The sequence below is a fragment of the Phodopus roborovskii genome, unplaced genomic scaffold (genome assembly GCF_943737965.1).
Source record: "Phodopus roborovskii unplaced genomic scaffold, PHOROB, whole genome shotgun sequence".
Lineage (NCBI taxonomy): Eukaryota > Metazoa > Chordata > Mammalia > Rodentia > Cricetidae > Phodopus > Phodopus roborovskii.
The window spans coordinates 1,532,652-1,675,903 of NW_026126646.1; the positions used below are offsets into that span (position 1 = coordinate 1,532,652).

A 143,252-nucleotide genomic window follows, 5' to 3' on the forward strand; every position below is an offset into this window, starting at 1 on the left:
CTATATAGACCAGGCTATGCTCAAATTCACAGCAACCCTTCTTTGTTAGCTTCCTGAGAACTGGGATGAGAATCACAAGCCACCATGCCTGGCTGATAACACCAACATTTTAAAGCCAGGAGCGGTGGTTCATGGTTGTCATCTCAGCACACAGAGTTAGAGGCAGGCCCATCTCAAACTCTAAGCTAGCCTGTGCTATACACTAAGACCTTGTCTCAGAACAAGCCAGTACTCCACACAGAAATACTCCAAGGGGCTACAGACATGGTTTGGCACCTAAGAACATTTGCTGCTCTAACAGAAGACCTTGGTTCAGTTCCCAGCACCCACGTGGTGGCTCACAACTGCCTGATTCTGCCATGGAAGGAGAGGTCCAGGGTTAGAACCAGCATAACGAGCTTGATTCAAGCTCCCAAGGACAGGACTAGACTTGACCAAGATTCTCAACTGTCACCAATCAAAGGTAAGTCGAGGCCCTAGGAGGATGCGGACTGAAGGATTGTAGGCTCCAGGTCAAATTTCATATCCTGACCCTGATAGTTGTAAACCATGACCTTGGGCAGGCACTTGCATCCACTCTCTGAGTCCCTACTGTCCCTCAGTCCCTAACTGAACTGAGGATACTGTATTACATACATGTGGCTACTGAGGTTACAGGAGACACAGGGCCTCCCTATAGTGCTGGCTGCACCGCCAGGTGCTCAAGGAACAAGCCTATAATTACGCATCCACACACAGTTATTTACATTATTATTACTGTAGTCCTCATATTGTCTGTGTGTATCTCTCTGGCATTTAAGATGGTGCCGGGAACACAGACGCTTAATAATTACGAGCTGAGTGAGTAGGTGACCTCAGAACAGGGTTAGCTGCAGGTGGCAAAGGGGGCAGAGCCCCAGAGTCCCTCGGGTAGACTCATCCTCGGGTAGACTCATTTCACACCTACTTTCCAGGCCTCCCTGGCAGGTTGTGCTTTAAGCTGAATTCTGGGAAATGCATTCCTGTCTTACCTGAGATAGGAGTTGGAGGAGGCCTCTGGGGATGTCTGTGGATTCTGACTCACATCAAGGGCCTGTGGGGACGAACAGTGTCCTCATCTATCCCACGGGGCACAACGGGGACTGGGAAATAAGGTCAGGATGAGGAAAGGACATAATCCCTGTCCTCACTGAGCTTCACAGCTGGGACATCTAGCATGCCTGGCTGGCATTGCCAAAGGTCATGGTGGCCCCAGAGCCGTGCCTGAGGACAGAATTCAGACTCCAAGGTTCTTTGGGTCAATCCACCTCCACATTCTTGGGACTCTGAGATGTCTCATTACCACAGATTATTTTGAAACTGGGTTTTACAAGCAATTTTGTTTATATTTTATTACATGTAGAGGTGCCACATCCATGCCATAGCATGTATGAAGGTCAGAGGGTAACTTGTGGAGTCAGCTCTCCCTTCCTACCGTGTGGGTGTCGGGCTTGGTGGCAAGCACCTTGGTCTACATCAGAAGCTGGAAGTTCTCTTCCCTTCCACGCCATTCCTTATCCTGCAGATTCTATCTCCTAAGACCTCCCAACCATGCTCCGGAGAAGCAAACTGTCATTGCCTGCTGGCCATTTGCAGCCACACCCCTGATCTTTCCCTGGTTTAGCTCCGGTGGCCAAGAGGCTCCCTCTCTGCTTTACACTTTGGACTTAGCCAGCATGCATATACTCCTACACATTCCACAGACATTTGCAGAGTCCAACGCCCCTCTCTCATTAACCGGCAAGCAAGCACCTTGGAGGGTCCAGGGCAGCCTCTTGCATGCCCCTGAAGTCCATTTCCATAGCCAGAAATGTGACCTCGTTTCAGGAATACCCGTTAACACGCTCTCCACCGCTGATTTCTCCAACAGCTCCAAAACTAGCTGCTGGCCCTATTTTTGCTTTTAACACAGGTTCCAGCCAAGAGCATCCCCACCCACCCACCCTTGGGACTTGGTTGCTTATCCCTTTAGTCTTCCTTAGCTACTCTGGCAGCCCTCTGTGCTTCCCCACCAAAGCCCCACGCCTGCTCTATTATGTCTTTCCCTCTTGCCTGTTGGGAGAGAGGACATGAGCTCAGGCTTGTCACATCCCCGAGTGTCTGGCCCACAGAAACTGAAATAATGATGGTTTTGTAGTGGGATGGAGGAGGTGACACAAATCCTACATGCTCATAATTTCTTTTCCTCTCATGCTAAAAATCTGTCATCCCAAAGAGGGGGTGTGCTCAGTGTGCAGCGAAGGAGACCCCCTTGCCCTGGCTTGGTGTTTGTGTTAGTCCACAACAAACATCTGCCCCCTCACTAACATGGAGGATCAGGATCTGGGGTGGGCTGCGGTTTCAGGGCAGGGTCAACACTGGGCATCCTTCTAGCTCTTTCTGAGTCAGGATGTCCTGGTGTCATTCACCCTCTTGTACCCAGAGCTGTGGCTCTCAGAGGACTGGAGCTTCCACTCAAAATGACACCCTGATGTAGGCCACAGGCACAGCTTTCTGGGCCATCAGCCTGCAGGGGTCATCCTCTGTCTCAGGATCTCTCAGGGTTCAGAGGCTCACAAGTTCTAGGATAACAATGGCCGGGACAGGGTTTTGGAGGGGCAGGAAGGCCCAAGCAGCCCTGCGAGACGGAGAGGTCACTTGGTGTCACTAATATTTATTGACACAGCCATGACTGTTCCTGGGACAGCTGTGAATCAGAGGAACTGCCGGGAAAAGCATTCAAAGGCCAGACACACACTGTCTGACCCGTGCCCGCCACCCCACCCACCCGCGCCCCTGTCCCTTGCACCAGGGCGGGAATCTGGAAGGCCTGGGTGTGGGATAGCACAGTCCATGTGCAGGTGAGCACAGGACACTGCCTGCTAGCTGTCACTCAGTTTGGTCCTTCATCAGTTAAACATGTGTGGTTATTTTTAGTCTGGGCACTGTCTGTGGACGAGGCATTGCCTACTCCAGACTTTGGGCCCAGTTCTCCGCCTTTGCTTGACCTCAGAATGCTCAGGTGAAGCAAGGTGCGCAGCCGGGCTCTGGCCTCAGGACCTTGGGATCTCAGCAGTACTAGCCCAGGCTGGGAGAGCCAGCAGTTCTCACTCAGGTCCAGGCAAGAATTCCATCTGTAGAGGGATAAAAACAACACCAACTGAGAGCCACCCAGTGTTAGCCCAGGTCAGGTGCCCCGGCTGGGCTATTCACAGGCCTTGCAGTGAAACTATCTGTCTGCTCCCTAGCCCTGAAGCACCCCCTCCGCATTGCAGTGGCCCCTGTTGCTGGGAGACACGCTCTGAACAATGCACTGCCATCCGCTCTACAAAGCTGGCACAAACGCTAGCCCCTTCGGCCATTTGAGCAGCCCAGTCCTCTAATGAGAACCAGCGGGGCTGGCTCCCGCCCTCCTCAAACCTAGCCTGACTTCAGTGGCCATAGCCACGCTAGCTCTTTCCTGTGTGCTCCTGGGAGATGCTGCCCGTAGGAACCTCACAGGCAACTCACTTCCCGTGGCTCAAGGCCAGGCAGGTGCAGCGGAATCTTCCAAGGCACAGAGCCCAAGGTTTCCAAAGCAAGCCTTGTGCTCCCAGGCCCGGTACAGCAAGTACCAGGAGGGTACTGCAGAATGGAAGAACCCAAGGGCCAGGGTCTGGCTGTGGCCCCAAGGCCTCAACGTCCTTGCCTGTTCCCTGCACAGTCAGGTCGTCTGGTCAGCTCCTGGGAGCCTTCTGTAGGTAGCCGCCTGGCAGCCATTTTCCTTGACTTCTGCCATGTCAGCTCAGACATGCCATGCTGGTCTGGTTTCACCTGGCTGCCTCAGGGTCCCATAGGTCAGGACCGGAGTTTGGTCTCTAGCTGTGTGTCAGCACCCAGCATGTACTTTGTACAAAGCAGGGTTTAGGGTGTTTTCCAGGCAGCTGGATCAAAGCTACCTAATCCTTCTGGAGCCAGCTGTGGCGGAAGGGAGTCCCTCCCTTTTCCATGGGAGCCTGAAATGGTGAAGCCAACTTTTTTCTCACTGGACCCCTGGAGGCTGGTGTGGTCGGGACCTGTGCTATCCCTGGCCAGGTGGACCAGGCTGATTCCAGCACATACACCAACTTCTGGCTCAGTGCGAAAAAGCTTTCCACTTGGAGAATATCCCCGTGGCTGAGCTGGCTGGGAATCACTTGGGATCTCTGAGGAATCCCAGCTGGTGGATCCTCCAATCCCTAGTGTGAGGGGAAAACTGCTTCCTGCCCCAGCTTCTTCAGGTAGAGATGGAGGTGGCTGGGCACCTTGGCGTCTTTCATGCCTTCCTACAACTTCAAGGCCATACCAGTGTGCAGAAAGCGGCTCTGCCTGGTGGGGTAGTCTCTCAGGAGGGAGGAGTTTTCTTTGCAGAGCTTGGAAGATGTGTGCCCATAAACCAAACCCATAGAGAAGGGCCATTAGCTGATACAGACTGGGGCCTCCTCCTGTAAGCTGGACTGAGCTGCCAGTGGGCAGCTGGCAGGATCCCGCGGGGATGATGGCTGGCTTCCTCCTAGGAGTGGGGCTGGGGGGTGGTGTGAGGCATCCGTCACAGCGGAGCTCTCATCAGCATCTCCCTAGGGTGTGGAGTGGAGCAGGGCCCCAATGTGAAGCGGCCCTACTGAGTTCGGTTGCTTCTGCCATTCCTGCCCACCATCCAGCTCCCAATCTGCAGTGTCCTGCGCGGTCTGCTGGACACTGGTGTGCAGCCATCTTCAGTGTGGCAGTGCTGAGGAGAGGCGGTGGGTGTTTACTGAGCCCAGCCTATGCTGGGACTGACGCTAGATTCTGTGGTAGAGAATGAGGGGGAGAAGTTATGCCCAGAAGCCGCCAGCAGCGGCGGCGGGAGAGGACAGTGGGAGGGGGAGGGGTGGGGAGTGAAGGGAGCATTTGAGTCAAGGCCTTGGGCTTCCCTGGATCAACCGGGAAACAGGAACCTGGGCTGGGATCAGCCAGTGTTTCCAGAAAATGAGACCTTTGGTGGGAGGCATCTCTGCAAAGGAGGGCGGCTGAGGGGAGGAAGCGATGTCTAGCCGGACGCTGCAGCTGTATCCTCCGCTCCTCTCCACAGCCCGTGTTCACAGGTCTGGCCTGCTCTCCCTATGTGGTGGCCCGACTGTGACCCTGGAAGGGGCTGCAAAAATGCTCACCCCACCCCCACCCACCTGCCTCCTGGTCTCAAACATTCCCGTGTGACTCAGGAGGGCGGAGATGAAGCCTGGAAGCTTCTCAGAATCCTCTGTTGTCCCCTCCGCAGCTGGTGGCCAGATCTCTCCACCTTTTCTGTGGGACCCGGATGGCCTGCCCAGTTGCTCAAGCCAGCGGGGCACATGAATCTGAACCTCACTTCCACTCAGGAAAAACCTGGCTTATCCAAGGGTGTGCCTGGCAGGCCTCAGCCAGGGCCCATGCCAACAGAGTAGCTATCATCGCGCCCTGCCTTGTGCACTGTGTTCAAGGTGCTTTCGGACCCCCGGCTTAATTGGGAAGCATTTAAAGTCTGGCTGGGTCATCGCGGTCGGGGGTGGGAGAGAACGGGGCTCTGGGATCCATCCTAGGAGAAGCTTAATCGACCACAGCCAGTTCGCAGGTTTGCTTAGCTGCGGCCTCTATCCGCTGGGGCCCAGTTCTGCAGTGCCCAGTGAGGGCCTGGGCTATTGTGAGGTTTGCCTGCAAGATGGTGAGAGGTAGCATGGCAGTTAGCCTTGGGGATGCCAGCACTGCCAGGCACACTCTGCCCAGCCTTTTCTTTATTGTCTTCTGGGCAGTTGCTGAGAACATTCCAGAACCTGTGGGCGAGCCTAGTGCCTCTTCAATATCGTCCAGGGAAGGGGAACAGGACTGTGCTGACCCGCAAAGCCAGATTCCCAGGGTGTGTGTGGAGGGACCACTACTCCCCAGCCACAAATAACTTACCTGCTATTCCCCTTTCAGTTTTTCTCTCCTTCCTTTATACGTTTCCTTTTTCTTTAGTCTTTGACACAGGGCCTCATGGAGCTAGGATGACCTTGAGTTTGCTATGCAGCCCCAAATCCTTCCCACCACCACCTCCCAAGAACGCTGGGAATACAGGCATGTAGGGGGAACGTGAGGCATTTTCTTTTAATCTCAAAACTCTTTACTGGGTCTGTCTGGGATTTACCCCCTTGGAGGCACACATGTTGCTAAAAACAGGTGTGGCCTTTTCTCTCCTTTGTAGACAGTGATTGAAGCAGGTGTCAGCAGGGCTACATTCTTCTGGGGCCTCAGGAGAAAACAGTTCTCTGGAGTTTTCCAGTTTCTAGAGGTACCTCCATTCCTGGCCTCCCTCGATGTACCTTCTGGAGTCTTCCCAGGATGCTGGACGGCAGTGAATGATCTGCTGTGACAAGGTCCCTTTATGTCTGGCTACTGGGTTTCTGCTCCACCTCTCCTGCTGACTTTTGGGGAGGGGTCTCTGTTTGCCACTGGACTGACTGCCCTGTGTGCCCAGATCAAAGATCAGCTGCAGCATCCTTAACTGAAGGAGGGCTAACTTGTCAGTGGCCCTGGGAGGGGCCTGATGATTGACCCTGAGTAAGGCTGGGGTTGCAGCTTAAGCATGTGTGGCTGGTTACGACGTTAGTTAGATGGGGTGTGGTGGGCAGAATAACAGCCCCATGAAGATTTTTAATTCATCTTCGTGATTTTACAGGTCAAAGGGGCTTTGAAGATGGCGTTAAAGACCTCCAAGTGGTGAGGCCAATCTGAATTACCCAGGCAGGCAGACAGGAGGGAGCATCAGAGACAGAGAAAGACACAGAGAGAGACAGGAAATGTGTGTGTGTGTGTGTATGTGAGAGAGAGAGAGAGAGACAGAGAGAGAGAGAGAGAGAGAGAGAGAGAGAGAGAGAGAGAGAGAGAGAGAGGAAGAGAACCAAAGATGCTATGGTCTATGGCTTTGAAGATAGAGCAAGAGGCCATGAGCCTAGGAACAAAGACAAGAGGCCATGAGCCTAGGAACAAAGACAAGAGGCCATGAGCCTAGGAACAAAGACATTGCTTGAAGCTAGAACGCTGAAATAAACAGTCTCTCCGAGGCCCCAGAAGGAGTCATCTCTGCTAAAACCTGCTTCTATCACTTCTGGCCTCCAGAGCTGTGAAGTCAGTGTGTCTGCGGTCATATCTCACATTTGTCAAGCAGTCACAGGAAACCCACAGGGATTGCCTGGTGCTCCTTGCCCTCCTGTCAGACACTCCTAGGTTCTCTTAGTATCCCTCTATGGCTTTCAGCCTGTGCCTTGCTCTTGGTGACCCTATTTTATGAGTCAGGTGAATGCAGACAGGATCACTGTATCCTGTGCATGTGGAAGAGATGACCCATCCAGCAGCAGCTAGGAAGCACGGACTGATAGCTCCTGACAGTAAGAAGCGAACAGTTAAAACCCTGTCAAAATAGACTGGGGACATACGAGCACACGGATGTACTAACACCAGGAAAACCAGGCTAAGAAATGTGCTGAACGCAGACTGAGGGTGTAAGACCCTCACCTGCCCGCCATGAAGTGCGGGACACTCCTGCTGTGATGGAAACAGCCCCACCCACCCCACCCATGTTACCTGACCACCCAGGGTGTGTATGGAGGGTCTGCTAGGCAGACACTTCCCCGTGGTCCTTTAGTTTGCCTCCATCCCCAGTTATCAACCTACCTGGCCTTCCCTGCATCTGTCCGCCTGTCTGTCCTTCTGTTCAGTCCAAATGGATCCCCACCTGACTGCTCGTCCCAGCAGTCAGGAACGCCTTGTAGAGGGCTGGGGGGGGGGGGCGGCTCAGATGGCCAAGTGCTTGTCTTGCAAGCATGGGAGCCTGAGTTCAACCCCCAGAATCCAAGAACTAGTGGGGCTCGTCTCACATTTCTAACGCTGGTGCTGTGGGGAAACATGGATCCCTGGGGATGGCTGGCCAGCCAGCGGACCCCGCCACGGGCGGGCGAAAGACCGTGTGTCAAAAGAGCAAAGTGGGTGGTGTCCTGAGGGACAACTGCCAAGGTCTACCTGTGGCTCCCAGGGTTGTACTCGCACGCACGCACGCACGCACGCACGCACGCACGCACGCACACCATGCATTAGTGAAGCCTTGTCCCTGTGATGATTCTCCGGTGAGTGGCTACAGGGACCCTGCTCTTTCTTCATGACCTATGATGCAGAGCAGGCAGGTCGGCTCTGAAGAAATCTAGTAGATACACATGTCACAGGCATCCAGGAGAGAACAGACCAAGGTGTCAGCATGATCATGGTTATTGGCAGCATGGCCACCAGCACGATGAGTGCCTGCTCACTCCAGTGAGGCCAGGTTTCCCTCTCTGGGTCGGCTGCCCTTGTGACAACAGCTGTCCCCTCTAGCCTCCCTCTCACCCCGACTCCCCCTCTCCCCTGATTCCTGTCTGGGCCTGTCCCCACCTCAGGTGCCTTGTCCACCTTGGCTTGGAGAAGCAGCTCCCCCATCTTTGTCCCCTTCGGCAGAGGGCCTTCAGCTCTGTACATCTGTCCATGTTGTCTTCTGACGGGGACACCAGTCACTGGGTATTGACTTCATCTGGTGGTATCTACCTTGTTACATGTGTGGAGAGAGAGAGAGAGAGAGAGAGAGAGAGAGAGAGAGAGAAAGAGAGAGAGAGAGCGCCAGCTTTTAAGTGAGCTCACATTCTGGGGCTTTGGGTGGGCATCATGTTAGGGGTTCAATTTAGACCACTGCCAGACCCTGTGAGCCGGCAATGTCTATGGTGGAAGTTGTAGCCGGCTACATAGTTCCTACTGGAGAAGGAAAGTTTATTGGGTCAACTGTAGTGTGGAGAGAACATAGGCAATTTGGTTCCATCTTCTCCAATGTAGGGCCCTCCCTGGCCAAAGGGGCTAAAGGAGAGGGTGGTAAGAGGCTCTGGGGAGGGGCCAAGGTTCATGTTCTTTGATGTCTTGTCAGGTTTAGGACGCCCCAGGCTAGTACACCCTTATTCTGTCCCAGGCATCTCAACACCACGAATGCTCCCAAGCGCTGATGACTTAGACTGATCAGACATGACTGGCATTCTAGGCCCCTCACCAAGAGTCCAATATCATAAGGAAAAGATCTAACATTCTTACATGCCACTGCCCTTTTCCACCCTGGACCTTGTTTTCCTGTTCCTTTCTGAGGGGAGACTTTGATGGGCTCCAAAGATGTCAGGAAGGGCCATGTCCCATTTCACATTCCCTGGCTCCTGACAGTCATGAGGCCAGGCTTCTGACTTTGGATGTCTCCCTTTGTCCATCCCAGCCAGAGGCCCCTGAAGGCAGGGTGGCCCGTCCAATGTTCCCCTTGTTTGCTCGGCATCCTCAACAGACCCTTGTTTGGTAAGCTGCCGTGTGAAGCTCCGCTCTGAGCAAGGCGGGGAGGGCTCGGATCTCTCCCAGCCATGCACTGAGTAAACATGCCTGGTGCCAGCTCGGTGCCAGGCGGTGCAGGACACAGAGAGGCCAAGACGACAGGGAATCAGAGCCATCTCTGTCTGGAATTCTGGCTCCACTCTTGCCAGCTGTGAGACCCATGTGGGTCAAGCCCCCTCTCTCTGTGTGCCTCAATTTTCCCCCCTGTCAAACGATTATGAGAGTCCTGCCCCGACCTGTGGGGCAGTCAAGAATTGCTTTGCAACAGGCTTGGGACACAGGCACAGCCTTAAGTTCTAGTTGGCCTTTCCAAACATACCGAGGTTTGTTCATGTTCCGTTATAAAAATCATATATGTGTAAAATGTAAATCCCTGGGCTAGAGATGCAGCTGAGTTGGTAGAGTGCTGGCTTGGCATGCACCGAGTCCCAGGTGAAGCTTTAGCAGTGCAAGAACCCGGCATGGTGGCACGTGCTTGTACTTCCAGCCTTTGGGAGGAGATAGCGGGACGGTCAGGAGTGAGGTCATCTGTTCTTCATAGTGAGCCAGAGACTCCTAGCCCGGACTACATGAGGCTGACTCTCAAAACGAAAGAGAGAGAACTCTCTGCCCTACCCGTCACATGTCCCTTCTGCTCTTGCTTGACTCGGGTGTGTTTGTGAGGTGTGTGAGGTGACAAGTCACAAGGCACAGGGACCCATCCTGCCCTGGTCCTCTCTAGGTTACCCAGTCTTCTGTCTTTGCCCTTGTCCCCTGTCCCTGGCCGTGGCCGATTTCCCTGCTGTCACACGCCCTTGTCACACGGACCCACAGCATTCATTTGCTCCCCACTGGCCTCATCGCCGCCATCTTCCCCGGACTCCCTTCTCTACCTTTGAAAGTCAGCTGCATGAACCACTGTCCAAAGGGTCAGAGAGCTCTTACCCTTCCTCGGCTTGCCCTGGCGTCTCCAAAGCTCTGCTTCTCTTTCCTATAGCCAGAATGAGAATGGGGTGGACCAAAGTTGCTTGGCTACCATGGGTGAGGAAGGGGACTAAGTCCTAGCCTGGTGGCTGGAGTCTGTATAAGAGAATAAAAGCTAAAAAAAATGAAAGTTGCTTTTTCTGCTGAATGCGAGGAATCTGCTTGGTGTGACCTTGGAATTCCCCACTGGACACTTTGGCTGTAAGATGCCATTTAGGTCAAATAGGTCGACAAAGGTTTAAAACAAAAGGACCCGCAAAGCCTGCGTGGGCTGTTGCTGGGGGAATGGGAGGGCCAGTGCATAGGTGTGCTATGTCAGGGTGCTGCCCTGAGGCCCACTCTCTGAGGACCTGTGTGTTTGTGGAGACCTGTGAGCTCAGGGTAAGGAGGCCAGCATGGATTTGCCAAGCCCCTGGGGGAAGCTGTGCTCCCAAGTAGGGCTGTTTGGTACCTGAGCACTGAGATCCAGTCCCCGAGTCCTTAGTAATGAAAACAAGGCCCATCCATCCCATGCACGTGGCATAGGCATGTTTGCCACAGACCGTGTCACGCCGATATATGTCTTTGTGGAAGCTAGCCCAGTCTCCTTCCCATCTCCAGCCACACCCAAGAGCCAGATTCTACTCAACAACAGCCTTTGTTCTCTGTACATCTCTCTCTGTGCCCCATGGCTCCCCCATCAAATAGGAGAGGCCGAAATGAACACACCCCTGACCCAGAGAAAACCAATATTTTATTCCAGAGACGTAATTCCCCTGGATGGGGGTAGGCTGTGTACCGCCCAAAGGCAAATGGCCCAGGAGGGTGCTATTCTCAGAGAAGACATGGACTAATCTACATGAGACCATGTGGATGACTGGGGATCCAGACTGTGGCTCCTTTGTATACCCCATGCTGGCCTAAACACACTCCTGCATATTCCTGGCTCACCTGACCCGTGTGTCAGCAGTGTCCAGCTCTCTGAACTCCACAGGCATCCCGAGGTCTCTCTACCTGCCTGTTCCTCTTAGACCTCAGTCCGACCTTGCCTGGCCGGCTCTGTGCTAACAGGTCTCAGCATTCAAGAAATGAGAAGAAAACAGAGCAATGAATGAAAGCTACGCAAAGGAAGAAAGGGATCCACTGGGCTCATGGGCAATAAAGCGTGAGGGGCTGGGGACTGAAACTTCCCGCTGAGCCTGGATTGACTGGGCTGGTTGGAGTTCTGGGCCTAGGGAGCAGCAGGCAGAGCATGAGTCCCAAGTTAAATCAGCATATGGCTGCCTTATGTTCTGACTAGGCAGCCCCCTCAGCCCACACAGACAGAGAGCTGAGAAAGCATCAGTGTTGAGCGCCTCATTCCTCCGCGGCACTGTAGGGCCAGCAGGCCACTCTCTGCCATCATGAGGGCCTTAGGCACTCATTAGACTCCCAGGGTGTGGGGCAGGGGCAGACAGCAGCTGGGTGAGCCCTGTGGCAGCCAGCCCGCTGGGGGCCTGCTCACCCCTCCCTGGGCTCGGGCGAAAGCCTGGAGCACAAAGCTACTTTTATTTATGATGGTGTCAGGGCCAGCCTCTGTCTAGACAGCTGCTGTTATCATTCGAGGCCATCCTGGAATGCGTGTCCTCATCTACTGGGAACAGAGGACAGTGAACAGATTAAACAGCTCGTAAAAACAAGCTGGCAGCCGACACAGAGCTCAGAAGACCGGGGTAACCTCGGCCAGGTCAGGTGTCCTCGTTGGTCTTGGACAGAGCAATGTTTACGGAGAAAACAGGAGTGATGTGGCCCTGGGGAGGCCAGCCTGGTTGTTTTGGTGCCCTCTGCAGAGACGCCCTGGAGGAGGCCTCAGAGCATGCCCTCATAAGTGCTGCAAGTGCAAGTGCAGGAGGACGGGGCTAACTTGCCCAGGGTAGGCGTTCTAGAACAACCAGGAGTCAGACGGCAGAAAACATGGCCTCCCTGACCTGGAAGCCAACATGAGTAGATATGAGAATGGTCCTCCATTAGCATTCCCTAAAGTGTGTGTGCATGCATGTGTGTTGGTGTGTATGTGTGTGTTTGTGAGTGTCTCTGTGTGAGTGGGTGTGTGCATGTGTGTGTGTGTGTGTGTGTGTGTGTGTGTGTGGTGTGTTTCTTTGTGTATTTATATATTGGAATGTGTGCCCAAGTACAAACAAGGACATATATACTTGTGTGCATGAGGAGGCTGATGTGAAGGGTCTCCCACCTTACTTTTTGAGACAGGGTCTCTCGCTGATTCAGCTGACCAATGGTTCTCAACCTGCGGGTTGAGATACCTTAGGGGGTCACATATCAGATATTTACATTATGATTCATAACAGTAACAAAATTACAGTTATGAAATATCAGTGAAATAATTATATGGCTCCTGGGTCACCACAACATGGGGAACTGTATGAAGGCGCCACAGCAGTAGGAAGGGTGAGAAGCACTGCTAGATCCTCCTGTCTCGGTGTAGCCCCAGGGCCGGGCTTACAGATACACTGTCTCCTGCTTCACTTTTCACACGAGCGCAAGGATTTGAACCCAGGTCCCCATGCTTGCACAGCAAGCACTTTATACACTGAGCCATCTTTCTAGCCCCGTGGGGTCATTCTACATTGCAAACAGAAATGTTCTAGAATTCCCAGAAAAGGGGAAGAGGAGAAGGCCTGGGAACTGTGATTAAAGCAACTGAGCCTTGGTGAGCCTCTCACACTGCAGAGCCACCAGGAGATCCCAGACACAGATGTACCGGCATCGTGGTCTGTCTTGGTCTCTAGTCCATGCTGGGTGTGGGGGGATCCTGCTTTGGAGGCTTTGGAGGATGCAACTAGCATCCATGTTGGAACCAACCCCAGATCCTGCTGGGCTCTGGGCACAAAGACAACTTCAAGAAAAAGTTCCCACTAGATTCTGGCCATGCTTAAGCCTGTGGGGTGCTACTGTTCTGAGTTCACACGCCGCCATGGGGCAACAGCCTTGCTGGCCTGGCTCATGGCTACCCCCAGGATCCCCAGTGAGCAAGGGGCCAGACACAGAAGAAGCTAGGAACCCAGGGTCTTTCTCAGAACAGTTGCTCTGAAGGAATCATCTCAGAAAAGCCAGAAACCCAACGGGCTCAGAAGGCCTTAGGGATTCCCCTCGCTCCAGATGGTTTGGGGTTAGCATTCAGAGGATTTTCTGCAAAAGGCACTGACATCATGTTCTCAGATGGCATCATCATTGACGGCATCATCATCATCATCATGGTAGCCGTCACCGCAGCTACTAGTACTACTACTGTGCTAACCAAACCCTGGATTCTGTTATCTTACAAAGAGCTACTCAGCAGCAACCGATTTCATACAGAAACGTCATAAACAGTCTCTCTTTCATCTCTGGAAAATTACTATCTTTCCAAATGCCAGGAGGCCAGCCCTCCCTGCTCACCACATCTTCCTCTGCAGCCCACTCCCCAGGCCTGCTGGCCTGTGTCTGCCCACTGCGCCTGGCTCAGGGTTTCTGAGTCTCCATCTAGTGCCCAAGTGCGTCTGGCACAAGCAAGGGGTGCTAAGACCTGCCTGCCAAAGGGAATAATGGAGTCTGGGTCTTTGATGACAGTTTTATAGGCCATCCTGACAGGGACCCCTGGTCTCTGAGCAAGCCCTCATACAAGGTCAGCATGTTCTTAAGGCGATTCCAGGCTGGGCTGCTGCTTGGCTCCCCTTGAAGGAAGAGACACCTGCAACCAATCCATCCTTTCAGGAAGTCAGGGTGGGGATGCTCAAAGAGCCCACCAGCTTCCTGGAGGGTTGCTGCAGACCCAGCGGGAAGTGCTGGGCCGGGGGAGGGGGGAGGCTGCCTGCCAGTGGTGGGTGTCGCTGGGATGTGTCCTTTTTCCACTGTCCCATATAAAGGGGATGATAATCTACGGGCAGGCGTGGGCTTCGTGGCCTTTCAGGTCCTATCTCTGTACCCACACTGCCTTTGATCTTGGTAATGCCATGAGCTTGCTTGGACGTTATCATTATCCCCACATTATAGAAGGCACTGGCTCCCTGGGAAGCGGATAGGTCCGTGACTGCGGACGTTCTGAGTCCAAACCCCAGACTTCTGATCTTAGGCCTATCTCTGTGCTTCTGCTGTGGGCCAGCCTGGGAATATCTTAAGTTCCGCCATCGTTTCTGGGCTGGCAACCCAGATTTTGGGGAGAGAAGAGCAGTTGGGGACTTTTCTTCCCTTTTTCTAATTCTCTGGAGAATTCAGAAGGAAAAACAGGTTCTGGGTAAGAGTGCAGAGGAGCGTTCCTGAGGCTACAGGCTGGAGGACACCCCTGGGACTTCAGGGAAGCAGCGCTCCCCAAACCTTCTAGTCCTGGGTTATACTCCTCTCAGATGGGGCCCTCCCAGGCCTCTCCCTGAGGCACAGCCAGATTCTAGCTTAGGCAAAGGGTGTTTTCCTTCCCGGCGGACAAAACATTGCTGGCCCTTTCAGGAGGGGACTGAACAGTCTGTCCACTTTGGCGGCCTTCAGCCAGGATTCCTGGACGGACACACGAATGCTTTCACAGGCAGCAAGATTAATCATGCGTCGCCTTCCTCCTCCCCGCCCTTCCCCTGCCACCCGCTCAGGCTCAGCTCTGCTTCACAGTGAACTTTCTGAGGAAACGTTTCCCAGTGGCCCCAGGAAGCGATTGTGAGCCTGGAGTCCTGCAGCCCTTGCCACAGCCTCCATATTGGGGTGGGGTGGGGGGAGAAGGTGGAGAAACACAGTTCAACTTCCAGTGAACCCCAGTAGACTCGAGCTAGGGAAAATCCTGTCCACTATTTAGGGCTGTCCCAGCTTGACACAGTGGTCTCCGTGGACAGGTTGAATTCACTAGCATCTCCCTCAGGGACTGCTCTCATGCACTACTCAAGGAACCTTCTAGAAGTTCTTGGCTGAGCTGTGGTCCCAGCCCTGGTCCCCTGTGCCTTTGGTGTCAGGTGGCCAAAGCGGGAGAGACCAGGATGCAGAACAAGCAGAACAAGAGCCAGACTTGTCAGTGTGACACGCCCCGCGTACTTGAGCTCAGACAGAACATGCCAAAGCATTCTTAGAGCTCCTGAAGCTCCTGAGAGGCATCCCGAAGTCAGACCCGCTGCACCTCCTCGGGACACTGGGACGCTTTGGAAACTGGGCTCCCAGCCTGGCTCCCCTTATAGTCCCAACAGATCTAAGCAGGAGGGCGCCTCCAGGCAGCTGAGTGAGGCCTGTGGGGTTGGCGCCAGGGCCCTGAACCCGCTGGGGCAAGCTGAACTCCAGCAGGAGGTGGCTGCTCACCAGTAAGCAAGTTGTAAAACCCAGCTCAGACACAACATCTGGTAGCTGCTTTACATAGTTTCTGTCTGCAGTTGGAGCTGCTCTTGGCCTCCTGTAAATCAAACCATGTGCACAGAGGAGAACTGGGCCGGCTGACCACGGCACCCAAGTTTGGCACGGCACCAGCCTTCTGTCCCCCAGTAGTCGGGGCTCACATTCCATGTCCTTGTAGGATTGACTCAGAGCAGGCCTGAAGCAAAAGCTGCAGGTATACGTGCACTTCTATCCCCTCAGATGGGGGAGATGACCTCTCAAAGTCCTTACAGGGAACCGGGCACTTGAAGTGTGGTGTCTCAAGCTTACCCTCTATTTCTAGAGACTTCTGAGCTACCGTTATCTTTTCCAGACCCTGCCAGTATAGTGGGTCAGAGGGGAGACGGAGGGAGTCCAAGCTGATGTGCACGGAAGTGGTCACTGAATAGCCTGTGGCCAGAGCCTGGCTCTACGGCCTCTGAGTCTGATCTGGGCTCACACAACCGAATATGGGTCAAGTATGCAGACACCTGGTGTCCGAGAATAAAGTAAAAGGTCAGGGACAGAGGGCAACGGCATATGACTACTGATGACTGAAACCCTGACTGTGTGACAATAGCCCCCATGGGCTAGCCTGGGCGGGGTCTCTCACCTGCTTCTGTTGGAAAAGTCCTCCCAGCCACCCCAGTAACTGTCTTTAAGATTCAGGTGGGGATGGTTTATGGTGACGCCAAATGATGTGTCTGTATTTTGAGACCGGAATTCATGGATGTGACTTGGGTTCCATGACAAGTGCTTTAAGAAGACAGGCATTAAAAACAGAGGAAAGGGGTAGGGCTAGGTCAGCTGGTGAGGGCTAGTTCAGTGGTGGGGGCTAGGTCAGTGGTGGGGGCTAGTTCAGTGGTGGGGGCTAGTTCAGCTGTTGAAATGCTTCCCTTGAAGCAGGAGACCCTGCGTTTGAGCCTCAGAACATAAGTAACCAAAGCCAGGTGTGGGGTACATGTTTGTAACCCCAGAACTAGGCAGAAACAGGTAGACCTCTGGGGCTCGCTGGTCAGCTGGTCTAGCCTGCTGAGTTACAGGTCAGTGATTTCGTTTTAAAAAATAAAGTAGAGCATTTCTGAGGGGCAACAGCCAAGATTCTACCCTGGCCTCCACATATGTGCCCACATATGTGCGCACACACACACACACACACACACATACAAACCAAACAGAAGGTCATGGGAAGCTAAGGGAAGCCTGGAACCATCTGGAACTATAGGAGGTCAGGAGGTTCCTCCCCTAGAGCCTCCAAGGAGAGTACATCCTTGTCTACACCTTGATACTAGACTTCTGGCCTTGAGAGCTGTAGGAGAGTGCGTGATATTTTTAGTCACCCGGTGCATGGCACTTTGTCATATAGCCTCAGGAAATGAATGCAACATGGAACCTGGGACCAGAGATACTGAGCAAGGCCATGGGACCCTTATTGTCTGGCCCTTTGTTGTTTCTGGCTCCCAGACAAAATAAACAAACAAAAACCCTAGACTGCGTTTCCTCCCAGAGAAACTGAGGCTCCTGGACCCTTGATATGGTCTTGAAGGATGCCCTCCAGGGAAAGGCTGACTTGGGTAAGCACAGCATTCCCGCAAGGGAGTCTGGGTGGCTGGGAACTGTGTAGTTACTCTCACGCAGCTGTGGCTTACAAGTGTTCTGAACACTGTAAACACTGACTCATGAATCCCGAAAGAGTCCCGAGGAAACATTCTCCCCCTCTGAGAAACAAGAAGACCGTGAGGGACAAATCCCTTCGCAGGTCACGGGGAAGCAAACGAAGCCAAATGAGAAAAGGCTCTGTGGTGTCACAGGTCCACTGGGGAGGAAGCCCACGGAGGCAGAACACAGGTGCATGGCTGCCAGGTACTGCGGGCAAGGGGCAAGGGGAGAGGGCTTGAGTGTATGGGGCCCTTTTGGGGATGATGAAGGGCCTCATGTTGAGGTGATGATGAAGGGCCTCATGTTGAGGGGATGATGAAGGGCCTCATGTTGAGGGGATGATGAAGGGCCTCATGTTGAGGTGGAGGCTAATGCCCAACACTGGGAACATGCTAAATGCCACTGACTGTGTATTTTAAAATGGTGAATTTAATGTCATGTGATTTCAACTACTTCATTGCATATACAAGGAGAGCTCCTGAGGGGACAGTCCCCATTGAAAGGACTTGTCTGAGCAGTGGCTTGGAGACCTGATGATGTCACCAGGCTCCTGGTGCAGCTTTCCAGGAAGCCATCTCCTGGCCTCTACTCCAGTACTTCCTGTGGACCCACTTAAGTGCATCTGAAGATGGGACCTTTGAGCCTGGGTGGGGTGCCGGCGTTGCTGCCTTACCTTGAGCTCTCTGGGGCTTTGGCAGGAGCTAAGAACAAAGCAAGCAGCCTGCAGAGCCTTCGCACAGTAGCTTCTGCACCAGGGATGAAACTATACACAGAATTTTTGGATCTCAAGGACCCTACAGCAATCTTAACAGTCACCAGACTCTCCGTCTTGGCGTAGCAAGCTTGCTAGGATTGTTTTTTTTTTTTTTTTTCTTTTTTTTCTGTAGTTCCCCCACAGATGCAGAGGTCATCTGTGGACTTCAGCTGACACCCAGTTAGGGTCTGTTATTGATGGGCATATCCAAGCCCATGAAATATATAGAGAGACTAAGCATACCATCAGACCATCAGATGGCATGAGGAGAAAGAAGGGGCCCTTGCTTCCTAAAACAGACCCGGGGCAGGTCAATGCTAGGGACATTCCATCTAGCAGCTAAATTTGAGCCGATGTTGCCCTTAGCTTAGTTTTTTTTTTTTTTTTTTTTTTTTCCCCTTTCTTCTGAGAATATTCCCCTTTGCTTAGAAAATCATTATCAGACCTTCAGTCAGACAGCAGCAGATCTCCTATGGCTTCCTAAAACCAAAACAAACAGATACTCTGGGTCTAGAAGAGGATCACCGGAAAGTCCACCGGAAAGATGGACAGTCTTCCCACAAGCCTGGCTTCCCACAGCTGAGTCCTGAGAAACCCTAGCGGAGTCATGCACCACTTCCTCTGGCTTGCTGGGCCAGGACACCATTTGTTGATCCTGCTGCCTGATCCGAGCCCATGATCTCCTCTCCGGTTGCCATGGCCCCATGCAGCAAACACAGCAGACGCCTGGCCCTGCGCAGTGCATGTATTTCAGATACTCCTTGTGGCTGGAACCCGACCATGTTTGGGTGTCTGGACTGGAACATGAACGGATTGCTCTGTCTTCAGCCCCCTCCCCAGCTTCCCCAGCATAGTTTACGGTTCAGCAGAGCCTACATTCCTCATCCCGCCTAGGAGCGGGAGGGAGGCTGCCCAGGATGGAGACAGAGGCGTCTTCCCATCTATGGCCAAGCCAGAGAGCCGGCTACCTGCTCGAAGGCCGGGGATTAATTACAACCAGATGGGCCAAGTCTGCACAGATGGTTTTATTAAAACTGTTCCCTTCAGCACAAAGGCCGGCTCCCCCAGAAGTCTCCTGGCAACACAAAGGCCCTCATTTTGCCGATGCCTCCCCTACCCTATGCCTGACCCTCTCCTTCCCTGCCACCCTTTCAGAGGAGGCCCGAGTTCCAACTGCAACCCAGACATGAACTCCTGCCTAAAAATAACTATAGACCCACCCTCTTTCCTCTGCCTACATCCTGGGCTGGTGTGGAAGGCTGCTCACCCACCATCCACCTTGATTTGTGGACAACTACCTGGGAAGGAAGATTAGTCAGGGAGGTTAGATCAGGGACACTTGGTTTATACCCAGAAGCCAAGTCCCAGCGTAGGAAGCCATAGCTTTCGGAAGAGCTGCAGTGTCTACGGTGATTGCTGATACAGCTGCTGTAATGCCAGGCCCTGCTCTTGGAGCCCCAGCCCCTCGTTACACCTGTGACTGTCATTTTACAGCGGCATTTCCAAGGTTACACCATCAATGTCAGGACGCTGGTATGACTGGGGATTCCATGTGCCAGTCCCTGGGCCAAGACACTGAAGTGAATCCCTTACATAGCAACTTTGCAAGGGAAAGAGTGGACGCAGTCCCAAAGAGCGTTGGCACACCTCTTAAGCAAGGTTACCTGGGGAGGGTGGGGGAGGGTGGGGGAGGGTGGGGGAGGGTGGGGGAGGGGGTGTCTGGGCCTGGCCCCAGAAATGTCGGTAGGGTTGCTGCAATATGCATTTCCTTTTTCCTTCCCTTCCCTCCCTCCCTCCCTCCCTCCCTCCCTCTCCTTTTTATTTTATTGTATTTTGAGGCAGGGCCCCATGCAGCCTCTGGATCACTGTGTAGACAAGGGTGACCTTGAACTTTTACTCCTCTAGCCTCCGCCTCCTGAGTACTAAGATTATAATATGTCACCAAGCCAGGTTGTGTTTTGTTCTTACAAGTTTAATTGTGTGCTTTTTTCTTTTTGCAGCTACCACAGTGTGCATTAGCAGATCAGAGGGTAACACGAGGAAGGCAGCTTTCTCCACCACACGGATCCTAGGGGCGAAACACTTAGCAACAAGTGTCTTTACCTGCTGGGCCATTTTGGTGGCCCATGCCAGATTTGCTATGGTTCTGGGGAATCAGATGCAGGGTTTGGTACTCTGAGCAAGCATTCTCCAACCAAGTTACATCCCAAGCACAGAAACTTGCATTTAACAACACAGGATCTAAGGTAATTGGTCAGGAGATTCTCAGAAAGGGACGTGCTGAGTGGCTTGTGCCCCCTGAGCAGACACTTCCCAGAGTACCCCCAGAGCCGAACACACCCTTTAGACGAAAACCCCCAATAAGCTGCATGTACTCTTGGTGGTTCTCTGGAAACTCGTTCTGACACATGAGCTCACTTGGTGAGTATTTCAGGGGTTCACAGTATCAATCATCATTCCTCTAAATGAGCCAGAATTCCCTGTCCTTCCCACAGGGCCTCCATCTGCAGCAGTTGGCGAGATGGATTCGCTGGGCCACCACGTAGTTGATGTGATGTGAGGGACACAAGCCTAGTCTTCTGATGAGCGCTGAGACTGGACTCAGAGGGGGCATGCTCTGGTCCTAACCAGTCCACACTCATGTTCATGTTGCACGCACAAGCATGCAGAGGCTGGAGGTTGGTATCATGTGTTTTCCTCAGTCACACTGCACCGTATTTTTTTTAAACAGGGTCTCTCATTGAACCTGGAGCTCACAGATTTGGCACGACTGGCTGTCCTCCAGTACTGGGATTATAGATGCATATGGCAGCTCCCAGCTTTTCAGGCTAGGTGCTCTGACCCATGCTTGTGTGACAAGCATTTGACACGCTGAGCCATCATCCCAGTTCTCACGCTAAGCTTTTAAACAAGGCAACGAGGGACACAGCAGCATGAGGGATCACTTCCTGTTTAGGCTTCCTGAGTTTCTGCAAAAGTAAGGTATATCCTAGGATGGACCCCCCCCCACTGCCAAGCATCCGGCTCCTAAGCCGGGTCAACCAGTGGCAAGTGAGAAACAGTACTGCTTGCTGGCTGGTAGAGGGCCTAACCGTGCCTCTCCCCTCCCACAAGGCACAAAGGACTCAAAGACGGTTTCATATTTTAACAAACTTTCCTTTATTAGGTTACTGTTATGAATCATCATAAAATAGAACAGAACGGGGCTTTCAAAACTATACATGCCATAAGGCTTTATGCTGCCGGGACAGCAGGGAGGGGCGGCGAGTCCCGCGGGTGATGGAATATGGGGTTCAGGAGAGCTGTAAATTCACCAGCATCCATGGGGGTACAGCTGGATCAAGATGAAGAGCAGGGAGCTGTACAGTTGAATATGATCTACTCCAAAATGGGAACAAGTAAAATTTTACAATCTGACAAGGCCCCAAAAGGAAAAACAAAACAAAAAAAACAAGCAAAAACCCCCCAAAACTTCAAAATATGAAGAGAATAATTTACATTCTTTATCTAGTCTTGGCACCAATTTTGTGCTTTAGAATTTATATTTCACCAGAAGACTAAAGAAAAAAAAAAAAAAAAGGTACCCTACAGCAGCTGCTTAAAACAATGCTTACAAATATATATATGTAAATATATTAAACATTTTCAACATAAAGTCATCTATTGTACCTGTGCAGAAATGAGCAGATCTCAGACTCGATGGGAGTTGGTTTCTTTCCTTTCTTCTCTCTCTTATTCTCTCTCTCTCTCTCTCTCCTTCCTTCCTCTCTCTTTAAGGACAGGGTTTCACATAGCAATGGGTGGCCACAGACTCAGGATGTAGCTGCATTCCTGGTCCTCCTGCCTCCACCTCCTGAGTTCTGGGATCACGGGTGTTTCACCATGCCTGATTTTCCTTGGTACAGGGGATGGAACCTGAGCTTCCTGCGTGCTAGGCAAGCACTCTACCAACTGGGCTACTCTCCCAAGTTAGGGAGTTGATTTCAAAGTAAAAGAAAAGGACGAGAGAGGAGGATCAGGTGCGGGAATGCTCCTGGGTGCTGCCTGGGACAGGCATTCATCGCCTGCTACGGCCTACACTCCACTCCTGAGGCCTGAGGGCGTATGGGGGTCATGATGGATGCTGCTCCACGCGGCTCCTGAGCCTGAGAGGCACTGGCTTCCATGATGCCCCGCCCTGCTCGCGGTTTCCCTCATCTTGCTTTGCCTATAGCGTTCCCAGGGGCTGGAAACCTCACTACCCCTCCCCCCTAGAGGCCCAGAGCTCTGAGGATGCCAACAGAAAACACCAGAAAAATCGGTTGTGAAATTCCAAGCTCATGGAAGACAAGAGACTGAAACTTGTGTAATGATGTATGCATGCCCGAGGTGAGCAGCACCTGGGGATATGGACTCGCACAGTCCTAATTCTCCTTGGGGCCTGCTCTGGTGTTGATGCAGAACCCTGTGGAAACTGAGTCAAGGGATCTACACAATGTCACGCTTGTGTGGGTGCACGACAGTTCATATGCCGCAGGCATGTCTCAGGAAAGGGGACAGGTGTGGCACACACATTCCAGGGAGGTGGCAGGTGGTAGGGGGCAACAGAACACAGCAAGGGGGCTTTCCTTTCTAAACGGAATAAATAAGTGGCCGCTGTTACTGTTTACAGAATAAATACAGGGCACGGAGCACCGACAGAGGGCACTGAAGCCAGGCACTCACTGGCCCGAGAGAGGTCCAACCTGGGGCTCTGTCTCAGTGTCCATGGCTTGTGACATCCTGAGCTTCATCTGTGTGGCCTTGTCCTGGCCATTCCTGCTTTCGCAATCTGCCCTGGAGCCCTGGCATCTCCCACTAATCTCACTTCCCAGGACCCCCCAGGTGGCTGCAGACTCTCCACAGGGTGGGGAGCAGCTCACTCCATGTGAGAGCAGACAAGGGCCCAACAGAGGCTTTCTTAGAAGTTTATTCTCTGCATCTGGTTCTGGGAAGGGCCTGGATACTGCTGCTTCAGCCAGTGTTGGGAAGGGAGGAGAGAAGTCCATTGGCATTGGTCCACCTAGCAGAGGCAGCTGGCAGGATGAAGATACGTCTGCCCGTGGCTGAGGGTAGGTATCCATCCCAGGCGCAGGGGTTGGTGGACCCTGACGGCTCGGCGAGTTGGCACCAGGTGGCTGTCATGTGGCGGTCCTGGGATGTGGGTCACTGGTAGAGGAGGTAGGCCTTGAGGGAGGCAGGTAACGGCAGAGCGGGGATCGCGCCCAGGCGCTCCTTTCCTAGAGCTAGGCGCACCGAACGCCGGCACAGGTCCATGAGCGGCAGGGGCTCAGCTGGGAAAACCAGAAAAGAGAAGGAAAACCTTAGCAGAGCTCAGGAAGGTTCTAGAATAGACAGATAGTGCTTACAACATAGCCAGGGTTAGCCCTGAATCGAGTGGATTTTAACAAGCAGATCACTAACCAATGTGTTTTAAATTCTGAACTGTGGTGATGACTGAAGAGAAGTTGGACTGGGCCAAACAGGTTCAGAAGTCTTTTACTGACACGGATTCATTCCCTCTCCTAACAGTGATCCGCTGTGGCGGAGTAACCACAGAGAGGCCATGGCTGCTCTCATTCCCTCTACACAAAGGGGAGCTAAGTGGTGGCACACAGAAAACTTGCCTAGGCTTGCTCTGCGGAAGAGATGGGGCTGGGACCTGAAGGAGCTGCTTCTGGTCTCCTTGTGGGGCCTGGAGGTCCTTGGGTGCCCCCCAGCTTCTACTTTCAAGAGCCTCTCAGGTACTGTCCTCGTCTTCACTTTATGGCAGAGGACAAGGAGGGACAGAAAAGGTGCCGGACAGGCTAGGTAGAGGCTCAGATCCAATTGCGGGCACCCTGTGCCTGGCATCCTTGTTCTGAGGTACCATACTGTATTGCCCCAGACATACGAAGGACTGGTCTGGGGCTAGCTCAGTGGTAGAGCGTGTACTTTGCATACGCAAGGCCCTGGGTCCAGACCCCATCACCAAATAAATAAATAAACATCAAACACTGAAGACTGGGTCCTACGTCTGAGAGAACATGGGTGCGGCTAACCGGTGCTGTCTCTTGGGACTGGGAGAACGTCTAACCCTGACCGTAGCGAAGCACTGGGTGCTTCAGGTGGATGCATGAGCGCTACCGCACACCAGATGTACCGGAAAAGAAGAAACCGAGGGGAGACAGCTCAGCCTAGAAGGTGCTCACCATCAAAGAGTAAGGAGCTGAGTTCAGTTCCCAGAGCACATGAGAAAAGCCAGTCATGGTGGCACACACCCCTAATCCCAGTGCGGGGGAGGCAGGCACGGGAGGATCCTGGGCTCACTGGCTAGCCAGTTTAGCCAAACTGGTGAGTGCCGTGTCCCAGAGAGCAAGGTGGAAGGACTCAAGGGTTGACACCCGAAGCTTTCCTCTGGCCTCCACATGTATGAGCATATGTGCACCCACCCACATCCATGTGCATATGCACCCTCTCAATACATGTATGTATGTACCCACCCACATCCATGTGCACATGCACCCACCCACATCCATGTGCACATGCACCCACTCAATACATGTATGTACCCCACTCACATCCATGTGCATATGCACCCACCCACATCCATGTGCATATGCACCCACTCAATACATGTATTATGTACCCACCCACATCCATGTGCACATGCACCCACCCATACTCACACCCCACCAACAGAATATACCTGAGCTGATGGGATGGGTTAGTGTGTAAAAGTACTTACTGCACCATCTGATGACCTGAGTATGATCTGGTGGCATGGGTGTGCCAGCACTCACACATCATACACACACATGCACTCACAAACGCACGGAAAACTTGCAGCTACAGCTTCTCAGGAGAAAACCCCTCTCGTAGTAATGGTTTTAATAGGAAGCTCTGAAATAGATCTTTGCCTAGACAACGCGGCGTAATCACCAGGACCTGGAGGCAGGAGGGTAAACTAAAGGCGTTCCATCCATCCACCGCCAACTAGACCTGGAAACCAGAGGCTTAACTGCAGCCTTGGCCAGTATCGAGCAGCTGCAAGGTAGCTCTCCTGCATGGCAGAGTGGGGACATCTGCCTTCCCTCCTCTCTGCTTGGGAAGGCCATCATTTGGCGTTGGGGGCAAAGGGCCTGGGGCTACCTAGCACAGTCTTCTGGGATGACGGGCTCAACCCCACTTGGGAGGTGAGGGGCTTCCCCACAGGTTGGGGGCTGTTGAGGAAGCACTGACTCAGAGCTGTGCTCCACCTGTTTCTCAAAGCCCGGACAGCGATGAGAACACGTGAGCCAAGCAAACAGGCGCAGCCAATTTCAGGTGCAAGTCTCTCCCGGGTCAGCGCCTTTGGCCAAGAGCTACAGGCTTGCTCCCTGCTCCACCCACAGCCCACATGTCCACTGCTGTGCCACTGAGCCGGTGGGTACACGTCCTGCTGGCCACTCATGCTCATCACGAAGGCTAAGGTGGACACTGATACCAACTGTTTATGTGAATGATAGAGCAGCAAAGACGCCAGGAAGCAAGACAGACACGATTTCTAGGAGCAGGAGGCAGAGGACCTGGAAGAGACCACACGCCCGCTTCTGCATTTCTAAGAGGAACAGCCTCCTAGTGGGCTACTCGGATCTGCACAGCCCCACCCCTCCCAACCTCAGATCCTTGTGGTATTCTGGGGGGGGGGGGAAACAATCTGGCCCAAATGAGACTTCAAAAGCACAAGGCTAGCTGGAGAGGTGGCTTAAGCAGTCAAACCACTTTCGTAAAAGTGAGGACCAGATTTTGGATCCCCAGGACCCAGTAAATGCCAAGTGGACATGGCAATCTGGCCGTAATTCTAGCTTTGGAAGATAGAAGCTGGCTGGTGAGACTAGCCACATTGGTGAGCTCTGAGTTTGACTGAGAAGCCTGCCTCAGTGAGTGAGGTGGAAGTTCCTGAGGGTGCTTCCTGACATCGTGCCCCGTGCACACGCACCCCCCCCAGAAACATACACAAATGTGGAAAAGGTGTGTGTGCCCAGTCTGTGAGTTAAAGGGGCAAGGGAAACCACACTGAGCGAGGGTTCAATGACGGTCATGGGCTCACCCCCATGGTACCTGCGGCTGGAAGGTTCTAGGATGTTCTGAGTGGAAGTAGCCATGAAGCCATGTTGCCCTTGCCCTCCAGGGAAGGACAACTGACATCTTTCCAAGTGACACAGGTGCTCTTGGTCCTCCAAACCCTGAGTGCCTGCTGTCCTCATAAAGCCAGCTTTTCTGAGAGAGGCACCAGAACACTTCTCTTTAATGGTGATAATCCCCGAAGGAGGTCCTGGCAGGGGCAGAGTAAGGAGTCTCCCCAGAGTACTGCTTCGATTGGGAGCAATGAGAAGCCAGCCTTGTGATGGGGCAGCCAGGGCATCAGGAGAGGGCAGATACTCACAGTGAGAACTGGTCAGAAGCAGAGAGAGGCGGGCAGGGAGGGACAGCTCCAAACTGAGCAGGCTGCCAGGCCTGCTGGCAGCAGGGAACGGACCCCCAATCCCCGAGCCTCTGAGAGGCCAGACCCTGCAGCTCCATCTCAGACATCTGGCCTCTTGAACTGGGACAGAATATCTCTCTGTTGTTTCAAATGCCTGGTTCAGGGTAATTTGTTAGCAGCCCCAGGAAAAGAATATAGCATCCTTCCTAACCCTGCTCCACCCACATGACTCCTGGCGAGGTCCCCAACAACGTTCTTGTTGCCAAGGCAGCTGTCGGAATTCTTGACCTGTCATTACTCTGTCTTTCTTGAAACTCTTCCCTCTCTTGGCACACAATAATACCATCTCTTGGGACTCTCTGGACGCAAGGCCTGCTTCTCCTGGACACCCCCTCTAATGGAGTCCAGTGTCAGCCCTCGAGCCTGACTCTCCCCATCCCTCTGGCTGCTCTCATCCAGGGTCATGGTGTATTTGTTCTTGTTATTTTAGGTGTTCTGGGGATGGACCTGTGCATGCTAGGCAAGCTTGCTACCCTTAAGCAACACCCCCAGCCCAAGAATCACCACCTTCAACATCGCCTATACATGGACGGACTCCCCTGCTAGACCGTGTGTCTCACACCCCTGGCTTGTAGGCCCGGCTGGCTGGATTAACGTCCATCTCTTACATGTTCTTCCCTCCAGCTTTTCCATCTTCCTGGCTGCAGCCATATCCTTCAACCTGCTCAGGCCATCACCCGGAGTCATATCCTTGATGAGCTCTCACTTCTTACCCACAATCTACGGAGGTGTGCATTCTAGAATATGGCTGTCTCTACCATCTCTACAACCCTTGCCTTGCCTCAGGTCCAGTCATCTCTTACCCAGACAGCTGTCATGGCAGCGTCTCTTGCCTCCCATCAGCCAAGGAATCCTTGTAAGGCATGAGTCGCCCCTCAGCAGTGCTCTGAGGTGTTGTGTAAGCAGGTGATAGCTCTGACACATGCCATCTCTCCGTACTCCCCCTGGCAGCAGGGTGAATGAGAACATGCCACTCCTGCTCAGCATCCCAGGAAACAGATACAGCTATGTTCCTACCTGCATCTTCCAAAGTCAACCATGTACATACAACCAGGACTATGGGAAGTGAGAAGCCATGGGTCTTAGCACGGCCTGGCACTCAGTTAAGCTGCAGAGAGCCCGGAGTGTATACCACTGACCAGGAAGTAACTTGATGTGACATTCTGAGTCTATCTGGATCTTGCTGCCATGATAGATGCCTGGGTGAGATTTGTTTCCACACAACTTATTCCCATTGTCACACTCCTGCCCAACCTCTTTTGAATTTTCCATTTATCTTCCGCTGCTTCCCAACTGTGGGTGTCATATGATTAGCTGTCTCATCCCGTCCCCAAGTGAGGGACTGTATCCCTCGAACTGCAAGCCAAAGCAAACCCTGCCTTCAGTTTCACTGGTCAGGTATTTTGTCCCAGAAAGAAAAGTAGTTAGCCTGGCGGTAGCCCTCCACACAATGCAGAGCTACACAGAGCCCTACCTGTGCACTGCACATGCGCCTAGGCCTCTGCGATACCACTGACGAAAATGCCCCGTGAGCTGTACATGGCTTGCCAAGGGCAACCACACCCAGGCCCCTCCTGTCGGCTATGAATCTGTATGCTGTATAGGAGCCGGGACCCACGGAAACCACACAAATTCTCAGGACTCATGAAAATATTGGCAGGCAGATCTGGTGTCTGGGAGACAATAGCCCTGGCAAATCCTACCATCTGTCGGTTCAATGAAGGAGCAAAAACCTCCCCGGGGCACTACTGAGCACTCCTCTCCAGGAAAGAGAAGAGGGAGGCAGACCCAGAGGCAGCTCCCGGAGAACCTAAACTCGGACACCTGTGCCCAGGAGTCCCAGTCTACACCCATCCCTGAACATTTGGTCGTGGACTTAGGCCACTTATTTCTGTAATTGAAGGAGACAGACTCATAGAACTTGCTCTGCTAGCTCCCTGGTCCAGGCCTGAGGTGACTTCCTCAGGGAGGCTCCCTTCTAGGTGCACACTTAGCCACTCAGCCAGGAATGCCATGACCTTTGTGTTGGGCCGCACTGGGACAGAGCAGCCCAATGATGACTGCCATCATCCAGGCAAAGCCAGGGTGGACCAGAAAGGAAAAGAGGCGGCTTCTGAGAAGTGAGCTCACGGGAATAGCTACTCTCAGCTTTCCCACATCTTCCGAAGACTGAGCTGAGAGAGGCGCGAGGCAGACCTGAGGATCTGTCAGAAACAATGAGACAGTGAGGTCTACCCCTGGACATCAGTGACAGCCACACCTATCACTAACCACAGGTAGGGGCAGGCCAAACCTACCCTTAAAAACAGCCAGGGTAATTGGCGTTTCCTGGCTCTTCCCCTGCTGCAGATGGAACGTGCAGACCACAGGAGACAGCCCTGTAGGAAATGATCTCCCAGAGAGGGCCTGGCTTGGGATGGATGGTTCCAGAGTACTAGGACTCCATTAACAGCTCCCTTTCCCACCCGCACTGGGCAGTCCCGGGCTTGCACCTGCCACGGGCACGTGCTGAGACTGCGTGTAAGCCATTTCAGCACGGGGAAAAGCTACACCCCTTTCCAAAAGGACAGGCAGAAGTCACTGCTGACTCAGCACAATCCACTCCAGGACTGAGCGAGTCTTTCTCAAGACTGGCGCAAAGGAGTGTCAAGCTCTGAGAGACAGACTCAGAATCTGCATCATGATTGAAAAAGGTTCCTGGCTTTCACTTATCTAAGAAGCCAGAGCATCCCCAAGGCTACAAAGCTCAATTTTGGTGGCACTGGCTACTGTGCTAGAATATGGTCAACTACAGTCCAAGGCTGGAAACATGTTAATCAGAGAAAAGTAAAACCATTCATTTCTTTATTTGCTCATTACTCCATCACCCATTCATTCATTCATTCATTCATTCATTCATTCATCCATTCAGTCATCTGACCTCTTCCTCCATCCATCCATCCATCATCATCCATCCACCATCATTTATCCATCTATCCATCATCATCCGTCATCATCCATCCATCTATCCATCATCCATCTCTCCATCCATCATGCATCCTTCATCCATCCATCATGCCTCCATCATCACCCATCCATCTATCCATCATCTATCTCTCCATCCATCCATCCATCTTCCATCCATCCATCCATCCATCCATCCATCCATCATGCATGCATGCATGCATCCATCCATCCATCCATCCATCCTCTATTTATTCATGAAGCTCTGGACAGAATTTCTCATTTAGCCAGGTATAGGTCAAAAATGGTATGGTGGTTTGAATGCAATTGGTCCCCATAATCTTACAGGAAGTGGCACTATTAGGAGGTGTGGTTTGCTCCAGTAAATTTGCCTTGTTGTGGGGATGGGCTTTGAGGTTTCCTATGCTCAGGATACCACCCAGTGTCTCAGCCGACTTCCTGCTGCCTGTAAAATATAGGACTATTCACTCCAACACCACATCTGCCTGCACGCCGCCATGCTTCCCGCCACGATGATAATGGACTGACCTCTAAAACTGTAAGAGAGCCACCCCAATTAAAATTTTTCCTTTCTCCTCCCAGCAATAAAAACCCTAACTACATGGCCTGTGTGGACCTGTAAGCACTGTGCTATCTACTTAAAGGACATTTTAAGTCCTCTAATTCCACAAACTAGCCAGGACCATGGGGATGTGGGGGCTGATGCTGCTTCAGACACAGCAGGGAACACTTACGATCAAGACCGTTCAAGTAGCGCATGCGGATCTCACAGTGGCCCCAGACGGCGCTCACAACAGGATACAGTTTTTTACCCTTGAGTCCCCGAAAAGCCACTCCCATGTACTGTCCATCCACAATGAAACTCAGGGTCCCATCATCCATGTCCAGGGCCACAAGAAAGGAGTCAGGGACAATGAATGTCTCGTCTGGTTCCAGAAAGGCTGGGTACGTTTTACTTGGCTGGTTCTTGCCATCATGGTAGAGACGGTTACGCCCCAAGTCCCAGCCCCAGGACTCATGGTTATTTCCTACAAGGGTTGTGTAGCCAACAGAGTGCAGAGGGGCATCTGCCGTGGCCACGCCTACCACAGCATGTGTGCCTCGTTGCCTCATGGCCCATGTGATCTGCCACACGTGCAGTCCACGTGTGTACCCGATTTTGCCCCTGATAGCATCTGTGCTCTGGGCCACCGGATGCCGGTGAAAGATCAACTTGTCATCTTCCTTCACGAAGACATTGAGCGAGCGGTCATTATTGTTCCAGGAGTGGAGCAGCTGGACATCATAGGACACGGGGGGCATGTCGAGCAGCAGGTCCAGCCGGGTGGGCTTGCAATAATCCAGACCCTGGAGCTCCTGCTTCAGAGGTCGGTATGTGGGGTCCCGCATGTCCACAGTCTTGATCCCTCCCGTGACCTTCTGACCCATGATGACCTTTGGTTTCACCTTTTCTCTGACTCCCAAGGCAAACTCATCAATCTTGGGGCCTTCACTCCAGATTTCTAATCAGGACCAGACAGAATTCCTAAGGAAGGTTGCTAGGTGATCTCCGGAGGTTGTGAAGCATTCGGTATTGCCTAATGGATGGAAAGAGAAACAGGAGAGTGGATGAGTAGGGTGCGGATGAGCAGATGAGCAGGGGAGAGACTAGAGAGGAACACAGCGCTACATGCACAGAGATGTCTCAGCAGCTTGGAAGTCTGAGGCAGAATGAAATGCCCCTGTCCCTGTGGCTACTGTCACAACGGAAAAGGGGCCATCCGCCCCATGGTCTGTGTGGAGAGACAGAGGTGGGTTTGGGGACCGAGAATCGCACTCAATGGGCTGGGACACAGGAGATGCCATTTGGGCTTCTAGGTGGCCAAGGTGGCAGTGTGGATCATTGAGTAAGCCTCAGCTCGGTGACACCTTGGTCAGAATGAAGGGACACATGCTTCTTTGCTTCCACAGCACAGGCAGATCAAGACACAGAGCCCAGACTCCCTAGTGGCCCTAGGGAGGAAACCCAGCTGTAGACAGCAGTTCAACTCAGGCTCTGCACGCATGCTCTGTGGCCTAGAGCTTCATGCCCTACCAGGACCGGAGCCACCAACACAGCTTTCCTCCAAGCCCATGGCTGGGCCCAGGGGTTCAGATGGACCAGAAGGGGCAAGGCTCATCCGCTGACCCACACGTGGTTCTGGGCTAACTTGCAGATGGTTAGCTGCTCTGTTAGAAGATTCCCTTCAACTAGAAGACAATGTTTCACCTGGAGTCTCCCTGCTACTGCATGGTAATAGGGAGGCCTAACTCCACACTGTCTCTTTCTTTCCTCTCTGGCTTCACCATCTCCAGGATCCACTAAGGAGGATGGGGAAGTGGAAACAGAGAGGAGACCTCACTACGTCTGTCTCTGGATCTCCAGTGGTGACTGGGAGGATGGGGAGGCTAAGAGTAGGGCTGACAACACATCCCCATTTGTCACTGCTCTTCTGGGTCTCATGAGCCGGTGCTCTCTGCCACCCAAAGCTGGAGGGCTGGAGAGATGCCTCACAAGGATGAGGACCAGAGTGAAGAGCCTCAGCACCCACATAAAAGCTGGGTGGGTGTGGCTGCCACCTGTAAGCCCAGTGCACATAGGGGCGGAGACAGGCTCTCTCCAGAGCAAACTAGCTAAAGTAGTGACAATTCAGTGAAAGACCCGTCCTCAACATAAGGTGGAATGGCGAAGAGGACACCCAATGCCATCCTTCACCCTCCACGCACACACATACACACACACACAGGCACACATATGCACACAGACACACACATGCCTGCCCGCGACACAAACATTTAAAAACCCTCCCTGGACCCCAGAAACTTTCAGCTCCCCAGTTTGGAGACAAGCTCCTATGATCAACAGGGTAATGAGAAAGGTGGCCCCCTGGCTACACAACCAACAGAATAAGCATTGGCTGCTGGGAAAAGGGGCCACGCTGAGTCACTTGTCCCAAGGAGCTCTGGGACACCCCAACAAAGCAGATGAAGGGAATGTGAAGGAATGTGGTGAGAGAAGGCTGAAGCGTGTCAGGCTCAGGGACACCTGGGGACTAGACAGCACTGGTCTCCCGTCAGTGAGCACAGGTCCAGGAGGTGGGGCAGGTCTGCAACGGGACCAATGGAAGCTACTGTCCTCTTGGCTGGAAAAGGGCCACATGAGAAAGAATGACATCTTCAGGGGAGAAAGGTCTCCTGGAGGTTCAGTCCCAGGGGAAGGACGTAGGTGACAGCATGTGCCCAGTGCCCTTATCCTGTGGTCGGGTCACACCTTTCTTCTTGGTTCCAGAGAAAGAGCATTGTGCGCCGCCCGCCCCCCTTGCCCCCAATCCTGAGGATACAAGCATCTCCACAGAGACAAGGTAGGACTGTCATGCCCAAACCTGCATAGAACCGAACTGTCCCTTTGCAGCTGAGGACTGTACTGGTTCCACAAAGCCCTGTAGATACAATGACCCTACATCCAGATGTCTAGGTACAATAATCCTAGTTTCTCTCAACTTTCTTTGTGATATGGGGATTAAACCTAAAGCTTTGAGCTGGGCATGGTGGTGCACGCCCTCGATCCCAGCACTTGGGAAGCAGAGACAGGTGAGTTCAAGGCCAGCTTGGTCTACAAAGCAAGGCTCGGCATCACCGAAAAGCCAAGACCACATGGAGATAGATATATGGAGTAATAGAAATGAGAGCTAGCCAATACGAAGCCCGAGTCATTGGCCAAACAGTTTATAATTAATATCAGCCTCTGTGTGTTTATTTGAGACTAAATGGCTGGGGGACTGGGTGGGACAGAAATGTCATCAGCAGTTACCAATGGCCTGTATTCAGTCCAGTGCGTCCACTAACACCCAGCTGTGCTGAGCTGTGGAAGGTGAGAGGCCAGCATGGAACGGCGGTGGAAGCCCACTGGAGGGAAGGTGTGGGAGGCAGGAGCTGGAGAGAGGGTTAGCACAGGTTAAGGGCGGAATAGAGGACATGGTCCAAGCCCTCTGCTGTGTGTGCCGCCATTGCATCATCTGAGCCACCTTCTGAGTGGGCAGTTGCCACGGAAATCCTAAAGTCACTCTTGACTCATCTTTCCTGTGTGTCCAGGTTGCTGGCTGAAGCCCCGTTGTCCACAGCTAGCCACCCCTAGCTTACATAAGGGCGCCAAGGCCATCCAGCTTCTCCCCTTCTGTCCACTTAAAATCTGCCCCTGCAGGGAGCTAAAAAGACGGCTACAAGTACTCACTGCCCTTGCACAGGACCCAAGTACTATTCCCAGCGCCAGTAGTTCCCAAGCCAGGTAGTTCACAACTGCTGTAGCACCAGCTCCAGGAGACCTGGCACCTCCGGCCTCCACTCCAAGGGGACTGGCACTCACTCGCACACACCCTGCCCTGCCCTACCCTACCCGTGCTCGCTCTCTCTCTCTCTCTCTCTCTCTCTCTCTCTCTCTCTCTCTCTCTCTCTCTCACACACACACACACACACACACACACTTTTAAAAAGTCAATCATTAAAAAAAACACCCCCATGCAGATTCTTCCCTCTTACCTTTTCCTGGAATGTGGCCTGAAGGGCGCGTCCCCAGGCCTGTCTCCAAGGCTCCCAAACTCACTCGGGATGAATGTGCCTTGTGTATGCCAACTAAGGTTCACCCTTGATTTTCCCAAGTTCCCGGTTGTTCATCTATGACATGAGTGTCACCTGTGTGTCACATGCTTTTCTGAAACGCAATGGAGACAGCGTCCTAGAGAGGGCCTGGCACAACTGGCATACTCCTTTTGATGTTCTAGAATGTTCTCATTCCCTGAACAAAGATCACTATGAGTGGCTCTTCCTGGTTACCGCACCTGGCCCGACAGATGAACGCTGCCCCTGGATATGACCCAAGCACTGGAATGCCATCCTACAGAAGACCAAGATGAAGGACTCTACTAAGCTGGAGGGAGGTCAGTGAACTCGTTTTGTGAATGACCAGATAGTAAATATTTTAGGCTTTCAGACAGTGTGTAAATAAATGGGTGTGTCTATGTCCCAATAAAACTTTAAGAAAACAGAGAGCTGGATTTAGCTCATGGCCACAGTCTGCCAACTGACCCCTCTTATAAAGCTGTGGAGACTGCTGACCTGCTCCCCAAAATACCTGCTTAGGATGGGGTGTGTGTGCGCCATCCATGGGTGCTGAGGGGCAGGAACATGGGTGGGTCTGCATGGCCGTGGCTAACATGGGTGGGTCTGCATGGCCGTGGCTAACATGGGTGGGTCTGCATGGCCGTGGCTAACATGGGTGGGTCTGCATGGCCGTGGCTAACAATGGACACAGGCTTCTCTGAGCCAGTAGGAGTCCAGCAGTGGGCACTCCTGGTAGGAAGCAGGGGAGCCAGTACCGGTGGGCTCTAGGTCACCCCCCCCCATTTCCTGCTGTTCTAGAAACAAAGCAGAGGCTCATGCTTTATGGGGTCCAAAGGTACCACATGAATGCCAGGGCCTGAGGCTACCAAGGGAACAGATGGCAAACCTCTACGGGGTGGGAGGGACCCGTCCTCATCTCTACTCAGGAGAAGGCAAACCATGACGGGTGGGAAGGGGGTGGGTATGTTTCCTTGTAGGCAGAAACTAGACGGCAGAGAGCTGGCAGGGAGGGACTGCCATCGCCACGTACCACCAGTCACAGCACGGGGCGCACGGCTGCCTACAGAGACAGCACACATGCCGGTACACACATGGACACCACTAACTGTAGTGATGTCAGTGGTCAGTGAGTCTGAGGAGCAGGACGGAAGCCCTGAAGTTGGCAGCTCAGAAAGTAAACTCTGGCATTCCCCACCATGTCCGTCCCTCCATACAGTACCTGCTGGCCCTCCTCATGGCTAACCAACCCCCACAGTCCTAGTTAGCACCCTTCTTACCGAACCAAATTCTGGCCACCCCAAATAATGAACAAATCCCACTGTGCTTAGTCCCAGGCCTGCACGTGCCAGTTGTCAAAAAAAATCACAGCACTGGTGATTCCCAAAGACCAGGGACACTCCTCAGAGAGAGCTAAGGAGGGGACGTACAATGTCATTACCTGCATCACAGCTCCCATGATGCAGGGCAACTATCCCAGCCAAGAGACTGTGTACACAGGTGTATATATTCGCACATTTGTGAGTGTGTGTACGTGAGTGTGTGTGCGCATGCACGCACGTGTGTGTGTGTGTGTGTGTGTGTGTGTGTGAGAGAGAGAGAGAGAGAGAGAGAGAGAGAGAGAGAGCTCTAACTACAGTTCTGTTTCTCTTATTGGGCAACAGGGAACATGTCCAGTCATTCTCCCGGCCATGTTTTCCTCCAGGTAAAATCAGATTAAAGATCAACCGAGGACAGCAGAGAAAACCATCGTCAAAGGCTGAGCAGGTTGCTTATGAGGGAGAAAGGATTTTCTTTGCAAACAGACTGAGAGCTCCGTGAGTCAGACGAGAGCTACCTTTCCTCTGGGGTCTTGTTCCAGACCCCAGACTGTCAAGACCGTCAAGACCAGTGACAGGGGCTGTAACACGAACACTACCGGGGTAATTACTCAGGAAATGCCATGTGAGCAGCTTCACGGGTCATAGCGGGCAAGCCACTGCCCACCACGGCCACATCCCGCTCTTGTTGGGGATGTATGGCTGAACTTAATCACACTGAAAGGGGGCTAAGGGCTTGGGTAGACCTCAAGGCTATGGGTGGGATGTCCTAGGGAGACCTTGGTCTTCTCACAGCTCTGACCTTCCTGTCCCTGTATCCCAGTTCAGCCCATGCTCCACTGGTCACAAGTCTGGGAGTGGCGGAGACCTACCCCACTATCAAAGCCAAGCACACCCTGGGGTCTTCCTCTCTGGCTGGAGGGTAGGGTGATGAGAGAAACACAGAAGGGAATTGGCCATGGCAGGCAAGAGCAAAGATGACTCACACACTCTCACACACTCACACACACACTCACACACTCTCTCTCAAGATGACTCACACACTCTCACACACTCACACACACACTCACACACTCTCTCTCAAGATGACTCACACACTCTCACACACTCACACACACTCACACACACACTCACACACTCTCTCTCACACACTCACTCACACACTCACACACTCACACTCTCTCACACACACTCACACACTCACACACTCTCTCACACACACTCTCACACACACTCACACACTCTCTCACACACACTCACACACTCACTCACACTCACACACTCACACACTCACTCACACACACTCTCACACTCACACTCACTCACACACTCTCACACACACTCTCTCACACACACTCTCTCACACACACTCTCTCTCACACACACTCACACACTCACACTCTCTCTCACACACACACTCACACACTCTCACACAAACTCACACACACTCTCACACACCCTCACACACTCACACTCTCTCACACACACTCTCACACACACAAACTCACACACACTCTCTCACACACACTCACACTCTCTCTCACACACTCACACAAACTCACACACACACTCTCACACACTCTCTCTCACACACTCTCTCTCACACACTCACACACTCTCACACACACTCTCACACACTCTCACACACTCACTCACACACACTCACACACACTCACACACACACTCACACACTCTCTCTCACACACTCACTCACACACACTCACACTCTCTCACACACACACTCTCTCACACACACTCTCACACACACTCACACTCTCTCTCACACACACTCACACACTCTCACACAAACTCACACACAAACCCACACACACACAGACACACACACTCTCACACACCCCACCCGACAGATTCTATACTCTTACATTAGCATAAACCAAATCAGAAGCACAGGAGCTAAGGCAGGGGAGTCTGCATCCACCAGACCACACTAAACCCTGTGGTTTTAATGTCTTCCGCCTTCCTTTAAGGGAAGAATTCCCACCCCTCCCCCTACTTCTGCTGTACACAAAGCTGGGGTCATCTCTCGGTTCCAGGTTCACTGAGAGGCAACAAGCTTCCAATCCAGCTTCCATCAGCTGCCATACGATTGCCATACAATTAGGTGGCCTGGGACACCAGAAGCCACCAAAGTTGCCATTTGTAATAGACTTTCAAATGCACAGCTTGGCTCCAACAAGGCAAAACCTTCCCCCAGGCAGCCTTCATGCTCATAGTCAAGGGCCCGTTGTTGGTATCCAAGATATCATGGAGGACAGAAGAGTGTGGCAGGAAATTATCAGCTAGTGTGATGGGCAAACAGGACAAGCTTCTCTGCAGGGACTGTGTGATGTGGCATGCCTCTAACCAGGTGTCTCATCTGTGGGCGCACCTCCCCCAAACCAGGCCCTCACATGAAGACATTTCACACAGCCTAAGGTCCATGTCATCTACACTGGGCAATGTGGCAAGCTGAGCAGCCCTGTGTGGGAAGAGGCAGCTTGGGACAGGCTTTGGAAATGTACCGTGAGGTTGTTCCAAAGCAGATTGTGGAACTGCACAGCTCGTGGTGGAATCTCCAAAGGAACAGAATTTAAATGGTCTCCCCACATGTGTGTCTGTTTGTAGGCACTGAGAACTACCCCAAAGAATAAACACCAACTATCTCACAGGGGGCAGTGCTAGCAAAGACAAGACCTGCTCACTTTAGACACTCTGAGGTCCATGATTGACAGGAACACAGAGGCAAGGCTAAGTACAGATGCTGGCCAAGCTCTAGGGCCATCCGCTTTAAATGGGGCAGGTGTCTATTGCCACTTGCCCCAACACATTTATCCTACAACTCAGCCAGGTGGGCTCTACTCAAGTTCTGCCCCGTCACAGGCCTTATGTTGCTGTTTCTTAAAACTCAGGACTGCTCTGGCCTCAACCGACCAATTCTAGAGAGGAGGAGGAAGGGGGAAAATAGGGAGAGAGGCACCCAGGGGACAACTGTCAACACTTGGCTCAGGAGGAATCTCTGAACTTGTTAGCATCGACCTGGAATCCTATCAAGCCCCTTTAGTGAAAGGCACAGTTTCTCAGACCTCACCTTCCCCCAAGGGCTTTCAATGACTTGGCTCAAGAGTCCCACCTAGGCTAACAAGTAGCCTTTTACTGTAGGAGGCACTGCCAAGTGACTGGGGGGGGGGCAGAGAAGGGGCCACCAGGGAGTAAGCAGGCACACGCCCTCCTCCTGAAGCGTGGTTCACCCTCACTACCTCTGACCCCAGAACAGTAAAACCATTGTTTTGACACAAGATGGAGAAAGAATGAAATTCAGGATGTGGAACAAGGTGACCTATTTATAAAGCCTCCTTTCACCTGAAGATCAAACAGGCTCCCTCCCTCCAGTGGCCTCCCTGCCTCACACATCAGTGGTTGCAGCCCAGGGTTTTGCAAGAGCAATATGCCTGGGGCAGAACAGCCTGTTATTGTGTTAGCCGTGCAGCCTCTGCAGGCTGGCTGAGCCACTGTCTGACTGCCTGCCCCAGGGTAGCCTGCTGACCAGGGTCCACTGCTTCCTCCAGCCTTTGACACAGGGTGGTAGGATGGGTTAGGTTGTGTGGTGGGCGCGCTCCGACAGGCTGGCCACAGAACAAAGGCACAATCCTCATCTGGGCTCCCACCATGTGGCTGTAATCTCCCTCTCCACCCAATCAGGCAAGGATATAAAATCAAGTGTGTGACCCTAGAACCATCAGAGAGGATCGGGCCCTTCTGGGAAGTTCTGATAGGCAGTTCTGATAGGCGATTTTGGAAAGAAAATCCCACACAGTCCAGAGCTCTAGCCTCTGGCCTCAAAGAGCAGAAAAGCACCTGCCACAAACACCTACGGAAGGGCCCAGATTACTCATGGCACTTTCAGAAAGGGCTCAAAGCAGTTACGCGGTACCCCTGGGAAACCAGCGAGACATTCATACAGAGACCAAAAATTAAAATAACAGTTAGCTTCTAGTCTAGTTTAGAGCTGGAGGGCTGGGTCTGCGACTCACTCGGAGAGGCGCCGTTGCAGGAGGGGCAGCTATGCTGTGGCATGTGCACCTTCAGTGGCAGTGGGAATAGTCTAGACTCTGGGCTGCTGACCCACATGGCCTAGGAAGTCAGTCACAACCTGGGCTGCTACTGGTGCTGAAGAGGGGGCTGAGTGCCTCCCACAGCAGCATCAGAGAAGCAGGGGGAGCTACTAAAGCAGCCCTCAAAGAAAGCCTGGCTGCCCCTTAGGCATCCTCTTACCAGCTCCAGAGGAAGGCAGGGGAGAGGATGCTGGAGGTCAGTGCCTGCAGCCCTAAGTGGGTTGGACTACTCCAAAGAGATGATGCTCTTGTGAGAAGGCTCCCCAGGGGAACAATCCTGGGCTCCCTCTTGCCTGGCTCCCCACCAGGCTGGCTCCAGGGCTGCCTAAGCTGAGATAAAACTAACACAGGTCTGAGACAGGTTGCAGGCCTACAGCAAAGCAAAACTCAGTTTTGGGGATCCAAGGCCTGGGACAGGTGGAGCAGGTGACACCTTGACCTCTTTCCACAGAGGTTGCTTCTAGAAGTTGACCTCAGGAGGAATCTGTTCACAGGTCCAAGTGTCTAGTTCCCACGCCGTGAGCAAGGGAGAGGGTTCTGGGGTGTACTTGCCGCACTCGGCAGACCCAGGCAGATGCCCTCAAACTACCTGGGGCGGACAAGGCAGACGCAACACGGCATTTTTACTTCCAGCACGCAATGTGCAGCTCCAGATGACAGCATGTAGTACACAGGGCAAGTGTCACATGCGACGCCTTGCCTCCTGCCGCCTCTCATTACCAAGGAATCCCTAAACACAATGAACGGGAAAGCCAAGCACAGGGCATCATGGGAAGTCCAGGTCCATGGTTCACAGAGATAACTCCAGTTGCCCAGCTCTCAAGAAGGTATCTCAGAGGGAAGACATAAGAGGCGGGTCCCTGCCCAGGGCATGAAAAAAAGCAGGAAGGCTGAAGGCCCCAAATAATGAAGTTAGTTCTGTATCATCAGGAATAATAAATTCAGCCCCCTCACATAACACCCTCTAAACTTCCCCTGAATTCAGTCAGTTCCGTGAACCCCTTACATCAAAGGCAGCCGCAGTAAGAGAGATCCCCGAACACTCAGAAGGGGGAGAGGCTGGATGGCTGCTCCCTGTAACTAAATTTGCGAGTGGTTCTCAGAGGGAGGTAGCAGCAGGAGGGGCCCCTGGGAACTGTACAAGTCCCGGGTTTTGCCAAATGCTGGGATTAAAGACGCGTGTGTGCCATTAAACCTGGATTCCCCAGTCCATATAAATGGACTTACTCTATGTTTTACATGAACCCATGCATGTATTCAAGTGTGTGAACTGGTGTGTGTGTGTGTGTGTGTGTGTGTACACGTTGTCCCTTTGTGTGTGCAGAGTCTCTCACCGAACCTGGAGCTCAGTGATTTGACTAGTGCAGCCAGCTTGCAGAAGGAGTGTCCTGTCTTCGCCTCCCATGCACTGGGGTTACAGGGAGTAACTCTGATTGGAACTCCAGGCCCCATGCTTGTGTAGCAAGCACTTTATCCACTGAGCCATCCACCTCACCCCTTTCACTTTCCTGAAAGTTCTACCTTGTTATAAACTAGCTTAAATGCCACGTATAAGAAGTCATAAGATCCCTATATCTGCCTTCTGGACCATTTGAAAGTGCAGACACAGTGATGGTCACTTACAGCCAAAGGTCAAACCACACCCAGTATGTGGCTTATTTCCCTGGTCATACCTTAGCTCTGGCATCACTTTTATGTTAATGGTTGCATAAACATCTGATTGACACCTATGTTCCTTTTGAGGATGGTCACATATGGGGGTTAAGATTTTCTCTTTAACAGTGTGACTTGGGAGTATTTCCTTTATACAGTCTAATCCTCAGAGCCTTGGCTAGCCTCTGCTTCGGTCACCTTTTGTAGAAGACGTTAAAAGCTCCCTCTACCCTGTCTCTAGGCATCCTGGTCTCTGCACCCCACAGTGCAGCTGAAGGTGCTGGAGAGGCTCTGCTTTGCTAGTCTGTCAAAAAGACTTCCAATGGACCGCGTCCAATGAACTCGCTAAGGAGTCTAAAGGGAACCAGGTAGCAGCCTCAGCACCAGTCCCTGGGACTCACGGGCAGTGTGGGAAGCAAGGGCTTTAACTCCTCAGTTCCGATAGACTCCAGGAACTTCTTACCTGTCCTGGCCTTCCTGCTACAAGCCTGTTAGCCTGGAAAGTCTTAAGACCTCTAGGGGGAGGCCCGGGCTCAAGTGGGTGACAAGGCTCTGGGGAGCAGGTTCTCGTGCGCCAGCTTACCAAGTGCAGGAAGAGCAAGGAGGGAGAAAATGACCTCCTGCCTCCTGGACAGACTGTGCCTCACCTATTGGCAAGCTGCCAGCACATGCCTATAATTCCAGCACTTGGAGGAGTTGGAGGCCAGCCTGGTCTACATAACAAGTTGGCTAGCTTTAATTCAACAAGCCAAAACAACAGCACAGCTGTCATTCACTGGCAATTAAATAAAAATAAAATAAAATAAAAAAGAGGAAAGTGAAAGCACTATCGTGTTCAGCACGAGGGGCTTATGGTGGCCCTTCCCTTTAAATCTCATCTTATTGCCGGGAAAGGTAAGCGGTCCCAAGAGCCATCAACAGATGATGTGATTTACTAACTGCAGGTTACACATGACTGGATACTATTCAGTCATGAAAGGACCAGTAACGGTGTATGTTACATTTTGGCTGGACCTTGAAAACATTAAAAAGTGAAAGATCTCAGACACAAAGGGTCACAGCCCATAGCCCCATCTTATAGAATAACTAGAGCCAGAGAACCCATATGGACCAAAGCAGATTGCTAGAGGTCAGTAAATGTTTGGGGACTGTGTGCGTGTGTGCGTGTGTGTGTGTGTGTGTGTGTGTGTGCGTGCGTGCGTGTGTGCATACAGATGCCACTGAAGTGGGCTTTTAAAGAAGATTAATAATGGATTGACAAGATGGCACAGTGTGTAAAGGCACCTGCCACCAAACCTGAACACTTGAGGTTTGGTCATGAGATCCACATGGTGGAGAGAACTGACTCCAAGCTGTCCTCTGACTTCCGCTTGTGTATTTCATAGCACACACATGTACATGTACTCACGCACGCATGCACACACGCACACAACGCAATTTTTAAGAATACGGGTTAATGTGGACTAGGGAGAGAGCTCAGTGTGGTGATATATTATTTGTGGTTTATTAAAGCTTGCCTGAGGGTACAGAAAGCAAAACTAGCTACAAGTCGTAGAGCCGGGCAAGGTGGCACACACCTTTAATTCCAGCAGCCATACTAGTTAGCCACAGAGCCAGGCGGTGGTGGCACACACCTTTAATCCCAGGGTTCAAGAGACAAGCAGATGGATCTCTCTCCACACTGAGCTACATGAAACTGATCCAGTCCTAAATCAAAACAGCTCACACAAAGGTGATCTTGGGGCTTGGGATCACACGCCTTTAATCCCGGCACTAGGGAGGAATAAAAGGAAAAACCAAAGGGTCTCATGTGAAGATTTATCTCAGTGGTGCAGAGGACAGGATGGCCCTTTCAGACTGAGGTAGAGGTAAGAGCTAGTGGCTGGCTGCTTTGCTTTTCTGATCTTCCACTTCAAGCTTGTACCCCAGTATCTGTGTCTGGGTCTTATTAATGTTCCAGCCTAGTTCATGGAGTGCTTGCCACACAAGCATGAAGACCCTCATCCAACCCCCCAGAACCCATGTACAAAGCCAAACTCTGCAGAGGTGTGGACAAGGAAGAACCCAGGGGATTCACGGGCCAGCAAGTCTAGCCTGATCAGTTAGTCCCAGTAAGAGACCTTGACTCAAAAAGCAAAGTAGCTAACTCCTGATAACAGCACTACAGGTTGACTCGTGTCTTACACACACACACACACACACACACACACACACACACACACACACACACACACGTTAATGCTATGTTTCTGAAGTTGAATGAAGCACGCTCTGCTGCACGCTCGTGGCAACAGGAGGAGGAGGGTGGGACAGAGATGTAAGGCTGAAGGGCATCCAGCACCTACAATACAGGGGACCCGGCTGACACAGCACTGGCTTGCAGCCAGGGTTTCACACCGGCCACAGCTAATGGGCTAATGGCATAAGATGTGGGAGTTAAGAGCACTCAAGAGCTTGCCTGCTGTGACCCTTTGGCCCTGCACCCACACGCCTGCCTGCCTGCCTGCCTGCCTGCCTGCCTGCCTGCCTGCCTCCCTCCCTCCCTCCCTCCCTCCCTCCGCAAAAGAAAAAAGCCCTGAGTCTGGCTGGTAGCTTTGCACCCTTGAGCAGGCACCTGTGGATCAAGTTTCTCTGGAGGAATCCGGAATGTGCCTGTATCTCCTGCCTGTGCCCAAACAGAAGACTGGGGAGCGGAGACCAGCACACCCAAACTACAACAGTGTGAGGACCCTGGCATGGGAAACGTGCCGTCAGGGCAGCGCATGGGCCCTGCCCACTGCAGGAAGGCAGACAGCCGACACATTCCAGAACCTACTTTCTCAGAGCAGGTCCACACCCCAGGCATTGAACATTAGCAAGGGCTCCGCTTTCTGAAATCAGGAAATCATCCTGGCCACTCAGTTCTGCTGGCTCTCCCTGCCGATGATGTCTTGGCCCAGCTGGCAGCAATATTACACCACAGAACTGCCCACACCCAGGAAGGCCCAGGCTGAGGCTCAGTGGGACCAGGCTTGTTCCCACATGCAAACTCTTTCCAATGGACAAAGTGACGTGTTCTTGGGACATCACCATTTGACAGCTCGAGCACAGGTGCCATCACTTCCCATAGGCCCTTTCCAGCTGGGCGGGGCCACGTGAAACATGGAAAGCTGGCTGAGAAACAGGGTCAATCAAGGGAGACAGGTTTAGCCGAGTGCCTATCAAACCATAGAGGGCAGGTGCAGTCTGGGGTTGGGCTGTCAAGTCCCAACTTCTGCTCTACAAGCGGAGTGACCTTATTTCCTGGCCTCTCTGTGCTCTGGGCCCCTGGTGCACTGAATCAAAGGTGATGAGGCTCCAAACTCGCAGGTGCTTAGAGGATAGTATGTGGATCCCACAGGAAGTTCAGCATTAAACGAACATCCAAGGCCAAAGAGATGGCTCAGGGGTTATAGGTGCTTGCTACCAAGCCTGAGCACCTGAGTTTGATTCCTGGAACCCCCATGGTAGGAGGAGAGAAATGACCACCCATAACTTCTCCTTTGACCTTCACACATGCTCTGTGGCCTTGTATTAACAGTTTCCTCTAGAGATTAAAACATTCCAATCCTGCAGGGAAGCTCCTTAAGCAGGAAGGTAAACAACTCAGAAAGCTCCAGGAAGTCCCTGAAACTGACCAGATACACTAGGTCCCTGCCTGCCACAGTAAACAATAAAAGCCTAGAGTCTCCCTCGGAGGGGCAGAGCCAGGCTACAAAGACCACCTGAGACCAGACGGCTACCTGGAAGAAACAGAACACAGGCGGGCTGCCTGGAAGAGGTGTAGACAACCGAGGCACCTGGAAAGACCTCTCCACCCTGCTGAGCTGCCTGCAGGCTGTGCCGTGTGAGCTGTCACTCATGCTGGGGTGGCCTTTGGTGATGCAGCTGCTGGAGTCATTCCCGTTGCTGTAAGTAACCCCTCACCCATACTCCTGCAAGTAATCCAATAAAACCCATTGGGTCATCAAGTTGGACCTTGGTGGTGTGCATACTTTGGCCTGTCATGGTGGGTCCCCTATCTGGGGTGAGTGGGCATGTGTACTGTCTCCCCGGGAAAAGTTTGTCACACATGAACATGCCTGTACACATACACACAAACAAACAAATGCAAAAACAACTAAACAGCCAACACTGGAGATACATTTCCAATGTAGTGGTCTGAGGAAAAAGAAGATGGTTATGTCTCCTGATAGGGTTTCAACACTGACATGCAAATCCAAAAACAGCTCCTACCCAAACTCAGCCGTCTTGGCAAAGAACAGCAGCCCCGAGATGCTGACTTAGCTTTGTGCTACTTTGGGCCATCTCAGACTCAGTGACAGCCACGGAGCCTCTGGGGACTTCACCCAAGGTCTGGGGGAGGAGGGGCCCTGCCCTTCCTCTGCTCCCTGACACCAGGAAGCCAGGGCCTGGGCACCAGGGAAGTTTCTCAGGAAAGCAGTTTGGCTCTGGGGCCTGTCTACTCCAGTCCTCAATCTTGAGATTGAGGGAAGAGGGGGAAAGCAGCCGAAGGATCGCTTAATGGGCCAACCCAGGGTGACACGGGCCCTTGCTTGACCCAACAGTCACCTCAGCCTCGGGGACGTCCAGCTCCTGCCACCCCGGTACGCAAGACTCCAAAGTATATTTTACACTCTGGCCTTGCTGGCAGAGAGCTCCGGAAACAGCTAGGCCTAGCTTCAGAAAGGTATATCCACAGCAGGCTGGATTTCCCACGACATAGGATAGCAGCATGTGTATCACCTGCCCAGGCACATCTCAGCTGGGCAGCTGCCACCGGACTGGACCATCGTGGGAGTCACCCTCCTCAGGCCCTGACTGCAAGCCTTCCTGCCAGACTCGGGTTTCCACAGCTGGGGCTGGACCACAATCCCTGCTCCTACCGGAGGCGCTGCCGGGCTCCGCTGCTGTCTGAGTTTCTGTTCCCATATCAAACGCGGTTCTTTCTGCTGAGGCGACAAGACCTGCCAACAAAGCAAGCCGCTGGGACCCGCACTTTCATAGCATAGCACACTACAATGAATCACTGAGGCTTAATGGCATTGGCAGCTGGGCTGGTGGCAGGGACCCGTGTGAAAGCTGCACAGGGAGCTCAGCTCCACTCCCTGCACCTCATCTCTCCTGATTGACAGCTCCCTCTCCAGGTCCCCAAACAGAAGACCAGACAGCATGGAGATCTGCATGTGGAACAGTCTGATTCCTTATTAGCCCCATCCCAGGCACACTGTCCCCTTACAAAGGAGGAGGGGACCAGTCACCTGCCATGCCCTGCCCCTTGTGACACTCAGCAAACCCTGCATGCACGCCAGGAGCTTGATGGAAATAAATGTGGAACTTCGGGTACCACTCTACCTATTTATGCCGAGGGGACCTGCAACAGACAGACCTCAGGTGGCTTGGGGCTGTCAGCGTGGGTTCTCTGGGAGGTGGAGGCTTGGAGGAAACACATTAGGAAGGGATTAATCTCCTTCCAGGAAGCTGATCTTGAAACACAACAGACCATGTGACAGAGGCTACAGACGATGTCCCTGTCCTGGGTCAGAGATCCAGCATTTTTGCAAGGCACAGAGGTGGGCAGGGTGAGGCACATAAGACAGACTGCGTTCCTAGACCTTACAGAAGGCAGTGGCCACAGCGATCTGGACGGACAAGTCCTGGTGGCACCACCCTGAGGCAGCTCCTCTGCTCATCTGTCTCCCTCTGCCCACCCTGCACACCTCATATAACCCTTAGATTCCAGAGAGCCAGGTAGACCCTGAGACTTCCAAGTGCACGCCTGCTATCAAACAGTCTTGGCCCATAAATGACCTACACTTAGCTGATGCCCATCTCTCAAGGTCTGCTCCAGCTGCCTCCTCCACAGCACCTTCCCTGGTGGGCCTCCATGGCTGCCTCACAGCCATTTCTTCCACACTGTGTCTGGGATTACCTCAGGACCCTGGGCCTGCAGGAACCCAGGCATGCGGTCAGTCACAACCCTGTATCTTGGATGAAGTCCATGAGCCTGTCCAAGACCCGCCCATATGTAGCCAGCCAGCAAGTGGCTTCACAGTCTCCCAACACCTACCACAAAATCCAGAGTTCTGGAATGTTCCAGGCAAGTGCCTTGGGAAAAAGCCAGGAGAAAAGTCTGTGGGTCTTCTTCACCCTGGGGTGGGGGGGTGGGGGGGGTAGAAGCAGGAAAGCAGCCCCAGCTGCTGAGACCTGGGGACCCTCCTGAGTGTGGCTGCCCCACAGGGTCCCCAGGCCTGCCGTGCCTAAGCTGCTTCATCAGTCCTGGCCAGGGCCAGTTCCACCGTCACCAAGGGGAAACGGCCCTTGGTTACCACTGGCCTAACACAGAAGGCAAAACAAACACGAAGGCCTAACAGGCCTCCGTCCTCACTGCTGGGAACAATTGCAGGGCAATCAGCCCAGCAGTTTGAGGGCCCTCCAAGACTGGAGGCCCTAAGCCAGTGGGAGGCCAGTAGGTAACTCATTCCCTCCCTTTGCCTCTGAATATCTCCCAGGGCCTAGGGACCCGGTGTCATCCCACTCAGGAAGACAAACACACAAAACCCCAGTAACTGCAGAGTCACGACCAACACAGGCCACGGCACGGAGCGCTGAGCCAAGTTTGCAAAACTCTTTTTTCCGCCAGCAAGCTTGGCAGGTGCGGAGGTGATGCCCCAATCAGACCTCAAGGAGGGTGTACCAGAAACCTCGGCCCAGGCAGGGGCAGGCTGGAAACGGGCATCGTTCTGGAAGACTCTGCCAGCTATGACCAACCCTCGCACCCCCACACACCTCCCGCCCCAGGCCGAGCAACTTGTCGTCAGATGGATAGACTGCACCACCACACTGGGCAGGGAGCAGCCAGGACAGCAGCAGGGTCCTGCACTGTCCTGAGGGGGGGTGGGGTGGGTAGAGGGTGGAGGGCGGAGGATGGGGTGCAGCCAGCATAGCCCAGGCACTGGTCCCTAGTCCCCTCCTGTCCCAGCACACCCAGAACCTTCCACTCAGAATCACATTTTCTTCTGGGTCTCTCCCTTGCAGGGTCACCTTCCTGCCACACTTTAGGACACCCTAAGTAGACGCGGAGGGAAGCTTTAGCAGAAACAGGAGAGAGAAAGAGCTAAGTATCACACCTCTCCTCAGAGCCTCGCCCGAGTTTCCAGGTCTGCCCTCTGCAGCAGGGTAGCTTGCCAGGGGAAGTGTTTGTCTTCCCTCCCTCCACCTTCCTACTTTGTGGGCGTCCGTGTGAGTGAGCCTCGCACGCTTTCTCTTCCCTGCACTTTGACTGGTGTTGCCGGGTGGGGGTAGTGGGGAGTAGGGAGGGCATAGGGGTTCTGACCTTGAACAAGATCCAAATCCTCATCATACAGGAGCCACAACCCTTGGAAGATGCTCTGAATATTCCCACGCTCCATCCTCAAGCTCCCTTGGGTCTCCCACTCCTTAGCCTCCCTGGAGCCATGTTTTTCTCTGACTACAGTGGTAGTTTACTCAGGCTTGAGGGACCTGCCCAGGTGAGAGATGGAGAACGGAGGACCGGAAGAAAGAATGTGGGGCTCCGAGATAGACACACAGAGGTGTCGCACAGAGGTGTGACTGGCCCCCAGGGTATGTGCAATCGGAACCCCACCCTGATCACAGTAAGGACATAACCCTGAACCGGAGGCAGAGCCACCCGGGCGGTAAGCCTGGTGGGACGGGAGGTCAGGGTGCTTCTCATGTCCCACCCCCAGCCTGTCCTACTCTCTCACCCCCCACGGAGGGTTCTGTGTCCGTAACCCAGGGACGTCTCAGGGCAAAAGCACTGTTAACAGCTAGGCTGAGGGTCTGCCTTGGAGTAGTCCCGTTAGGCTTTAACGGCAGCGGCCTTACCTCACTGGAAGCCAACTTAAGCCAACTTTGGGCTCAGCCCTCGTCCTTGCTCGTCTCAGAGCGGTGGGTCCCAGCCTTCCTAGCACCTCCATCCTTTAATATGGTTCCTCTTCTTGTGACACCACCCAAAAAGTTATTTCCGTTGCTACTTCATGACTGTAATTTTGCCACTCTTGTGAATTTTGATGTAAATATCTGTGTTTCTGGATGGTCTTAGGCAATTCCCACAACCTACATGTTGAGAACCACTACTCTGGAGAAACTTGAGGACCCACCACCCCCTCATACGGCCCCAGCACAGACAGTAAGGCCACTGAATTTAACAGTGGGGTGGGGGGGGTGTCAGTCTTAGATTTTGATACTGTCCTGCTGAAAATTTAAACTGCACATTCCAAGGACAACGACCCAGGAGCTATCAGAACCCCCTCTCCCTTCGTTTTGCCTCCTGAGTCACTGGAGACGTCGATCAGAACACAAGGACATTTAGGGTAAGAATATGAAATGCAGGCTGCAGCCCAGCAGCAAGGACAGCCATCCGATGAGAGGCGGGGAGGACACGACACAGCAGGAAGCCCGCTCACTCCACTCGCGCATACTGAACCCCGGGCTCCTGGGTGGGAGCCAGAAAGCACTGGAAATGGAAAGCCGCATCCTCTCCCCAGTTTCATTACCAACGCAAAGGGCACGGAAGGGCTGCAGGTCCACAAACTCGCGGCTGGTGTCATTTTGGCACGCTAATGTTGATCTGGTGGTCAGCTGTTGGCTCGGGGCATAACTATGGAAACTGGTACTCAGACACGCCCTTGAAAAGCCATCAGAAACAGCTGGTCCATCATCTTCCTCTCTCCATCATTTCCCATTTTCCTTCTCTTTTGTTCAGGGGAAGGGAGGCTAAGAACCAAGAGGGGACTAGGGAGACACTTGGTAAAGTTCTTGCTTTGCCCTACAAGCAGGAAGACTTGATTTAGGCCCTCAGACCACATTTAAAAGCCGGGCATGGTGGAACTTGCTTGTTATCCCAGCACTTGGAAGGCAGTTGGATTTCCGGGGCTTTTGAGCTGGCCACCTAGCCCACTAGGAGAGCTCCAGACCAGTCAGGTAACTTGTCTCAATAAACAAGGTGGGGCTGGCAAGGCGGCTGGGTGGATAAAGGCACTTGCTGCCAACCCTGATGACATAAACTCAGGTCCTGGATCCCACACTGTGGAAGAACTGACTCCTGCCAGCTGAACTCTGACCTCCACACTCACAGTGGCATGCATGTGTCCATAAACACACACACACAATAAATGACTTCAAAAAATACCACCGGGCGTGAAGGTGCCCACCTTTCATCCCAGCATTTGGAAGGCAGAGGCAGCTACACGGAGACCTTATCTTAAAAAAACAAAACAAAAAACACAAGGTAGGTGGCAGCTCAGGAACCACCCGAGTTTGCCCTCTGGCTTCCACACAAACACATGCACACACACACAAGAACCGGGAAGGATGACGCAGAAAGCATCTTTTAGGCGAACGGCCTCAAAGACGGCAATGCCTATCAGCTGCAGGAGTAGATTCATTTTTCTCCTGCAAAAGTGAGAAGATGAAAACCCAGCCCCACAGGCTGCGGAGGGCATCAAAGACAGTGGATGCCCCAGCAGGAGTCCAACAGCTCCCGGCACACAGTAGGACTTTCAATGATGCCACATGCTTACACAGCTCTGTGTGGGCAGCTTGTAGTATTGCTATGTGACATGTGTTTGTGCATGAGGCGGTGGACATCACTATTTACCTGGCATCCATGTGGTTAAATCTTAACATAAAACACCTGACTGCATGAGAACCGCAAAAGGCAGATTTAAAGCTCCCTTAATGACCACCTGACCATGGGGCTGGAGAGATGGCCCCGGCAACGAGAGAGAGCACCGCTCCAGCAGAGGAGCGTAAGTTCAGTTCCCAGCACCCCATGTGTGGTGGCTCGCTCCAGCTCCAGGGGGCCTGACGCCCTCTCAACATCCATGAATACTGCATTCATGTGCACACATACATACACAATTTTAAAAATAAATCTTGTCTTAAAGGACCATCTATTTGGAATGCTTTGTTTTGTAAAATGCGGTTACGCCTGGCAACACTATGGAGGTTCATCAAGACTCTCAAGACAGAAAGGCCGTGCAATCTAGCAATTCCATGTGGGGTACACATCGCTACTGACTAGTTCTCCCTGCTGTCACAAAAGCAACGTAAGGGAGGAAGGATTTGTTCAGGCTCACAGAGTGAGGGTCCAGGATGCTGGGGCTCAGCTCACGTCTCCCCTTTTGAAAAAAATATTACTCTATGTGGGGGGGAGAGCGAGAGGCAGGGAGGGAGGGAGAAGACAGAGGTGTCTGGTTATGGCTCCACGCATCTCGACACACACATTGAGGTCAGAGACAATTCTGTGGAGTGGGTTCTCTCCTACCTTTAGTCAGGTTCTGGGGATTGAGCTAAGACTCTACAGTTTCTACATCCAGTACTTCACAGAGACATCTCAAAGGGCCCTTGCTTTCTCCCCTTATCCAGTCTGGGACCCCAGTCCGTGGTACATGCATTCAGGGTAGACTGTCCTTTCTTGATTACACCTTTCTGGAAATACCCTTATTCACAGGGACAGAGGTGTGTTCCCACAGTGAGTCTAACCCAGGCAAGTTGCTAATGACGACTACCCGTCACAATGCTACCCTTTGCCCACGTGGTACTCAAGAGCATCACTATGAAGCCGCACCTTTCCATCCCTGACATTTTCATCCCCAAAAGCCCCCACAGTCTTCCAACACCATTCAAAAATCCAAAGCCTCTTCTAAGAGCCAAGGCTGCTTTGAATCTACAAAATCAAAAGGCAAGTTATGCATCCTCCAATATACAGTGGCAGAGAATAAACGGGGTGGGGGGATGGGGGGGAACACGGAAGTAGCTGAGCAAAGCAAGACTAAAACTCAGAAGGGCAAACACCAATGCCTACAGTTCCACATGTGACATCTGGGGTTCATGATGATGCCAATCCCCTCCTGCCGTCACCTACAGCACACGTGACTCTTGGAGCATGCCTGCAGCTTTCCTGTGATCTTAGTGCCTCCAACATACTTGGAGTCTCCTTTGCAACCCAGGCTTCACCTTCTCAGCCTCATGCAATGACCTCTCAAGGCCTCCTGGCAGGGAATCCGAGCCTGCCACGTACTGCCTAGCTTCAGCAGCTTTCCGGAACCTTGGTGCAAGTCTCCATGACCACCTCCTCAATCCTCAAATCTCTATGACTGCAAAACTAACACCACCTGGGTGAGAGTGCCAAGTTCTGCTGTCAGCCCAAGGTGTCGCCCAGGCCCCCTAGACACAACAGCCTCAGTGCGTCTTCAAGGCTAGCCTGGGAAAATGCATATATTTATTTTCATTGAGGGGATGGGTGTCCCTGCCATGGCATGTCTGTGAAGGTCAGCAGACACCTTGTGGGAATTAGTTCTCTCCTTCCATCACATGGTAATGGGTACCAAACTCGGTTATCAGGCGTAATTGGGGGCGAGCGCCTTTGTCCGCTGAGCCATCTCACCAGCCTGCGTTTACTCTTTAAAATGGTTAGGGGCTGGAAATGGGCTTCAGTGGTAGAGCACCCACCCAGGATGCATGAGGCACTGTGTTTGAGCCTAGGATTCAAATAGTAAATTTTAGGTTATCTGCATTTGCCACAATAAACACTTCTTTCATATGAAAATGAAGGAGAGGAAAACTTGAGGCATAGACATCTAAAAGTAATAAAGGAAGAGCTCTTTCATCCTGGTATTCCTGGGACAACAGTTCAAAACTGCTAAGAAATGTGGCCATTGCCCCTAGCAGTACCCTCTTGTCTCTTTAAGGTGACCAATAGCCAGCACTGTCTGTCCTCCCAAGAGCAGCCCTGCTGAAAAGGACAACTGGCCTAGCACAGAGGAAAGGACACCATTTATTTGGTGAAAAGTTCCCCAGGGCTCTCTGCAGCATCCTTTCCTTCCTGCCATGATTCCCAGGCTGCACCTGGGTCCAGTCTGAGCCACTCCAGGCAGCCCACGTGCTCACAAGCTATAGGTCTCACCAAACAGGCAAGGAGACAAAAGGCAGGAGGGAGATGGGAACTCAAAAGAAAGCAGATTAAGGCACTGAAAACCAAGCCTCCAGTAGCTAAAAGCTCACATCTCCCCTGAGTCTCAGGGCTCCGTTGTCAGGGAGATGCTGAACACGGTATCACCCAGGTCCACATATCTGGAAAGAGGCTTGGAGACACATGCTTGTTGGTGAAGAGAATTTAAGTCTAGCTAAGTGTGGTGGCATATGCCCACAATCCCAGCACATGGGAGGCTGAGGCGGGACAGGAGTTTGAAGCCAGCCTCCACCACATAGTGAGTTCAAGGCAAGGCTGGGTTACATGAGATCCCGTCTCATAAAGCAAAACAAACAGACAGACAAACCACTGAAGTCAGGACTGAGGCAAAGTGCCCAGGAGAGAGCTGTGAGTGCCAAGGTTACTCTGGCTCCCAGTACGCTCTCCTGCTGCCCACATTTCCTGTGGCCTCTGTTCCCAACCATACTCAGTCTACAGAAGCAGCCTACTCAGGCCCAGGTCAAGTGCCCTTCAAGGTCAAGGATTCCTAATCAATACATTGAACGGGCCTAAGAAAAGCATCCTCTGTACTTCTCAACCTCATCTGGAACTCTGGCTATGACCTTGACAGACACTGAACTCTTCCTGACAGGCCCATGCCCCACCCCAGCAACTCCGCAGGCCTCAGCTGCCCCTCACTCTCTGTTGCCCTCTGCTTTGGTGGCTCCGGGGCACAATCTTCCTCAAAGTTACCCCAAAACATCTCTCATGAGGACTCAGACAGACCCTCCCCTCCCAGTCTCTGTATCTGTTAATTTCAATTCTCAACCTCTGGTTCGTCTTGGTTCAAACAGATGCCATCCTTGCTGGGAATCCCTCACCCCACATACCAGGTGTAAGTTCCCTCTGACACTACAGGTCAAACCGGACCCCTCTCAGCCGGCCTGAGTCCTCACCTGTGAAACTACTGATGGTGTAGCTCTTGCCATACTCACTTTTGGATCTGCTAACACAGAGACAAGATGTGGCCAAAAGATGTGAATAGTCCACTCAAATAAATGAATGAATGAATGAATGAATGAAATAAGCAAGCCCCAGTGGCAAACAGGCTTGCTTGAAAAGATGCTTAAACTCACGTTCGCAGGTGTTGTGGGATATCTGTACACTGTGTGAAGACGTATTGCTGTGATTGATTTAATAAAGAGCGGAATGGCCAAGAGCCAGGCAGGAGGTATAGGCAGGATTTCTGGGCGGAGAGAGGAAGGAGGAGGAGATCTAAGTACGGGAGAGAGGGGAGACATGGAGAGGAAACAGGAGGTGCAAGATGGAAGAGCGGTAATGGCGTGTGATACAACGTGGATTAATGTAAATGTGTTAATTTGTTATAAGGGCTAGTTAGGAACAAGCCTAAGCTAAGGCCAAGCTTTCATAATTACTTGGGAGCTGGCTGGACAGAGAAAGACTCTTTACAGACAGGGGAGCCCCAAATTAAAACGAGACATCACTGTGCACATGCCAGATTTCTAGCGCCTCCTGCCTCCACTGGAGGGGGGGGAGGGTAAAGGAGTTAGTACCACACAGTTTGAATAGGGAAATAAACTGCCAGTCAACTCAGAAGTTCTACTCCCGGCACTCGAGCTGTAAGAATAAAGCCCCAGAAGGCAGGATGCCTGTGGATCTGTTGGTGACAAGTCTCTGCCCTTCGCGGTGGAACGCCTCCTGGAGAGATGGACAAGCGTGCATTTACTAGCCAGCCTCTAAACTGCTGGCCCTTGGTTGAGATGGCCAGTCTTCCCCCACACTTGGGCTCCAGTGGGAGGAACGGCTGGGCTGCAAGCAAAGCAGAGAAGCGTGGCACCCAGACCTTCGCCACTCCGCCACAGCCTTCCTTCTCTTGGTCTGCCCTGCCCTTGCCTGTAAGATGCATCTCCCCAAACTTCTTAGGACACTCACAGGCACCCATCCCCTTTGTAACCCAGCGCCTCATTTGTGCCAGAATTCACCATCCTTTTTCAGTTTTTACATCCATTTGGCAAAGTGTCCATTTTTAGACAATCACTCCCAAAAAACAGATGACATAGATACATATCCTATACGCACAATAATGCTACAGCCACAAAGTTCAAACATCATGAAACACACACACACACACACAGAGAGAGAGAGAGAGAGAGAGAGAGAGAGAGAGAGAGAGAGCAGAAACTTAAACTGGCATAGACAGAAATAAAACTGTATTTGCCTCCACCCCCTGTGAGTGCTACTCAGGAGGGCATGGACGGTCGGTCAGCCAGCCTGTCCAATGACTACACATGTGCACAAGGGTCATGCTTGACTCTTAGCTAAGAAACAACAGCAGATTCATCTAAACACAAGAAACCACCTGATTACCCAGCCCCAAAGCGGTTCCTCCCAGAGAGCTGGTCAGGGCAGCAGACAGAAAAGGCTTAGAGAATGTCCCTCCCTCAACACCCCGTCCCTTACAGCCAACATGCTCTATAATGCATCCAGGGGGATTTTTCATGTTTTGACTCAAAAGTAATGCGTCTTTGAAATTAAGCCAAAGTAGACTAAACTTTCGGAATGAAGAAAGCCCCTTGGAAAGTCAGGCTTACTGAGTCTGCCCGGCTAGAATCAGGGTGCTGGCTGTCTATCTCCAGGGGGTGAATGTGCAGGAGACTGTTGGCCAGCAGCTCTCTCTGGGAAAGTAGACACGGCAGCTGCAGCATGGCCCTGCGGGTATCCCAACTTCTCAAAACTCTTAGATTTCCCTCAGCTCCTGTGCCCTCCAAGGAGGCCACACACAGGGACACCTGCCAAGCTCCTGCTACCTCTGCATCTACTCTGATCATGTCTCTGATTCCTTTTCAAAGCACAAAGGAGGTGGCCGAGGGACACCACTGGACTCTTCTGGGTGGCGGGGGTGTGCTTCAGATGGTCTGAGAATTTGTGCAGGGTGGAATCTCAGTGGTCTGGCAGCGGGGAGACTGGGTCTCAGAAGAGCAGTAAGGCCAGTCCTTGGTGGAGCTTGGAGTAGACTCTGACACTGGGGAACTCTCCCCACCTGAGAAGTCTTCCCATGAGCACCAGAGACCCAACCAGTCAATGGCAGAGAAAAGCAGGGATGGTGTTCCGGCCTGGGAACTCTCCCACCTGATGTCAGCAGCTGGCCCTGTCATGTTCTTGAGGACAGCTGGGACATCGTCAGTATAAGACAGCATCAGTTCCCTGACTCATCTTCCCAGGTGGACCTGAGATACTCTGTCCCTGCCACCACTCTTGGCTACGATGGCCTTTAACCCTGACAAACAAAGTGTTCTGCAGTGAGATGTAGGACAGCTTTTGGAGTGGCAAAACACACAGACATCTTTGCTCCTAAAGAGGACACAGGACTAACGAGGACCCAGTGCTAATTTCCCTCCAGGACTAAGGACATTCCCTGTCCCTTTTCACAAAGGAGGACTTGGACAACTGCTGGGCCCTGGGAGATGGGACACGACCTCAGACTGCTGTGTCCGGAGCTTTGCGCGGCCCTGGGTCAGTGAAGATACGGGACCAGTCAAAACAATCCTGGGACTTTTGCCTGAACGACCTTCTGAGAACAGGGTCAGAAGGAACGAAATGAGACACTTGAACAGGAGACACAGTTGCTGACGCCAGGGCTGAAACACCCGGGCTCAGAGCGCCTAGACCCATCGACTCTTCCTCTTGTGTTCTCTAATCAGGGTTACAGTTCACCAAACCAATTTGTTTTCCTTTTTAGGTTTGATTTTCTGACCTGAAAAAGTTCCTGCTGACAAGCAAGATTAAGCTTCTGGGTGTGATGTGGAGAGTGTGTGTGTGTGTGTGTGTGTGTGTGTGTGTGTGTGTGATGTGGAGTGTGTGTGTGTGTGTGATGTGGAGTGTGTGTGTGTGTGTGTGTGATGTGGAGTGTGTGTGTGTGTGTGTGTGATGTGGAGTGTGTGTGTGTGTGTGTGTGTGATGTGGAGTGTGTGTGTGTGTGTACACATGTGAAGGCCGGAGGTCAACCTGAGCATCTATCTTCCTTATTCACAACCTTTTTAAAGGCAGGGTTCCCTCTTGAGCCTGGAGCTCACTGACTGAGCTAGTCTGGCTGGCTACAAAATCCAGGATCCTCCTGTCTCTGCCTCCCCAGCACGGGGATAGCAGGCACGTGCCGCCAGGCGTGGTGCTCTTTTGTGAGTTCTGGGGGTTAAACTCGGGCCCTTGTGCTTGCATGGCAAGCTCTTCAACAACTGAGACATTTCCCTAGGTTTTGTTTGCTTATGAATATTTTAAACTATTTATTTTTGGTGCCGGGGACTGGCATGCTGAGTGAGAACTCATCCACGGTCCCAAACTGAACTTTGCAGAGCCTTTGACCTTGGAGGCTCCTATGGCCTTTCCTCTGTGTGACAGTCCTCCTGTGCCCTCACGGGGCTTTCGTGTGCTTTCTATCACTTACCTGTTTCCTGGCACCCCATGTGTGCTGAGCTACGGAACCCCTGTCTCTCCGCCTCAGCCCAGCACTGGTGTGTGCTAACTGCTGGCACTAAACCTTCTCAGTTAGTGCCAGGCACATAGAACAGGTCAGACAACATCTGGATGGGGCACCTACCTCTTGGTGGCCCTTACTTGATGTCACATCGGGTGCAAATCTGAGACAGAAATCCAGTCAGTCTAGGAAGAACCAGGTAGTTACTCCACCTCTGCTCCTTCCAGGGGCCATCGTCACGGCCCTTCCTTCCCCTGTGTGGCTTCTAAGCCCGCTTTTGTCCCTCCACTGCTCACACTCTCCCGTGGCTGCCTTCGGGCGCGAACGAGCATCCCACAGAGCCTGGTCTTCCTTCCATCTGGGTCGGGTCACCCGCTTTCCCTCACCCTGCCATGCTCGCCAGTCTTCTGGGAGCCTCAAACTCGGGGCCTCTGCACCACCCAAGGGTTCCCCTTCATTCAGAGGGCTATCCCGTCTCTCCCATTAGGCCTGGCTCTGAGATCAATATACCACTGAGGCCTGCCAGCCATCAGCTATGGCAGCAGATGGGTCTGCCCTGGCGTGTCTGCCCCGGGAACCCATTCCACGCTTCTCCAGAAATGTTATGCTCATGGAGACACCAGCTGGAGACCAGTCTTCACCATGAGAGCAGGAGCTTCCTGTTGCTCACCACATCTCAAGACCTGGAATAGTGGCTGGTGTGGTAATAAATAAATAAATGTCTGTGGGATGAGTGTGAGGCTCCTTTCTTATACCAATTTGCTCCACAGAAATACTGCACAATTCTCTAGGGAAGCGGGGCCTAGTGCCTCCCTCAGATACGCCACCACACTGAAGGGGTGCCTATGCACCCCTCTGTTTGTCCCCAGCTGGCTGGCTGTAAACCCTACTCTACTCCCCCCCCACCCCGCCCAGCCCCACCCGCTTATCTTCCAGGGTCCTCGTTTCTAGAGATGCAGCCCATGTCTAGTGGGTAGAGTTAGCTGCGCCTCGGAAGCAGGCAGCAGCTTTGGCCTTTCCCTCTCTCCCTGCTGGCCAGGGTATCAGCTCAGATGGACCACTGAGCACTGGGCCTTCTGGGCAATCCACACCTACACTTCCCATCCATCAGCTGGAGAGGCCAGTGTTCCCGTCTTCTAAGAAAGACTGCATCTGCACCAGATTCGGCCACACAGGCCCCCAGCACAGGAAACAGACTTCTCATCTCAAACGTGACCGCCTAGCCTGGTGTCAGTCAGCTCTGAGAAGTTAAGGGTCATAGAGGCATTGTCATGGTGTCTACACCGTGGCTTCAAGTCTGTCACACCCACCTCTGAGTCTCTGGGCACCAGGAGACACCAGCCAGCAGCTGCCTCCCACCAGGAGCCCCACACAAAGTCCTCATTATGGGAAGACAGGCTGGCCACTGGCAGATGCAGCATCAGGGAAAGCCAGGTTTTAGATTTTCTCCAAGGATACAATAGGCTTTTGTCTTGACTCCTGCTCCATGCCCACCCACCCAGCCTCCTCAGTGGGGACAGTCCAGGACCCCCTAGGCTGCCACACCTGCCCGTAAAGACTTTGAGGATAGAAAGGCCTACGCAGCCAGCACTGGGCATCTCCACACTCCCTACGAAGCGTACTGGGCACCTACTATGTGCTGAGCAGTGGAGCTGTAGCAGAATCTGCACACAGTAGAGCGGGCAGAATGACATCCACTGTTGCCATGGATGGCCGAATAGTCTCCCATGTGCAGGCCTGCTTCACTGCGGTCTGCATGGTGACGAGAACAACCTGCTCACTTAGGGGCGGCTCCAGCTGCATCACAGGTGCCAGACCCACTGAGAAAAACACAGGCGAGAGACGATCGGAGATCAGGGTCCCTTGGGCTGCGGGTGGGACTCAGCTGCTAAGGGCTGTGTCACAAAAGGTAAGAACAAACTCCCACAAGTTGTCCTCTTACCTCCACATGCAAGCTAACACACACACACACACACACACATGCACGCACGCACACACACACACACATGCACGCACGCACACACACATGCGCACACACACATGCACGCACGCACACACACACGCACACACACACGCACGCACACACACGCACACGCGCACACACACACACGCACACGCGCGCACGCGCGCGCACGCGCACGCACGCGCACACGCACGCGCACGCACACGCACACGCGCACGCACGCACGCGCACGCACACGCACGCGCACGCGCACGCACACGCACACGCACACACACACACGCACACACTGCACACTCCACAAGTTGAAACTGTCTGGGGAGGGATAAATAAAGGTCCTAATATAGCAACACAAAAAAGATAGGAGCCAGGCAGTGGTGGCAGTCTCTAATCCCAGCTCTCTCGAGGCAGAGGCAAGCGGATCACTGTACAGAACGAGTTCCAGGACAGCCAGGGCTACACACAGAGAAACCCTGTCTCAAACAAACAAACAAAGGTAGGAACTGGAAGGGAAGAGAAGTGGCCTAAGAAACCCAGGAATATTGTCACCAAGATGGAGTCACCACATACCCCGGGGAGGAATTCTGTGGCTTAGATAAAGTAATTCCCTCCATGGGGTACATACCTCAGCTTTCCTCACTAGGAGAAACCCCACCCCCACCCCAACTTTCTCTTTGGGCCTCAGGAGTTGGGACCCGAGAGGATAAGGAAGAAGGTCTATGATTCCAAGAATGGCCTCTGTCATCCATGGGCAGATCTCCTAAAGTCCCAGCCAAAAGGCCTGGGGGCTGGGAGGGGGGCTGAGAAAGCAAGCCAGAAAGACATGGAAAACCCCAGGATTCTGTGGGAGGCAAAGGGGTAGGGGCCAGAGAGGGGCCATATCAAGCCCCAGCAGCCCTTGGCTTTGGCCCAGCAGGAACTTGCCTGCTCCATCCAGAGACTGGGAGCGGCCAGCTCATGAGAGCTCATGAGAGCGGAAGAGGTCAAAGCTGGATTTCCCCTTTCCAATATGGCACAGGGGAGGAGGGGCTGGCCAAAGGAGCCCGCAGAGTGCTGCGGGTGAGATGGCAAGGTCTTCAAAGGCCAAAGCTGGGGAGAGATGGCCACCTGGCCGTCCAACATCAAAGAGTGACACTCAGACAGACACTGTCACATGGGGCAGGTCACATCTGGGTCAGTGCTGGGTACACGGAAGGGAGTGACCTATTTCTAAGGTTCCCCATTAGGAACCTCCCTGGGAGTCCAGACGTCTGTCAGAGCCAGACAACAAAAGGTGTCTGGGAAGAGCCTTAGGAAGGGTGTGGTGAGGGTGATAGGCTGAGGTGTCTGGTGACTTGATCCGGAGCTCCCATCCAGGCCAAGGGGCCCTGACTCCTGCCAGCCAACGGAGTGGCCAAGGCCAGGTGCAATGTTCTAAGCCACCATCCCTCTATAATGCCTGCACCTCTATGTGGCTTCTGTTGGCCCTCCAAAATACTCCATGGAGCCCCATGGAACCAGCGGGTGACCCTAACTGTCTCAGAATTCCTTAGCACACAGCACCCCCCGCCCCGTCCCCCGTCCTGCTTCACATTCTGTCCAGAGAGGAAGCCATCTCTCAGCCCACTTTGAAGAGAACATATTCGCAGAGGCCTTCGGGCCCTGTGCATAGATGTCTCGGTCAGCTGTCAGTGGGAGTTTCTGATCACACTTGCCAGTAGCTGATGAAGACTCCATACAGGGGGGCAGGTGAATGACTTGAATATTCGATGAGACAATGCTGGCACCCCCTGAGCCCTGAGACTGGCATGTGCCAGGAGCTGATGAAAGACAAGCTACAGGACAGGACCGAAGTAAGACACCATCTCCAGGGCTGGATCCAGGGGTTCAAGGCTAATGAAGACCCCCTGAGCCTCTTACAGGATGGGAGTCCCAAGGGAGCAGGCATTTCATCTGCCTGTCCAACATGAGCCAGCTGTGTATTTCCTGAGGACAGACAGACACCTTTTGCCATGTATAAAGCAGACACCAGAGCTGTTGCTTCACAGGATATGAAGCCGGGTGGGGTGGGGGTATCATACGCGGCACTTACTGGATTGTCATCCTCTCCAGCCCCACTGAGTCTATGAGCTGCCACTGAAGACACCCGGCACTGCAGCCCCACGCCCAGGACAGTTTCTGTCTTCCCTACAGAGGAGCTGTGCCTCTTGACTTGAGTAGATTTGGAGTCTTCCAGCCCTTGTGTCCTGCCTGAAGGACCAAGTCTGTGTCCTCCAGCTTGCTTGTCCATAAAAATCCTTTCCCATGATCTTGGCTTGCCCATCCCTGACCATGACCTACTTGTCTAACATATTCATTTTCTCCCGCAACACTAACTCAGTCAAGGGGCCTGCATCTTACCATCTCCGCCATCAGACTGGTCCTGAAGGCAGTGGCACCTTAGAGTGACAATCAGGTGGCTTCAACCCTAATGGCCCTTGACGTGATAAAATGGGAATGGCCCCATGCCTGCCTCCCACTGCTCCTTACTTCTCCGAAGCTTCTCACCCCCTCTCAGCTGTGCCAACAGTGAATGTGCTCTAAAGGTCTGAAGACTCAACTATGTCGTGGCATGTCTCTCCCTAGCAAGAGCCTGTTTCCATGCCCTTGGTGCTCCAAAAGGCCACCCATGCCTTGCAGGATATTTCAAATTCCAACACACACATGCTTTCTTTGTAAGGAGTTCTGACTCCATCTTGGTGGACCACTAACCCAGAAACTCTACACCCCAAGAGCCAGCTAAGCCCCAGGAATGCAAATGTTTGAGCCGCCCCCATCCCACCCCCTCCTAACCAACCCCGCAGACTAAACTAAGGAGGTTTAACAACCATCCCCCACCCCCGCCCGCGGCTTGGTGTTTTGGGGAAGTTTTGTTTTGTTTTGATTTTTTTTTTAATTTTCTTCCAGTGGGATAGAGAAGGCTAAAAGGAAGTAAGATTACTTCCAGTAACTGTAATTTCTCTGCCTCCTCTAGAACCATGGCCAAAGTTACTCCCCTTGCTGTAGCCTAAAGAGTAGGAGTGGGGATCTCAGGAATTCAGACATTTGGACAGTTCATAGGGATGGGGGTAGGTTTTAGAGGAAGGGTGGGGGTCTTCCAGCCTGGTCCCTCCTGTCACACTGAATTTGTCGGGTAAGAGCCCACTGTAACTCCATTCCACTCACTTCAACTCAGGATGAATGTCTCAAAACCACCAGTGAGGTAAACAGAAAGAAATACAGAGCCCGCCTTCAGTGGCCCTGTATGAGGAAGGCAGTCAGCTCGTGTGAGAGAGCCAAGCAGGGCCCCTCCCTCAGCCCACCTTCATAAGGAAGGTGGGGATCTGTGGGCAGAGGCCCGCTTTGGGGAGGAAGGAGACAGACCTGACCCTTCAGGGGCGATACACAGGCTAGAGAGCCAAGACAACCTTGTCCATCTGACTAGGTCGAGGGACTCAATCCCACTGTAACCCACTCTTGTAGACACAGCAGCTTCAGAACTAAAGGGATGGAACCCCTGAGAGCCAGCCAATGAACATCCATAAAATATGACCTGGCTCGATCAAAGATGCTAGCTTCTCATCATCACTGAAGAGATGGCCTAGCTCATTCGTTCACTCATCCACTCCTTCGGCTTTTAACATGTGTGGCACCACGTTCAGGTGCGTAAGATGGGCACCTGAACCCTGACAGTGAACGAGCCATGCCTGTGCCTGGAATGGACTCCAGCACTTTCTTCAGGGCCTCAGGCCAGATACTGAGGGAAAGGATCAGCCCTAGCGTGGTCTCCACAGCTTCACCCCCACCCGCCCCCCAGGGTTCTACTGCGACACTGCCTAAACTACTCCGATATGGAAGGAGGTGGTTCCTTACTTCATCTGTGTTGTAAGGACTAAAGAAGGCATGCCAAACTGATCATGCCTGAGTACAAAGGGACTCTTGTGGCCACCCCACATCTGTATGCACCTGAGGAGAGGCAGAGGTGTAAGGAAACTGAGAGGCAGCCCTCTAGGATTAAGCCTCTGGTTTGGCCATCCGAACCAGTGGATGTGTCTAACATAGAGGGCAGTCCTGCCGCAGGAGACAGTGATGGCTAACTATGGTCCTCCAGTCTTCCTTCCACTGAGCTCCCCTCACGCATGCGCACACACACACACACGCACAGCACACGCACACACACACACACACACACACACACACGCACAGCACACGCACGCGCACACCCTGCTGCTGCTAAGAACAATATGTAGCACTAGCGGATCTCCACACCTATTTGTAGGACTGTCATGAAAAGTCAAGAAGGCAAAAAGAAACTGTAGCAACCTGGACATCGAATCTCCACAATCTCCACGCCTGGTCCCAAGAGAGCCAGAGCTACATGATCCTGTGGCTTGAAAGAGTTCCCTGCCTGCCTTTTATGTTGGGACACTGGGTCTTGCTAGACAGCCCAGGCTGGCTACAGCAATCCTTAGCCTCCCAAGCGTTTATTATAGGGCCCCCAGCTCCTCTTATCAACTCAACTTCAGAAGAAAGCAGTATGTCTACACTAAGAAAGCAGTATGTCTACACTTGAGGATCTCAGAGCGGTGGGGTTGGCTTGGAGGGAGCTGGGTGTTACAGGGCTATGAGGCCTGGTATCAATACCCTGGGGGACTTACACAGGCCCGCCCCCAGACTTCTGCCTCTGCAGCTCCTGACTCCTCATTAGGACCCGTTCTAGAGCATAATCACGGCCTGGACCAAAGGACCCCACACCTGTATCTACAGCTGTGGAAGGTTCTGCCTGGACCAAAGGACCCCACACCTGTATCTACAGCTGTGGAAGGTTCTGCCTGGACCAAAGGACCCCACACCTGTATCTACAGCTGTGGAAGGTTCTGCACAAGGACCCCACACCTGTATCTACAGCTGTGGAAGGTTCTGCCTGGACCAAAGGACCCCACACCTGTATCTACAGCTGTGGAAGGTTCTGCACAAGGACCCCACACCTGTATCTACAGCTGTGGAAGGTTCTGCCTGGACCAAAGGACCCCACACCTGTATCTACAGCTGTGGAAGGTTCTGCCTGGACCAAAGGACCCCACACCTGTATCTACAGCTGTGGAAGGTTCTGCACAAGGACCCCACACCTGTATCTACAGCTGTGGAAGGTTCTGCACAAAGGACCCCACACCTGTATCTACAGCTGTGGAAGGTTCTGCACAAGGACCCCACACCTGTATCTACAGCTGTGGAAGGTTCTGCCTGGACCAAAGGACCCCACACCTGTATCTACAGCTGTGGAAGGTTCTGCACAAGGACCCCACACCTGTATCTACAGCTGTGGAAGGTTCTGCCTGGACCAAAGGACCCCACACCTGTATCTACAGCTGTGGAAGGTTCTGCCTGGACCAAAGGACCCCACACCTGTATCTACAGCTGTGGAAGGTTCTGCACAAGGACCCCACACCTGTATCTACAGCTGTGGAAGGTTCTGCACAAGGACCCCACACCTGTATCTACAGCTGTGGAAGGTTCTGCACAAGGACCCCCACGCCCATATCTACAGCTGTGCAAGGCAAGGCTAAAAGAAGCACCGGAATGTGTGATCCAGGTGGGAAGCCAGAGCCAGGGCCCATGCTGTTTTCAGGACACGGGATGGTGGGGGGGGGGGGTCCTGCAGCAAAGGAGAGTATGGCAGACTGCAGCTACACGGTGCCTCTCTCATCTCACTTTGCCTGCAACCTAGAGAGCCCACAAACGCTGCCTCCCAGGCAGGACTTACGCTGCTGCTGCTGAGGGAGAAAGCAAAGAGGTCACAGCCAGAGTGAGTCTGTCACTGCTAGCCACCTCCTTAGGAGGAGCTGGCATGGCACTGTAGGCTTCCATGCCCACGCCCACCTCCAGCCCTTGCCTCAGCCCAGACCCTGAGGCTCCGCCCTCACTGGCCACAGGAAACACAGTCGCTGTCCAAGCCCAGCTTCCCAGAACAGTCACCGCGCTTCCCTAACCTGCCCGGAAAGGGGGAATGAGCGCAGCTGCTTCCTGTCTGCACCTGGCTTGTCACAGCCCACGACTGTCCACTCTGCTTCCTATGGCTGGGGAGGGACTGGTACATGGTCAAGCCTGGCACACAGACACCCTTAACATGCATGTGTGATAAATGGAAGGTTGGAGAGGAATAAAAAGCTAGCTCAGACCTGAAAAATCAATTGATCTGAGGGGGAAGGGAAAGACACAGACAGACCTACAGACAACACACACACACCAATATCGAAACTGAAAATCCAGGCATCATAGTGCCTTTATTGATGACATTTCTCAGGTGCCCACTGTGACTCCAAGTCCCAGGTATGCTCCTGAAGACTTGGCATACACACTGCCCTCACCCACAGAATACATCTCTCGTCTTCTTTTCCTCTGTCAGCCCTCAAAGCCCCAAGACTCCGCATCAGAGACACCCCCCCCCAATAAGTCCTGACTGCCATTAAAATTCAATCTGATCCCTGCTGGGTCCCTCTGCCTTGGGCACTCTCCCTAGTGTTACATTCGAGGGGCGGGGCGTTATCCGCCCTCTTTAGGATAAGCTACCTCATTTCCAATAGGCAGGTACCCTGACTACAGGAAGGACGCCCCCAGGCAACTCACCTGCGTGCATCATCTCAGTCTGGGGCACTCTGACACCCCCACTTTGCAGAGGGACACTGGAGGCTGGGAGAAGTGGCCAGCACACTCAGGTCACAGAGGCGGGAAGTGCCAACGCTAGACTGCTGTCATCTCCCTGACTGCCAGCCAAGCTCAAAACAGCTTCTACCTCCTCCACACCAGACTAAACCCTGCTTCCCCTGCGGCCTCATCCAGACAAGAGACTGCCACCCTGAAGCAGGGCCTAACTATCCCCTGCAGTCACCTAACGGCATGTCTGCTTTCTCAGGCAGGGGAACACACACAGGCTGCAAGGCACCAAAACTTCCATGCCTGCCACCCAAGCAACCAGTCTCTGCCCTGACCTGTGCTCCCTCCCTCTCCATACAGCAACTAAAAGGGGCTCTGCCTTTAGTTCAGGACTTAGCAGAGGTTCCTGGGATCCTGCCAAGACCCGCACCAAAGGAGGCTCTGCTTTGATAGCGCCTGGCCCCAGATAGGTGTAGTAATGCCCTGAATGAGGCTATATGGAAATATCCATTTGCACGCGCGTGCACACACACACACTCGTCTCCTGGAACTGCCTTGAGCATCCTCTAGCAGGATCTAAGCAGCCTAGGCATTCCCCTGTCTCCAGCCCAACAGCAGTAGTAGCAGGCCAGCCTGCACCAACTCGGAGCATCTTCTTGCCAGGCCACACCCCTTGGGAGTGCCGCCAGCCCCAAGGGTTTGGTTTGCTGTCTCACCTGCCACCTCCTTCACCCAGCTCTCCTCCTGCAGTCTGGGGCAGGGCTGAACTGGAAGGGGCACCCAGTCGCTATGTCTCCCAGGCAGGGCAGGGCTCTTGTGCCCCTACAGCCCCTCCACCTCCCTGACCTCCCGCACCTGGATCTGCTTGCAAATGACTAAGCAATTTCTCCCTGGAGCTGACTGCCAAGAGGCCCTGCTGGCTGCAGAAAAGCACCAGGATGTCCTGAGCCATGCATGCTGAACCCTTAATTAGCGAGCCCTCTTCTTGGGAAAGAAAGCCCCTCCATGTTTTGTTTTGCTTCATTTTCCCCTTTAGTGAAACAAATCCACCCACGCGGTTACTGGAAGTGCAAGCATGTGAAACAGCCTTTTGCAAAGAGAATCAGTCAGCGTCCTTGAGAGAGGTGCAGGCCCTCAGAGGCTGGGCAGCCTGTGTACCCTAGGTTCCCAACAGGAGAACAGCTAGGGGGGGCTCGACCTCCACACCCAGTGTTCTTCAAACGCAGGTGATAACGCCGGGCAGTGCATATAGTTAGAACGCAGCCCACGCCCCAAGGGCAAGGTCCCTGGCACCAGACTGATACAGTGTACTTACTTAGCATGCACACAGGGGAATCAGACTTGTATTCAGAGCCCACCCACCACAGTGGGCACAGCCTCAGCAGGCCACCGTTCACTTGTCAGCAGCCAGAGATAATGGGCATCTGCCAGGGGTGTGCATTAGCTCTGCAGAGCTGTGAGGAAAAACCGCCTTGAGACGCTCTGCCTCTGCGTAGGGTACCCAAAAGACAGGTGTACAAACGCCATCTCTTGGCGAGTAGGACCCCGCCCCCAGGCCCTCAGTGCCAGCCCGTGTCTCCTGCTGCAGCAGACTTCCTCAGTCAGTTCTCAGTTTTACCCACAATGCCACCTGGGCAAATGGGCTAGGGGCTGGACCAGGTGCAGAAACAGTTAATCCCAGCTGCCCTGTGACCCTGGTGGGCTCCCCAGTCTTGTTTCCTCCACCGGACTGCACTGTCCCAGGAGCGACTGACTCCTTAGCCAGGACACGAACTTCTTTGCCACAGTCTTCCTGATGCCCTACCGCCTCCCTTCCCAGCCTCTGGGAACATGTGAGCTTATGACCCAGTTAAAACCCTAATTTTATTTAGGAGCTCAGGCTCAGCCACTCGTCACTAGAAATATCCACAGGAGATGTCCCTCGGGAAGGGAATTAAAGCTTAACGCCCAAGGCTGGTTTTTCTCAGAGAAAGCCGTGGCTCTACAAGGGAAGCCCAGCATCGAGGCCTCCATTTTCTCAGTTTTGTTTTACTGTGAATTCTTAGACAAAGCGCAGAAGGAAGTGTGAGAGCCCTGCTCCCTTCCCCCACCTCCCTCTACCTTCTGGCTATGAACCCAAGTGTGTATCACCTCTGGCTGATGACCCTCTATCCATGCAGGAGATAAGCAGGAGAGTAAAACTACCAGTGTCAGCTCCCAGCTCAGGATCATCTTCCCACCAGGAAGGCCTAGGGTAGCTGTGGGGAGCCCTCTAGCTTTCCCAGCCAGCAGCTGTTCTAGGTAGGTTTGTGAGAATGTGTAAGACTTGCTGGACATGGCTAGATCTGCTGACAGCCCGGCCGAACCACTAAACGTGTCTGGGGCTGTCTGGGGGATCTTTCCCTCGCCTCTCTGAAGATGCCGGTGTGTGTCACGTGATCATCACCAACGTCTCCTGAGGGCCAGACACCGGAGACAGGGAGCAGGTGAGCTGGACACGCTGCTACTCACTCTCCTACCTCCTCCTCCTGGGCCCAGCCACATGCCATTCCTTCCTCCCTCCATCAGAAACTCTCCCTGTGCAGCTCAGCACATCCCAGGGCTTACACTGTGGTTCTGTAGTGACTGCCTCCCACTACCCCATCCTGACTGGCTTCCAGCTCGATGGTAGGCAGAGGTGTGTGTGTGTGTGTGTGTGTGTGTGTGTGTGTGTGTGTGAGTGTGTGTCAGTGAGAGTGTCCCCAGAAACCACATTCACGATAGATGGGAACGGTGGCCCACCTGTGATGGTGGCCTCAGAAGGTGATGACAAGAGAATCCCTGGAACGAGCTGGCTAGCAAGACTTGCAAGATCGGCACCGTCTGGGCTTGTCCAGGAAACTGACTTAGCAATAGTGTGACAGAGTGATGGAGGATGGTTCCCAACGTCAACCTTAGGCCTCTGCAACCAAACAGAATTCCAAGTGCACACCTACAAACATACACACACACACACACACACACACACACACACACACATGCATGCACAGTGAAAATGCATACACATGAAAAAAATACAAAATACAGACTGCTTTCATTTACATCATTGTATCAGCATGAATTCCTATTTGATTTCTTTTCTTTTTGCAAAAGGGTCACTATGTAGTCCATGCTGGCCTAGAACTTACAAGTCTCCTGCCTCAGCTTCCCAAGTACTGGGATTCCAGGCTTGCAATTCATCTCAATGTGGTGCATTTGGCCTGTTTTTTAGCTGTCTGTGAATCTTGTGATCGGTGGGAAGCATTTAGCAGGAAACCACATACAGGCACTCTGTCTACACTGAAGAACTGGGCTCATTCCTAAGCCCAGGAAGGAAATAAGTGATTTACATGCAGGACCACCCAGACACACACAGGGCCTGCCTAGCTTTGGACAATCTCCTAATGCCATCCTGGGTCACATCCTAGGGACAGCTTTCCCTAGGTGCTTTCCAAAGCTGTGACACTTCCACATGATGAGTCAAAGTGAGACTGTTAAAGTGACATGAAATTTAGTTCATGAGCAGCTTGTTCCAGAAATCATGACCGCTACCTGGATTGCAACCAGCAACCATGGAACCTGAGAGAACTCTCTCCAACCCAACTCTCGTCACTTGCAAGGATGCTGCTGTTGTGAGGCAAATTTTAATTCAAGAGCATCAATGAAGCCAGGTGTAGAGGTGCACACCTTCAATCCCAGAACTGGGAGGTAGAAGCAGGCAGATCTCTGTGAGTTCAAGACCAGCCTGATCTACAGAGTGAGTTTCAGGACCGCCATGGCCACAGAGAGACCCTGTCTCACAGATGCACAAACACAGAGACAGACAGACAGACAGACAGACACACACACACAGAGTGTGGAAGAGAGAGAGAGAGAAAGAGAGGGAGAGAGACTAGCAATGGGTGACTATTTGGGTACCGTGTCTTAAAAATCAACAGGGACAGTTACAGCAGTCAAACTGTGCCATGTAAATTGTACCACAGTTAAGACCATAAAAAGCAAGCCTTGTACTAGTTTCTACTGTATATAACTTGGGCCCTATGAGATAGCGGCATGTGCTGATAGTATGTGTAGTATGCCAGGGACACCCTGCCTTGCCTTATAAAATATTCAGGAAGAGACAAGAGGGAGGCAGCTACAGGAACAGGACATCTGGTCCTCCTGAAGGGTCGTGAGTCTCGATGCAGTGATAGGCTTAGGAAAGAGAGAAACCCAGCCCCAGTTCCTACCAGGTCTAACTAAGCACAGCTGCTTCAGCCCCAGCAGAAGGGCGGGGAACTCAGCACCACAGAGCAAGTCACACCCCTCCAGTTGCTCTCAGCCCACTTCTCAGGAAGAAATAGACACAGTACCCCACGCTCCCTCAAACATATCAGGTGAAGCTATATGTCACATCTGACACGCAACAACTTGCAGAAACAGCCTGGGCTCTGGCTGCTTGGCCCAGGTGTCGTCTGCTTCTATTGATCCCTGCCAGCTTTCTGGAAGCATTTTAGATGGAAGACAGGATCAGAGACGGGAAGGAGACTTCTTAGAGCCAGCTTCTAAGGGAATGATCTCTAAATCTATACCCAGCAGAGCAAACTACCATTCAAAAAAAAAAAAAAAAAAGTACACCTTGTAGAGAACCCTAAACTGCTCCTCCCCTAAATCCAAATGTAAGTAGACCCCTCCAGTTCAAATGGCCCGAGACTCTGCAGAAATTGGAGGAAATGTCCAAGACGCAGGTTCAGGGGACGCTCCGCGTAAGCCTCCAAGGCACGAGAGCCCCTCTGAGCTTTCCTTCTGATCTTTCCTAGAAGAGGGATGCTCTTCCTGAGCCTGACAGGTTGTCTAGGAAGGCGATAAGGGTGTGTGAGCCTTAATCGTTGACGCTAGGTCATTAGGGCGGGGACTGGAGGTATCCATGTCTGCAAGTCTCCACAGTGAACATGTGAGCACAGTGCAAACCTCGGCTGTGGCAAGACCCATTACAGGGAAGAAAGAGACCCAGTCATGCGGGTGCAGCTCAGACGAGACCTCCGGGTTAGCCCTGTCTGGGCATCTCCCTCCGTGCAGGCACCAGGACCGCCTGGACAGAGCAGGCATTCAGAGGACAGACAGCGGCTGAATGATGAAGGAATTTTTATACAGAGGGGGGCAGAAAACCTTTTATCTTGAGCTTTCCAGACAGTCCTGAAAGTAGGGAGGCTGGCTTTAAGGAACCTTATTGGGCAAATGGGGCACAAGGGGGGTGGGGGCTGATCATAGCAATCAACCCAGAATCAACATGATGGTGCACACAGGACAGAGACAACATCACCCCCTGCAGAAAGCCTTTTCAAAGGGACCCTGACACAGACATACAGCTTAGAGGTAATTAACACGAATTCAGTACTCCTGCATGCCTTTAGGAAGCACCTTCCACACTTCAGACACACACCCTTCTCATGGGCCCTAAAATCACCAAACTGGGAAGAGCGTGGGATCTGGAAAGCACGCAAAGGTCGTCCTCATCCCTCATTTTCAGAGGGATCGAGCCACATGGTTCCATGTCCGTGGGCTTTCTGCCTGTCTACAGGTCTCATTCAGAAGGCCCTGCAGGGTTTCACGGAACAAATGATAGGTCTGCTCTCTGACCCCTGAGCTTAGGTTTGGGTCTGCAAGCTTCCTGGGATCCCCTAAGAGGCAAGCCCCTCTCCTCTGATGGCTGGCTTCCTCTGTGGCCTCCCACAGCAGGTGCAGGAGCAGCCTATCATCGTGGACTCTACAAGACGGAAGGCTTGAGGCAACAGAGAGATGCCACACAGCCAGACACCTGTGCCTTGGTCAGCAGCAGCAGCTCTGCCAAAGGCGCAGCAGCTGCCTGATTCTGGGAGGCGGCCAGTTGGAAGGACTGGGGACCTGAATTTGGGTCCTCTGAGAGACACCGTCCAGGACCCCCAGCTAATATATTTTATATGCAACATCATACAGGCAAGTTGGGGGTGGGAGCCCATCAAGCCACACATCCCAAAAACAGCTCTGGCAGTCAGATGGTGGAAGAGAGGTACAGGACACCCTGAACCCACAAACAACCCGAGCCTGACACAGGATGCCACCCCTGCCATACAGTAACGCAGCCACCCCCACGGGCTTCCCCCACGAGGGCCAGTTTTGCCAAACCCTCCTCATGGGTACATGACATGTGTGTGGGGTCCCCATGATCCTGGGCTCCACCAGGTACCTGACAGCTGTCTACAGCTCAGAGAGCATCTCAGGGGTTCATTCTTCTCAGCCATAAACAGGCAGCGGTATCTACCTCACAGGACCGTTTCAGAGTGGCAGACAAAGGCATTTGACAAGGATTCTGACTACTAGCATGACTGTTCCTGGAGAAGACAGGATTCCCGACACTCACTACCCTGAGTGCGGCCTGAGACAGGATTCCCGACACTCACTACCCTGAGTGCGGCCTGAGACAGGATTCCCGACACTCACTACCCTGAGTGCGGCCTAAGACAGGATTCCCGACACTCACTACCCTGAGTGCGGCCCCAGTATGGAAAGAATGCTCTCAGGAAGAACGGAGAGAATCGCACTAGCTACCTCACACGGGCCTGTGCTTCCCAACTGCCCTGAGGTGCACTCACTACTCTACTCTGTCACCTTCTCCTTCTCCAGAAGGTCACAGAGGTGCAGGCAGATGTGCAGCTTCACACAGGCCCAGAAGCCGCAGAGCTGTGTGACTGCGGACTAGGAAATCTGAAACCAGCAGCCAAACACCCATCTGCCCTCTTCTGGGCTGTTTCTTCTCTCACCTATTTGTTGCCGCAACAAAAAGCCAGTTAAAGAACAGGAAGGTCTGTGTGTGTGTGTGTGTGGGGGGGGGGTGCGGTGTGGTGTGTGTGTGGGGGGGTGTGTGGTGTGCGGTGTGGTGTGTGTGTGTGATATGTGTGTGTGTGGGTGTGTGTGGGGGTGTGTGGTGTGCGGTGTGGTGTGTGTGTGTATGTGGGTGCGGTGTGGTGTGTGTGTGTATGTGGGTGCAGTGTGGTGTGTGTGTGTATGTGGGTGCGGTGTGGTGTGTGTGAGTGTGTGTGTGTGTATGTGTGTACGCGCGCATGTGCGCGCGGGCAGCAGTGATGCAAACAGGGTCTGGTAGCAGCAGGAGAGACCCAAGGAGGGGCCAGGCGCTCCTAAGCAGGGGGAAGGGCAAGGATACCCCTGAGCGTGTGGGCAATGGGGACAGGTCATTGGTGACCTCTGCTGAGCAGTTGTAGTAACAAGGGTGTTGGATCAGGCTTGGGGGGGAGGGGGAGATAGGATGGTAAAGGAAGTGAGGAGCCAGAGGCCAGAGTGCTGACCACAGTCCAGAGACCCGGGAATGGAAGTTGGGCCATGGCCAGTGTTATTCCTCTCTTCCAGGGTGGAAGGTGTCGAGGCACTTAATGGCCAAAAAGACAGAGCCACACCTGTACGGCTCCCAGACCTTTCCCCCAGCAGCAACACAAGCAACTTCACTCCACCTGCCACCCAGCTGAAGTGGCCATCAGTGGAAAGCTATGTCTACCCACAGAGCTCACGGCTCTACGGTTCCCTTAAAAGCATACCTCGCAGCCACCTTCCCCGGGCGGCTGGCAACAGAACAGGGTCTGATGCGCACAAAGACTTGGGTTCTACTTCCATCATGGTGGTGCATACCCATAACCCCAGCACCCCGGAAGCTGAGGCTGGAGGGTCACAAGTTCCAGGTCAACAAGGCTGAAAGTGTGCTCAGCAGCAGAAAACTTCCCCAGCATGCACGGCTCTGGGTTCTGTCCCCATCACTGAAGAAAAGACATGGTAAGATAGTCGATTTTATATTTTTTTCTCTTGACATTTTAGAAAGGGAAACAGAAGCATAAAACCACAAACTGAAAAGCTTTCCTGATGGTTCTCAGACACTTTGCTACTCGCCTTAGAGGCCTCAACACACATCAGGTAGCAAGTGTCTGCTGGTGTTCGGGGGTGACTCCCCAGACATGGGGAACCAGGTAGAAGCGACAGGCCCGAGAGGCCACCAAAGGTCTTCCCGGTTCTGGAAGAAGATGCCCAACATGGCTCTCCCGTGGTATCTCAAACTCACCTCATGCCATGCAATCTGCTGGCAAAGAAACGCCCTCACAATGAAGGCCCCAGTTCCTAGCTGCTAGTCCAGGCCTCTCTCTAACCCAAGCCTTCCTGTCTGTCATCTGGACAGGTCCCCTCGGGCCACGTACACCAGGACAGTTTCAAAGTATCTCCATGGACCTAGTCCCCAGACCTAGCACTAGGGTCTTGACCCACCATGACCGAACTAGCTAGGTTTTCCAGAAACACCCATCATTCTTCACCCTCCTTTAACATTCCATGTCCAATGAGCTCCCCAAGCCTGCCCACTGGACCCCAGGGGCACTGCCAGCTCACCTTCCAACTGGCAGATGAGAGTTAGACAGCAATCTCCCCTGACCTTCCAGCTCCAGCCTCCTCACCAGACTTGTGTGTGTGTGTGTGTGTGTGTGTGTGTGTGTGTGTGTGTGTACATGTTCATGTATAGACAGAAACAAACCATGCTCCCACATTACATACATAATTTCCAAGCATCGTCTCCTGGCTTCTCACACACAGTGTACTCCTCTGGCACCGTGGCTGCTTTAGGACATCACTGGGCAATAGGAAGGCAGGAAGGAAGGCGGAGAAAGAAGCTGGCAGTTATCTTCAAAACAAGTCATCCCTAGTCACCCTGTACTGAGGTCATCTTTTAGTGACCATTTACTCGGGACACATGTCTAGCTGCATGTCCTCTACTGACCTGAGCCTGCAGATACAGCTCAGGTTCATATCAATACCTTTTGTTGTGGATTGCTCCTATGTACACATCCATCTTTGTGGCTTAGGGAGGTCCAATAACACCAGTTCATATGGGTGGCTCAGATCAAATGATAAAGTTGAGGCCTGTGGTCAAAGGTTTGCTTTCCAGTAAGGCCCAGCATCATGCCATGGACTGCCTCTCAAAGGGGGAGTAGTAGTTATTTGAGGACAGCAGCTGGGACATGCTGCAAAATCCCAACCACTTGCGCTATGATTCACTTGTGGAGGTGCCAACGGCTCCAAATAGCATCCTTATCTACCACAACACCTCAAGGCTCATTGGATGGAGCTTCTGGATCATACATGGGAGCCTGGATCTGTTGCACAGCCTTCTCCTGCTAATCCGGAGCCAGCAGCATGGAGAACACCTCAATAGATGGGCCGGAGTAACACTCCCAACTGAGGAATGTCCGATCTCCAAAGTCCAAATAGGTCTGCTGGCATTGTGCTTCTATCCTGGCTGTAGGCAGGGCCAGGCACAACTTATCCTTTGCCTAAGAAGGGGTGTTCCGACACGCCTCACACCATGGACTCATACCACCATCATTGATGCAAAGGGCCCCTTATTTCCAACACTGTCAAGAAGATGACTTGCCAGTAATCCGGAGTGGTTTTCACCTCTTGCTCATTCAACCCATGGCAACACTGGTAACATCACTGCCACGTGGGACATATTGTAGAAGGGCAAGGTGAGCAAGACCGCCCCGAGGAAGAAACTGTGCCACAGCACTGGAGGCAGCACCACGCATGCGTGAACGCTGGCTTGCCAAGTGAAAGTGAACTACTTCCGGAAAGTCTTGTAGACAGGTCTGGAGAAAAGAGGCATTTGCAGGTACCAGATCTGTGCGTTTGCTTAAACGAGAAAGCCACATCTGGAATGGCAGCTACAGCTGGAGTCACCGCTTGGCCCGGTTAATGACGCACTAGTACTTCCTGAGAGCCACAGATGTTTTGCGCAGGCTACATGTCCTTTGTGGAGCTGAATGGGGATCTGGGTGGGACGTCCATCACCCTTGGCATCTCTCACCCCTTGACGGGGGTGCTCATCTCTGAAATCCCTCTAAGAGATGTGGCATCGCTTCCAACTTATCATCTCCCTGGGTGGACACATTTCGTATGGATTCCATTGGGCTTGGTCACCGTAACAGGCCTTGCTCCACAGGTCAGATAATTAACGTGATGATTATGCCAGCTGCTATACTTTCTGTTCCAATTACATTCTGGGATTGGAAAAAATTAACCACAGGATATGTTCGGGGACCCATTGCACCCTCAGAGTCGGATCTAAACTGAAAATCCACGGATCACATGACTTCCATCAGCCCCTATGGGACCACAGTGAAAATTCCAGGCTCCTGGACTCCAGTCAGCTCAGAGGCAACATCCACCAGTCCCAGGGTTCTCTGTGCCTTTCCCCCAGTGCATAGTTATCCTGCTTAGAGGTCTTAAGGCCCTTCGGGGAGGCCTGGCCGAAAGATTAACGGTATAAACTTCCGCGAGTGATATTGGGTATACTCAGGTAGACCTGGCCTCCCTGTCACTGAGTTCAGGGCCTAAAAACTGGGCCAGGTTGGGAACTAGTTGAGGAGCCACACTTCTGTTTTTATGATTTGAGTTAGATCAGTTCACTCACCTGGGAGGCTTTTTGCTTGTATGGTCAGGAATGCAGCCGGCTTCTAGGAACATGGTGATTAACTCCCCAGCCCCACAGGTCTGCACGAGCCAGACAGCCATGATTGCTGCTTTGCTGCGCCTCCCATTACCGTAATGACTAACTACACCCACCCCACCTTTGGAGGTTGAGAGCCACCACTCAGCCTCCTTCTCCCCCACCCAATTACTCCCCCGATCTCAGAGTTCTCAGGGCTCCACGTAAGGTCTGAGAAGAGCAAGCAACACTTTAGGAATGGTGAACCTCTTCTCCTGAATCTGTCTCCCAGAGTACTGGTGGGAAGTTCACCTTCTGGAACCCTCTCACCGACCGGTGAGGTTTTAAGAGGGAGATCTGCCCCTCTGGAATTCCAATCTTTCCATCCACCAACTCTTTCCTCCATTAAAACCCAGGGAGATTTGGCATCTCCTGTTCCAACAACTTTTCATGTTTCAACCAGCCAACCAAGCCGTTAGCAACCTTCGTAACTCTCGGGACGAAGAAACTCAACCTCAGTAAATTCAGCAGACCCAACTTTGTGTCCCCTGCTACGATGACACATCCTCATAAGGTCTACCCCCATAGGCTTGTGGGGTAGCGCTTTGGAAGGCAGCTCACCTTACACAGGTGAGGTGTCCCAAAGAGCAAGTCTTTGGTCCTTAGGGATGGGGTGACAAGCAGGAGACACGGTATTTAGTCTTCCTGATCAACTTGATGGCATTTAGGCTCACTTAGGAGACACTCCTATAGGTGTCTGTGACGGTGTTTCTAGAGGTGTAGCTGCGGTGGGAAAACCCACCCTGAATGTGAGTGGCAAGGGCTGAATAAATGAGATAAAGGAGTGAGTGGAACCCCAGCACTCATCCCTCCCAGTTTTCTGACTGTGCACGCCACATTTTCTGACTGGACGCCACACGACCTCAGGCTTCAGGGCCACACCCTCCCCAAGGTGACAAAATTATTCTTTCTTTAAGTTGTTTTTGTCAGGTATTTTGCCATGGCAACAAGAAAAGTAACTTACACAGGTGTAACTTTAACAATTAAGGTGGCCCCAGAGCATAGCCAGCAGCTTCAGGGAAGCCACACATCGCTAACCTGGTAAGCTGGGTTCACAATGAGGGACAGGGCGGAGAGCTTGTCACAGGCAGGGCTGAAGTCCCACTCAGCTGCCCTGTTCGGAGGGTGGAGGCCACATCCCAACCCCCTCCACATTCAGCCTGGGTTACCCAGAGCTCCCCTTCCCAGGACATTTCCCAGATGTCCCCTGGGGAAGCAGAGGTTCCCAGACCCCTCCAGCCATGGCCAGCACCGCAAGCTGAAGAATAAGCTTGGGTTGAGGTCTAGTGCAGAATTTGTTGACAAATCTTTCTCTCGTTCCCTGCCGCCCAGGCCTGCAATGACCGCCCCTCCCCCCCACTACCAGCATTATACAAGGCCAGGGCCTGCACAGTGGGCAGAGCTGGGCTGTGCCTTGGCGGCTTCTCTTGCCCAACTCTTCAGGGAGGCCGAGGGAGCCTAAGCCCATGCGGTTTGCCTCATGATCCTCAGACTCATTCTTTTTAATATTAGGCAACGAACAGAACTTTTACAAGGCTAAATAAGCAGGACGCTGTCCAGAGGCCCTGGAGTGGCACCAAGCTGAGGCCCTGACTGGCTGTCCCTCCTCTTCCTCCAGAGCACAGTGCCAGCCTCACCTTTAAAGTGCAGGTGGCACACTGGCCCAAATCTTACCCTCATAAGGAGTCACAGGGCCTCTCTTAAACACGATTCCCCCCACTAGTAAATTGACAACATACTTCTGCTTCAGAATATTCCAACATGCATGTATGTGTGCACTCATGTATGTGCACTTGTATGTGTTGAGCCTTGAAACTGGTGAAGGTATGTGGCTTATTCATTATAGTCTCCTTTCTTCTGACACATGGTTGTATTTTTTTTTTTTTTTTTGCAACAACAACAAAAAAGTCACTAAAAAAACATTAACAGGGACCATCAAGATGTTTCAGCAGACCATAGCTACACAAACCTGACAGCCTGTGCTTGACCCCCAGTCCACAAAGTTGTCCTGTGACCTCTACAGCACTTGTGTATCCCTCCACACACACATCAGACACACACAAGAATAACAAAATTTAAACGTTAGCACGAACTTGCTGAAGGGACAGGAAGGCACACTGCGGTGGTGACTGAAGTCTAATTGGAGCTTCAACTTCACCATTCAGTGGCAAACAGACCTTGACTATGTAACCTGCCAACCGGGGCAAAGAGGGAGGGAGGGTGCGAGGGGGCAGGGAGAGTCCACAGTCCAAGGCTCCTGGGAAGTGCAGTCAGGTCAAGCCATTGCCCACTAGGAGTAGGAAGCTGGGTCATATCAGAGCCCTTGAAGCACAGGCACCGCTTTGAGAGAGAGGTCGTCATTTGGGGAAGGTGAGCACAGCATTGAAAGATGACAGACAGCCTTTCACACTGCTCACTGACCTGGTAGTCAGTGTGTGCTTACGCCTAGACAGACTGAGGCAAACCTGCCACGCGCTGTGCACCGATAACAAGATGAATCAATTCACACATACCAGTCACACCCTATTTCTGAAAGGGACTGGTGTGAAATTCCTAGACCAAACTCGGAACACTTCGCTAAAAGCGAAGAAGATACATCTGCCTGTAAGCTTCATCCACCCAGGAAGAGGAGGCAGGTTCAAGAAGGGAGCACCAGAATCCACCAGGCTCAAGAAGGGAGCATCAGTATCCACCCAGGCTCAAGAAGGGAGCACCAGTATCCACCCAGGCTTAGGAAGGGAGCACCAGCATCCACCCAGGCTCAGGAAGGGAGCACCAGCATCCACCAGGCTCAAGAAGGGAGCACCAGCATCTACCAGGCTCAAGAAGGGAGCACCAGCATCCACCAGGCTCAAGAAGGGAGCACCAGCATCCACCAGGCTCAGGAAGGGAGCACCAGCATCCACCAGCCTCAGGAAGGGAGCACCAGCATCCACCAGGCTCAAGAAGGGAGCACCAGTATCCACCCAGGCTCAAGAAGGGAGCACCAGCATCCACCAGCCTCAGGAAGGGAGCACCAGCATCCACCAGGCTCAGGAAGGGAGCACCAGCATCCCCATGAGCAGCAGTACCTCTTGGGAGCAAGGAGAATTCAACTTCTGTGCTGATTCGGAGGGGGTCAGTTTTATGTAGCAGCCGTGAGGGACCCACTGAAGGGTGTGCCTACCCTTGCTGGCACAACCTCACACTCAGGCAGCCTCATTTACCCCCTAAGTGACCTCACCCAGGGCCCCAGGCAAGACCACTCCTTCCAAAGACTCTGACAGCTGTGGCTTCTCCCCAGAGTTTGGTCTGGCTGATTTGAGTGGGGTCTAGGCTTAAATAAAAAAAAGATTTGTAAAGTTTCTGCATCCAGCAACTCCTACCCAGATAACCGTCTTCTACTGGAAGTGCTCCCCGCAGAAAGAGGAGGAGGAGAAATGCTTCAAATGACCTAATCCAGTTCATCACTGTGCAGCTGCCTGGCCTATGACCTCAGTGTCAGGGACACTAACCAACAGCAGCCAGGACCTGACTTGGAGCTTGAGCCACAGCACTGTGGGTAAGTCACCCAACCTCTCTGGGCTTCCACTGGGAAAGGGCTGGTCTAGTTAGATATTCTCTAAGTGATGTAGTGTTTCCCTGATTTCCATGATTCCTTCTGTCTGTACCACTAATAGTGAGTTCTACCGCCTAGAGATGGAAGTTAGAAAGGCGGTTCCCCTCTCCTCACATCTAACCATTAGGAAGAAAGCTGCCAACTCTCTCCAGGCCATCCTACCTCAGCATGTACACACACACACACACACACACACACACACTTCAAGGACACTAAGCCTTCGTGGGGGGAAGTGGGGGGTGTGGTGGTGGGGGTGGCACTGTTACCATAAACACCTGTTAAAACTCAGTTCATGGGCAGTTTCTGATGCTACAAACTAGAGTATTTAATTAAACATTACTCACGCAGGAAGCAGCGTCTGCCAGCTCACCACCACACTGTACAGTTTGCTTTCAGAGAAAAAGAGAGAGGAGGGGAGAGGAGCAGGAGCCCTGCTCAGCCAGCACTGGCAGGGGCTTCCCTGGAAGGGCGCCAGCTAACGCTCCAGCAATATCCCATTTAACCAGGATCAAACAGGCAAGGGGAGTCACACTCCTTCCAGAGCCAATGGCCAGCCCCACTGGTTATCCCAGATGGCGTGCGCGCACACACACACACAGATGTAGAGACACATGCTCATGCCACGGAAATATGTTCACAGACACGCAAGAAGACTTAGAAAACGCATATCCACAAGGATACACGGGCACAGACACATAAACACACGGGGACACACGCCCATACTCAAAAGCACACACAACTTCCTGGCCAGCCAGCATCTTTACAGGCACCATTTGGCAAACATTCAGAGCCTTTGCCATCGCACACTGGTAAACTTGGAAATTAAGAGTCTTTACACACACAGCAGGCGCGGGGCAATCCATGCCGCTGCTCCACCAGCCAACTCTGACTGCTCTTGTTTCTGTTTCCATCGATTTCCTGACATAACCTCGGTTGCCGGGAGAAGCATCAGTGGCTCCGGGGTGGCTGGCGCCGCGCGCAGAGTCACCAGGCGGTCTCCCAATGAGAGGCGGTACAGGGCTGGATCGGAGGGGGACCGGGGCTGTAGTGACCGCTGCAAACAAGAGGCCGGACTGGCGGGAAAAGCGAAACTAACTAAACGCAGCAGGGTCGCGGTGCTCGGTGCGGAGGGGTCCACTCTACTTTGGCCGCGGGAGCCAGCCTCGAGAACAGAACCCTAAGGCGCCCCGAGACTGTCGCGCGCCCCAGGCCTCTCTCCGTTCTGCAGCCGCCGAGGCTCATCCCACGGCGCGACAGTCCCCGCTCCACTGAGGCCCCCGCCCAGTGCCGCCCCCGCAGGTGGGACCCCAGAGCTTCCAGGGGCCGCCCGCAGCAGCACAGGCGGCAGCGCGCTGGGCGGCGCCCGGCCCCTCTCCAGGGACCCACAGCGAGCAGGGCTTCTGGGCCAGCACTTCACGCCGGGTGCCCACCTACGCCCACGCTCTGGCCCGCGCTCGCCCTCTAAGCTCCCGCAGCGCGGCGGTCCCCACGCCGCCCCCTGCCCGGGTCCCAGAGGCCGACCGCGCGCCCACTCACTGGGTCTTCGGTGGCCCGCGCCGCCTACCGGGCAGAGAGGCCGCAGCCTGGAGGCTCGCGGTGCCCCGGACCGCGCCCGCGGCTGCAGAGCGAAGTCGCTTCCTTCCCGCGGCCCCGGCGCCAGCGCCTGGAGCTGGTTCCTGCAGCAAGCAACCGCGCGGGCCGCTCGAGCGCGACTCGTGCGCTGAGAAGAAAAACCAACCGACCGCTCTGGAGAGGGGGGCGGTGGAGGGAAAGAGGGACGTGCCGTGGGCGGGGCTTGCACGCCCCACCCCGCCTTCAACTGCCCTGCCACGCCCCTCGTCGAGTTCCTTCCACCACGCCCTACCTCGGGTCTCGCCCTTTATCCCCGCCCTCCCTTCTCTGCCAGCCCCTCCCGTGCCCCTCCCCTCCCCACTTTTCCACCGTGCCCCGCCCCTTCTCGCCACGCCCCTCTACTCTCCCGGCCTAGTCTCGGGTTTCCCAGCTCTCGGCGCTGCGAGGCGCCCGAGAGCTCAGAGCGCACAGGGTGCAGAGGCGGGGCGGGATTACCGGCGTGCGAGCTCTACAGCCCTCGCCACCCCCCTCTCGTGGAGGTTCCCTGGGGTGGCGGAGGCTGCAGCCAGGCATCTCTGCCCTGGCGTCTGCAGCAACAGCTTCAATCCCTCCGGAGGAGTTTTTGGGAAAGGCTGGGCTTGAAGCCGGGGTTGTAATAACGGAAACCCTGAGGAGAGCTGCGGTGGTGCCAGGCCCTGCATTGGGGAGTTACGGTTCATTCATGGGGGGAGAGGAAGTCGACATGTTTGGCAGGGTGAGGTTACAGCAATAATCAGAGGAGCAAACCCTTGCTTAATTCGTTTGAAACTCCAAGTTTTAAGGTTCTGTAATGCCTGCGTGCAAAGGATGGTGTAAGAGTGCATTTGTAATCCCACTGGACTATACTCACTCTGTTTTGGCGCCCGTGGGGGCCCCGAGGGGCTGGTTACATAGGCATTCACGGTACCTAGATGACCCTGAGCTTAGGACGGTGTGTGCGCGACAGGGAGTGTCCCTCCAGCTTCTAGTACTTGACATAAAAAGTGCCGTCTCGGGCGATGGGGGATCTCTGCACTCTTCGCCTGTGAGAGGGAGGGGACGCTGGAGAAATCACTATAAGCACTGTGGCCAGTGTAAAGCCCCACCATGAAGGGCTAGAGGCTGTTGTGATGACTCCAACAACACTGGGGAAGTCTAGTTTTGTTTGAAAACACAGATGCCTCCACCTGCTATGGACAAGGCGGACCTGAGCAGAAAATGTGGCCTCTCTGGGGCCCTATAGGTTCATGTCCACAGCTCTATAGATGGGCAGCCTTGTCAGTGACTTGGGGGCACTGCCCACTCGGTGGGCTGTCATGACTCCCTCCTGTCAGCCCTTCCCCAGTCTGAAAACGTGTAGCGTTCTGGAGTGATCACAGCAGCCACCAACCTACTCCAACGTGGGAGGACAGCCTGTGTGCAGCGAAGTATCTGTCCCTTATCAGGTGTGGCCATCCCATAGGGCTGCCACTGCAGCCATGCCTGACCAGGGCCCACATAAGTTCCGGTATTCTTCCAGGCCTTGTCTCCTGCGGTGGGGGGGGGGGGGGAGATGGACAGCTTCCAGAACAGACTGGAGCACACTTCAAACCATTAGAATGGCAGCTGTTCATCTGGGGGGGGGGGGAGGTGTGGTCAAGAAAGGCAGTTCTCAAAAGTCTGGAATGCCTGTCTGTCAGCACTGATCTTGAACTATTGAGCTCTGATTCTGTTGGGGCAACAGATACTGACAGTCTTCCTCCCCACTGGGATCCTGGGATGGAAGGCTAGATGTCATCAGATGGTTAGTCATATAGCAGTGACCTCTGACTCACAGCAAGCATTAGTAAAGAATCCTCAAGGCCAGATTGTGAGTGAAAGGGGTGTAATACTATTGTTTGCTGAATAAGCCAAAATCTTGCAATAGCGTAACACGGCTGATAAACACCATTGGAAGGTCAGCTGCTAAGTGCTTGAAGCCTGAGTCAGGCCTGTGACCCACAGGAGAGGAGGTGGGTCCACATTCCCAGTTCTGCCCAAGCCCTCCCACGGCCCACTCCTACACCTTTCATATCATGGGTGCAGTTGATATAATTTGCTCACTTCTTTAATCTTGAGAAAATGATAAGTATGGACACTAGGGAACAAGCCTGCATAGGCTTCCTTTTTCTGATGACAGCTCCAGGTCTAACTCAAGATGTCTTGGACATTTGGGCCAGAAGGGAAGAATCCTGCTGATTTTAAAAGGCTGCAGGCTCTGTCTTCTCTGAGATCATTTGGACTAGGAGCAGCCTAGTGTAAACTCCACCTCTGTTGATTGCTCACTGTGTGTCCTTGACCAAGATACTTAACCTGCAGGGACTTTTTCTAGGTTAATTTTTGTGCACGCCTCTCCATATAAATGTGGGCACCAGTATACCACAGCATTCGTGTGGAGGTCAGGACAACCTCAGGCATTAGTCCTCAACTTTACCTCATTTGAGACAAGGGTCTTGTTACTGCACACGTCAGGTTAGTTGGTCTGGAAATGATATCAAACTTGGGGTTACAGCTTGTGTTTCAAGTCAGGCTGGGCCACCCATCCTCAATAAACCAATTAATAGAGCCAGATTAAAAGTGGAAAGTAGAAAAAGAAGATACATTCATATAGTTGTACTGGGAAGAGGGACAGAGAGATCTAGTAAATCCCACAAGCTTACCTTTGGGATTCTGAGGTGGGATAGAAGCCAGGGATATGCACATCTAAGCAGTCCCAGTCAAAACACAGCTCCACCCGGCACTGGCCCATCATTGTTCGGGGGTCCAGTCTCATCCTGTAGGAAGGCCTGGAGTCCTTAGAACCGTGTGAAACCTCTCTGGGAGACAAATTCCCCTCTGGCTGGTGTCCTTTCCTTCTGCCAGCATGAGATTCCTGGGGACATTCACATTTCTCTGGGGTCCACTGTTTCAATAGTCTGACAGTCAGACTGAGAGACACATGTCTCTTTAGAATGTCTTCATTCCTGCCAGGTCTGCTACCAGAGCTTCTGGGGATTCTCCAGCCCCCCCCACACACACACCTCGAAGTCTGAGTGTCAAAATGAGATTCTAGAGGATCAGCTTCCACGCCTACTTTTCATGGGTGCCCGGGAGTTTGCCTCAGGTCTTCACAGTTGTGGAGGGTGCTGAGTTTCCCCAGCCCAAGAGACTGAGTTTTGTTATCCAGAGCACTGCTCTAGCTAGGTGTTTTCCAGGGTCTCCAGAGAGGTGCCTACCTTCTCAGAGGCGTGTGTTCACGTAACAAATATGAGTGCAGGGCATTGTGTTAGGATGAAATCAAAAGGTTCTGAGGAATTTAAAGACTCCCGGTGATTTGTGAGATCAATCCTTGACACAGAAGTGTGGCAAAAGCCACCAAAACAGAAAGGACAAACACCGGGGCATATCAGTAAATGTAGGCCATCGGGTACCCATAGCCTAAGATAGATTTCTCTCACAAAGTAAAACTAGACTGGTTCTTTCACAGATTTTGATCATGGAACGTTCATGAATTAGTGTGTCCATCTTTCCAATATTTGTCCTGGGGTTGGAGGAAGGGGTGTGCAGCGCTGTTGCAGGATCACTCATTATTGAACATTGACACCTGCTGGCAGAATGTGAGATGGCAGTGTGGCTCTAGCAAATGTTCAGAGAAAAGTTTCGGCAACTTTATGCCAGGTTTTGGGTTGTCCCCAGGCTTGAAGAGTTCCTAAGGCTCTGAGAAGGCATTAACAGAGAAACAGTCATTCTGTGGGATGCAGCTCAGTTGGTAGCATGCTTAGCATCACATAAACGTGGCCTTGCTGGCATATATCTGTAAACCCAGTGCTTGGGAGGTAGACGCAGGAAGATTTGAAGTTCAAGGTCAGAATCCTAAAGAGATGGGGGATAGAAGAATAGGGGGAATCTTGGGACAACAGTTATTGCAATGCTTATTTTTAAAGATGTATTTATTTTTATGTCAATGAGTGTTTTGCCTGCGTGTACACAAGCATACTGCAGGAGTGCCTGGTTCTGGCAGAGGCTAGAAGAGGGTGCCAGGTGGCCTGGAACAGGGAGTTTTGGATGGTTGTGAGCTGTCATGTGGGTGCTAAGAGTTGAACCCACATCCTCTGAAAGAGCAGCCAGAGCTCTTAACCACTGAGCCTCCTCTCCAGCCCTGACTGCAATATCTTCTAAAACTTCTTGTAACACAGTAACAGCCAGTCGACTGGGACACAGGTGTCCCTGCCAGCTTTTCCTGGTGACTTTTTACCAGTTCTGCAGGGTATTTTCCCCTAGGACAGTTTTACTAGAATGACAAAACTGTATTAACACAGTACAAATGAATGCTTCCTTGAAGTATTTCTTCCTTTGGTCCCTCAGTATTTATTTATTTTATTAAGTATTAAGGATCTTTTCTCCCCCTGCCGCCCAGTCTTAAGGATCTTCATAAACACATACTGTGCTTCTCTGGTTTTCCTTTCTTCCTTTTTATTTATTTTTCTTTTTTTTTTTTTTTTTTTAACCCACCAAGTTCACTTGGTGCTGCCTGATGGAATGTGGGCCTGATCTCCTTGGTCTGCTCTTACACGGGGCTTGTACCGGTAACTATAGCTGTGGCGAGTGTGTGAGCACAAGGGACATGCACGTCCACGACAGCATGTCACAGGATTCCTCCCCTTCCTCCAGCTCACGTATCTTTCTGGTCCCTCTTCAAGGGCGTCCCATAAGCCTTGGGCAGTGTGTATAGGGGGAAGGTATTAACACAGATGTGTTTCGGTGGTCCTGCTGCCCTTCTCAGCCCCAAATAAACACACGGACGCTGTATTAGTTATGAAACTACAGGGCTTCTTATCGGCCAGCTCGGTCTTAATTATTAACCCATTTCTATTACTCTAAGTGTTTCCACATAATCTTGTCTTATCTTACTGGAGAAGGGTCTAGTGTGTCCTGTCCTCCCAGTCTCCACATGGCGACTCCTCTCTGCCTACACTTCCCAGAATTCTCCTCTTCTCCTAGTCCCATCTATCATCCTGCCTTATTAGCCAACAGGGCTTTATTCATTAGCCAATAAGAGAAACATGTACACAGAAGGACAGCCCGCATCATAGATGTTCCATGCAGGGCTGAGCACTCAATAGCCATTATTCTCAGCACTTTGGCCAGTTCTGCGTCTCTGCATTAACTACTGCTCACAGCAGAAATGCCCCTGGCCAAGCCTGGGAGCAGCACAGTCTATGCTCATAAGCAATAAATATTTACAACATGACCACTTAGTAAAGAGCATCGTCTCTTCCCCCACCCCAGGGCCCACGACCTTCCAAGCTATGGACTTTTAACCAGGTTTACAGAACCAGAAATTAATTCCCTCCTGAGGAAAAGGCCTCAGGTTCAAACAGAAAGCAGCCGGTCACTCCTGTAATCTTTGTGCCACTGTGCACCAGCAGGCACAACTTACCCGGCAGGCCAGTATTGTAGCATTCAGGGTCCCGCGCACTGGGTAAAACTACTGCTTTTTCCCCTTAGCCCCTGCACAGAACTGCCCTGTGCTGTTCTGCATGGACCAAGCTCCTGGCTTTAGAGAATTTCCATGGGGAAGGGTAACAGGGGATCACTGAGGTCTGGGGACATGGACCACTTGGTAAAAGGAAGGCCTGATAAGAAGATGACCATGGTAGAACACCCGTAACCCCAGTGCTGAGGATGCAGGGACAAGGGTCCTGAGGCCAGTCAGTCTAGCCCATCCATCAGTGAGCTCCAGGTTCAGTGAGGGGCCCTGTCTCAAAGTATAAGGCAGAGAGAGATTTAAGATGACAAGATGACACACAATGTTAACTTCCAGCCTCTATATACAAGCTACACACACACACACACACGGGTGTAAACACACACAGAGCAAGTGGCATCGTTCAGACAGTAGCAGAAAGAATGAAGAAAGAACGAAGAACCAGTTCATGGGACTGTAGGCATGGCTCAATGGTTAAGACCCAGGTTTGGTTCCCAGCACCCAAGTGGTGGCTCACAACTATACATAATTCTAGTTTCAAGGGACTGGTGCCTTATTCTCATCTCTGAAGGCACCAGGAGTGAACATTGTGTCCAGACATACAGGCAACACACACACACACACACACACACACACACACTTTTTTATTAAGCCATTTTTTTTGAAGGGACTCATTTTAGGTGTATTTGTCCATGGTCTGTTTTTCTTTTACTTGAAGCTTGGGGAGAGAACACCTCTATTCACTTCTGGATCAGAAGTTCAAGACTCTGTATCAGTAGTTCTCATCCATGGGTCTCAATCCCTTTGGGGGCCAAAAGACCCTTTCACAGTGATGCACTAAGACCACTGGCAAACACAGATATTTGCATTACAATTTGTAACAGTAGAAAAATTACAGTTATGAAGTAGCAATGAAAATAACTTTATGGTTGGGAGGTCACCACAGCATGAAGAGCTGTATTAAAATGTCACAGCATTAGGAAGGTAAAGAACCTTTACTTTACATAAAGAATCTAGAAAAGCCACTCTGTTGTCCCCAAATGATGACACCTCCAGCAGCTAGGGACTCAGTCTTCTCCCCAGTTCCCAGCACAGAGCTTGCTGTGTAGACATCTTCATCATGAGCCACATGGACCCTCTGTTCCATCTTCACACCTTCATTCACAGGACATTAGCATTTACTGGGCATGAGCCACACACCCCGCTGCATGCTGGGAGTTTGTTGGTGTGGCTCCCACAAGGATGGAGTAAGGAGAAAAGGATGGAGGGTGAGGCTGTCAGCTTCTGTTCGGCCTCACACCGAACAGATCTTCTCACCCTCTGCACACAGCCTAGGAAGATCCTTTATTCTCTTCCCTGTGGGATGCCCGCCCTTCCGACCGGCATCCCACTCAGCAACAGAAACGGTCTCTGCAATGCCAAGTCTCACTGTCCTGCTCTGTTATTAAAACAGGATGGTCAGGGTGGCTCAGCAGGTAAAGGTGCTTGCTGCCAAGCCCAAGGGCTGGGTTTGATTCCCGGAACCCACGAAGTGGAAGGAGAGAACAGATTCCCTCAGGCTGTCCTCCATATCCATTGCACAGAAAGCTTGAATGTGGAGGCAAGCATGTACACACACACACACACACCACAATGTCTTTAAGAGTCCCCAAGCCTGACCATGTCTACAAGGCCCTCGATGGCTGCCTTCTGCCCCCTCTGCACCTGGGACCCTCTTGCCACCTCTCCTAGCCTGGCTACTCTTCCTCCACCCTTTGCCTCCTCGTCCATCCTCCTGCTTCTTCCCACAACTGCCACTAGGAGCTCCCCACCCCCACCCCCACCCCCCCGCTACGCTCTGGCTCCCAGCTCCCATCAGCCCTTTGATCATACCTGATTGCATGCTCTCCCACCTGGCCCTCCCTCTCAGCACCCGTCAGAGAGGCAATCTCTGTAGTTTGTCTGAAGAGTTGATGAATCCTAATCTCATCAGACTCTTACACTGCATGAAGGGCTGTGTCGAATTCCCACAAATGCCCAAGGCTCATGTGGGTCCAAGCTGGACACATGGTATCTCTCCATCATTGTCATGAAGCAAACCATCCCAAAATGCAGTGGTTTAAAAAAGAAAGCAATCTTTCATTCTGTCACATGTGTTGAGTAGCTGGGGATGAGCTGCTTCTCCTGGCCTTGGGCTCTAGGCCTGTCTGGGCCTGACTCATCGATGAGCAACCCAGCATGTGCCACCTGGGACCCGAGTTGTAAGGGCAGCGGAAAGCCTCTGGAAGTCCTTATGGCTTGTGTGCCTTTCAAGTCTCTGATCTGCTCCCTTCCAGAACAAAAGGAAGTCATAAGGGCGGAGGAGGAAGGTGCTCCAGCGGGTGGGATTGAGGGATCAGTGACTATTTCCTTAACCATCTCAGTCTCCACTGTCCTCAAATAGTATTTGATGAGTTAATGAAGACATTAAGCTGAGCAAGCCTAGTCGCATAAAGGGACAGCACGGTAAAGAAGGAAAGGGAGGAGCCTGACTGCACAGTCATGGTGCTCCCTGCCCAGTGTTCTCCAGGTGGCTTCTGGGCTGCAGCATACATAATGCCTTGGGTTCAGTTTCCAAGTTCTGCCAAGTTAGAATAAACCATTTTTTAAAAAGAAAAACCTTGTTTAAAGTACCAGCCAGAGCCAGGCAGTGGTGGTGCATGCCTTTAATCCCTGCACAGGGGAGGCAGAGGCAGGTGGGTCTCTGTGAGTTAAAGACCAGTCTGGTCTACAAGAACTAGTTCCAGGACAGGCTCCAAAGCCACAGAGAAACTCTGTCTCGAGAACACCTGCTACCCCTTCCTCCCCCCCCCCACACAAAAAAAAAAGTAGCGGCCTGACAACCCCAGCCCTTGGGAAGCAGAGCAGGAGTATCAGGCTGCCATACATGGCACTGCCTCAAACAAAACAAAAGAAGCCCTCCTCCCGCCGGTCCTCACGGGAGCTTTCTGCTGTTGGTGAGGAAATACGAGCCACGGATAAAATGAATAGCTTGTTCAGGACAGTGTAGCCACTAGCTAAGTTTCTTACAAACTTACAGCTTGGATTCTAACCCAGCAACCTGGCTTCAAAATCAATCAGCCCAGGCCTTGGTAGCTTTTCTTATGACTACGGCTAAAATACCTCCCAGAAGCAATGTGTGGGAGGGAAGCTTGGCTTGGGCTCCCAGCTCCAGTGGCTTTCGGGGAGGGAGAGCGAGGGTAGTAGGAGCAGGTCAGTTCCCGGTTGGCAGGGGCTTTGTATGGGGGCTGTCTTGGTAGGACTAGAAGCAGAGGGCTCAGGCTAGAAGCAGAAGCAGATACCAGCCTCAAGGCTCCCAACCAACAACCCATTGCTGCCAGTCAGGCCACAGTCCCATAGACCCCATGGCGTCCCGAAACCGCTCCATGAGGGTATTTCACATCCTAACTGTTAACAGCATCTCACCCAGGTCTCTACGTGAGACCATGTGTTTAGGTAACATCAAAACCAAAAAAGTGGGTCTGGAGAGATGGCTCAGAAGTTAAGGGCGTGCTCCGCCGCTCTTCCTCGGTTCCCAGCACCCAGCACCCACGTCCGGCAGCTCGCAACCACCTGTCATTCCAACTCCAGGGATCTGATGCCCTATTCCGGCCCACTCAAAACACTGTACTCAGGCTTGCACACATGAAATAAGATAAACCCGATGAAGGAACGATCTAGGAAGACTATTGAAAAATGTGAGAGTAAATATCAAAACAATGGAAAAAAAATTCTGGTAGTCATCCCCTGAGAGTAACAACTGGGGTGAGAAGGGATGGGACAGGGAGTCACTGAGGAAGGGTGTTGTTTTACTTGTATCTTTTTCATATTTAAAATAGCATTTGTGACAAGAAACGCAGCCCAGTAGAAGGTCACATTCCTAGTGGTGAGGTGTCTGATCACCGGCCTTGTGGGATCAAATAAACAAATAAAGGATCCGTGAACATTTTAAATAGTCCAAAATACCACAGGGGTTTCTTCCCCAGAGTTCTGCAGGCTGAAAAGACGGATGAACTCCAAATCCCCTGTCTGCAGAAGGCCTGTGTTTTCTACTGCTGTGATAAACACATGGGAAAAAGCAGTGTGGGGAGGAAAGGGTTTATCTGGCTTACAGGCTAGAAGCCATCACTGAGGGAAGCCAGGGCAGAACTCAAGGCAGGAACCTGGAGGCAGGAAGTGAAGCAGAGGCCGTGGAGGATGCTCTCTTACTGGCTTGCTCAGCTTGCTTTCTTATACAATCCAGAACCGCCTGTCTAGGGATGGAGCCACCCACAGTGTGCTGGGCCCTCCCACAGCTATCACTAATCTATCACAGACCAGCCTTCAGGCTGGCTAATCTGAGAGAGGGGTTTTCTGTTCCCTCTTTTCAGATGACCCTAGCTTATGTCAAGGTGACAAAAACTCAATCAGCCTGTGTGCCTGACAGTTGCAACCTCCTGTACGGAACCTGTCCTCACCGTGCCCCTGCAAGGCGGGAGCGTAGAAAGTCTCTCAGGCCTCTTTTAGAGGGATACTAGTCCCAGTCATGAGGGCACCACCCAGCTCGGAGGACACACACATTCAGATGGCAACAGCCTGTGTTGTCCTGATTACAGTGCAAATCAAGAAAAGCCAACTCCAACAGTCCCCTTCTGCAGAGGTGACCTTCCCATGGTCACCCGGGCATTCCCCAGAGAACAACGGGCCCACTGTGTGCTCTGCTCTAGGCACCATGAGCCAGGCCTCTTTGCCTCTTCCTCCTTACTGTCGACCAAAGAGTTGGCTCCAGTCAGGGGCTAAAGGCACTTTGGAGCTCAGAACTGAGGAGGGTTCTCAGCTGCCTAGGGCCCCTGGTTGGCTCAAGGAAAAGAGAGGCCCTTGAACCCATGGTCTCTCCTGCCAGGCAGCACTCAGAACCCAGGACACAGCTTTCTGTCTCATGCTGGCAGACAGCCCTAGACAAGGCTCGCTCCTGTGAACCCATCAGCATGCCTAGTCCCCTTTCCATGGTCACGGGTTCCCCCAATCCTGAACCCTTGCCTCTCCTCTGTGCCATGGGGATGCCCTGGACTTTGAAATAGGACCCCTCTGGCTACATGATGCTTTGCAGCATGGGGTAAACCAATCACAGGTCTACCCTGTATCATATCCCAGCCCGTTCTCAGCAGTGGACAAGCCATATAACCACTACTCACCCCACCTGACCCTGCTCCATCTCTAAGCCATGGCAGCTCAGCGTGGGGGCTGCTGCATCTGGCTGAGGTCCCAGGCGCCCACCCAGAACACAGAAGATGGAGGCCTGGCATGGATCTAGCTGAAGGTCCCTTCTATTTAAAGGAAAAACACAAGGCAATATTTTTAGGTGCCAGCTAAGTTGTCTGTTGTGTGGCTTAGTGGTGGAGGGCCCTTTGGCAGCAAGGAAGAGGTGAGCTGGCGCCTCCTGTCTCTGAGTGGTGAGTGGCTCGGCTGACCCTGACATCTGGTTTTAAGTGTGGGGTCTGGTGGCTTTGCCGGGAGCCCCAGAAAAAAGTTCTCAGGAAATTGGTGGCAATCTGAACCCAGATCCTCTGGCCTCTGAGTGCCAGACACTAGACCACCCAGGATCTGGAACATACCATGAGTGGGCTGAACGTTTTCTGGTGGTTTCTGTACCCGGAAGCCACTCTGAAGCTGGTAGGGAGGAGAAGAGGGTGGGGGCAGGAACGCTGGCTCCAGGATGTCAGCCTGTGCTCCTCAGGTCTGGGCTTCGCGGGGTGCCTGCTCCCTGAGGAGCCATTCTGTAGCAGGGCCACACTAGCTGGGGAGAGCTCAGCGAAGGCTGGGAGAGAAGCTGATGCCACCTGCTTGGTGCCGGCTGCCCCCATCATAGACCTCTGAAGACACTGGCTCTCAGAAGGTGACAGTCCTAGTCAGGGGTGATGGTACACACCCCTAATCCCAGCACTGGGAAAGAGGAGGCAAGAGAATCAGGAGTTCAAGGCTAGCTTCATAGCAGGTTTGAGGCCAGCCTGGACTATATGAGACCCTGTCTCAAAAACCAAAGACAGAGAAGAAACAGCCAGATGGCTTGATGGGTAAACACGTTAGCCTGAGTTCAATGCTCAGAAACCCGTGGACGACAGAATGGGCTCCTGAAAGCTGTCCTCTGACCTCTGCAGGCATGCTGTGCCATGCTTGCACGCACGCGCGCGCGCACACACACACACACACACACACACACACACACACACACACACAGAGAGAGAGAGAGAGAGAGAGAGAGAGAAGATAAAGTATTGAGAAGAGGGTGGGTGGGGTTTTCAGTCTTTCCAGTAGCTTCCATTGAATCTGAGAATGCCTAGGAGTTATGCCATGGCAACTGCCAAAGCCTGAAAAACAATTTCAGCTATTGCAGCTTGCTGAGGTGAGAGGGGGTGAGGCCAGCGCCCCCCCGGGGGGTGAATGACCTACCTGTGCAGCAGAGCCCCAGCTGGGGGTTGGTGTCCCTGGAAGAGGTCCCTCTGCCTGGCTGCACAGTGCTCAGGGCTGTGGTTCCCTGGGACCTGTCTGTCTCCTGCAGACTGGGAATCCCAGGGCAGGTCCTGCTATGAAGTTTGTCCCAGTAGCTAGTGCCACTCATTGCACACAGTAAGTGCATAATAAGTACTTGTGGGACCATGGAAAATCAGCATTGGCATATACTGAACGCCTGAATTGTGGCCCTGGCTTGGTGAAGGCCTTTCCTAACGCTTACAGTCCCCAACAGAAGTGTCCGGAGTCCTGCTGTGCCCCATTGCAAGTTCTCATGATGCCTGCAAGGTCTGAGGAATCTCTGTTCTCTCTCCTGAAGCCCCTGGCAACAGACCCTCTGCTTAGCTCATAGGAGCCACAGTGAGGTCTAGCTTTGTGTCTCCTTTCTGGAGAGCAGAGTTAATTATCCCAGTTCACAGAGGAGGAAACCAAAATTCAGAGTGGAGACGTGACCCCATGGCATTCACTGCTGAGTAGTGGAGCTAAGATTTGAACTCCAATCTTTCATGTTCGGAATCTTACAAGGTGTCATGTCCTCAACAGGCTGAGAACAGGGATCCCACATCCCTGCTCCCTCCAGAGAGGGAGGGAGGTGTGTCTGTCACAGGCGAAGCTGATCCTCCCTGTGGACCTGGGAGGAGGTCTGAAAGGAAACCAGTGTTGGCAGGAGCCAGAGAAGGGGCGTGTGGGCAGAGTGCCAGCGTGAGCCAAGCTGCTACTGAGCAAGCCCATGGGAAGGAAACGTTCGTGGGCAGGGGAGCTGGGTGGTCTAGCCCATAGGCCTGACTCACTTTCCGAGTGCCCACGGCACATCAGGCAGGGTGTGTAACAAGGCACAGCAGCCTTCACCCCTAATCAGGGAGACCTGTCACACTGTGACAGAGAAAGGCCTGGCCAGATTCCTCATAGCTAGGGACACAGCAGCTGCCAGTGTGCCGAACTGAAGAGCTACAGTGGGATGAATGAATGAATGAATGAATGAATGAATGAATGAATGAATGAATGAGCGGTGTTTGTGTACAGATCATCCACTTCTGTATTCCCAAGCTTTCACAAGGCAGCCGAACTGGCTGGACCCCTCCTGGTGTGAGCACCCCTCCTGGTGTGAGCACCCGTCCTGGTGTGAGCACCCTTCCTGGTGTGAGCACCCCTCCTGGTGTGAGCACCCATCCTACTGTGAGCACCATTCCTAGTGTGAGCACCCCTCCTACTGTGAGCACCCCTCCTACTGTGAGCACCCCTCCTGGTGTGAGCACCCGTCCTGGTGTGAGCACCCGTCCTGGTGTGAGCACCCGTCCTGGTGTGAGCACCCGTCCTGGTGTGAGCACCTCTCCTGGTGTGAGCACCTCTCCTGGTGTGAGCATCTCTCCTGGTGTGAGCACCTCTCCTGGTGTGAGCACCCCTCCTGGTGTGAGCACCTCTCCTACTGTGAGCACCCCTCCTGGTGTGAGCACCCCTCCTGGTGTGAGCACCCCTCCTGGTGTGAGCACCCCTCCTGGTGTGAGCACCATTCCTAGTGTGAGCACCTCTCCTACTGTGAGCACCCCTCCTGGTGTGAGCACCCCTCCTGGTGTGAGCACCCCTCCTGGTGTGAGCATCTCTCCTGGTGTGAGCACCCGTCCTGGTGTGAGCACCCGTCCTGGTGTGAGCACCCCTCCTGGTGTGAGCACCCCTCCTACTGTGAGCACCATTCCTAGTGTGAGCACCCCTCCTACTGTGAGCACCCCTCCTGGTGTGAGCACCCCTCCTGGTGTGAGCACCCCTCCTGGTGTGAGCATCTCTCCTGGTATGAGCACCCCTCCCGGTGTCTGGTGTGAGCAAACCATGACAAAAAACACTGACAAACACATTGTATCTTTGCACGTCACAATAAATTCAAGCAGTTCTCTTGACTGATGGCCCTTCAGTCCCAAAGAGACGATGTTAGTGACCCCAGCCAGCGGGTGCTGGGGGCACACAGAGCTGCTGGAGGGTCCGCCTCAGACGGTTTAACTGTGGAGGCGGGGACTGGACTGTGCACACGAGACATGGAAACAAGGCAGGACAGGTGACAGCAGCAATGTGGGGACCCAGCAGCCGGAGAGGATGCTCAAGCAGAGGGTCTGAGCTGAGCCGGAGCCCCGGGGACCGTAGCGACTCCTCCGCCTGTCGCCTGTCACCTGCCAGTGCCTTGTCAGGCGGCGGGCTCCCAGGTCAGAGGGACCACCCCTCTCAGTGTTCAGTGCGCTCCCCGACATGGTGTCCAGTCAGGGCGTCATGGTCCCTTCACAGGTGTGGTGAGTCCAGCAATTCTCAGGCCTGCTTCTTCTGACACGGTTTTACATTTTCTTCATGTATTCTTATTGCTTGTGTGTGTGTGGAGGTTGGAGTACAGGTTTGTGGGGTCAGTTCTCTCCACCACCTTTACATGAGTTCCAGAGATAGAATACGAACCATCAGGCTTGCGTGGACGGGCGGCGAAGAGCCTTCTTGCCAGGCCTGCTATGATCTGAATCACATTTGCTGCTCCAGCTTTGTTTTAGGGCAAAGTCATTTCTGTCCACTCTTGGATATGGTTTTTGTCTGGGAGATGGCTCTCCGTCTCCTGTACCCTCATGTCTCCAAGTCTATGGGGTGGCCCAGTCTGAGAGGCCTGGGCAGCCTTCTGTCCTCTCTCAGCCTGTGTAGCCCACGGTGCCCACCTGGAACCGCCCTGCCTAGCAGTGCAGGGCCTTATGTGTCTCCCATCGGAGACATGCCGCTTCCAGTTGCCTGCCTGAAAAGCCCCTGCTCTACCCTAGCCCTTTCTCCTGGTAGGGGGCTTCAGGACACAACCATCACCCCCCTTCCTGCTGGGGGCAGCACCATGCTTTGGGCTCCCCATATCATTGGACTTCTAAGGCAGAGTTAGAATCCTGTCTGACCCGTGTGTACAGGTACAGCTCAGTTGGTAGAATACTTACCCAACATGCCTGAAAGCCTTATAAACTAAAGTGCGCCTGCACCTATGATATGCACTCTGAAAATGGTGAGTTCAAGGCCAGCCTGAGCTGTGTGAGACACACAGCCCTGGGGTTAACCCCTAGCCCTGTATAAAATAAAATAAATTACAATACAAACTAAATATAACGTGAATATGAAGAACCTTGATTGCCTAGTACTCCCTTGGGCTGGGGATGTGTCTGGGGGGTGGAGAACCAGACTGGATGTTCTCTCGGCTCCATTGTCCAGGGTTCTTTCCTTAAGTGAAAAAAAATCCAGTCCAAAGCAGCTTAAGCTGGGAAAGAAGCCGGATGGATTGATTTACAGGCAGGGGAAGGCGTGGGCAGAGCCTTGGGCACCACGAGCTGGCTGGAGACCTCAGGGCCCCTGTCTGCCAGGCTTCCTTCTCTGGGTCCAGCAATGGGGAAGGAAAGAGGCCAGCTGCCTGCTCTGCAGACTTGATACACAGGGCCAGCTCTAGCAAAAAGAGAAATGTGCTTTCCGCCCCAATTCTAGGTAGACAATGTCAGTGGACAGTGCTGGAGTCCTAGCCCCAGCCTTTGGCATAGGCCTGTGAGGAGCGCCCTGCTGGGTGGGAGCGCATACTCTTTCCTGAAGTAAAGGAAAGGGCTGCCAGGGGCCTGCCTGCATAGACAGATGCCCACCAGTGGGCGTTTGCCGCATCAGCTTCCCTCAGATCAGGTTGAGACCGGGTGCAGGGAAAGCTACCGGGCAGGACAAGACACCTATAGAAGACCTAAGTGGTCGGCTGCTACCTGCTCTCCCTGGGTATCTGTGGCTAGAGGAGAACCAACTTTCCATATGCTTCTTCACACTTTGTGTGCCTACATGTGCACGCATGCACGCGCACACACACACACACATATGCACACACGCACCCACACGCGCACACTGAAAACTTCAACACATTGGAAACAGAAACCAAAGCTGGGCATGGTAGCACAGGCCTTTGATCCCAACACTTGGGATACAGAAGTAGACAGGTCTCTGTGAGTTCAAGGCCAGTCTGGTCCACATAGCAAATTCCAGAGCAGCCAGGACTTCATAAAGAGACCCTATCTCAAAACAAAAACAGAAAAGGAAAAGAGAAAAGGAAGCAGCTACGAACGAAGACACTCGATGACGGAGGCACCACCTGTGTTCCCGGATCGACCGCGATGAAAACGGCTGGACTGCCAGCATTCATCTGGGCAGTTGTAGCAGGGGCAGAAGTCCTGTGCTCACAGTTAAGCACTAGGGGAGCCTGGAATATTAAACACACAGGGCTGTCCTTCAAAGGAAGGGATGTATAACCTGTTATCGGCCCAGAAGGTTGGGAGTGGATGTCGTTAAAATAGCCTGGTGATCTTTGCCGTACCTGTGTGGCCAAGACCACACTGGATCCTCCTCAGACCCTTATGGTGAGCTTGGTTTTGTGTGTGTGTGTGTGTGTGTGTGTGTGTGTGTGTGTGTGTGTGTGTTTGTTTTGTTTTTTCCCGGTTTATCTATAGAACCTATCCATAAGAACCTCTCTATCTATGGAAGGTGTCACATGCACTTTACAAAGAATTTCAATGTAGTCCCTTCTGATCTTTGTTAGCTCACTTTGTTTCTCAGAGAGATTAATGAATGCTTTGTTGTACACGTGGACTTGAGTTTAATTATCACCAGGAAAGCTTCACCAAATTGTGCTGTGCTTAAATGTGCCTAAAATAAACTACTTGGGGTCAGATTTCTGAAGTTCGAACCAAAACTGGCTGCTTAGTTGTGTTGAAACTGCTTTCTTGCCTCCCGCAGATCGTCACTCTGCTGGCCATGGAGGCTGCGAGATCTCCACAGATACTCAATGCAATGCTCATTACAATTCTGACATTTTTTTTGAGACGGGGTTTCTGTGTGTATAATCCTGGGTGTCCTGGAACTCATTCTGTAGACCAGGCTGTCTTCAAACTCAGAGATGTACCTGCCTCTGCCTCTGCCTCTGCCTCCCAAGAACTGGGATTAAAGATGTGCCCCTATGCCTGGCTCTGACAACATTCTTCACAGATTTAGAAAAAAACAAAACATGTAGAACTACAAAAAAAAAAAAAAAATCACAAATAGTCAAAGTAATCCTTAGAGGTAAGAACATAGCTGGCTAGATCACAATACTTGACCTCAAATTATACTACAGAGCTATAGCAAAAAGGCATGATTTGGCATAAAAACAGACATTTACACCAATGGAACAGAAGATGCCAATATAAACCCACAAAGCTATGGGAACGTAACTTTTGACAAAGGAGGCAAACGCATGAGGTGGTGTCCTCCTCAAGGGACAAAGCAGCAAAGCCGGGTTTCTACCTACAAAAAAACGAAATTAGATTCATATCTTTTACCCTGTGGAAGTCACCTCAGGGTGATTAAAGACCTTAATTTAAAACATGAAATGCTGAACGCACTGGAAGAAAACACAAGGACTGCTTTCCAAGGCACTGGGGTAAGCAAAATCTGTCCAAATAGTGCAGGAACCACCATCAACATGCAGGACTATGCGAAAAGAACAAGTTCCTGCACAGCAAAGGAAACCAGCAGCAGAGCAAACACACAGCCCACAGGGTGGGAGAGAATCTTTGCCTGCTGCACCTCAGATAAGGGCTAATGTCTAGAATTTACAAAGGAAAAGAAAAGGGCATATCAACAGATGGGCCAATGGACTGGGCAGAGTTGTAAAAGGAAGAAGCACACACAGAGACAAGAACTATTGCTTTTTTAAATGTTCACCATCCCTAGTCACTGGAGAAAACACAAATTAAAATTACTCTAAGGCTCCAGCTCATCCCACTCAAATGGTTATCACCAAGAAACCAGACAACACTGTCCTAGGGTTGCTATTGCTGTGTGATGAAACACCATCACCAAAAGCAAACTGAGGAGGAGAAAGGGTTAACTGGGCATATGCTCACTGTTCATCATCAGAGGAAGTCAGGACAGGAACTCATGCAGGGCAGGCACCTGGAGGCAGGAGCTGATACAAAGGCCATGGAGGGGTGCTGCTCACTGGCTTGCTCCTCAAGGCTTGCTCAGCCTGCTTTCTTATAGACCCCAAGACCACCAGCCCAGGGATGGAACCACCCACCATGGGCCGGCCCCTCCCTTGACAAGCTCTAATGGAGAAAATGCCCTACAGGCTTGCCTACAACCCAATCTTAGGGAAGCATTTTCTCCCTGATGCTCCCTCTTCCCTGATAACTCTAGCCAGTCCATGCTCCCAAGGTTGACAGTTGATGGCTTCTGGGGGAGGGAATCGGTTTTCTTAAGGGTGTGGCCCCTATGGGTTGACCATGGCCCAGTGGATGACCTAACCCATGAGCACAAATTTGGACTTAGAGGATTACTTTAAAAAAGAAAACAGGGTGCTAGGGCTGGCTGGAGAGACGGCTCTGCAGTTAAAAGCACTGGCTGCTCTTCCAGAGGACCCAGGTTCAACTCCCAGTACCCACATGGCAGCTCACAGCTGTCTGTAGCTCCAATCCCAGAAGGTCAGAGACCCTCTTCTGGCCTCCTTGGGTATAATGCACACGTGTAGCACAGAGAAAACATGCAGGAAAAGCACATAAACACATGAAATTTAAGAACAGTTTTTAAAGAAGATACAAAGTTGGGAGGAGCAGAGTAGAGGTAGGTTCCGGGGAAGCTAGGGGAGGGATGAGTTCCATCAAAATACATTGTGTGGAACTTATAAAGAATTAATAAAAATATCATTTTAAAAAGTCTGGGGGCTGGAGAGATGGCTCAGAGGTTAAGAGCACTGCCTGATATCGCGGTTAAACAAGGATCAGGATAAATAGGCCGAATAGATGTTTATTCAGGGAGAAATAACTTACAACCTAGACAGATGAACACCAGGAAATTCCACCCGATGCTCTCCTGTCCGAGTCACGCCAGAAAGAGAGCCCTTTCCTGGCCCCCTCCGACCTCCTTCCACAGGTCACTCCGCCCATGGCTCCACCCCCAATGGGCGTGGTCAGTGCCACAGAACTATCTCACCTCAGTACCTTATTTTCCAAAGGTCCTGAATTCAGTTCCCAGAAACTATAAGGTGGCTCACAACCCCAGCAAAACAACACTGTATAATATATATACACATATATACATATACTATATATATACATATATATACGAGAAAGTTATCTTTAAAAAAAGAAGTCTGACAACAAATGTTGGAGAAGTTGTAGGGAAAGGGAACCCTTAGTCACTGCTGGAGTACAAATCAATGCAGCCTTTATGGAAGTCAGCTTGGTGGTCCCTCAAAGAATCAACTATAGAAATACCCTTTGACCCAGTCATTGCACTCCTGGGCATTTATCAAAGATCTCCATACTCATTCACAAAAATGTTTGCGCATTCATGTTTATTGTTGTTCCACTAATGAGTGCAAGGACATGGAAGCAAAATAGATGTCCATCAGTGGACGGGTGGGCAATGCACATCAAATGTGGTATACTTACACACTGGGATACTATTCGGTAGCTCAGAAAATGAAATTGTGAGATGTTTTCAGTATAGACCTGGAAACTATATCATACAAGGTGATCTAACCCAAAACACACGTTCGCTGTCATGTTCCAGTCATAGTCTACAATGTATTCTTGTTCCCATGTAACAGGAGTCAGTGTATACAGTCTGAAACTTAAAAAGGAGACCAAGGGAAGAAACACTACTAGGTGATAAGGAGGGGTGAAATACAGGCCAAAGGACACAGGAGTCAAGAGAAAGGAGTGTTTTTTTTAGAAGTTTCTCTGTTACAGTTTTTTCATGGTGGCTATGTAAATTCAATTGTGTTCTGAGTAGCATTTTTGAATTCCAAAAGAATACATTTTTTTTTAATTTCATTTATGGCCAGGCAGTGGTGGCACACATCTTTAATCCTAGCACTCAGGAAGCAGAGGCAGGCGGATCTCTGAGTTCGAGGCCAGCCTGCACTACAGAGTGAGTTCCAGGGCAGCCAGGGCTACGCAGAGAAAGCCTGTCTCGGATGGGGAAATAAATATGTAAATGAATGTGTGTATGTGCAAGCATGCATGCATGTGTTTGTGCATGCGTGTCTGTGTGTGTGCGGAGGTGGCCTAGGGGACCAGAAGAGGGTCTCTCTCTTCCCAGGTGACTCTGGCCTGTGTCGGACCGACAAGCACTCACCAGCAGCGTCTTTGCTCCAAGTCCCCTTGTCTGTCATATTAGCCAGGCTCACAACCCATTTCACTCCATCCCCAAAGGAAGAAACCTGGAAACAAGTTTCTTGTCTAAGAAAATCAGTGTTATATTCGACATACAGAAAAACGTGCAGGGTCTCAGAAAGTTTAAGGAGGCGCTTGTTCTAACGCCCCTCATTCTCTGGTGCAGGTGCCAGCCGCCACGAGATTGGGGCAGTTTCCCTGGGGCAGGGGGAACCCACATTCTTGCTCATGGACATTCCCAACTGTACCACTGCCCACTGCCATGCCTACCTGACAAAGGCTCAGACCCCCAAGTTCCTGGGTCGCAACCCCCACCCGGGGCCATCAGCACCGTAGTGGCTTGACCTTCTGTGATGACTTGTGTGGAATCTGTCTGCAGATTCATGCCTCAGGAACTGGGCCTGGTGGTCTTTGAGGAACTGTGTGCTCAAGTGTCTGATGTCATGGATACATTCATCCCTCACTGACTTCATAATATGAGAACATTCTTGGAGGTGGTAGGAGGCGGTTAGCCTTCACTGGAGAAAGCAGCCCCCGCGGCGTGCTTTTGAAGGACGAGTTTCGTCTCTTGCCCATTCCTTGCCTGTTTTATCCCATTTCCGGGTCACCACGCTCCTGCTCCTGCATGACGTTCTGCCTCAGTCCTGGCCCCCACAAACAGTCAAGGGACCTTGGGCTAAAATGACCCCTGAGCCACAATGAATCCTTCCTCCCTGTGTTTGTCACAGTGACTCGGAAGTCTGTCTCTGGGGAAGCGGGCTCCCAACTCAGGCACGGGTGGGCAGCAGCAGCCCTGGTAACTATTGAAGTCCACTTACCTGGCTCTCCCAAGCGGACAGACACAGGACAGAAGAGCCACCTGTACCAGACCCCCAGAAACACCAAGGGAAATGACCTGGGCGTTCTCATTCCCTGTTAACCCAGCCTTACCTTCTGCATACACAATGTTTTTTTTTTTTTTTTTAAAAATAGGATCTCATCTATCCCAGGCTGGTTTGACCTTGCTGTGTAGCCAAGGATGGCTTTGAATTCCTGGTCCTCCTGCCTCCACCTCCTAAGTGCTAGGGTTACACCACCATTTCCAGTTTATTTGGCAGTGGGATTGGAACTCAGGCTTTTTACATGTTAGGTTAGTGCTCTATCAGTGAAGCTACATTCCCTTAATGCATCATAGCCAGCCCATGTAGGCCTCTGTGAGGCACAGCCAAAGACCACACACACACACACACACACACACACACACACACACACACACACACACGGTGTTCATGCACACCTACCCTTCAATGCCAACTCCCAGCTGTTCATGAACTCAACAGTGTTTGGCAAATGCAGATATTTGCCACTCAACAGAAAGGGACAAATAAATAAATAAATAAATAAATAAAAAGATACACAGACTATCTTTAATGGTCAAGCCATCTCTCTGGCCCTTCCTTTAAAAAACCAGCCATTGAAGCAGAATAGGCTTTAACAAAGCTCACCCTGAAGGTCAAAGAATGAACAGATTGTCATTAATTTGAGGTCCTGTCCATGGTCACACACAGACATGGCCTTCCCCTGGGATGCAAATAAATATGCCCCCAATGTCGGCTGGCTGGAGGGACAATATACCCCGGCCATCCCCATCCTCAGGGTTTGCTAGACCACAGTGAAGCATCCTCAGATCACTTGCCAGGACGTCTTATGCTGGTGGCGGCAGTGAGGAGTGACACCTTGCTCAGCTAGAAGCTGCAGGATTCTCGGAGTTCCTCACACCCCATCTCTAGGTGTGAGGAGCCTGCAGTAGGTGTGAACAGCCTGCAGAAGGCAGAATTTGGTGTTCCTGGAAGACATCTGTGATGGGAGATGTCATTCTATATGTATGTTTCTCATACTGGTTAATGAATAAAGCTCTGTTGGCCAATAGGAAAGCAAGATAGGCGGGTCTAGGAGACAAGGAGGATTGGAGGAAGTAGTAAGGAGGAGTCAGCATGGAGAGGCTGGGGAGACCAGATGCAGGCATTCCCTGGTAAGATGAAAGCACGTGGAAATATTAGATTAACAGAAATGGGTTAATACTTAAGACAGAGCTAGACGATAAGAAACTAGTACCTGGCCAAGAGCATCATATCAAATACAGATTCTCAGTGTGTTATTTGGGGCTGACCCAGCGGCGGGACAAGACCAGCAGCGGGAGGAAAAACCTTACTTCTTACACATCTGCTCCTTGCATCTTCCAGGAACACATTCTGGTTTGATTCCTTCCCAGAGGCCCCACACTTGCAAGGAATCCTTACGTGCCTGGAAGGCCATTCCGCTATGGAGTGGGAAGGTCCAGAGGCAGGGCAGCTTTGTGTCTTGAGAGCCCACATGGGATGCAGTATGCAGAAAGTAAAGGACAAACGTGCAACTGACTGAATGATGGCGCAGCTAAGCTAATGCCAGCTCTGATGGGCTCAAGGTAAGTGCAGACAGGGCTGAGTCAGGAACGGATCTCATCTTCATCTGCACATCTCTCACCACCGCATCTAAAATGGGCCCAGACAGAGCAGGGCAGACCCATGATTGCTGGTCCAGGTTGGGTTCTGACTAACTCCGAGTGCAATCCTTTCTCAAGCCATGAGCATGCCTTCAAGCGCCAAGGTCCCTAGGCCACAGCAGAGTGGGGGCTGAGACCCTGGTGCAGGGTGCTGCAGAAGAGCTGGTAGCTGGGGAGAGCAGCGAGCAGAAGGGCCTGTTTCCTCAGCTGGGCCAGCAGAGTCTGTGGCACTGGGGACAGCCGCCTGTTCAGACCCTTGGTCCCTCCTCTGGCATGCCATTTCCTGGGCAGGCAGGTACTGACCGCTCTGGCCACCCGATATGATTCTTCCACAACTTTTGCCTCCCTTCCTGACACTGGGTGTTGCCAGTTGGTTTTTCTACCAGTGGACTGAGGCGTGCAGGAGCCCCAGCTGGTTAAGATAAAAATACAGCTGGAGATCTGCCTCAGAGCCACTCTGTGGGGCTGTGCACACTTTGTAGGAGACAAAAAAAAAAAAAAAAAAAAAAAGTTCCTGAAAATTAAATTCCAAGAAATAGTCCCATTTATGTTTTCTGGAAGCTTCTTCGTTCCCTTTTCCATCCCACACCCTTGGCTCTGTCAGAATGGGAAAAGAGAACCAAAGAGAATCAGGGAGGTCAAGCCGTGTTTCTTTTTGGGAGTAGGCCCTTGAGGAAAAGGTCTAAGGTTTTGGTCCAAGTGTCAGGGAGCTCTGATTACACTGCTAATTTGGGTAAGTAAGAAAAGGGTATCTTTGTTTTGTTTTGGTAGAGCAATAAGAATCAGGGAATATGGGAATATGGGCTGGACAGATGGCTCAGTGGTTAAGAGCACTGTCTGCCTTCAATTCCCAGCACCCACATGACAGCTCACAACCTTCTGTAACTCCAGTTCTAGGGGACCTGGCACCCTCACAGAGACACACATGCAGGCCAAACACCAATGCACATACAATTTAAAACAATTTAATCATAAAAAAGAAGCAAGGAATTAAGAAGGGACAAATTAATCAGCAGGAACATTTGCCCAGGGCTGGAAATCAGAATCTAGCTTGTGCCACCCACAAGCCCCTCACAAGCTGCAAAGTTTGGGCAGGAGATGCTGTCAATGTCACCCCAAGGGCTCCTTATGCCATTCACATGCCCCTGTGTCCTTCCCATGAAGCAATCATGGGCCCATTCAGGGAACCTGAGTCTGCCATGTGAGGCCCTCCTGCATCCCCAGGGTGCTGGGAAGGGGCTATCGAATCTGAGTTTGATATTATCAGTCACTGAGGTCCCGCCGGCAGCAAACTGGGCTGTCCACAGGACAAAGTGTGCTGGCATTTAGCATCTGCCTGTCAGCATGAGACACACAAGGTCCACCCAAGCAAAGGGTAGGTTTCTGCTCCCCTTATGTCATCACTCCCTCCCCTCTCCCCAAGGGATGATGGGGATGCAGCCAGCGGCATCCCCCCAGCGCCCTGTGGCAGCCCGGGAGACCGCTGCACTGCGAGGCCAGGGGTCCCCAAGCTGCAGGACCTCACCTCCCTGGGGGAGCCTGAGTGGAAGTGGACTTTGGGGAAGGAAGGCTGTGTCCCAGATACAAGTGGCCATACATCCCTCTTCCTCCAGGGTCCTGGACACCTATCATTTCTTCCCTGCCTCAGATCCCTACTTCCCGACAGGCGGGAAACTGGCAAAGGTTGTGTTCTTCACACGGTGGCCAACTCAATGTAAGTGGTTAGCAAGCAACAATCTTTTTTTAATGAAAAACAGAATTGAGGGTATCCCAGGTCCTAAGGCTGAGAACTCCTTCCTGAGACTCAAGACATGGGTCATGTGACTGACTGGTGATAGAAAGCACTGTTTCTATGGACAACAGGGCCACGAGGTCTGGAGAGCAGCCAGCACACTGGGGGGGGGGGGTCCTGACTGAGCATCACTCCTTCCTAACCCCAGGGCAGAAGAGAAAAGGGCATGCCATGCACAGGGGCACGCCAGAGACTGACCATGTCTCCCCCAGCCTTCCCAATGCCACTGCACTAGTGCCTGCTCCTGGAAAAGAAATCTTTGGTATTTCCCCACCCTGGCCGTCCCTGTGCAGCTCCCCACAGATAGAGCGAGTCATTCTTCTGGGTAAGAACAGGACATTCTAGGCTCGGGCCCGGCAGTGACTCACTGTTATTCAGAACGGTGACACAAAGCCTGTTCACCCTCTCTCCCGAGGCATGCAAGACCCCTTCCTCTCTGACTTTGAAACTTCAGAGGGCAGAGGCCTTAAAGAACAGATGAGAACTCACTGGGGAAGCCAGAGAGGCAGACCATAAAACAAAGAAATGAGGCACTAAACTTGCCTCCTGGGTGGAATGTGAGTGGTGGCTCGTGGGCTCCCCCACATGGCCAAAGGTGGAAGCTCACCAGCAGCTACACCAGCCAGAAAAGGACCCCAGGGCATTGTGGGTCCTTTCCGGTGGCAGAGGGGTAGCTCTCTTGCAATAGAGGTGTTCTGTCAGTCTGGGCCCCTGGGGGCCAGAGGAAGCAGAATTTTCGTAAGAATGCCTTTCATCCATCCAGAGCCCCGGCTCAGGCCACACTGCACACATCTCTAGTGCAAACACAGGTTCTTTTCCAGGCACGGCCTGGGAGAAAATACACTCAATCAAAAGGAGAGAAACAGATTTCCTGGAAGACACTGAGACTCTGTGTGTGAGGCAAGGACTGTGGTAACCCTTCTATGCCCTACCTTGTCCATGTGACTAACAGGAGGCCGAAACCGAAACTGCGTGTGCCCTGAGACACTTGCTTTATGTTTGTTGTTGGCTTTCTTTAAAAAAAAAAATAAAAATAAAAATTCAGAGACCCCGGAGGAGGCTGAGTTGGGAGCTGTGTCTATCCTGTTCCCAGTGGTACCAGGCTAGCTGTGAAGGAAGTGGTGGAGAGTCAGCGGCCAGGCTTGGAGCCCTAGAGAGGTAGTGTGATGTGAGCCGGCTACAGCCTGCCCCCTAGTGCTGGGAATTGGTCACATACGCCCTAGAGAGAGGCTATGAGCTGTAGTCACCCCCAACCTCCCAGGGGAAACAAAGAGCCCTGTCTACATATAGATCAGAGACACCTGATGGTCCAGTGATGGCAGAACGGTTCTCAGAGGGGAAAGGGAGCACAGGTCTTTAGATGGGGCGGGGGGGGGCTGACATGGCAGTGTCTGTGTCCCCCCCCCCTTGGTATACAGGGAGAAGGGCAATGGGGAATGCTGAGGACAGTGGGCACAGAGCAGGTAGAAGCTGCCTGAAGGAGGATACACAGAGGGAGGAAGGGATTCCAGAAGAGGCAGGCTGCCTGGTGCAATCTGGGACCGTTTCTACTCTTCTTGCCTGGCTCGGAGCACTACATTGACCCGGAAGATCCGCACCCTTCTCCTCCCACCCTGGCTCCTCTTCCTACAGAAAACAGTCCAGGGATCTCCGGCCAGTCTTCGCACACCACACTGGTGAACTTGCAGCCTCCTCCCTGTCATGTCCTGTGTTGTAGATACTGACGAGCAGCTGGCAGAGGCTTAGAGTTTCTTTCCTGTCTGAGTTCCGAGGCATCGCCACAGCAGGGGCCTGAGTTATGCCTGCTTTTTTTTTTTTTTTTTTTTTTAATGTCTAGGCACCGTAATTGCACAGAACCAGTGGACCCAGGACGTGGGGCAGGGTTTTGTCCTCCCTTCTCTGGGGCCCCACTCCGGCACCAGGCTCCAGACAGCAAGGCACACTGGGTGAATGAGAGAAGGCTTGAGAGGGACTAAGACCGGGGAGCTCCTGTCACCCCAGAAAGGCCTCATAATCCATGTACCAAACCAGCTGACCAGAAAGAGGCAGAACACCCGAGATGGGCCATTTCTTAGGCTCGTGGCCCACACGGCTCACCAGCATGGTGATCTCACGTTTTGTCCTCCCCATGACCAGGACGGCTACCTTCTTGGCACGGTTGATGAGTGGCAGGCTGAGGCTCATGCGTTGGTGTGGCCTGAGCGGGCTCTCAGTCAGTACCACCAGCTGATCACCATCCAGGCCGGTGGGTGACTGTGGGAACAGGGAGGCCGTGTGCCCATCAGTGCCCATGCCCAGCAGCACCAGGTCGAAGCTGCTGTTGGCCACGAGGGCTGAGATCTCGCTGGCATAGGTCTGGGCGCCCTGATCCTCTTCGGCACAAAGCCGCTGGTGCAGGTGCACCGGCATGGGGTGGATGTTGTAGTAGGGAACCCTGACATGCTGCAGCAGGTGAGTCTGCAGCCCCTGGAAGTTGGACTCTGGATCCGAGAGGGGGACACAGCGCTCATCCACCAGCCACAGGTGCGTATGGGCCCAGGGAAAGCTGTAATGCCCTGTGGCCAGCTGCTGGAAGAGGGCAATGGGGCTTGACCCACCGGACAGCGCCAGATGGAACTTGCCAAAGCGTCGGACGGACTGTTCTGCGGTGACCTCAATGTCACTGGCTAGCTTAGAGATGAGCTCCTCTGGCCAGGCTGTGATCAGTGGGCTCTCTCTGTACTGGGCCCTGAGGACCTGGAAGTCACTGGGCTTTGGGACTGACCCTAGCTCTGGCAGCAGCACCTCTAGCGGCTGGGAGAAGGCCAGCTGACCGCCGCTGAACTCAAAATCCAGCAGGTGTCCGCTCTCCACTCCCCCTGGGTAGAGGCGTGGGGCTTCGAGGGCCAGGCTCTCCAGTAACGGGGTCCAGAAGACCCAGGAGGCCAGCAGATTCTCTGTGGTGATGAAGGACTCCTTCCGGCAGTGGAAGATGTGAGACAAGAGGGTGGAGTAGGCGTCTTGCTCCCGCACAGGTCTATAGGCATAGTAATCAGACAGAGGACGGCCAAAAAGGCGGAGCCCGGGCTGGTCCTGCACCTCCTCCCAGCTCTGGGTGGGCAGGTAGGGCTTGAACAGGTTCTGGCTGACCAAGATGGCGGGGTGGCCCAGCTCGCCATGCCCAATGTAGAAGACGATCTGCTGAGGCAGGCACTGGCTCCGCCCCGAGGCCCAGTGTCTCTCGCTCTGGGTGCAGTATGCCTGGTTCTTAAACAAGATCCGCACGTAGCCCACCCTTTCGTCCAAGGCCTTGCCCGACACCAGGATGAAAGGAACACCCTCCCAGCGCAGGTTGTCAATGTGGACAAGGACACCTGAGGTGGAGAGAGAACAGAGCGTGACGCCGAGCCTGAGAGCGGGCTATGCAGCCCACGTTGCTCCCGCCCTGCCCCTGCCTTGCAGTGCCTTCAGCCTTCTTCTTCCCAGGCAGGGGTGGCTCAGCCAGTGGGGTTAATTCTATGGCCACAACACCAGCACTCCAAGGTCCCTCTGAGAGACCTGGTCTAACCAGGATTGGAGCCCGCCATGGAAGGTTCCGTGGTGGGGCAAAAGGGGTGAGAGGCACATTGGATCTTGACCGGTAAGGGCGATGCCTGAGGAAGGGCAGCTCTCTTTGTGTGAAGCCCCCAGAATGGAAAGCAAAGCCAAGCATGGGTAGAGGCCAGGTGGGTGGGGGGTAGGTAAGGAGAGTCTGTGGAGTGGGAGGAATACGGGCATGTGTGTGCGTGCGTGCCACAGTCACAGATGCCGTGCTGAGGTCTCGCCTTTTCACCTGGCCTCTTGCATCCTCGCCACTGAGGACAATAACTGCACTGGCCTGCTGGGAGTGTGAGCCCCGAGTGAGAGGAGGTAAATGTGCCGAACGGCATCAAATGGCCTTTATATACAGGGGCTGGCTCATGCCCATTGTCTCTACCTGCTAGGAGCCAGCCGCTCTACCCAAAAGGCTTCTGGAACTTTCCAGGTGGCTCTAGCAGGTTATCTGTCGGCCAAATGTGGTATCTGTCCACAGGGACATTCCTTGGCTGTGGCTGGACAGATTTGCGGTATTATGGAAGCTACATACACGGCCCACGAAGGTGGCTCCTATGTGAGCCCCACAGGCACGTCCTCAGAAGACCTTTCTGGGACTGAATGGAGGCTGATGTAGGTGACCGGCAGCTTCAAACTGGCAGAAGGCCTAGGGGGTGTTGATCGCCATGTACTGAGCAGTACTGTTGTCAAGATTCCTGGGAGTCCGAGCTACCAGGCTTCAAAGGGCACTGGGTGAAAAGCTGCCTCCAGCTGGTGGTGACCACAGCTGCCGGCCCTGGTACCTACCCGCAAAGGTTGGTGTTAGGCTCTGGAAACTGTCTGGCTTCTGCAGCTCCTGACGCACCTGCCCACTGTAGGCCTGGTACTGGCCCAGGACGGCACTGCTCTTCTGCAGTCCCCTCAGGGCCTGGAAAGCCTGGAGCTTGTGCTGTAGCACGGCGGCTGAGTTGCTGATGTTGTGAGGCAGCTCCATGGCTACCAGCGTGAGGATCTCAGTCAGATGGTTCTGCAGCGTGTCACGGATGACACCATACTCCTCATAGAAACTGGCTCGGCCTGAGCGACAGGGGGGGCGTTGTCAGAAGGGTCCCCCGCAGCGGTAAGACACTAACTACCCCCAACCCATCGCTTCTCCTGGCATCCTCATTCCTTCATCCAAAGAACCCATGCCAAGGTGTGCCACAGCAAACCTCAACAGGAGACAGGAAAGGGGCCAGTCGGGGCAACCTCCCTCCATCAAAAACTACTCTAAGAGGAGGGATGGGCCTGCTGGGGCTGGGCCTGTTCAGGAATTGTCTTGGGAAGATTCTAGTCTCAGGGCTAGGCAGAAACATCTGTGGATCCTGGCTAGCCTCCTAGCCTGCCTCTCTCCCTCCCTGGGCACTGGCCAGCCGGTGGAGCAAACTGGTCATGGGGAGAGGAGGGTAGTGTGGCAGAGAAAGGAGTAGGAGTGACCCCCAGGCTTGCAAAGGGAGGCAGGGTGAAGAGGGGACAAGAGGGGGCGGAGCTTGGCAGCACAGCCTTGCCTAGCCCACATGTGGCCCTGGGCTCCAACCTCAGCACCACAAAAAAGAGACACGCAAACAGAAAGTTGCTGTACTGTGTACATCTCCTCACTAGAACGCAACAGCATACTGATTAAGCACACAGACATGTATGACAAGAGTAAAGAGAATCAAGGGCTGGCTGAGATGGGGGAGATGACTCAGCCAGCAACACACCTGTCATGTGCACATGAAGAGCTCAGCTCACATTCCTGGCACCCATGTAAAAAACCGGGTGTGGTGGTGCATACCTGCAATGACTCCAGCCCTGAGGAGATGGGAACGGGGGCACCCCAGTAACAGCTGGCTGGTGGCAACGAGAGCCTAACTCCAAATAAATAATGTGGAGAGTGACTGAGGAAGACACCTGTCTCCGCACAAGCACACGTGTGTACACACGTGTGTATACACACACGCACATACAAAAATGCACAAACATACAAACAGAAGTAAGCACACTCAATGTTGGAAACAACAGAGGACAGGATATAGGATAGACTCCAAGGAGGCACACAAGAGCTGTTGAAGGGCTTTTAGCCACTGTGGGAGCTGCAAGGATGACCGTGGGCAAAGGCACCTGCCGATAAGCCTGACAGCTTGAGTTCACACCACCGGTCCCACAGTAGAAAGAGAAAATGGCTCCCACAAGTTATCACCGAACCTCCACATGTGTGCCATGGCGTGCACACGCCCACACATGCACACAATAGTGAGTAAATACATAAGTACATGCTAAAGGGTCTCTGAAGTAAAGCACTGTAGGAGCTTGGATGGGGCAGATTGTATTTATCATGCTTGAGGCTCTGGGCTCATTCCCAGGGGAGCAAACAAAATATTTAAATTAAAACCTGTTTGCATTTCTTATTACACCGTTATATTTGTCTTGCATGTATCTTCTAAGCATTATTTTACCTGGAATCTAGTTAATATTTAATCCAAACAAATAAAGGGGAGGCTTGCTCTGAGCAGGCTGAGCAGGCACCCTCAGTCTTCAGAACCTGCCCTGCTAGACAGACATGGTGACTATCTGGAAATAGAAAAATTTAAATAGGCAGTTGTGGGGCTAGAGAGAAGGGTCAATGGTTAAGAGTTCTTGCCACTCTACAGAAGATCCAAGTTTGGCTGCCAGAACATTCATCTATCTGAACTCCAGCTTCAAGGGATGTATGCCCTCTTCCGGGCTTCACAGGTACACACTCACATATATAAACATCACACACACACACACACACACACACACACACACACACACTTAAAATAGAGCCAGGCAGTGGCGGCCCACACCTTTAATCCCAGCTCTTGGGAGTTACGCCTCTGTGAGTTTGAAGCCAGCCTGGTCTACAGAGTGAGTTCCATGACAGCCAGAGCTACATAGTGCGGCCCCAAAATAAAAACAGAGTCCTTTAAAAAGATATACTTCTTTTAAAAATGATAGCTGTGGGGAGCTGGAGGTGACTCAGCATTTGTCACTCTTCCAGAGGACCAGGGTTCAGTTCCCAGTACCCACATGGTGGCTCACAGCCATCCCTAATTCCAGTTCCAGGGGACATGCCGCCCTCTTCTGACTCCTACAGGCACCAGGCACTTGTGTGATGCACAGACACAACATATTCAAGCAAGATGCTTGGACACATAAGACAGAAACAAATCATCTTTTAACAAGGTACTTGCATCTTATGATGGTGTCCATTTAAAATCTGCTGACTCTGAAGAGCGCTGACATGACATCTGGTGGTTGTCACCAGAGGTACAGGGTAAGGCGACAATGGACTTCACTGGGCCCCAGCGAGATTTGAACCTGGCTAGTTACAGCCTCAGGAAGAAGCTGGCTGCTGGCTCAGCCTGGCACCCCCGATGGCAACCCTGCTTCAGAGCTGCTCAGACACGGAAAACCCATGCCCGATAAAATCAATGAATCAGAGCAGACTCAGGCAAAAAGAGGACGCCATCGGCTTTAGGAACAGATGAATTTTTGATGGAGAAAGAGCACCAGAGTCCTTAAAAGCCCGCGATCTGCTTACTATTCATTAATTTCCTAAATCCCTGAGTGGTCCCTTTCCTATTTTTATCCACCTGCTTCTTGATTCTGGGGAGATTGTGTGCCTAGGGTTTACTACCTGCTGAGTGGAAGAGAGCAACCTTTATTCCTTCATTTCAAGCTTGGAGGTATGTGGGTGCCGGTGTTTAGCACAACCCGTGTATTTATGGTCTCAGCTCCCAACCCGGTCAGTTAGGAAGGACCAGGGCTGTGGCCTGGGTCACACATGAAGGAGAAAGAGACCACAGAGAGACTGTGGGACTCAGCAGCTGAGCCGGCAGGTGGAGGCCAGGTGCTAGCACTCACATAGTACTCAGTGTGCTGGCTTGGTCCAGGAACTGATGGTTTTCCCCTAAAGGGGGTCTGTACTGGCTTTGCGAACCCTTTTCCAAGGTTAAAGGGTGCCAGCTAAAATCCACATTATTGAAAAGAGAAAGTAGAAGCAGCATGGCCAACTTAAAGAAAACCCTGTGAACTCAGCTCCTAGCTGTGCAAGTCCAGGATGGAGCGTGGCTTTGCCTTCTCATCCTGCTCAGTCTAAGGGATGGAAGATGGCTTGAAACTGCTCGCCAGCTTTGGCCCAGTGACTGCACTGTAGAAATATACTAGAGGGGAATAGTTAATGACGATTATAAATATTCTAGAAGGAGAGACTGGCTGCACAATATTGCAAAGTACTAAAACAACACTGAGTCACAAATTTTAAATTGTGAATTTTACAGAATATGTGAATTTGACCTCAGAAAAAAATTTCAGGAAGTACTATTTAAAATAGCAAAATCTGGAAAGACAAAATGTCTAGTTATAGAATTTATACAGCATATTCTGTGATATAAATAGAACTGAACAAAAATACAGAACTGTTAAACATATATTATGCAGATTGTCAATATACGGGAATGTAGATGGGGGTTAACTACGAAAGGACAAAGAGCATTATAGACCAATTACATATTGTCACACACTAAGCCAATGTTGGTTGGAATAGCCATTTTAAGATCATTCTTCTCCTGGCAAACTTGGAGAGCATCTCTATTTGTTAAGTAAGTCCATGGACGTTATCTAATTTAATGCGGGAAATCACCCAGAGAATACTACTATGGCTTCTCAGCACTATAAGAGTGGAGCTGAGGGTCACATCTCTGGAAGCGAGCCAACAATCCCCTCCCATTGATTCCTTGCTGTGGGAGAGCTGGGTTTCCCAGCCAAAATAGATATTTTAACGAAACAAAGGAAAAACTACCAAAAGCCAGCTGCAGTCCCTACCAACGTCTTCTGGGACCGCTAAAAATAAGGACAGAGGAGCAGAGGAGCCTGTCTGGCTGCCTGTTCTCCCTGTCGCCCTCACTAGGGACACGAGGCTGCAGCAACTGCAGCTCAGCCTGCAAACAGCACAGCAGGGACCCCGCTCTGCTGAGCAAGTGCCAGTGCCATCTGTCACAGGCAGCGGCAGCGGTAGCGGCAGTGGAAGGGAGGCAGGACGGCTGGAGCTACCTGGGAGGACCCTGGCTGCTTTGGTCCCTTGGTGAAAGGACAGGGCCTTCGCTCTAATGCACACATCACACCCCTTTCCCTAATGCCTGGGAGGAGACGCTGCCCAGCAAGGACAGTCTCAAGGCGTGTGTCTCCCCCCTCCCCCCCATTCCCCACCCCGAGGCTTCCGTGCAGAGGAAACGGAGCGAGTACAAGGCAGTGAGGGAGGCCAACTCCTGAGGCCTGGGCACTGAGAGGGCGAGGAACGCAATGGTTAGAAGTTTGGGTTGCGATGATCAAACCCCGGGACACAGACTACTGTCGTTAAGAACTGATTGCTCTGTAGGGCCATTTGGAGTCACTGCTACATTGCAGCAGGTGACCTGACCAAGGTCACATCCACAGTTCATGCTGCTGCATTAGGAGACCCCACTGAGGGCCCCAGAGCATTCATGACAGGAGCAGGGCATCCTGGGCTAAACCCAGGTCAGAAACTGCAGGGTTACTGCGGGCTTGAAGGATGGCTTCTTCCTTCCTCCTCCAGGGTGCCCCAGCCTCTGCAGCAAGCTCCACCGAGCCAAAGGCTGCTGCAGGAGCTGGGGAGGGGAGGGAGGGAGCTGGGGAGGGGAGGGAGGGAACTGGGGAGGGGAGGGAGGGAGCTGGGGAGGGGAGGGAGGGAGCTGGGAAATGTGACCACCCAGCTGGACAGGGGTGGGAGACAAAGAGTCACATGACCTTTCCCATGGCTGCTATAAAGCCGAAGGGGGGCGGGTTGTGACAGGGCTGGATAGCAGCCCCTACTCTCCCAGAATGCAGGGAACAGTTTAAACTCCCCCAGCATCTACCTCTAGGTAGGAGTAACCCATGAGTGTGGAATGTGGGGGTGGGGAGGACGACAGTGGACAGGGAACAGTTTGTGACTTTGGTCTTTTTTGCTTAAAATTCAGACTGTAGGACTCAGAATTCAGCCTTGAAACATTCGGCCTACACTGAGGCGAACGGGAGAATCACTCATCGAAGCCCAGCGCTGTCACCCGATGTGGCCACTTGGGCAGATCTACAGTTCCTGTCCAGAGGTGGGAAGAGGGAGGCCATGCTTGGCTCACCTGAACTTTGGCAGATGCCGCTTTAAGATGCCAAGAAGATTCCCAGCACCCCTGTGTGCTCACTGTGTGGCCCAAGTGGCTTGAGGCTTGGTGGCAACATCTCCCATAATCCACTGCTCTGGGCCTGTATCTACACCAGAAAGACCCAAACCCTGGCCAGTTGCAACAAAAACAGAATCTACAAGAAGGAAGTGGTAGCTTCTGTTTGTAATACCAGCACTTGAAAGCCCAAGGCAGGAAGATTTCTGTGGGTTCAAGGCCAGCCTGAGCTATAGTGTAAGATGGAGGCCAGCCTAGGCTACATTGAGAAACATTGTCTCAAATGAAACAAAATGAAACAAAACAATTGTTAAAAGGAAGTAAACCCAGATAGCAGGCCAGTCCCACACAGCCAGCCCTATCTGTTCCTAGCTGTAGGCCCTACCTATCTGTTACTAGGTGTAGGCCTTTGGAACAAGGGGAGCCTGGCCGCCTGGCCTCTCACTGAGTGGGAGAGTATCATGCTGGGGACTCAGGAGCGAGCAGATGAATCTACCTTCTACAGCAGCCTTGGAGCCAGAGCCCCTGACTCAACTCAACAAGTCCACCTGCCCAGGCATCCACCTGGCTTTCTGTCTGTTCCTCCGGTTTCTATTTCCCAACTTTCACAGGCACCTTTGCTGTAGCCTACCTGGCCCGTCTCCACAGAGACCCTGCAAAGAGTCCACAGAGGGTGTGCAATACGAGGAGGAAATGGACAGGAGAAGGGCAGGGTGTGGAGTGAGAGGGCCACAGCCAACCCCGTGCCCCATGGTGAGCACAGAGACCCCGCCTCCCAGCCTTGGCACGAAAGACCAAGTCCAGGCAGCAGAAGGTGGTGTAGGCTCTGCTGCTGGTTGGCTCAGGAGCGGCTGCTACACCTCCCACTGGATCCATGTTCTCAGGACCAGATCTGCAGCTCTGCTTTGCGGCTGAAGCAAGTAGGAGGAGCCGCGCACACTCCTGCTCCCACATCAGACACCTGGAAGGGCTCTGGAAACTTCCAGAGACATAGGCAAGGTCATCATGAGGGGCTGGTACCTGTTCTCTGCCATGGATCCTGGAGGAGGGAGACCCAGGACCTCCTGATGGACAGATGCCTGTCCAGGCCTGGTTGGGAAGTCCTGTATAGCCTCCTGCCCCTCACTCCTCACCTGCCTATCACAGTCTGCCTGCACCCTCCATACTGGAGTTTCTCACCCCCACCCTGCCTCTCAGAGGCTGGATCTCATCTCTCCCTACCCCCGGCCCAGAGCTTCTAGCACTAACTACACACACGGAGAGAGAGGAGAGAAGCCAGAGTTACCGAGAGGAAGACAAGATGAAGAAGAAAGAACAGATGGAGGAGATAGGAAGGACAGACCTCTACCTCTTCTTTGGTTCAGGAGCCTAGAGCTCTCTGCTCTGGCCAGGTCACTGTCACACTTTGGGGGGGTGGTAGCATACAGCCATGTGGGTTGGTGGCACTGGGCAGCGTTGGCAGTGAGAGCTGGAACACAGTGAGAGCTGGAACACAGTGAGAGCTAGAACACAGTGAGAGCTGGAACACAGTGAGAGCTAGAACACAGTGAGAGCTGGAACACAGTGAGAGCTGGAACACAGTGAGAGCTGGAACACAGTGAGAGCTAGAACACAGTGAGAGCTAGAACACAGTGAGAGCTAGAACACAGTGAGACCTGGAACACACTGAGAGCTGGAACACAATGAGAGCTAGAACACAGTGAGAGCTAGAACACAGTGAGAGCTGGAACACAGTGAGAGCTGGAACACAGTGAGAGCTGGAACACAGTGAGACCTGGAACACAGTGAGAGCTAGAACACAGTGAGAGCTGGAACACAGTGAGAGCTGGAACACAGTGAGACCTGGAACACAGTGAGAGCTAGAACACAGTGAGAGCTGGAACACAGTGAGAGCTGGAACACAGTGAGAGCTGGAACACAGTGAGAGCTGGAACACAGTGAGACCTGGAACACAGTGAGAGCTGGAACACAGTGAGAGCTGGAACACAGTGAGAGCTGGAACACAGTGAGAGCTGGAACACACTGAGAGCTGGAACACAGTGAGAGCTGGAACACAGTGAGAGCTGGAACACAGTGAGACCTGGAACACACTGAGAGCTAGAACACAGTGAGAGCTGGAACACAGCGCTGGCAGTGAGAGCTGGAACACAGCGCTGGCAGTGAGAGCTGGAACACAGTGAGAGCTGGAACACAGTGAGAGCTAGAACACAGTGAGAGCTAGTATGCAGCGCTGGCCTAGAAGCAAACTCCTTCACTGCAGCCAAGGACCTTGAACAGAGTGCCAAGCTGCTTCCTTCAGAGAAGGCCAGCAATTGTCCCCACCTCACATGGCTTCTAGGGACACAGTTAATAGTTAGCCTTTTGAATTATTAATATTATCATATGATTATTAGATGTAATAATATAATGTAGTTACAAATAAATGTAGTGATCAAAAATCTTAATAACGGGGCTGGAGCTATTTTAACCCTGCACTCAGTAGTTAAAAACACTTAGGGATCTTGCAGGGGATCTGCATTCAATCCCCAGCACCCGCACGGTGACAGCTCACAGCTACCTGTAACTCCAGTCCCAGGGGATCCAGCACACTCTTCTGACCTCCATGGGCACTGGGGATGCATGTGGTGCACATGTGTGTTCAGGAAAAATACTGACACACATAAAATAATGAAGTAAATATAAAAAATAGTTTTAATAATAATAACGGGGCCAGAAAGATGGCTTGTTGAGTAAAGGTGCCACCAAGCCTGATGGTCTCAGTTCAATATCTAGGAGTCACATGGCGAAGAAAGATCACATGACATACATGTGCACTGCACACACACATACATGCATGCGTACATGCACTCACGCGCACACTTCTAAAAATTTTGTAATAACGTTGTAGAATGCCAGAGCTCAAAGTAACCGTATCTGTCACCATCGTCAAAACATGCTCTTGCCAGAGATGTAAAAGTGTCAGACACACTGAGGTCACCACACTACAGGCACAGGCAAGTGTAACCTCTGTCTCCCGACCCTGCACTGACACCATTCATACAGCACTGTGTAAGGTGGGTGCCCTCCTGGAACCTATAACCGTGTGAGAGACAGCAAGGCCGGCACAGGACAAAAGCAGCCTGGCAGAGAGCAATGGCAGTCTGTGGCTTCCAGAGGGAGTGACCCGCAAAGGCCTCTCACAGGAAGAGCAAGGATACTAAGGTCACGTGAGAGGGAGGAGGGCATAGGAGAGGCTGCCAAGGCCTAAGAGCTGGCATCTCTGCTGCAAGCACAAAACTTCACAGCTGCAGTGACCCCCGCCACACTATCGTAAAACCCACGTCAGCTGAATGTATATTCTAGCACACACCTAGAGTCCCAGCATCAGGGAGGCAGAGGCTGGAGGATCACAAGTTCAAGGTCATCCCTGGCTATGTAGCAGTTTTGAGGCCAGGCTGGGCTATGAGACCCTGCCTTAAAAGACACATGCACGCACACACGTATGCACGCACATGCGTGCGCCTCGCCACACACACACATGCACACCTGGAGTAACCTCCAGCACTTAAGTGTCTGCCCCAGGTACATGTCACTGGATGAAATGCCTCCCAAGGCATCAGCGATGACTTGGGCTTTGCCATCGGGCACCCCGCAGGCTAGCCCACTAAACAGGGTAGCACACAGCAGGAGTCCTGGAGGGAGGTCACACACCAACAGAAACCATCCCTCCGAGCTGAGATGGCCATGGTGCACAGGCCTGGCTGGCATTCCAGACTGCAGGGCCTGGAGAGCCACCAAATACCAGGCAGGCGAGGCTGAGGAGCCCTGGGGCGCCAGACCTGTCACGCACCTTCTGCATCCACAGTCTCCTTCATGATAATCTCCACCCGCTCCACGTGGTGCCTGTTCCAGAGGCCATCCAAGGCCTTGCGGTTCTGATCGCGGAAGGGCAGGATCTGAGCCACGGCCTGTCGGGGAGGAAAACTGGTCATCCCAGGTTCTTGGGCGAAGGAAGAGGCTCTTGAGCTCCAGACCCCCTCACTTAAGAGAAAGCCGTCTGTGGATACCAGCTCCTAGCCCTCAGATCTCACAGCTCAGTGGAGGTACTCAAAACTAAACGACCTAACGGTTCGCAGCCAAGAAAGAGCATGCTGTAAATCAACTGTCCTCCTGTGGCTATAGCCCAGTGGTAGAGTGCTTGCCTCACATGCCTGAAACCCTAGGTTCAATCTGCAGTTCAAAGAGGGGAAAAATCAGAACGGGGATGAACTCTGTCTCTTAAGACTAACGTGAAAAACTTTAAACTGAATACATTTAATATTATTCCTTTTCATTTCCAGGCCAACGAACCCTTTTCATGACTGGCCCTGGTCTGGGGAACACAATTTGACACTATTGCCAGGACAGATACAAAGGGTTGGGTGGGAAGTAAAGTACCTGCCTGTGTAGTTGGTTCCCTTCCCAGTGTGTGGCCTAGCCCAGCAGTCTGGGTACCAAACAGCACGGACGCAGTGCACTCTGCGCTGGAAATGCTAGCGCTGGAAATGCTAGCACTGGATGAGCCCAGAGTGCTGAGGCCTCTGCAGAGTGAACTGGCCTTGACCTGTGCCTTCCAGGATATCCCTCCAAGCTCCTGTTTCTAGGCTGAGGAGAAACGTTTAGACTCTGGGATTCACTTCCCTTCTTCGGTTCTAAGTTGTTATCAGTGTTTGGCCTCAAGACAGACTTCAAGACGAAAAAGATTTTTATTTCAAAATGGCACATGAGTGAGGGGTTTTAGAAGCTAATTCTACCCTGTCTCGGGAAACCAAAAAAAAAAAAAAAAAAAAAGTAATTCTAGTTCTCACAGCATTTCCAAATGAATGCCAGATTCAGCCATCAGAGTCCCTGGACCACGTCTGTGGAGCAGATAGATCAACATGGAGGAGTCAGAATACACACCCTCTCTCAGAAGCCAAGATAGAGGAGAGTGGTCCTGCTGGCTTCCCTGATGCCTTCAGGAAGACCATGGGTGCTGGGGGTCCCCAACACTCTCTGCCACAATTCTATATTTGGTAGGAAGTCCCTGCTGATAGACCCCTGGTAACCACATAGCATGGCCATGCCAGGCTCCGAGCTGCGGCAGCTCACCTGCTTGCCCAGGTAATGGTCTACCCGGTACATCTCCTCTTCCTGGAAAAAGCTTCCAAGTTCTGAAGCCAGCTGCTGGGCTGAGAGGTGGTCATGGCCAAAGGGTTTTTCAAGAACAACACGCAGCCAGGCACCTGGGTGTGGTCTGCAGCTGCTGTTGATGTTGCGGGCGATGTCTGCATAGGCAAAGGGTGGCACAGAGAAGTAGAAGATCCTGCCAGCCTCCCAGAGCCCATCCTGCTGGACCTGGGTCTCAATGTCCTTGTTCAGGGTCTGATAGTCCTCGGCTGTCCTCAGTTGGCGGTACTGACTCAGCTGCAGAAACTGAGCCTTGAGTTCATCACAGTGACTAGGCGCCAAGTCCTTGGGGCAGGAGAGGGATTCCAGGGCCTTGTCCATGAGCTTCTGGCCCTGCTGGGGGGCTGTCAGGGCCGCCCCATGGAAGCTAAAACTGTGGCCCTTCCCAGCCTCATCCAGGTACAGCTGAAACAGCCCCTGCCAAAGATACTTCTTAGCCAGGTCCCCCGTTGCTCCCAGCAGGATTATGGAAACATGTCCCTTGAATTCCTGGGCTTGCAGGCAGCCCAGGAGGGCCAAGCACATTGCCACTATGAGCATCTTCCAAATGTCTTGGTGCCTGGGAAGAACAGACAAGGAACAAGGAAGATCAGACATGGCTCAGGAGGTTATAATGTGGAAGGTAACACAGCTAGGGCATCAAACATTTCCTGCCTGGCGAGAAATAGCCCCATGTTTCTTGGGGAAATGTTATAGTCAAGCAGCGTTCCCCTCCCTCCTGAGCAGCCTGGCCTCTGTGCCAGGAAGTCGGCGTGGAAGGAGCTTGTTCTGTAAGCAGGAATTGTGCCCGGCAAAATCCAAGGCCATTTGATGGATCCAGGGCATTCTGCTGCTAGGAGCACCAGAGAGCAACACAAACCACCAGGGAGACCCACAGCACTGACAGAGGAGGGGGCCACCTCACCGCGACAGCTAGCCTCGGCCATGAGCACGGGCTGGCGGGACAGCAGGGAAACCCTAGCCGACAGTAGCAGGCACCTGCCCAGTCCGCGGCTGGAAGTGGGAGAGGGCACGACCCCACACTCACCCTCTCTCAGCTTTTCCCCATGTCTGCTGGACTCCGTGACTAAATCACAACTAAGAGAGGCCTTGGGGGCCAGCAAGATGGTTCATTGTGGAGGAGACACACCTGCCCCCAACCCAACACAACAATGCTGAGTGTGATCCCTGGGACCCACACGCTGGAAGGAGAGGATCAACACCTGCAAGCTGACCTCTGACCTCCTCCATGTGTATGTGCGTGTACATGTGCACACATGCAAACACTGATAAATGTAATAGAGAAAGCAGAGGCTTTGGGGCGTGGTGGGGGGGTGGTTCAGTAGCAAACTGTTCAGTATAACAAGAACACTAATATTAATAGTAATAGAAGGTATGTGGTGGTGTAACACGCCTTTAATTCCAGCACTCAGGAGGCAAAGGTAGGTAGATCTCTGAGTTCAAGACCAGCCTTGTCTACAGAGCAAATTGCAGGAAAGCCAGGGCTACACCAAGAAAACCTATCTAAAAAACAAAGACGCAAACAAACCCAACAACAAAAGCAAAAACCACAACAAACAAACAAACAAAAGATTGTGCAGCCTGGTGTCTGAGTGTAGGCTCAGCTCCAGTCCTTAATAACCCGACAACTGACCTGAAGATCCCAGGTTCCCTCTGGATTGTGTCACAGTGGTGCCTCCATCACAGGCACGCTGCAAGAATGAAATTAGTCTACATTTGTACGACGCTCAGGGCAGTACCTGCTGCCTTTTAGCCATTGTTTACTGGAGAGCTGACAGTATAAAATGATATTCATACATGCCAATCACAAAACCACACGCTCTCAGTCTGATCTCACTGGATCCAGACCGGAGTCCTGAAGACCCACACAGGACAGTTTGACTACAGTCCCCTTTGCGCATGGGAAGAATGAGGTACTGTGAAATGGAGCTTCATAGTGGCAGAGTGGCGAGCTGTGTCCTTGCAATCGCTTTACTGGCCTTCCATTGGCAAACATGCCTTCCAGGCCGGCTTCCCCAGCCTGACTTGTGGCAGCGGCTGTATCTGAGAGGTCTAGGTGAAGTCACAAGAGCACCTGAGCATATACTGGGCTGGCCTTCTGCTCCTGCCCAGTGCTGTGTTTACGTGACCATAGCCCTCCGGGTCTCCACTGAAGCTGGGCTCTGGGAAAGGGCAGAAGGAACTGAAGAGGGCAGGAACCGTAGCTATGGAAGGAAAAGGTGCAAATAGGGTGCAGTATGGAGGAGGCACCTACAGAAACTGACTGAATACCAGACAGCATGAACAGAATAAATATGACCATACCGATGAGAAACTGGGGTTCAGAGCGATCATCGAACACGCAAAAGGCTCCACAGACTTGACCAGCCTACCAGCACTATTCAGTTGGGATTAAATTTGCCTCTGTTTGCCCCAGCTTCCTCTCCTGTTGCCCCTGTATCTATTCATTCTCAGATACATAGACAGACTACGGCGCATTGCATTTTCCTCTGCTTCCCAATTCCTGTCCTTGGCACCTGAGCCTTTCTTTCTCAACTGGCAACAGCTCTGCCCCGAGGGAAGGAAAAGTCTGCAAGGTCAGTGCGGGGGAAATCTGAAGCCCAGAGAACAGCCTGGAGAAGGAGGAGGCGCCAGCTGGCAAGCTGCATCCCAACTCCTGACCCGGCCTGGGAGCCAGGGCTCAGGATGTGCTGGGACACAGAGAAGCTGGGAGTCTCTGTCTCAGGGTCTGTCGGGTGGGGGAGCCCAAGGCCACCTCTCTGAAGACAACCGGGATGCATGGCACCTGACCCATACTGTCTTCCTGTCCTCTACCACACCAGCTTTCCCTCACAGCATGTGTGCTCCCGACCTCGTGCCCAAGTAAACCAGTCTCCTCTCCTGCATTGCCAGGCCTCCTGAAGCAAGCAACACTGGCTTTTCCAGAGAATTGTTTACAGTGTGATTGCTAAATACCTACACGACTGCTCTTTCTGAAATCAGTGTGGGTGGCATATGTGTTACTTATTTATTTTTTTTTTTTTTTAGTTTTCTTTTTGTTTATTCTTTGTGTCTTTCATATCAGGCCTCCCGAGCCTACACATCCACCCCAGAATAAAACAAAATAAAATTTAAGAGAGAAAAAAAAAGGGGGAAGGGAAAATTGTCATGGAAGCTGCAGTGTGACCCAGGGAGTCACACTGTAAACCCCCTTATCCATACGTTTTTCCATGCAGACGTTCATTACAAAGAATCACTCACTGTTCTGGTTCTAGGCCCCTGTTGGACCCTCCCTAGAACCCTCCCTGCACATCCTGTTGCTGCTCTGTGTCATGGAGATTCTACAGTCCTGGGTCCACAGGATCGACCCCACTCCCACACCAGATCACAGATGGGGTGGATGTTGGGGTGGGCCAACACCTCACCCTGGTTCTGGGCCTGGGTAGTTGCATGGATGGTCAGCCCACCAGCTCTCCCCAGTCTTCACCACCAGGGGGCGCTCTCCAGCATTGCCCTGGCTAGCTCACCCCTTGTAGAGATGAGCAAGGGGGCGGGGCCTTTCTCCTACTTTCCCATCTTCAGAGCCACTTCTCCCACACCTACACCTTTAAGGCCAGCTCAACTGTGTTGTCCAGGCAAGGTATCGAGGTCACTCTCTTGAGTGCTGCAGCAGATAAGGGGCAGGGCCAACAGCCAGCTCTTCCGCCTGTGGGTGTGGATGGGCCCCCTGGCGGGGGCTGGTATAAATGGATAGGGGCCTGGTCTACAGAGTGAGTTCCAGGGCAGCCTCCAAAGCTACATAGAGAAACCCTGTGTCAAAAAACAAACAAACAAACGGAAATGCAGATTCTGGTGGGTGGAGAAGAAGGAGGAGAGGCCAAAGCTGATGGCCAGGTCCAAGGAGCATACATTGAGTTGCCAGGTTCCTGAACACTGAGCACAGAAGGCATCAGTGTCCAAATGTACACGCCTGGGGCTGGATAGTCGACTTGGCGAAAACCACTAGCTGCCCCCAGAGTTCAATTCCCAGCGCCCACATGGCAGCTCACAACTGTTTGAAACTCCAGGCCCAGAGGATCCGATGCCCTCTTCTGTCCTCTGCAGACACCAGGCGTGCACATGGTGCATACAAAACATCCATATACAAACAAGGAAAAATAAAATATGCACACGCCTGGCCTCCTACTCTCATCACCAAGTCAGAGCAATCCTGCCTCCTTAGGTTCTTCAGTTCACCCTTTTCCTTGTCATAAATGGCTTCCAGTAAGTTCTGTGGTGACTGCGGTAGCCAACATGAACTGGGCTGTTCAGCTGTACTGCCTCAGCCACTGCTTCTGACGTGATTCGCATAATACAGTGAGGAGACCAGGAGGAGGGATGAATTACAGAGCCATAAAGTCCAAATTACCATGCTAACGGTCTTTCTTAGTCACAGCACAAGACCCTACGCACTGGGCTTGACCTTCCTTCTAGCTGCAGGACCTTCAGAGACTACTTAATCCACTTGGGTCCTGACCTTTTCATCTGTAAAACACACATGGCAGAAACCAGACATGGTTGATCATGCCTGTGAGGCGGGAGAGTCAAAAGTTCAAGGCCAGCTTGGGCTACAAATGGAGTTTGAGGTCAGTCTGGACAACTCAGAGAGACCCCTGTCTCAAAATCAAGAGTGAGAAAAAGTCTGACGATCCCAATCAGTGGTAGTGCATTTGTCTATCATGAGTGAGGCCTGAGTCCAGGCTCTAGCACATAAAAACGAAGGGAGGAGAGAGAGAGAGAGAGAGGGAGGGAGGAAGAAAGAAACCATGACAGATTCTGTTGGCCTGAAAGATGGAAGGGTTGTATAAGATTAACAGAGATGAGGTATGTGACCCAAAGCAAAGCAAAACAAAATAAAAACATGCACAGCCATGCCTGTCATCCCAGTAGTCAGAAGGCTAAAGCAGACTTAACAAACAACAAACAGACACACTCTCTCTCCACCCCCTAGCCCCCCACCCCCATTCACCAACACACACACACACACACACACACACACACCGCCCCGGGTAGATGAGATGGCTCAGTGGATAAAGGCATTTGCTACCAAGAAACATGATGACCCAATTTTAATCCCTGGAACCAGCATGATAGAAGGAGAAATCTGACTCCATGAATTTGTTCTCTGAGTCCTGTATGCACAAAGGCAAGTAAATGGGTATGCATACATGTAATACACACTAAATAAGAGTAATTAAAAACATTTAAAAACGAATACTAGACAGATATTAACTAATTAGACTACTTAAATAGGCCAGGTATGGCCCCTGGGAGGTGAAATGAGGGAGGTCAGGAGATTCAAAGACAGCCTGCAATATAAGTAGTTGGAGACCCTGTCTCAGGAAAAAAAAAAAAAAAAAAAAAGGAAGGAAAAAGGTTAATTAAATATAAAGCGACTCCCTGCCCCAGAGTGCACAGCACCATTGCTGTGAGAGGTACTAGGTCATTCCCCTCACCTCTGGGCTGCAGAGCCAACCCTGCTCAGTGCCCTGGGGAGCAAAGCCTGTTACCTACTTCACCTCCCAGGATGAGGGTAGTGAGACCTGGGCTCGGCTCTCCTCCGGCACTGCAGAGGCTACCCTTGAGGGTTTAAGAGGGTTCTGCACAAACGCTCCTCTCTCTGGGCTCTGCACTGAGAAGGTTCTGTGAAGCAGACCTACCAGAACTGTGTGCACGATGCTGGACGCTGGTCAAGAGGCAGGAAACCAAATGCCCACTTAGGAAATTTCTTCTCCCTCGCTTTCTTCTTTGTCTAATGGAGTCATCAGTCCCAGAGAACCATCACTAAACAGTCCGAGAAGCTGGAGGAGAGGACACAGACGTCAACACCGACACAGAAAAATGCCATTCTCAAGAACATTCTTGCCCTCATCCTAAACAACCACACAACCTTGAAGAAGGCATTTAACTTGCCAAGGTCTCAGCTTTCTTGCCTGGGAAGTGAACTAAGTATTCCAGGTATTTTACTAGCCCTTGGTTCTGTGCTTTTCCAGGGAGGTTCCCACCCTACTAGCCAAGAGATGCCACTACCTTTCTGTATAGGCAGGGAAGGGCTAGGGACACAGAGACCTGTAGAGGGCCACAGGGCCAAGAAATACAACGCCAAATTTACAACCTGGTCTACAGAGTGAGTTTCAGGACAGCCAGGAATACACAGAGAAACCCTGTCTCGAAAAGCCAAACAAACAAAAACTAACAAAAAGAGTGTAGAGGATACAATTTCATATCTAAAAAAATTTATTCAAAAAACAGCTGGAACAGGACATGGTATAACTCAAGCCTACAACCTCAGTCCTTGGAGTCAGGAGGCTTGTGAGTTCGGGGTTAGCCTGGGCTATCATATCAAAGGAAAGAAAAACAGGAAAAAGAAGAGAGGGGTAGAGGCTAGAGAGGCGGCTCAGCAGTTTAGAGCACTTGTTGCTCTTGAGGAGGCCCATTCCCAGGACCCACATGGCGGCTCACAAGCACCCCGAGTTCCAGCTCCAGGGGAACCTACACCAAGCATGCACACACGGACATGCAGGCAACATACTCCTACACACATAATAAAATAAGTAAGAAGGAGGTGGAGGCAGAAACCAGCAAGCCAGGCCGGCCTCCTCTACATAGCTCTGACAGGCTTATGCTAGAATTGGGACTGAGTGTACACACAGAGATTTTATCCCAATACCCTTGGCTCTCTAACTCTCCATCAGAGAGTGTCTCACTCGTTGGACAAAGGCCCGGCTAACATTCCAGAAGGTGAAAGATTGGCTTACCCTCACAGGAAAGGAGAACCTGGCCAGCCAGCCCACAGCTGTCCCTGCCCAGGCCATCAGAGGAAGAGGCACGGGGCTGGTGCTGGCTAACCACAGCAGTTACCCGAGGTAGTCGGGGTCATTACCTACCCCCAATCCCTTTCCTAGCTCTCACAGATGCTGCTGTTGACTAAGCTGACTCCTGGGGGTGGAGCTAGGAGAGGGGATGGTCCTCAAATCATAGCCCAGAAAGCTGGACTTATTAAAAGAACTGGTAAGGAAACAAGAAGTCCAATGAAAGGACACTGGTCGGTTCCCTCTAGCTGGAGGCCCCAGTCATGCCAGACTCACCAGTCAGGCAAAGAACAGAATCCCCACTGCGTGTCAAGCAACCTCAACCAACCTGGGGACCTGGGCTTCCAGACCGTGCTCTTCTTAAGAGCCCTTTCTTGGCCTCTTCTGACTGTAGCTAGACACAGTGAGGACACCCAAAGTCCCTCTGTTCCTGTTTGCAAGATTTGATTGCTAAATTCCCGGATTTCTCCCAGCTGGCTGTCAAGGATAGCCATTACTAAATCAAAGTTACATTAATGAATAACCAACTGAATTCTATTAAGAACAAAGGCCAATACACACGCAGACTATCGTCTCCTAAGCATGTGACCACATTTTTTTGCCGTCTATATACTCTTGATGCTGCTGAATAGGGGGACATCTATCACACAGACACTGGCAAAGATCATACACCAAGCTCCCCAGCCCTCACCTCCAGCTGTTCAGAGTTTACCAGCTGGTTGCTATCTGTGTGGCCAAGCCTGAGTTTCCAGTTTGGACTCCCCCACCTCACTTCCTCTGATCCCTCTGCTCACAGTTGAATGCTGACTAGGCTTAACCACATCAAATCCAGCTTTCCTTCCCCTCGCCTCCCCTCCCCCCCCCCCCCCCCCGCCCATCCCTTCTGTCCTTCATAGAGGTGAGAACTCTAGTATCCGCTGCTCTGCTTCTCTGATCTCTCAGCTTCCACCCCCTAATATCTGACTCTGGGTTTTTATTATTAAGACCAATCAGAACTCATGCTACATTAGAGTATGACAATCGATGGGCCCTCTTACTCTGGCCACAGTGCTGTGAGGTAGGCACTACCATCCACCGTTTGTGTAGCGGTGAACTAACACAGAAAGGTAAATTACCTTGCTGAAGGTCAGATAACTCAGAGGTGATGGGATGTGAACGGAAGCATTTGGTTCTAGAGCCAACCTCCAATGCCGCTCTAAAATGTGTGGCTAAAGGCTGTGGTGACTGCTCAGCGACTGAGAGCACTTGTTCTTGCTGAAGACCCAGGTTCGGTCCCTAGCACCCAGGTGATGGCTTATAACCACCTATGACTGCAATCTCATTCCCAGAGGATCCAGTGACCTCATTTGGCCTCGGCAGGCACTGTACACTCATGGTGCTCACACATGCAAACAAAAACTTGTGCACTGAAATAAAAATAAATCTTAAAAAAAAAAGGAGAAAGAAAATACGTGGTTATATCCCCAAACAACAAAATACCAGGCAGCAGCTTGGTGTAGCATTACTGGTTTCCCCGACAGTGGCTGCTCACAAAAGCCAGACACTACTCTCGGTTGCCATGTTACTCCAAACGCTAATGCCTCTCACTGGTCTCTGCTAAGGCCCCATGACTCGCATATCCTCCTTCTGAAACTAGGAAGGCACGGAAACCTAAAAGGCCCTGTGGGCCAAGGCACTGCGTATACGATCTGGGACTCAACTCTGCCTCTCTGCAGCTGGGACAGCCTTTAACCTCTTTGTTCCTCAACCACAGAACAGAAAACAAGTCCACTACAAGCACACAAGAGCACGATCCATGTAAGGCACTCTGGCACAATGCCTGGCAAGCTGTAGGCCCTCACGAAATGGTAGTTTCTACCACTGAACATTAGCACCATGAAGGCCCTTCCCACAAAGCCTCAAACACAATTCGCCACCTTGCTGCAGGAAAACTGTGAGGCATGGATCATGAGAGCTCCACTGGTCCACCTGGCCACACTGATGACAGAGCAAAGAGCTGCAGGCTGAGATGGCCCTTTCTTAACTCTTGAGAAGTCTACCATCTGGCCAGAAGAAAGGAGTATGATCGCCCAGTGTTGCAGAACATGTCTATAGCCCTACAACTCAAGATGCTGAGGGAGAAGGACTGAGCGCTTGAGACCAGCCTGGGGTACAAAACAAGACCTTGACCCAAAAAAACACAGCAGGGCTGGAGAGATGACTCAGCACTTATGGTGCCTGATTCAATTCCCAGCATGCCCATGGCAGCTCACAACCATCTGTAACGCCAACCCTCACCTGGCCTCCAAGGGTTCCAGGCACACATGTGATACACAGATATGTATGGAGATAAAACACCCAACCACACACACGAAATAAATAAAATTAAAACAAAACAAATGGGTGGGGGGTGTTAAGGGGAGGGCTGGAGAATTTGCTCAGCAGCTAGTAGCACTCACTGTTGACCTAGATTCCGCTCTTAGCACCAAGATGACAGTTCACCGCAACTCCTTCTCCGAGGGTTCCAGCTCCCTCTTCTGTTCACCATAGGCATGTGAATGTATACACACATACACAAATAAAATAAACAGGGCTGGAGAGGTGGCTCTGCAGTTAAGAGCACTGGCTGCTCTTGCAGAGGACCCGGGTTTAATCCCTCAGGTCCACATGGCAGTTCAGGAGAGCCCAGATCCTCTTATTGCTTCAATAAACACTACACACACTGTATACTTACACACATGCACGCATACACAGTACTCATACACACGAATTTCTTTTAACTCTTTAAAAAATAGCATATTATCTGGAAAGAAAGGAAATTTAAGCCGGGGCTGTAGCTCAAAGGTTTGGTGTTTGCCTAGCATGTATGATGTCCTAGGTTAAAAAAAAAAAAAGTCACCGAAAAGTAAAATGAGTAAGGCTGTAATCTGGTAGCCTTAAACCTCTGGCTTAATTCTAGATTATTTTCCCTGGCTGTAAAACCTTATTTTAATGGCTGACCAGAAGAAACCAGATCAGGGAACAAAACATACTTTGTGAGGACATGGTGTAAGGGAGCTTCCTGTCTTTACAACCCAGGACAGCTGCTCCTGGCAGATCTGGAGAACTGAGCCACAGACGGATAAAGCAATCTTCGCAATTCCCCTTTATGGTTTTATTTTATTTTGAGAAAACATTCTTCGAACTCAGTGATTTCCCTGCCTCCGCCCACCTCCCTCCAAGAGCCATGATTTCAAGTGTATGCCCCTCTTCAGCAGGTGCTTTTCTGTGTTGTGTTCCCAAAATAAAGATTAGCCTCATCAACTCAGATGCGTGCATCACGGCAGACTATAAAATCCTGGTTTTCCAACTGGTTACCTTTCCAGGGCCGTGGTGGAAGGTGGACTAGATACTGAATCAGCTGTGTGGAACTTTCAGTTCTTACTTCCGGCTAAGCATTCAAGGCTGGGAAGGCTGACTTTCAGAGGCCCCATGCCTCTGGAAAAGAATTTTCTGGGTCGGTATGTAGGAAACGCTCATGCGATAGCAGCTGCCAAAGTTAAAGCCTTGGGAAATCACCGGCTCGCTCTCTGCAGCACGTTCCGGGAAGCCTAGGGACAAGGGCGCGCTGGGCCCCCAGGGCTACCGGGGAAGGGGCCTGCCCGCCTCCTACTGGCCCACCACCTAACTGCACCGCATCCCCAGGTCCTGGTGGGGTGCGGTGGGGTGCTGATGCCTTTATTCCGCGGAAGGAGGGGTGTGCGTGTGGAGGATCGGTGACTCGGGCGAGCACCGTGGGACCCGAGCCACCCCCCGTGGCCGGTTGGCTGGCATGCTGTCGGGTGCAAGAAGTGCGCAGCCCAGAGCAAGCAGGGGGGTGCAGCTTACTTCATCTCGCTCCTCCAGGAAGTGGCCCGGGCTGGCTAGCACGACAGACGGCTGGGGTGTGGGGACATGCGACCCCCTGCCCGCGCTTCGTCTTCAGCAGGTGCGCGCTTCACTCGGGACCGCGCCTGGGCGCTCCGAGAGCGCCTGGGCGCAAGGCCAAGTCCAGCCCGGGAGGCGGCAGAATTTCAGGCTGCGCAGCGACAGAACCCAGCGGGCAGGCCTCAGGCCACCGCGGCCCCGCGCGGCGCTCACCCGGGAACCAGGAGCGCGCGCAAAGGGGCCTAGGGCGAAGAGCGCGGAGGAGGCGGGGCCTCGGGCCTGGGCACGCCTATCTCGCGGGCGCGGCGGAGGAGGCGGGGCCTCGAAATGCTTTCTAGCGTCCTGCTGTCACACTTGAGCTTTTGCCTGCCTTGCATCCTCGGCCTCCTACCTGGGTCATACTGTCAGTGGCAGGGCTGCCATGTTGCGCGGACACGAGCATGTGCCCCTAAAGATGCTAGGCGTGGAGGTGGTGAATGTGTCGTTGAGAAAATTCAGAGGATGAGCAGTACCTCTGGCGTCTCGTCTGGAACCTGGAACTGGTTCCCTGCCTTCCCCAGGCCTCATGGTCCTCCATCTGTAGAGTGAATAGCTTGGTCCTCTGGGCATTCCTGTACCCAAAAGAGTGAGTTAAACGCTGCGCTGCGAGTGCACACTCTTGACACACCTTCACCAGTCAGCTCCAGCTCTCTGACTCCCCCTGACTTACAGGGTCTTGGGGCTCTCTCTCTCTCTCTCTGTTCTTCTGTACAGTTTAACTGTCAGATGATGGTATTTTGTGTGGCTTTAAGTAAGACAGGAAATAGAACAGTGCTTTGTGTAGAGAGTAGCAGATGTGTAAAGGACTCTCAGTTCTCGGCTCCATCTCATCCCCACCCATTTTGATGCCCTATGCCCAACCCCATGTCCATTTAACTCTAACCCTACGGCATCCCCCGTGCCTCCTGACATTGAAGACAAAGCTCTTTCTACCCTCTGTGTCCCTCTATCTCAGCACAACTCAAGCAACTTTGGGCTAATGAAGGCAGGGCACCCTTGGCCACCTCCTGGATGAGGGTGCCCATCTTTACTCTTGGAGCATCACAGCTCTGTTCCTTCTTCAGAGGCTCCTCCCAGCCACCCCACTGACAGAAAGGTCACCTAGAGAGGGGACTCGTGTGAGAGAAAACATGGACCAATTTTTTTCTTTCACTATGGTTGCTCTCCAAGTAGAACCAGCCCTCTCTAGAGCTGGAAGTGAGGTCTAAAGCAGGGAAGGGTCAGACCAACTGAACTTAGCCTAGAGCCCTTCCCACATTCTCTAGTCCCGTGAGACACCAAAGCCAGGGACAGACGGGAGTGGACAGGTACCCAGGGGTTTAAGAGCTGGGTGCTTTCCAGGCCTCTACGTGCTCATCGTAGAATGCTGTCTCTAGCTACTTGAAGACATCTTTTAAAATGCCCCCAAACCAATTTAGCTGGGACCAGCTTGATAAGAACACCTGTGTGTCCCTTTCTGGCGAGGGTGGAGCTGGGGAAGGAAGGGTCTGTCTGTCATCATACATGCTCCGCTAAACTGTTGCCCCCATATTGCTGTGAGTTGCTTCCTTTCTCTGCCCTCCCCCCTCATCTGTGTGAATACATGGAGGCCAGAGGTCATCGGATGGCTGGCTCCCTTTATCTTTCTACACTTTTTAGAAAAATATTTATTTTACATGTATGACTGTTTTGCTTGTATTTATGTACACCACATATGTACTTGGTGCCCGTAAGTGTCAGAAGAAGGCATCAGATTCCAAGAAACTGGAGTTATAGCTGGTTATAAGCTACCATCCGGTGCTGGGAACTGAACCTGGGTCTTCTGCAAGAGCAACAAGTGTTCTTAACTGTTGAGCTGTCTCTCCGGTGCGCATACCTTATTGTTTTTGAGTCATGGTCTCTCACCGAACCTAGAGTTTGCTGATCAGGCTGTCCGGGGCATGGATTTCAGGCCATACCACTATGCCTGGCCTTTTTATGTGGGTTCTAGGGATCCAGACCTGGGTTCCCATACCTGCACCAGAGTCCCTGTACCCACAGACCGACCCATTTCTCTAAGTCCCCCATCTCACCTTCACCTCAGTCTCCTCCCATCCTGCCCCTGTGTCTCCGGTTTGATCTGAACAGTTTCTTGACTTTCTTCAGAGAAACAAGCCAGTTGAATTAAACCCCAATAGACTCGATATGAGAGCATTTCTTCCCCCAAATCAGCCCTGGAATCCTTGTAAGTGCAGGCCAAGGGATTGGTACCAGTGACTCTGCTGTCTGGAGTTTCTTATTTCTGTGCCAGCTGCTACTTCAACCCAGTCCAAACCCTTATCACAAGGTGTGCTTTCAGGGCTCTGCGGAGGAAGGCGGGACTGGGAGGAAAGTGCCTCTTGGAGGGAGGGTTCTGTGGCCCGATTGCATCTGGCTGATCTTGCACTGGGTAAGGAAGATGCTGGGGCTCCATTTATGGAGAACGTTGGTGAGGACACGGCATTCTGGGAAAGCAGAAGTCAGGGTTACCGCAGCCTGCTCTGTGCTCTGCAGACGTGGAAAGTGAAACCCAGGGAGATGAATGACTCACAGAGATGTCGTCTACGGAGTTGGAAATAAAATCACGTTGCAGTTTCTATTTTCAGGCACCATGCCCCAAGTCAGCTCTACTCGCTGGCTCCTTGCTCCTCACAGGGGAGGGGGGAGGGGGGAAACAGGTGTCGTACGGTTTTTCAGCAGTGGGCAGACATTTTCATCCCCAGATGAGAAGCCTCCAAATGACTTGTTATGTTTTAAGATTGGCTCCGCAAAGTAGTGGTTATTTCCATCTCTGTTGCTGCCATAATGAGGTGCCACATTTAAACAGCAAAGATCTGTCATCTTACCACTCACTGGCTCTGGTCCCGCTGGGCTGCAGGGGTCAAGGCTGAACTCCGTATGGAGAAGCCATTTTCTTGCTCTGTCTTGCTTCAGCCATCAGCCACCTCCCACTCACGGCTGGTTGCCTTGTGAGCTAAGGAATCCCTAGTTTCCCTCTGACCTTGGCCGATGACTGTTCTCAGTTTGAAAGTTCCCTGGGGCCAGGGCCTCTTATCTTCAAGGCTTGGATGAAAAGTTGACCATTTCTCTTGCTCTTTTTTGGGTACGGTTTCTGACTCAGCCACATGTCTGCTTTAAGAGCTGGAGACATTAGACTGGGGAGGGGCACTTGTATAACCCTAAATTATAACATTTCCTGTTTATACTCCATAGTGTGTGTCTGGAGCAGAGCCAGCGGGGCTGGAACTCTCTCTGTGGACCAGACTGGCCTTGAACTCACAGAGATCTTCCTGCCTCTGCCTCCTCAAGTAATGGCATTAAAGTTGTACACCATTATGCCTGACCCAAAATAACAGTTTTGATTATTTATTAGTTTTAAGTGCATGGACGTTTTGCCTGTATGATGCCTGTGTGTCACACGCATGCCTGGTGCCCTTAGAGGCCAGAAGTCCCTGGGACTAGACTTACAGATGGCTGTGAGACACCATGTGGTGCTCGGAATCAAACCTGGATTCTCTGGAAGAGCAGACAGTGCTCTTAACCACTGAGCCATCCTCTAGGCCTGCACAAGTACGCTGAAGAGCATTATTACTTATGTGTGTACACATGTGTGTACAGTTGTCTGAAGAGACTGGAAGAGGGCAGAGGAACCCTGGAACTGGAGTTACAGCCTGTGTGGGCCACTCAGTGTGTGTGTTGCTGTCTCAGTTAGGGTTTCTATTGCTGTGAAGGGACACCATGGCCACCAAAACTCTTATAAAGGAAAACATTTCATTGGGGTGGCTCCCTTACACTTTCAGAGGTTCAGTCCATTGTCATCATGGCTGGGAGCATGGCGGCATGCAGGCAGACGTGGTGCTGGAGGAGTAGCTGAGGGCCCTACATCCTGCAGGCAACAGGAAGTCCACTGAGATGCTGGGCGGTACCCTGACTGCAGGAAACCAAAGCCCGCCCCCACAGTGACACACTTCCCCTAACAAGGCCACACCCACTTCAGCAAAGCCACACCTCCTGATAGTGCCACTCCCTATGAGATTATGGGGAACAATCATATTCAAACTATCAAAGCTGGGAACCAGACTCCTGTCTACCTCAGGAGTGAGCGTCAAGGTGCTTTGACCACTGAACTATCTCTTCAGTCCCTAATAATAAATGATGTCTAATTGCATGGATGTGCCTCATGAGATGGATATTTGGGTTGTTTCTGCTTTTTGGCTCTTGAAAATGGTGCAGTTATGAAACGTGTGTGCATGTCTTAATGTGAACACAGCTTTTGCTTGTCTTGGGTCATGGTGGAACAGCAGGTATCATGTGGGAAATAAGATTCACTGGGACATGGTATAGGTTGATTGATGTTAATTTGGGAAGAAATCACTTACACCTGAAACATGACTGCCTCGGGTTCCTGCTCCAAGCATGCCACCCGGATGCTCTCCTCAACCCGACCAGGAAGTGGAGAGCAAGCTGGGGTCCTGGACCCCAGACCTAGCCTCTCCACAGGTCACACCTGCGCCTGTGCCCATGTCCCAGTGGGTGTGGTCAGTGCGGCAGGTGCAGAAGGGGTTGACATCTCACTACAAGCAAGATCTTGGGGAAGTTCTGTGCTTGACCTTTAAGGACGGGCCCACTGTTTTCCAAAATGGTTTCCACATCTCTCTGAACCCCGAAATGCACCAACACTGGTTGCCAGGCTCTTGCTTGTGGCCGTTCTCAAGGCTGCAAAGGGGATCCACTTGTCAATCTTATTTGCACTTTCTCTAGTGGCTACGGATACTGAAAGCCATTGTCTATGCTCATTTATCATCTCTGTTTTCCGGGAAAATGTCTAGTTAGGTTCTTTGCCCATGTTGGCCTTGTGTGTATCTGTGTCTGGGGACTTGAGAAGCCAGAGGCTTCAGATCCTATGGAGCTAAAGTTACAGATTATTGTGAGCCATTTGGTGTGGGTGCCAGGAATGGAGCTCAGGTCCTCTAGAAGAGCAGCAAGTAACCTGACCTGCTGAGCCATCTCTCCAGCCTGGGTTCTTAAAATATTCTAAGCATAGATCCCTGCCAGGTGATTTTTTTCGGGGGGGGGGGGACTGGGTGTCTTAGTTTGTGTCTTCTGCTGTGAGAAAGACCATGAGCCCCATGACCAAAACAGTTTTGGGAGGAGGTTTATTTCAGTTTATGTTTTCTAATCCAAGATGAACTCAAAGCAGGAACTTGGAGGCAGGAACTGGGTCAGAACCATGAAGCATAAAGGGAAGGAAGGCTCTCACTGGCTGCTCTGCAGCTTGCTCAGCCTGAATGTTCACACAACACAGGACCATTTGCCAAGAGACAGCACCAACTACAGAGGGCAGGGCCCTCCCGTATCAACTGTCAATCAAGAACGCGTCCCCACAGACTTGTCTACAGGCCAGTCAGATGGAGGCATTTTTACAACTGAGGTTCCTTCTTTCCAAATGACCCTAGCTTGTATCAAATTGACAAAAACAAAACAAAACTAACTGGCACACAGGGCCTCATAGAACTGAGGCTGGCCTCAGCGTCACTGTGTAGCTGAGGGTGACCTTGAACTTCTGATCTTCCTGCCTCCACGTCTAGAATACTGGGATTCAGGTGTGTACCATCAGGCCTAGTTTATGAAGGCGGGAGATTGAACCCAAGGCCTCGTGCACCAGTCAAGCACTGTATCCGCCGAGCTGTGTCTCCCCAGCCCTGATTACAAATGTCCTCCTCATTTTTGTTAGCTCTCCCTTCATTTTCTTGATGGTGTCCTTTAAGACATAAAGGCTTTTAATTCTGATGATGTCCAGTTTATCTATTTTTACTTTTGCTGTCTTTGCTCTCTTAGTGTCCTATCTAAGAAGGCTTACCTAGGCTAACCCAATGTCATAAAGAGTTTCCTGTGTCTGGTACTGTGGATGAAATCCAGGGCCTTGTATACATTAAAGCAAGAGTTCTGCCCTAGAGCCAACACCACTGAGCCACACCATAGAGCCATAGCACAGAGCCACAACACCGAGCCACACCACATTCTTGCCAGGGAAATGTGTGCTGTGCATCTGAGCCTAAATCCTTCAGGCTCCCATAATTAGCTTTGTTTGCTGTCTTTGTCTTTTTCATTACCAAGGATAAAACTCAGGACCTTGGGCATATGACTAAAGCAACCTACCACCCCGAGCAACATACGTTTTAGGTCCTTTTTAGTTAACTTCTTCTGTGGGGTGTGGATATCTGCCTGTCTCAGGACGCACATGGTGCATGAACCATTTGCTCACAGACACACAACACGTGCATGCCCAAAATGCCTGTCCCATCCCATGAGAAACAACCCTGACAAATAAAAGACCCTTAAGACAACAAAGTGAGGGTGAGCTGAAGAACAGAGCTACAAAGCCCAGTGGGGGGGGGCAGGGGTCCCTTGGCTCTGCACATGGCCAAGATGACAGAAGGGATGTAAGTCTGAGGAGCCTGAGCAGCGCTATGATACGTTTGGACAGAAGGGGCTCAGGAGCAATGTGGCTCTTGCTGGAGCCAGATGGAAGGGGGTAGAGTCCCAAATTTGATTTGAGGCTTCCTAGGAGCAAAGGGAAAAGCAGAGAGAGAGAGACCAGGAGCAGCTAGCTAGCCAGGCTGGGACCTTGGGTAAGAACAGAGAAGCTCCTGCCCTCGAGGGTGCCATCCCTTGCCTTGAGCTTTGGGGTGGAGGGGGGAACAGGACGAGCTCTCAGCTGGCAGATACAACAAACAGATAAAAGTGCTGGCAGCTGCCCCAGACATCACTGCACCAGCAAGAGCTGCATCATAGCCTGTGGGCCAAAAGACACAGCCCAGCTATGGCCAAGCGGCTGGCAAGCCTGGGGTCCTGGGGAAGGACAAGGCATCCTTGTAGGGGAAATGTGATGGTCAGCAGGACCTCATGAGACAGCAGCTTCTCCAGGAAGCAGGCTCTGTCTGCCTTTGCCCAGCCTGCCACTGCAGTGGCCTGGTCTGGGGCCAAGAATTTGGAAGCCTCTGGTGAGCCAGCAGTTCCCAAGTGGCTGCAGGGTCACAGCGGGGGACAGGGCCACAACCAAAGTCTCCTTGCATTCCTCCTGTGCTGGAAATGCAGGTAAGATGCCCCCAAGACACCCCTCATTCATTCAGCCAGTAGCACCTGCCAAGCTCTGCCAGGCTCAGGGGCCCAACAAAGGGCCCTGTTCTCAGGCAGCCTCTAGTCTGTTCTCGTCTGCATAAGAGGCAGACAGAAGTCAAATGGGGAATCAGAGTGTCTCCAGTGCCAGGAAGGAAATACAACTGTGTGATGGGTTGGGTCTCACTGGGAGATGAGATCTCTTGGAGGTGACACTCACTGGACACCTGGGGGAAAGAGGCTGGCACAAAAAAGCTGGAGGAAAATGTCCCAGGAAAAACACATACAAAGGCCCAAGGCAGAATTGGCTTGTCATCTCTGACATGCTAAAAGTCAGTCAGCAAGCACCGGCTGGTCCCTGAGCAGAGGCTTCCGGAGGGCAGGGTCCGTGATATGTAGGACCTAGGAAGCCACACTGCTTTAAGTGAGAGAGCGGTATAACTGGTTTTCATTTTAGAAGCTGGGACTTGGGAAAGATAGGAGAACGCAGAGTTCAAGGCCAGCCCTGGCTACATAATGAGGTCAAAGTGAGCCTGGGATATGGCCCTCAGGCTCTGTCTCAATGCAAGTAAATAAATAAGGGCTGGGGATGTAGTTCACTTGCTAGAGCGCTGTCCTGGTGTCCAAGAAGCCTTGGGTCTGACTCGGTACCTCATAAACCAGGTGTGGGGGCACATCCCTGGGGTGCCAGCCCCTGGGGAGGTAGCTGCAGAAAGGTCCGTTCAGTGTCATCCTTAGCGACCTGAGGTTGTCCATGCTTCGTGGAACCCCGTCTCACAAATAGATTAACAGGAATCAAGATGTTTTAGGCTCTTGGATCAGAGAAGCACCTTGGGTAGAATTCAGAGTAAGACCATTCAGGCTAGCTGCACAGCTCTAAGCTACACTGACTGGGCATGGTCACTGCCCAGCACTTGAGGATGTAGAGGCAGGTGGGTCCCTCTGAGTTTGGGGCCAGCCTGGTCTACAGAGTAAGTTCCAGGCCATCCAAAACTACACAGAGAGACCCTCTCTCTAATAAGCAAATGAACAGACAAACAAGCAAATGAAAGTTTGGGGTTGGAAATGTAGTCCCACAGCAGAGAGCTTGCCTAGCCTGGATGAGGCCATGGGTTTTGATCTCCAGGACTGGAAAAGAGGGGTGCTGTGGATTCTTCATATTCTAGCAGGGCAGGGAAGACAGATCCCAAGACAATTGACACGGAAAGACAGCTAATTGTTTTCAAAGTCCCCACAAGGGGAAGAGAGGACTCCACACAAGGAGGTGTCTGGGTTGCTCAGGAGGGAAAGCAAGCGAGAGGACAATGTGTGTAGTTTCTGCGATGAGGAGTAAGCTCAGGGTAAGCAGGTCTGTGACTGGATAGCGCTCTAGGCAGAAAAGCCTGCTGTCCGCTTTCTATAACTGTAATGAAATACCTAAGACCGGTCCTTTATAATGAAGACAGTCTTGTTTAGTCCATAGTGAGGCTTTTTGCTTGTTTGTTTGTTTTTGGAGGGGAGGAGTTCATTTGTTTGTTTTTGTTCTTCTGAGACAGGGTTTCTCTGCAAAACAGCCCTGGCTGTCCTGGAACTCACTTTGTAGACTAGGCTGGCCTCGAACTCACAGAGATCCTTCTGCCTCTGCCTCCAGAGTGCTGGGATTAAAGGAGTGCGCCACCACACCCAGCTAGTTCAGAGTTTTGGAAGGATCAAGAGCATGGCATTCCCTTGGCAGCACCAAATGGTAGCCACCATCATTACAGACTCAAGTGTGAGAGGCACACTTCCCAGAGACATGGAAAGTTAGAAAAAGCGAGGGGGCAGGCTTTCTGTTTTACAACAAATTACCTTTGCCAGAATAACCGGGAGCCCAGAGGACTACCGAATTCCCTCTGCAGGCAGCGGTCAAGCACCTGCAGGCCCCACCTCCCCCCGCCATCACCCCCAGGACCAAGCCTCCACACATGTGCTTGCATGCTTGCCTAGCATGCCTGGCCTCTGCCGTCCGCGCTTGGCTCTGGGTGGTGGGCAGAGGCATCATGGTCTTGGAAAGCAGTGGGAGATGTGGAGCTCTAGGTTGTTTGGTTTGCATATAAAAAGCTTCCAGGCAAACTCCTGGTAACTTCTATTAACTAATTTGACCTGAGGTTCAGGACCTTCTATGTCAGCAGAGCCTCAGATATCAGAACACCAGAAACACACCATATACACCGGACTCCTGGGTTCTATGGTATGGCCCTGGGAAGGAGAAATTGGCAGGACTGACTGATGGACAGACAGCCACCAGGGAAGAGGAGAACCCAAAGAGAATGCCTGCAAACGAATCTCCTGGCCCTGGTTTTGGCTTTGTTTTATTTATTTTTTTTTTTTTTTAATGGTTTTTCAGGACAGGTTTTCTCTGTGTAGCTTTGTAGACCAGGCTGACCTCAAACTCACAGAGCTCTGCCTGCCTCTGCCTCTGCCTCCCCAGTGCTGGGATTAAAGGTGTGTGCCACCACCACCCGGCTCTGTTTTAAACTTCTTTAAGAGTATTGGAGGGGTTAAGAGCACTGACTGCTCTTCCAGAGGACCCGGGTTCAATTCCCAGCACCCACATGGTAGCTCACAGCCATCTGTAACTCTGGTTCCAGAGGATCCAGTGCCCTCTCCTGGCCTCTTTGGGCATCAGACACACACGTGGTGCACAGACATATATGCAGGTAGAACAACTATATATGTAAAATGAGTAATTTAGAAATACACATACATCGGACTCTCCTGACTGTATCCAACTTTTTTGTTTTATTAGAGCTCATTTTTTTGGATTTAAGTGTGTGTGTGTGTGTATGCAAATGCCTTTAACATTTTTTTTTAAAAACAAAGTATAGTTATATAGCCCAGGCTAGCCTCAAACCCATGACATTCCTACTGCCTCTGCCTCCCACAGAGCTGGGATTACAGATCTGTGCCACACCTGAGCACGTCATGTCATTCTTATTTGTTTACATATTTATTTAGGGGCAGGGTCTCACTATGTAGCCCAATCCAGGCTCGAACTTGTGAACATCGGTTTCTGACATAGCTGCAATTACATGCATACACCACCACACCTAGCTGTTATTCTCCTTTTTAAATCAAAATTAAGAACATAAAGCTCCCGTATGACATAAAATAAATGCTAAAGACAACAAAAGTTAGCCGGGCATTGGTGGTGTACACCTTTAATCCTAGCACTCGGAAGGCAGAAGCAGGCAGATCTCTGTGAGTTCGAAGCCAGCCTGGTCTACAAAGCAAATTCCAGGACAGGCTCCAAAGCTACAGAGAGACCCTGTCTCGAACCCCGCCCCCCCCCCAAAAAAAGTTCCCTGGCTTTTGACAGCTCAGCCTCCTTGAAAGGAAGGACTGATGCTCTGAGCCTTCTGAAAGCTATGAAAGAATTCTGTACAGTCAGGTTTTATTGTCAATCGACACAATCTAGAGTCCCCTGGGAAGAGGGGACCTTAATTAAAGAACTGCTCAGACCTGAGATGTTGTCTTGATTGATGGCTGCTGTAGGAAGGCCAAGCTCACTGTGGGAGGCACCGTCCCCAAGCAAGTTGGCCATGGCTGTGTAAGATATCCAACTGAGTGTGAGACAGTGCAGCAACATGACAGGCAGCATCCTTGCCGGGCTCTGCTTCCCTATGATTTGAGCTGCCGCCCTGGCTTCCCTCAATGATGGACTATGGCCTAGTAGAGTAAACCAATTAAACCCTTCCCTCCCCTTAGGTTGCTTTGGTCATGGCGTTTATCACGGCAACAGAAAAGCAAACTGGGACAAACTCTTCTAGAAAATGACCTTGGCCTGGT

General features: G+C 52.2%; 2 protein-coding genes across 4 annotated transcripts; both read right to left on the reverse strand.

Annotated features, from left to right (window-relative positions):
• Window positions 1–21,244: 21,244 nt before the first annotated feature.
• Spsb1 (splA/ryanodine receptor domain and SOCS box containing 1) lies at window positions 21,245–82,293 on the reverse strand. Of its 2 annotated transcripts, none has more exons than XM_051173862.1 (3): window positions 82,080–82,293; window positions 30,332–31,174; window positions 21,245–23,421 (listed from the first exon to the last, which is right to left on the reverse strand). In XM_051173862.1, exons 2-3 carry the CDS (start codon window positions 31,023–31,025, stop codon window positions 23,294–23,296), a joined length of 822 nt encoding a protein of 273 aa, XP_051029819.1. In that variant the 5' UTR covers window positions 31,026–31,174; window positions 82,080–82,293; the 3' UTR covers window positions 21,245–23,293. The 2 variants fall into 2 exon arrangements, with proteins under 2 accessions (XP_051029819.1, XP_051029820.1); XM_051173863.1 differs by lacking the exon at window positions 82,080–82,293 and adding an exon at window positions 47,402–47,456.
• Window positions 82,294–105,772: 23,479 nt separating this feature from the next.
• H6pd (hexose-6-phosphate dehydrogenase/glucose 1-dehydrogenase) lies at window positions 105,773–132,535 on the reverse strand. 2 transcript variants are annotated; one of them, XM_051173782.1, is made up of 6 exons: window positions 132,252–132,535; window positions 127,254–127,394; window positions 121,498–122,134; window positions 120,218–120,335; window positions 110,975–111,244; window positions 105,773–109,968 (listed from the first exon to the last, which is right to left on the reverse strand). In XM_051173782.1, the coding sequence occupies exons 3-6, from the start codon at window positions 122,113–122,115 to the stop codon at window positions 108,608–108,610; spliced, it is 2,367 nt and encodes a 788-aa protein (XP_051029739.1). In that variant the 5' UTR covers window positions 122,116–122,134; window positions 127,254–127,394; window positions 132,252–132,535; the 3' UTR covers window positions 105,773–108,607. The 2 variants fall into 2 exon arrangements, with proteins under 2 accessions (XP_051029739.1, XP_051029740.1); XM_051173783.1 differs by lacking the exons at window positions 127,254–127,394; window positions 132,252–132,535 and adding an exon at window positions 127,113–127,133.
• Window positions 132,536–143,252: the final 10,717 nt, after the last annotated feature.

Bases quoted from the DNA above. Each gene is read 5' to 3' on its own strand.
- Spsb1 (XM_051173862.1), bottom strand. From the start codon at position 31,025: ATGGGTCAGAAGGTCACGGGAGGGATCAAGACTGTGGACATGCGGGAC. The intron at 23,422-30,331 runs GTAAGTGTTCCC...TGGTTTTCCCAG, and splicing joins CTACTTGAACGGTCTTGATC to CTGAGCCCCTGCCGCTCATG.
- H6pd (XM_051173782.1), bottom strand. From the start codon at position 122,115: ATGCTCATAGTGGCAATGTGCTTGGCCCTCCTGGGCTGCCTGCAAGCC. The intron at 111,245-120,217 runs GTGCGTGACAGG...CCTGTCGCTCAG, and splicing joins GGAGACTGTGGATGCAGAAG to GCCGAGCCAGTTTCTATGAG. The intron at 109,969-110,974 runs GTAGGTACCAGG...TCTCCACCTCAG, and splicing joins CCTAACACCAACCTTTGCGG to GTGTCCTTGTCCACATTGAC.